Here is a 124,167-nt window from a genome sequence, read left to right on the forward strand (position 1 = left end):
CATTTTCCATACAGGCCTTAAGACATTCTTCAGCAGTTTCATCTCGAGATGGAGACATGACCAAAGTTGATCCAAATCGAAGCAAAGGATGATTCAAAGAAACTTCTAATACAGCAGAATCTTTAGCATAGTCATCTTTGTCCTTAGCATCAAGCTCTAGGTCTTGTCTTGGAATAGTCTTCCAGGGATTGTTATATGCTTCGAGATTGTCCACCAGGTCGTAATCATCAGGAAGGGCCAGACTGACAGATTGTGTTTCACCATGTTTAAATCTCACCATTCGATACTGAACACTGTTATCTAGTAATGGTAGAATTTGTAATGAAAATAGCTCATTAACAATTCGAGATTTAGCATAAGGAGTCTGTCCCACTACAACTATAGTCTGAGATTTTTCTATCACTGACAAAATTTCTGTTTCTTCTTCTTTCAGTAATTCGGCAGTAACAATTTGAGCTGAAATAAATATATAATATATAGATTTTCTGTTTTCAGATAATATAAGGTACACATTGACTAGGAGGTGAATGCAAATTAATCCCCTGAGGCTGGTCACAGCATGGCTGAAATCATGACTTGCTCAAGACTTGAATAGCCCAGGATTTAACCAACAGAAGGGGATTAAATCCCCATAGACCAGCAAGAATGTGTCTGATGAATTCATCTGACAATATCCAAATGTTAATTTCTTAGTAAAATTCCTTCATAGCCTCATCATAGGATAATAATTTAATAGGATACCAAGACTTATTCTACATGTCTTTGAATAGAACTCCCCCTAGACTGTAGGCTTCAATTTTTATTCATGTTACAAAGAAAGATATTTTTTGTTTACTTGAACATTGAAACATATTCAATTGCCTTAATTTAAGTATTTGATTTGTGGCATTCAAGCTAACTTAACAACATTTTACAACTTTGCCAACACAAGGAATTAAAGAGTATTATTATCATTTATTACAATTATCATTATTTCCACTCAATATAATATCTAAGTAGGCCATACAATTTATTTGTATTTTAAGCTTATTACACAAAAACATATAAAGTACCGTATGATGTTGATTATAACAAAGCTAGAAAATATAAGCGTTTGCTTTTATCACTAAGGATCAATCTGAGATCATCACATTTACGTCGATTGATTTCCTCCTATTAGATCAAGTCTGTTATGGCATTATGGTACCGCACTTAAATAAATAACTCTCGTCTTTATCAACCTAAAAGGCAATGTTAGACTTTCAGAGTGGTATTTTGGAGTTGAGTTTTGCATTCATACAAATATGATCAGTAAAAATGTGAGTCTGTTAACATGGCCTGTGGTCCGACACTAATGACTAAGCCTTTCTGTCAGTGTTTGTACTTAAGGCAATTGGTTTTCCAACCTTTTTAAAGAAGAAGGCTGCGCAAAATTTAATTTTCAAGTACAATTTTATCAATATCATGCTCTGGTCAAGGTATTTATCTGTTTGCCTTGTTTTGTTTACATTTGATCATTATAGGCCTAGTTGATGATTAGCGTAGTTAGCACTTACTTCCATTATATTGTCCCGAATTATTGATGTCAGCAAAACTTTTTTTAGTATCCTCCAAGATATCATAAAGGCGTTGCGAGTGTCCACAAAATCGGTGGAGTTCGCTAGCCAAAGAATTGGTCATTTTGATCTCATCTGAACAGACTTTCAGTGGCACTGATTGAAGTCGGAAAGGAAAACAACAATCTATAAATAGATAAGCTCGTCGAGTATCTGTCGCGAGTAACGAGTTCACAGTGAGGTCAAAAAGTGATTTATTTCCCCTAAAATCCTCTCAAGAGGGACTCAAAAGCAATTATTTTCCCGATAGGAGATTTAAAAGGTTATGAGTGGAGGATGAATGACTGTTTTATAAAAATTGTTTTTAATTTATTCTTCAATGTCATTCTGTGCATTTCTTGAGTCAGGATATCTCCGTTTTGACCATCTCTAGGGTCTTTTGACATAAACTTCGGACCATTTTGACTACTTCCGTTTTAAATAGTGTCTGACGCGAGTAAGAGACAAGTTGTTTTTGCTTATTTTTGTTGTTGTTTATTTTGAAAGAAAATGTGTAGAATAATCATAGAGCTTTTTTTAAACACTGCAAGAGTATTTGGTATTTATCTGCTAATTCTATAGTTTTGCAATTCTGTAGATGTCACGATTTTGAACGACTTTCTTAAATTATTTGTTTTTTTTATAACAAATCCTCCCTTTAATATCCGTCATGCGCAATGATGAAAATACCCGCCATTATTTAAAACTGTCAAAGCAAGAACGGACTTGAACTTTAAAAATTGGGGTTTTATCTAGTTTTCTCGTTTGAATGAAATTTTGACGTAAACTTACACGATGGCAACAACTCTGGTAATATCAGTATTCAATAATATATCTTTTTGGTAAATTTAAGAAGTGTTTCACGACTTAAACGTTGAAAAACATTCTGTTTGTTTTTTGATTAGATGTTTGCATTAAAATTCAATAACAATTGACATTTGTACTTATTCTGAAGATATTTTGTTGCCGTGGAAACTTGAATAAAGGTTTATCACATTCTTTTAAACAGCAGGCTAGAATATGACTTCTGACCCCAATCGGTTCCACAACCACTATTAAATGGCTAGACCGGTTTATTTTCAATGTGTGCTAATAATGCATGAACCTATATCTAAACACATTATATAGTTTCTATAAATTTACCAGGCCACAGAGGAATCATTTAAAACATCAAATTTGAATTTTCCTATTATAATTGATACAAGGCCGGTGTTTTCTTGTGAATGGTTTCTTAGCGTCTGTGAAATTCCAATACATGCGCAGAAGGTTTTGTTTACAAATGGCAAAGAATTTTCGATCAGAAATGTATAAATTAACTTTGTATGTGTACTTCTCTGGATGTTACATTGTAAATTATGGATTACTATCATTATATAAAAATTCACAAAATCACAATAATGCCTTGAGAAATCCAGGAACAATTGTATGAAAGATTTTGTACCATTGATAATTAATGAACTTTTTCTTTCAGGAAGATCCGTCTTTGGAACGGCATTTCAATGGCCATAGAGACACAGTTACTAGTATGGATTTTAATCCAAATGCTACCCAGCTAGGTAATTATTTACTGTTTACACAGAAAAAAAATTCAGGTGGAGATATATGTAGTTCATGCTATCCGATATCTTACATTTTTGAATGTTTCAAATACCGGTACATACGAAACTTATAAGCTTACATATGTTTTGTTATATGGAAATAACACACATAAATGTAGTTTACAACCATTTTAAATCTCTTCCTCAACTTAAGTCAAATTTTGATAAAGGCTATAATATTTCAACTAAGCCTTCAAAGTTTAGAAATAGCTTTAATTGTGATTTGAAGGCTTTGTTGAAACATTGTATCCTTTTTCAAAATCAGACTTATTAAGTCAGAGAAGTGAATCAAAATGGTTGTGAACTACGCATGTGTGTGTTATTTCCCCATAAGAACCATACGTAGTTTCGTATGATACCATCATTTTTTATTTTAGCATCTGGATCAATGGATTCTTGTCTAATGGTATGGAATTTCAAGCCAAAAATGAGAGCTTATAGATTTGTTGGACACAAGGTAGGTGTTATTTTATAATTCTGCTTTCTCAATTAGTATATTAGGATAAGTCGATCTGGCAGAGATGAATAACATCAGAATTAGTATAGTACAAAGAATATTTTTGTGTTGTAAATTTCAGGATGCTGTTATGTCAGTTAGCTTTTCACCATCTGGTCATTTAGTAGCTTCAGCCTCCAGAGATAAAACAGTTAGATTGTGGATTCCTAGTGTGTGAGTATATATCTCATTAATATAGATTACAATAACAAAATATTTTCACTGTTATAACTATATAAAACAATATATCAATTGCTTGATAAAGATTCCTGTATGTGAATTGAAATGTTGCAAAAATTAAAGAAAGGAGTAGTATATCCTTAATAGTGTTCTTATTTATTTAATGTTCTATCTACTTCTAAATATCATTTAGAGATAATATATCAATTGTACAAATATTAAAACAGAACTTGAATCATCTTGTTTCATGCTGTATGATCTTCAGACAATAGATTAAACTTTCTATGTGTGTATATTACATTCTTCGTAATTTGGTAACATAGAAGATATAAGGTAATTGACTAAGGATGTTAAAAAAAACTTACTTGCTGAAAACAGGGAGAGAACCTGATGCTCTGATATTCAAACTTTTGGTACCATACTTCACTTCTGTTTAAACAATCGTATATTTGAGTTTTTCCTTTTTGCTGTTTTGTACAGAGAAAGTTGAATCTTTGCAATAAGCCTCTAATCTATTTATAGTAAAGGAGAGTCTACAGTTTTTAAAGCTCATACAGCTACAGTACGATCAGTTGATTTCTCTTCTGATGGTCAGACATTATTAACAGCTTCAGATGATAAAACTATCAAAGTAGGTTTTACTTTATCTTTTCAACAATAAATACAAAGTGAAATGGTGGATGGCATTGACAAATTAGGTGGATTGTCTAGCTTTGGGAACTGGCTGTAGCTCTGTTGAATCTGATATCTTAACAGTATTTGCTTAGTTAGGGATTTTAGCTTTGATTTTTGTAAGCATGCAGAAATTCTTGTAACCTTAATCGTCATTTTTTCATTCTTTTTATATGAAAAAAGTGAATGCAAATGATGTGAGAAAGATCAAAGGAGCACCATTTGGTCAGCAGAATCTCTTTGAAATAATCCCATCGACATTCTTGTACTGAAAAGTATGAAACTTTCTATTCCAGCTATGGACTGTTCACAGACAAAAGTTTTTGTTTTCTCTGACCAAACATATGAATTGGGTCAGATGTGCCAAGTAAGTACAAATATTCAGAAAATATTTTAGTTTCACCTTTTGAAATGATAAGTTTGTTCTGATGATAGCATTGGCACATCATTATTCTAGACCCAATGGGTTTTACTTATAATTTACATAGAAGTAATCAATATCTCAGAGGTAATAACGACTTTGCTATGGAGATAGATATAAGGATTTTCCATCAAATACAGATATTAATCACCTCATATTTTCTAGTTTTCTCTGTTTTTTTTTTTGTAGATTTTCACCAGATAACAGACTGGTAGTATCAGGTAGTGATGATAAAACAGTCAGATTATGGGACAGACAGAGTAAAGATTGTGTACATACCTTTTATGAAACAGGAGGGTAATTATTATTTTATTATTTTAGGTTTTGCATCTATGTACAGTTCCCCCTAGTGGTATATTTGTAGATTTATCAAACTATGTATAGTTTAAGCCTAGTTGTACATCTTTATATATATAGGCTTGTCAACTATGTGCATTTTACCATAGTGGTACATCTTCATATTTATAGGCTTGTCAACTATGTATAGTTTTATCTGTACATGTTTATATGTATAGGTTTGTCAACTGTGTATAGTTTCATCTGTACATGTTTATATTTATAGGTTGTCAACTATGTATAGGTTCATCTGTACATGTTTATATTTATAGGTTTGTCAACTATGTATAGTTTTATCTGTACATGTTTATATTTATAGGTTTGTCAACTGTGTATAGGTTCATCTGTATATGTTTATATGTATAGGTTTGTCAACTGTGTATAAGTTCATCTGTACATGTTTGTATTTATAGGTTTGTCAACTGTGTATAGTTTCATCTGTACATGTTTATATTTATAGGTTGTCAACTATGTATAGGTTCATCTGTACATGTTTATATTTATAGGTTTGTCAACTGTGTATAGGTTCATCTGTATATGTTTATATTTATAGGTTTGTCAACTATGTATAGTTTTATCTGTACATGTTTATATTTATAGGTTTGTCAACTGTGTATAGGTTCATCTGTACATGTTTATATTTATAGGTTTGTCAACTGTGTATAGGTTCATCTGTATATGTTTATATTGATAGGTTTGTCAACTGTGTATAGTTTTATCTGTATATGTTTATATTTATAGGTTTGTCAACTGTGTATAGTTTTATCTGTACATGTTTATATTTATAGGTTTGTCAACTATGTATAGTTTCATCTGTACATGTTTATATTTATAGGTTTGTCAACTATGTACAGTTTCACCCTAGTGGTACATGTATAGCTACAGCTTGTACAGATGGTAGTGTTAAAGTTTTTGATATCAGAATGAATAAATTACTACAGAATTATGTTGGTAAGGATGAAAAAAATAATGTCTTTTGCTTTGAATAAATTATGATTTTATTCTGTAAATTTCCAAGAGAAGAAATTTGGGGTCCTTTTGGTAAGGATGCCATGGCCAGTACTTCTGAGAGTTGGCCAGGTATTTACTCTCAACCCCTCTCACTATTCTTTAAGGAATATATACAGTCAGTATTTCTTTAAATCTTTCCTCTGTCTGTTTCAGCTCATTCAGCCTCAGTGAACAGTTTATCATTTCACTCTAGTGGTAATTATTTATTATCTGGATCTGATGATGCTACTTTAAAAATCTATGATTTAGCTGAAGGAAGAATCTTCTATACTCTACATGGACACCAGGTAATTTCTTTATAGTAAATAAATTTATTTTTGTAATATTACTCTTCTGATTATAAAACAGATTGTTTAACCCTTACAACAGTTTGCTGGCTACACAATTACATATACTAGCCAATACCTAGGGATGTCACTTGAAGTTAACATGTCATATTACCTAGAATATAATTATAACACTCAGTGTTCAAAGGGTTAAGACACATTTTGTATATTGTTCATACATTAAATCTCCTACTGTTCTCATTATATTGCTTAAGTGGGCATTGTGCTGCAGTCTATGCATGTTTCAGATCCCTCAACAGTTGGGAATTCAAAATAGTAGGACAAAATTTCCCTCATTGCACATTGAATGGTGTTACCTGCTATTAGCCCATCAGGTGCAGAAAAGTAGGACGTAAGACTTTTTAATATCATTTATTTGTTTTAGGGGCCTGTTACATCAGTTGCTTTCTCTAAAAATGGAGAATATTTTGGTTCAGGTGGTTCTGATCAACAGGTGAGCTGCAAGTTAAGATTTAATACTTATTTAATTTCATTCATGTCCTGCTATTGCAAATAGTATGAGACAAAAATTCAGAAAATATGACATATTACAGTTTATTTGGATATGTTTTATCAAAGTTCACAAAATCAGGGATGGCAAGTAGAGTCAACCAAACACATGAAACTAAACCAATCGTTAAATATATTGAAAAAACTGTCAATTCCTTAATTTATTTCTATCCTTATAGGTGTTTGCTTGGAAGACAAATTTTGATCAGATAGATTTTACAGCAGAAAAGAAAAAGAAACCAAGAGAAGTCTCACCACCAACAGTCTCAGATATACCCCCTAGAGTTAAATCTTATAGAGCTAAATCACCTAAAAGAGTAAGTATTTCATTTTTCTTACCTTTACTTTCCTTTATATTTTCTTGAACCTCATTTATTGAATTTACCTCAAGGCCCTGTACTTGATTTATCCCATTGTTGTAAAGTCATGATTGTTAGTTCCGCTATGTAATCTGCAAACTGATATTTTTCAGTCAATACTCAAGTTTCACAAACAGGCTTAGTTCTCAAGTTTTCACTTAAAAAGTCTTTTTGGAGCATTGATAATGGAAAGGATATGTGATATATAACTAATGAAGTTATATTTTCGAGATAATACAATATTTATAAACATTGATATTTTAAAAACAAATAAAAAGTAGAAATTGAGCATATATTGAACTTGTTGACTATTCAAAAGTGTTTTGGTTTCAGTCATACCATGTGAAGTTTACGGTTAGTGTTGAATAAGTTTCATGGCATGTCTATGCACTAATTACTATAATACACATATCACATGGTCATCATGGAATGCAACAATACTTGAATGATTCTTCCTTAAAGGATGTTTTATAAGAAATATTTGTCCACTGATATATATCGATCTTTTATCATATGAATATGTTTTTAAAGAGACAGATTCGCCATCCGTTTGCCATTGGTACCTTAGTCTCAGAAACAACAGGAATTTTTTAGCGAAGCTAATCTGTAATAATGTTCACAGCTCACTGTCGAAATTTGAGCCTTCAAATCCATGTATGTCCAGAATTATCCTCAAGTTAAAATGAGACATATTATAGAAAAGACATTATTTAAAAACAGAAAGTGAAACTCCTAGTTTGAGGTATTTTTGAAGGCATTCTGCTATTTTCATACATCTTTAGTACATTTTCTTATATTCAATATAACCCCTGAAAAGACGAATCTGACCCTTTAAATGAGGTCAAACCATGTCAATATGTTGTATTATGATCAATTTATGAATTATGTAAGCATTAACTGCATGGGTTTGTGGGATTTTTCTAGCTTGATGCACATTCAGATGTTAAGAATATGGAATTTGATAGTCAAGGTGTCACTGATATTGGACCTGCTTTTTTCTCTAATTATAAGGTTGGTGGCATATGCAAAAACACTAACAAATTTTCTTTGCATTAAAAATTTAAATTGTTTAAATTTTAAGCTTTAGACTAACCTAATAATTATTTTACTAGTAGAGTTAAAATGCATGTTAATTAATCACTTTGGTTAATTCTTGCTACATATGCTTTTCTTTGTGAAGTATTTAGATATGAGAGTTCTATACTATTCTCTTCTCAAGTTCTATTTGAATTTCATTTATTAATATGTTTGTTTTGATTTATAAATTACTCTTATGTAAGTTTGTCTCTAATTTGAAATGAGATATGAAAGTTATATTAAAATATCTTGGTTGATTTATATAAAAATGACTTGTATATAATCTTTAAATGATATTTAGAAGTAGATAGTTGACTTGTATATCATTTTACTATGATTTGTCTTTGTTATGTGGATGGTTGTTTGCTTCATAAGTTGCAAAATTTATGACATCACCTAACTCATATTGAAAAAAAAATTAATTCTAAGATTTTGAGCCTAAAGGTAATGATTTTCAGTTATAAACTGTTTGCTACTATGTGTTGATGTTTAAAATCTATTTTAACCTAAATAATGATTGCAATCTATTTCAGGGAATATCTTCAACAATGAATGGTTATCATTCTGATCCAGATGAGATATTAAATACAGAGAGAACAAGATCAGATAGTAGAGAGAGAGATAGTCATTATTCATCACGTACTGAGTATACAGATAGAGATAACAGTCAGCCTATAACACAACCATTAGAAGCTAAATCTTTACCTCCACAATTAACACATTTTATGGAAACAATAGCTGGTCAATTAGATATCTTAACACAGGTAACAAACCTTGTTTTAATCCTTGTAACACAATTGCTGCTTTTTTTTGCTATCCCAGATATCATTGTCGATTTTTAGTTACTTTACAAGTGTCTTTAAAATTGTTATTGCAATAATATTTCTTGCCCTTGGGCTTGCAATATCTTTTTGGGGAATTTAAAGTGAAAGATATGGTTGTATATTTCAGACTGTGTCACTACTAGAACAGAGGTTAAGCATGACAGAAAATAAATTACGTGAGTGTCTGGATAATCAACAAAAAATAACGTTACAAGTTCATTCTGCAGACTAAGCTCATATACATGACATGTACTGTATTTTATCAGTCTAATTAAAATTAGATCAAACTTTGGTTCTGGTTTTTTCTTACCATTCATTTTTAATATATATAGCCACTTCAGTTAGAGTCTAAAGACTGGCCTCTTAAGTATTTGTCAAAATAACCGTTTGACCTAATCTAATGACATCTGCTTTAACCAATTCCTTCACTCTCTCACAAAATACCAGTGCTGAAGAGGGAGAAATTTGATTGGTTAAAGCAGGGTTAGGTCAAAAGGTTATTTTGACAAATATATAATAGGCCAGTCTTTAGACCCTAACTGAAGTGGCTACATTAAAAATAAAAAAATGATAATAAAAAAAAGGAATGAAGTTTGGTCTAGTTTCCATTAGACTGGTGTTTTATCTGAGTAATTGTGATTGGGTTAATACCTATGTATATTGATATTTACTATACTAGCATGTTCATCATCATTTTACCATCAATTTTAACTGGTTAGGGTGGGACTGGAACATTATTTAGTCATATTTTAAATGATTATTAATAGAAGCACAAAAAAATATTTAACAGGAGTAATCTTGTGACTCTTGTTACTGATTGTGATCATGACTTGCTGGTTGTGATCATGACTTGCTGGTTGTGATCATGACTTGCTGGTTGTGATCATGACTTGCTAGTATCTTGCTATTAGTTGTGACCATTACTTACTATTTATTACATTTGAACACAAGATACTAAGGGTCACAAATTGCTATCTCATGCTATTCGCTTATCTACATATATGAAATCTACAGCATATTCTCAAGAAGTAAAAATAAGTATCCAAAAGGTGAAATCTTCCCACATCAATCTGATCTTTTTTCATCCGTCCATATTAATACTAGCATTTATACATTATATTTCTATCATCTTATAGTAGTGCCTTGTTTATCAACAAAGTAATCATTGTAAATTATTGTTTTTGATGGAAAAGCATAAGTTTTAAGTATAAGATTTTTATGAGCAAAGACTTATAATGAAAGAGTTCATACTTTTTTTCTTACTGACTAACAATAATAGCTTCATACAATGAATATTGAATTCTTAAGAATAATATAAGAATCTCTGATCTGGTAGAAGTAGCAACTCATTTGTATATTGTATTTAAGATCAACTTTGTATTATAACTTGTTAAATATTATTTTTAATGAAGAAATTATTTATACCACCATTCTATTTGTGTTATATTTGAAGAAGGGAGGGGTTAAAACTTATGATTTGAGATTTTAGAGCCGATATGATAATATCGATAACAATTTGTTTTGCCCCTGATCAATCAATAAAATATGTATCCTGGCCGCAGGTATTTTCAACCCTTTGAGAAGTGTGTAGCAAGATTGCAATCATGGGATATATTAGACTAACCTGAACTCTTCACTTATTGTTAAGGTAGTTTAAGTAGTAATGAATACAGTGTAGATTTGACCTGAATAGTTTCAATAACCAGTTATTTCACTTCAAAACCAAATGGACTTCTACCTGCTCCTGTTATCTTTGATTCACTTGCACCGACAAGGCCACATTTAGTCTTTAATCAACTATGGCTTGTGAAGATTTTGTCAACTGATTTAACAATTTGAGGAACATAATAATGTACAGTGTAGGTTGTTTCAAAGCCAGTAAATATGAGTGTAGAATGAACCCTTGCATAGTGAAACATATGCCCAAATATGTGTAAATGTCTTGCAGAATAAAATATGCTAGACTGATAGATATAAATAACATAAAGAATAATTAAATAGACAACATGATATAATTGAGATCAACAACTAAGATAAATACAATTATTCAATATTTCTAGAAAATAGGACACTTTGGAAGAAGAAAAGGCATTTAAATTTGGAACATTCTACATAAAAATACAATTTGACTAATTAGAAAACAAATACATATATTTATAAGATAATACAGCTATAAAATAACACTAAAAGAAAAATATGTGATAATAAAAAGATTTGACACAATTGAAGCTGTATTCTGTATTGTGATATGCAAATGTGGTGCTAATAAGGAGTGTGGTTGAGGGTCGGCTAAAAACTTGATCATCATGATTAACTGGATGGACTGGCGCCAATAAGGAATGTGTTCAATTAGCTAAAAGGTGTAAACTATCACAGTACATAATAAAAAATACATTAACAAGCACTTTATAAATAACTATCAAAATGGACGAATTTAAATAATAAATCTCAATTTTTCATTTTACAATTTATCACAATTTGAATATAAATCTCAATACCTTATTTTATAATCTAGATAATAAATCTCAATACTTCATATCTTATAATTTATCAAATTTTGAACATATAAATGTACAGAGATTCTTCATTTTTCAAAAAAAAATATTCATGTCAAATAAATATTCATAATATCCTATAACATTCTAATTTCATCTAGAGGATTGCATGCCCTGCAAAAATGCTGAGCTACAAAGTTGTTGATAAAAATGTTCTCCCATTGTCTGACATGTTAAGGTGTTTAAGGTATCCTTAATAAAATATTAAATGTATGAAGATGGTCAATAATAAAATTTCAAATAAATACAATTTTCTACAGATAAATCCTACTTCAGGTGAATTAATATACAATTAAAGCCTATATATATTGAATTTTCTAAATGTAAACATACAGAAACTAAAACATAATCACAGATAGTAAAACATAAAATCACAGATAACAGAGCTATATTCTCATATTCTATTCAACAGCTACTTGTCTATTCTGAAATATAAATAAACAAATCATTATAATACAATATGTAAGATATGATTGCTTTATTCAAGGATATGATATATAATAGTCAAGAGTCAATTATGTGCTTACAACCAATATAACAGTTACAAAGTTAAAAAGTTACATTATACAAGCAATAAAGCAAGACAATTACTGTTATAAATGTAACATGAAACATGAAGGTACAAGGTCAGAATTAAAAAGCTCACTCAAGAAAAATTTTGATTTGCATCTATTAAAAATTTTGTAGCAATTTAAAATGTTCCAGTAATAAACCTTGAAATATACAATTTGATTCGCAGGTTGTCATGATAAATTTTAATTTGGCTAATCAGAGGAAATATTATATTGCTAAAGGCGTCATTTTGAATCGCAAACTGCAATGCGATACCCCTTAAATTGAACCCTGGCAGGGTATGTCAGGATTGATTTTGTGATAGAGGGTGCTATATTTGGATACCTTTTTATGGAATGAATGAAATTTGCCATTTCCATTTGCAGTGCAGAGTGTGTTGCTGTTTGTAAAAAATTTTGAGCTGATTTTGAAAATGAACCTACCATTATTTCACCCTTTAAACTCATAACACGTTGATCTTGTCTGCGTAATTCTTCTTCTTTTGTACTAAGTTGATCTTTTAAAGTTTTTATTTCAAAGTCTTTCTTTTTTAATAATTCTTTCTGTGCTCTTTTTTGTAATATTGACTGAAAAATATAACATATTGCATACATAAAATAACAAAATATTACACTGTTAAAAATAGTGTTCAATACACCAATTTTTTTGTGAGTAATATTTTCTTCATTTATATCTTAATTACCCCATTAATATAGTAATTTTTAATAATAGAAATAGAAGTTTTCTCATCTATGTATTATCTATTTAGCTCTTGAAAATCTATTTATTTAAATTCTCCATACCTTATTATCATCTGATGTATTAGATGGTTTAGGTTTAGATGGAGGTGATTCTAAATGTATTCTTTCATTTTCTAAATGGAATGTCTGAAATTAACATAATCAATATTACCAATAATATAAATCAATAACATAAATAATATTATCCAAAATAATAATGTAATCAATAGTATTATCAATAATATAATCAATTATAATAATATAAATAATATTGATAATGAAAACAATAATATAAATAATCTTATCCAAAATAATAATGTGTTCAATAGTATTATCAATAATATAATCAATTATAATAATATAAATAATAATATTAATAATGAAAACAATAATATAAATAATCTTATCCAAAATAATAATGAAATCAATAGTATTATCCATAACATAATCAATTATAATAATATAAATAATAATATCAATAATGTAATCAGTAAGTAATCTTGAAGTTTTAGAGTCTAATCCATTCTCAGTAGCTAGTACATACAAATGAGAACAAACTACTTTGTACAAACTAAACACAATGAAGTTTCTTATGTTAATGTTACCTTTTTCTCTTTAATAGCCTTATTTAATCTGATTTCTTGATTTAGTCTTTCTTTTGTTCTGTTTAAACATTCTCTTAAATACATTGTTTCTTCAGATCTTCCTTGTACATCATTCTAAAATAAGAAACAGAAAATCATGTAATATACAGGCCATGCTTTTCAAAGGACTTAGTTGTAATCCTCTCTAATACTGAAATCTAAAAACAACAAAGTCGTCTGAAAATATGCTTTATAACCTGATAGCTTTCAACTATCTTCACAGAAAACAAAGCAATATCAAGGAATCAAAATAACAGATTTCAGCAGTCTCTGGGTACTAAAGAACTAAATGACTTTTGGAATTTTCTAATAAGCTTTATAATCAACATCCAATATCCTAAAGGAAACTTACCACTAAGGCCTCTAACTGAACTGATTTCTTTTCTGATACATCTTTAAGTTGGCTGAAATATAAATAATATTAATAATAATAATACTATGCAGGTTGACTCAGCATGATTTCATAAGAGGTTCCTTAAACAAGAAATTTATATCTTTGGAGGTTTTACCTTGAATCAAATGTCAATCTAAAAATCTGCACTTTCTGATATGAAATTATATAATCTCTTTGGTGGCACTTGGTTGGTGAATTCTGAACATGTTCCATCTGTTCCAATTTTGGCTTCAATCAAATGCCATGGAACCGGAATATGTCACATTTAAATTCACCTTTATATTCCTTTCTCTGTCATTTTTAATTCTGTCTTCACCTACTATTTGAACCCTGTTCCAACTTGTTTTTATTGAACATGCAGTTGATTCACTGAATCAGAAATGTGCAGAGCTCACCAATCAAGCACCCCCAATGGTGGAACAGAAACCTACCGTAGTTTGTCAAGGTCCTTTTCATAGTTGGCGAGCATTCCTTCTTTCCTTTCCAAGACTTCTTTCAACATTTGAATTTTCCTCACTAAAGATTCACAAAGTTTTTCTCTCTGTTGTAGAAGTCTAGCTCTGTCATCTCTAGGTAGATGAGCCATTGGTTTGATGACTTCTGCTTCATCAACAGCCAGTGTACCAGCTACACCTCTCAATAAACTGAAATACTACAAAATCATGTTTTATTAGTATAAAGTTCCTAGACAAACAAATTAAATTCAGTCTTGATTTTTTGGTATTTATTTTTCTCCATTGCAATCAAACAACTTTTCTACCCCAATTGCATACAGTGACCTTATTTTAAACCACTCAAAGCATTTATATAGAAACTGATTCTAGACACACTGTGATTGGTTAAAAATAATGTTATTAGAACTTGACGGTGGTATAAGACTTGTGAGACTAAAATGAAGACGAAAACTTTAATGTAATAGAATTTTCAATATTAAAGTTAAGACTTACTGATTGTTCACTGTGATCTAAAGAATCTTGAGTTTCTTTATGAGCTGTTCGTTCTATGTCAGCTTCAACACCACCTTTAGCTGCTGCTCCTCTAGCTCTGTTAATTTCTCTATCTAATACACTACGTCCATTTAATACATTATCTTCACTCAGAGCTTGGTTAGCTTTCATTTCAGCCAATTCTTTCTTCAATATTACTACTTGCTGTAAGGCTTGATCATGTGTTGGCACTGAAAGTAGAATAATGATTATTAACACATCATAAATGTAAATCACAGAGAAACCTGCAAGATGATACATACATTTCTGGGATGTTAGTATCAATATATATACAAAACAAACAACAATCTGGGCCCCAAGGTGTTCATGATAGTTGAGTGCATTTTACTCGACACTGCCTCAGTACTGATTGTACAGTTCTGATTTAAATCGTTACATTTGATAGGTTAAATTGAATGAATGGTTATAATTGGTTCTAATCTTGAAAGACCAGTGATCATGAATAAACCTTCTTTTCTCATTATTCCAGTCAACCCAGTTGCAAACAATTATGGTATCTGAGAATGATCAATGGCAAGACGTTTGGTCAGCTGGTAGACAAGTCCTTGTCAACCTAAGTAGTTATCCTTATCAAAAATGAATGTTTTTACTTTCTTTCTCACAATATAAATGATAAAGCAGTTTATTTTCAGTTTACTTACATGGTGGTCTAGCATGTTCTAAAGACTTTAATCTGCCACGTAGTTCAGCTAAAGCTTCCCTCTGTCTCATTATAACTGCTTCATGTCTCTCACCACGACACTGTGCACCAAGGGCAGATAATTCAGTTGTAATTTTACCCTGAAATATATCATCCCATTTAATTTAATCAAATATAAAATATTTAAGGATCAATATAAAAATAAAATTATAACAATACTTGACACATACACAACACCAATATGGTGACATTTATTGGATTATTGGACTTTGTCAAGTTGAATACCATCTTCTATATTAGCATATTGACGTGGGAACCTCTGGTTAAAAATTTTTCCAACTGTACATAGTTTGGCAAACCTTTCTAAAGGTCTATACTTGCAAATTTAGAAATTTTTACAAAGTCTTAAAGTACTCTGAAGTTTTAAAACTATTCCACAAGGTCAAAATCATCTTGAACTAAAAGACTCTACCTATCCTTTATTCCACAAGGTCAAAATCATCTTGAACTAAAAGACTCTACCTATCCTTTATTCCACAAGGTCAAAATCATCTTGAACTAAAAGACTCTACCTATCCTTTATTCCACAAGGTCAAAATCATCTTGAACTAAAAGACTTTACCTATCCTTTATTCCACAAGGTCAAAATCATCTTGAACTAAATGACTCTACCTATCCTTTATTCCACAAGGTCAAAATCATCTTGAACTAAAAGACTCTACCTATCCTTTATTCCACAAGGTCAAAATCATCTTGAACTAAAAGACTCTACCTATCCTTTATTCCACAAGGTCAAAATCATCTTGAACTAAAAGACTCTACCTATCCTTTATTCCACAAGGTCAAAATCATCTTGAACTAAAAGACTTTACCTATCCTTTATTCCACAAGGTCAAAATCATCTTGAACTAAATGACTCTACCTATCCTTTATTCCACAAGGTCAAAATCATCTTGAACTAAAAGACTCTACCTATCCTTTATTCCACAAGGTCAAAATCATCTTGAACTAAAAGACTCTACCTATCCTTTATTCCACAAGGTCAAAATCATCTTGAACTAAAAGACTCTACCTATCCTTACCTCATGATCTAAAAGATCTAACTGTTTCCTCTGTTCTTCTCTCTCATCATTCAATCTGGCTTCATATTCTTTTATAATATTGACATTATCATCCATACTATCTTTATACTGTCTTACTATATCTTTCTCTTTACTGAAATATAATAACTTTTATAATATTGACTTTATCATCCATACTATCTTTATACTCTCTTACTATATCTTTCTCTTTACTGAAATATAATAACTTTTATAATATTGACATTATCATCTATACTATCTTTATACTGTCTCACTATATCTTTCTCTTTACTGAAATATAATAACTTTTATAATATTGACTTTATCATCCATACTATCTTTATACTGTCTCACTATATCTTTCTCTTTACTGAAATATAATAACTTTTATAATATTGACTTTATCATCCATACTATCTTTATACTGTCTCACTATATCTTTCTCTTTACTGAAATATAATAACTTTTATAATATTGACTTTATCATCCATACTATCTTTATACTGTCTCACTATATCTTTCTCTTTACTGAAATATAATAACTTTTATAATATTGACTTTATCATCCATACTATCTTTATACTGTCTCACTATATCTTTCTCTTTACTGAAATATAATAACTTTTATAATATTGACTTTATCATCCATACTATCTTTATACTGTCTCACTATATCTTTCTCTTTACTGAAATATAATAACTTTTATAATATTGACTTTATCATCCATACTATCTTTATACTGTCTCACTATATCTTTCTCTTTACTGAAATATAATAACTTTTATAATATTGACTTTATCATCCATACTATCTTTATACTGTCTCACTATATTTTTCTCTTTACTGAAATATAATAACTTTTATAATATTGACTTTATCATCCATACTATCTTTATACTGTCTCACTATATCTTTCTCTTTACTGAAATATAATAACTTTTATAATATTGACTTTATCATCTATACTATCTTTATACTGTCTTACTATATCTTTCTCTTTACTGAAATATAATAACTTTTATAATATTGACTTTATCATCTATACTATCTTTATACTGTCTCACTATATCTTTCTCTTTACTGAAATATAATAACTTTTATAATATTGACTTTATCATCTATACTATCTTTATACTGTCTTACTATATCTTTCTCTTTACTGAAATATAATAACTTTTATAATATTGACTTTATCATCTATACTATCTTTATACTGTCTCACTATATTTTTCTCTTTACTGAAATATAATAACTTTTATAATATTGACTTTATCATCCATACTATCTTTATACTGTCTCACTATATCTTTCTCTTTACTGAAATATAATAACTTTTATAATATTGACTTTATCATCCATACTATCTTTATACTGTCTCGCTATATCTTTCTCTTTACTGAAATATAATAACTTTTATAATATTGACTTTATTATCTATACTATCTATATACTCTCTTACTATATCTTTCTCTTTACTGAAATATAATAACTTTTATAATATTGACTTTATCATCCATACTATCTTTATACTGTCTCACTATATCTTTCTCTTTACTGAAATATAATAACTTTTATAATATTGACTTTATTATCTATACTATCTATATACTGTCTTACTATATCTTTCTCTTTACTGAAATATAATAACTTTTATAATATTGACTTTATCATCCATCAGTCAAACTTCAGTAGGGACCTTGGCTGAAATAGGCAAGATGTCTGAAGATCGCATAGCATGAAACTCTGAGTAACAACATGTTTAAGGTTCTGTTTTAATATTTCTATATCTTTATCACTCTAGAATTATGTATTGAGCACTATTTTAAGAGTAATAATATTTTGTTATTGTGGTATATAAATACTTACAGCAATGCAGCTTCCAGTGTTTTCATTTCTGCTTTCTGTTTGTCTACAATCTTTGATAACTTAGCTAACTGTTGACGAGTTTCATTCAAATCTTTTTCTCTTCTGCATAGAATTTCACGATTCTGCTCCATTTCCTGTTTTTGGTTTTCTGAGAGTTCCCCAGTGATATCAGATAATCTAGCAGATGCACCAGTTAAATCACGTCGTAATCCAGTGATAACATCTTGCTGTGCTGTTAATTGTTTCTTTAATTCAGAGTTATCTAACCTAAAACATATTACAAATTCACACTAAGTATAATTTTGAATACAATGCATGAAGTGAATGTGAATAATCTCTGTAACTATAAACTATGTGCACCATGTTCTGACAAACAAGTTGGCTCAATACAGACACCATAATAGTGAGTGTCTGCCACAAGGTTGTCTAAGATTACCAATAATTTTGATTTTAATATGTGACAAAAAAATGAAATGCAAAAGCAAATAAGGCTGACAAACCAAAGTATTCAATATTGAAATTGTATTTGCGAGCGACACACAAATATTTCATATGCAAAAAAAGACCATGTCAAAGTCTGTGCTACTACTATTTTGTTTTTCAGAAACCTGCATTATGAACCCAGAAACAGTACTGTTGTGTGATAAACAGTCTTATTTTTTACCTTAAAACAGATATCAGGTGTTCAAGAGCTGTCATTTCCTCAGTATTTCTCTGTAGAACAACTTTAGGTTTTGGAGGTATAGAAGGTTTCTGTGCTTTATTCAATTCCGTTTTTAAGTCTACAAAAAAACCCCAAAAATTGCTCAATTTCCACTAGTATGTTTCTGTATTAGTTATTCTTGGGTATATAGAATTGTTCCCTTTCAGAAAGTCACATATTGATCTGATCTATACCAAAAAATGACTAAGTTTTGGTATATAATGATTAAAAGACGACTGGGGAAACATGTCAAACTGTTACATAAAACTTTAACCAGTGATTGTTGTTCCATACAGCTGTGTCTATATATATCGTACTTCCAATGCTAAATGCTATTTATAGACAGGGAGTAATACAGAGTTGACCATTCTTACCTTGTACTTTACAATTCAAAGCTTTAATCTGTTCTTCATATTCAGCATTAATTCTAGTGACTTTAGCTAGACGTTCTTCCATAGCACAGATAGTGACGGCATGTTGACTGACTTGTTGTTTATGATGTAGGATCTCATCCTGGTGGGCCTGATCTTTCTCTGATAACTGTTTATTGATCTCTTCCATTTCTAGTTTCTTTGATTGGTCTAATTTTATTAAATCAGCTCTTAATTGAGCTTCTGAGGACCTCAACATATCAAACTGGGCCAGGATATTGGAGGCTTGCTCTAGTTTATTTGCTTGTTCTTCTTCTTGTTTAGTAAAGGACTGAAGAAAAAAATAAGCGGATATTCAATTATAAATAACAATGTGGCAAGGGAATAGGCTTATAAATCTCTTCAATTGATTTAATGGCTGANATGTAGTTTAGATACAAAAGAAAATGGAAAAAAAAAATCATTTTCTACAGATTCTTTGGAGACGGACTATAATTCAAAAAGAAAGAGGCCCACCTCTCGTAATTGTTCTAGAGCACTTTCTAACTCTTCTATTTTACGTTTATCAGAACTCTCCATACTTTCTCTCCTCTCAGATTCTAACAGTCTGATTTCATCTATAGCTTTATTCAATTTCTCTTCTCCTAAAAATATAGGGTAGATAATGTATTTGAATATTAAATCATTTATTATCAATACTCTAATGACTCTTCTGGTAGACAATACTTCCTTCATCTAGTTATCTTAACACGTTTCAGTCCAATTCCACAAAGATTTATTGATTTATTCTATTTTAGCTTCGCTGCAATAAATTGTGGTGGGTGTCCAAAGAGGGACCAATTTTGCTGACTCTTTCACAATACCTGTGCTGCTCAGAATTGATTTTAATATGAGAAGTTTAGGCGTTTCACCCGTTTCAACTTTTCACCCACTAACATACCTTCTAATCTTGCTTTTTCTACAGCATCTTTCATATCATTTTCCATTTGTTCTGTTAAACTCTTTATCTTTTGTTCAAATTCTTCTTTATGAGAAACATCAGCGTCTGTTAGTTGAGTTTCTAATCTGGATTTCTCTTCTAAGGCAGCCAACAATTTTTCATTGATTTGAAGAATATGTCTATCAGGACCTATAGTAAAAAGCATACAATATCTGTCACCAAGATGGCGTCTTAATTGATTTTGTGTTTCTACACCTTATTATCTCAGCTGAGGCTTCATACAAAATTGGAAAGGTTTTTCATAAACCTGAAGAAAATCAAATAAAAGGCAGATTGAATTGTGCTGCTTACCTTCATTTGAGAGTTTAACATTCACACCACATGTTTCTAGAGATGTCTCTATAGATTGTTCCCATGACGACACAGTTTTCAAGATGTCTGCCACCACATCTCGCATCCATGTAAATGAATCATCTGTAGCTACAGAATTCAGGATGTCAATTTCTTGATTTACGGTTTCACATTTCATTCCCTTTTCTTTTAATCTATTCTGGAAACGATATTAAGCAAGAATTCAAAATTCACCTTCAAAGTAAACCAATACAATAATTGAAACCTTTTGTGAAGATACTTAACTACTATCTTGTCTTTACTTTTCAAGCTATGCAGATGACAGATTCAAAAGCAGTATAGCAACATAACTGTTAAGTGTACTAAAAATTATTAAATCATACTGTCATTCAACCAGCCTCAGATTTAAAATTTTCAATCAGACAGCATTTAACATTTAAAATGGCAAATCAGACAGCCTTAGGTTTAAAATGGTCAATCACACAGCCTCAGATTTAATGAGACATCCTTAGATTTTAAATGGTCAATCAGACAGCCTCAAATTTAAAATGGTCAATCAGACAGCCTTAGATTTAAAATTGTCAATCAGACAGCCTTAGGTTAAAATGGTCAATCACACAGCCTCAGACTTAATGAGGCATCCTTAGATATTAAATGGTCAATCAGACAGCCTCAAAATTTAAAATGGTCAATCAGACAGCCTCAAATTAAAATGGTCAATCAGACAGCCTTAGATTTAAAATGGTCAATCAGACAGCCTTAGATTTAAAATGTTTTGAATTTATGAGCCAGCCATAACTTTAATATTTAAGAGTTAATTTAAAATTCAATCATATTTAAACTTATCAAATCAAATTATTATTACTATTTTTAATCTGCAGGCCATAAAAAGCCCTTTATGATTTTTTGCACCTTATTTACGTCTTACCAAACTGGCATCAAGATGTTCCTGTAATTTCTGACTATTTTCCATAAGTTCATCTTTGCTGGATTCAGCCTCCTGTTTCTTGGTTTCTAATTCAGTTATAACTGTCTTTAAACTACCACGCTCTTCAATTAATTTCTTTAAAGTCTCTAACAGATCATCGTCTGTTAATTCAGTTTCAGGGGCAGATAATCCTGAGGAACCATATGTGACTTGAATAACTCTATTTCTAAATCTCTCCAACTGAAACGTAAAATACACAAAATATTTAATTTTCAGAAAATATGCAATAAGAATAACCTTGGTTCGATTCTGATCTCTGAAGAATATAATCTATGAAAAATGTTGGTCTTTGAGCTATTTTCAAGACCTCAAAACTCTCAATTCACAGATCAGGGAATTTCAAGAAAAAATGATAACAATTTAATGAAGCTATACCAAGTATATAAAACAATCCACATTATGATCATATAAAGCAAATACTTAAATGTCAGTCAAGTCTGGTAGGAGTTCCAATATGATTGGCTTTAAGGTTTTTAAAAAATTCTTACCCTTTTGGTTGCTTGTTCAAGATCTACTCTGACAACACGTTCTGTTCGTTGCATGTCTAAATATTGAGATTTTGCTGTATCTAATTCTGTTTGTAATTTTCTATTCTTGTCCTTTTCTTCAAACAGTTGTGTTTTAACATTATCTACTTCCCCTCGTAACGTTGTCACTAAATCTTGGAATTCTAAAGTTTTTGTCTCTGCATTTTTAAATTTCTGGAAAAAATTGTACATAAATTGTAATGTATAAACAACGCATTTATAAGGTTAAGTCTTTGTGGAAAGAAGGGTTTTAGTCTGCAAAATGTACAGACCTAGTGTGGAAAAAACACTTTGGTACAGGTGGTCAAGTCAAGGTAGGCCTATACAAGTTTAACTTATGTTTTACTCGTCCCAAAATGGCTGCCTTAAACTTCCTTAAAGTACCAATCAGATTTAAACATGAAACACATACCTGTCTTAAACTCATTAACTCTCTATCTCTGGCATTATTAGTCTCTACATTTTGTTTATTCTCTGCTAGGGATGATGCAGCATAATTTTCTTTCAATTTAGTTATCTAAAATTAAACAAATTCAATATAAAGAGATCTCAATATAGAGACAATTTTAATCCTACTTGCCAGTAGTGCTAACAGTGATATATAATATCTATAGCACAGTTTTCATGAAGGGTTTTTAAAATTGGATAGCGACAGACAGATTGTAGAGTGGTTTTCTTATTATGTATTATTGCTGCAAATGCCATGGTGCTTGACTTCTTGATCTGATCAATATTTTGAATTTTCAATGTTAAATTCCCATTCTGTACTAACCTTATTATTAGCTGCTGTTAGTTGAATATCTCTCTCTCGTAATTCCTTCTTCACCATTTCTAATTCACGATTTAATTTACTGAGAGAAGAATCCTAAATAAAGATATTGTTAGTTTAATACAGCTTCATGTTTCATTTAAACCTTGATTGAAGTAATACATAGATGAATTGTTCAACTAAATAGAAAAGAAAACTATCTAAAACCTGCTTAACATAGCACTGTACATTTTTATGTATTTATGGTTCTAGTTTTGTATTCAAAAAATGAGGCATAAAATATCAGTCTTCAGAGCTGGTACTTCTGTCTGCAAAATGTAATCACGACTCCTGTTTATATAGTGCAATTTAGATTACAAGTTTATTAATATTAATATATTTATATTTATAAATCAGTCTCAAGCTTTGTTAATGTGCTTCACTAAAAACTCAACCATTTATAGAGTAGGTTGCAAACATCAACTAAGAGATTTTTTTGTTTAAACTGTAACATGAGTAATGGTATTAACATTAACCATTAGTTATCTATTCTACTGATACATATACATTTAGATACAACATTGGGAAACGGAGAATTAACTGAAAATAGATTTTTTACGGAATTAATTGATCTTCCATATCTTATTATTCTTATGATAAATATTAGGAAGCCCTCGAATTCTTTACATGCAAACTAAGATTCAAAGGCATACATTAATCAACAATTCACCAAGCATCATATAGCAAGCATAACACTACCAATATTATAACAACATTGGTTATATTGGCATGAGAGAAAGGCATTGTTTCATGGAAAATTGTAGGAAAACTGAAGATGTGTAAAATTTCAAAGATAAATATTCTGAACGAACCAAAGAAGAAATAAACAAGGAAAGTAAAGTGTGATAAACATGCAGTGTGATTATTCTAACACACAGTGTGTATATAACAGTATTTTACTTATCACACTTACCAATATAGTATCTTCCTCACACTAAATATATATATATATATATATACTAGATTGTTAGCCTCTATCATACATATTGCATGCAGGACATATTGCATTAAGGATATTTTGCATAAAGGACATTTTGCATAAAGGGACATTTTGCGTAAAGGACACTTTGCATAAAGGACACTTTGCATACAGGACAGTTTACATACATGACAAATTGGGAAAAAGGTTAAGACATCACAAGCCCTTTAATAAAGCAAATGTGAAAGGAAGGTATCAAATGGATCAGCTTCTGTCAAATAAACTTTGCATATATCATTAATGCTTTGTTACTGTGTTTGTTTATATGTATAAAACAAATCATAGGGAGAAGGATGTTGATTGGCCGGTTTGAAAATCATGAATATGATTACCTATTACCTCAATACAAGGATTAAAGACTATATAATATAAATGTAATGTCTCCTAAATTTTTCACAGATTTTCACCCTCAACAGTCAAGCCCTGAAAAATTTTGCACCAGATACCTACCTTGGAGGACATGTCTCTCTGCATTTGAGTTACTAATCCTGACGTTATATTTTTATCTTTTCTTAATCTCTCCATTTCATTACGAACAGAACTCAATTCTCTAACTCTCTCTGATAATTCTTGACGAACAATATTGGGAGTGTCAGGTGATTCCAGTTTTAACTTAGAAATCTATAATTGTGAGGTGATAAAACAAAGGATAGTAAAGTTTACAAATGAAATGTGTATGATGTGCGCCATGATTTGCGTCTGGTGGTTGCTCAAGGATGCAAAAACTAAAAATTCAGTGGATCAGAGTCATATCGAATGTTCAGTGCTAATGTTTAGAGAATTTAAAAAAAAAAAATATTAAACAAAAATCTATCACTTAAGTTAAAAGAAATATTAAGTGAACAAAGAAAGAATAATGTACCTGTTCTTTTAGAATGGCAATTTCACTTTTCTTCCCAGCAACTTCATTTTCTAGAGACATGAGTCTTTGGGTGAGTTCCATGTCAGTGACATGTTGCTGCTGGTCATCGAATGAGGACATTTGACTATGAAGGTCAAGGTTTTCTTGACGTAATTTTTGTACCATTTGATCTTTACGGAATGAATCCATCTCAACACCTCGTAGTCTCCCCACTTCTTCTGTCAACTGTAGAAGTTTTTGTTCCTAGAAAATGTAACACTGTAAGTTAATTCTATTTTTCAACACTTTATTGTTCTTTTTAGAATCATGAACTTTGCTAATGTCATATCATACCAATGAATTCTTGATGATTTAGGTTTTTCTAAAGCATGCTTGATTTGACATGATATCTGATATTCTTCCACTTACCTTTTCTTGCATCATAATCATGAGATCATTAGGATTAGTTACTGAAGAGATGACATTAGTTGTAACTTGACGACCACCAGTCCAGTTCCCTACAAAACCAAAACTTAGTTTTGAAAAAAAGAAGCAATTTAGACTGTCATATCTAAAAGGTTCAATTATGGTTTGGGGTACATCTTTTGAGTAGATGAATTTGGATCAGTTGATTACTGATTGGGACTATATTGTTATATAACAAATATATACAATTAAAAGATCATTACTATTAGCAGTGTCCAATGAAAGGAATTGTGACCAATCCTTTATAATTTTATCAACTCTAGAGGTCTTTCTATGCTAGTACCTACAACCTTCATCATTGGCCTAGTTCAGACCTATAACATCTGTTCTAACCTGATTGCTGTAGTATGGATGGTTGTTGTTGAATAGTGGTAACAACTTGTCCATTTGGTAATCTCCCCTCAAAACTCCCTCTTCTAATAGATCCAGCACTAGATGGTCGAGTTCTCAATGGGGGCCGAGGTAAAGGACTTTGTTGGTTTTGCTGAACCCACATACCAGAGGGGGGTAAGGCAGTGACAGTAGTAGTAATATAAGGTAAATTTGACTGATCATGACTTGTTGTAGCAGGTTGATCACCTATAACTGTTAATGGCTGGGTCCATGCTGGTCTCTGTTGCACTGGTGGATAAATGACCTGAAGAATGAAAATGCAATATTAATTTCAAATGACTATCAAAATATAACCTTTTAAAGTCTGGAGTAATGTCACAAATTCAATATATGTAGTCTCTAAAATGTCTTATAATTCAATATTAGATCACCATTAAACACTGTTCAAAATAAATGCATCTAGTTTTGAAATCTTAACAGAGAACATACATGATATTAAAGCCACCCTGATATGAGCAAACATCTCACTGCCCTTCATATATTTCTCATGCTATTTCACAAAGACTTTAATTATTACAGTAAATGTCCTTTTTGCAGACAGAAATATGGTGCAAGTAAAGGTAAAATTAGTGTAGAAGCTTACTGTTAATTTGTGTAGATATCATGCACATTGTTCAAATCTGTGATATGTGCTCTATCAGTTTTTATATCATTATAAAATAGCCTGTATGAGACCTCTTGACAGAAAGTCTAAAGATAGCTTGCGAGGCAAGGTAACATACGCCCACTACCAGCTGTCAGAAATGATAACAAAACCTTTAGTGGCTTAATAATGAATTTTCAAATAAATCTTAAAATGATCTATAAGTCCAGGCAAAATCCTAAAACAGTTCATCAAGTTATCATCAAATTCAAACACGAACAATGTCTCATCGCTCTAAACACAAGGGCAATAATTCTGAAACTGTTCATCATCCGAGTATTACCAATTTCTAACTTGATTATATTATATGAATATCTAGTCTCATCAAGATCAGATAAAAACTGTAGTCTCTTCGTGCCTACAAGCCAAATTTGACACGTTTTTACTAAATCAAGGGCAATAACTCTGAAACCGTTTTTCCACTTATTACTGATTTCGAACTTGTCCGAGATCTCATCAATATATACAATCATACCAAGTTTCATCAAGATGGGATAAAAACTGTAGTCTCTATCGTGCCTACAAGTCAAATTTGATGCATTTTTACTAAGTCAAGGGCAATAACCGTTCTTCCGATTATTACCAATTTCGAACTTATCCGAGATCTCATTAATATATACTTGCATACCAATTTTCACCAAGATCGGATAAAAACTGTAGTCTCTATCGCGCCTACAAGAAATGTGGACGGACCGACGGACAGGGGCGACATTTCCATGTGGGCGTATAAAAACTGGAGATTTAAGACAAGTCTGCCAGTAGACTTTAATTTAATTGTATATGAATAAGCAGTGAGATTTTCACCAAGAAAAAAGATACAGACAGCTGGAAGATTCCTTTGACTAGCAAAAAATTTAGAAACAAAGGCCTAAAGAAACTTTTATTTTTTCCTATGCTACAAATTTGTAAAGACTTTTGTTGTGTTTAGTTATTTTATAATGAAAATCAATAATCTGAAGAGATCAATATTATCTATTAATATAACCTTACTACCGTACTGATTATAATAATATATTACTCTGTCACTAATGATAATCAATATTCATTTAAATACATTATTAGACTACCAACAAATATATAGCTTAGTGAGTTTGTGTACATTTGTAAATAAAAATGCCTCTTATCAAACAAATAATCTTTTTTATTTTTTAATTTTGTATATCTATATTTGACAATTTGTTATCAAATTACAATGTTTCTTAAACCCTAGATTCAAGTTTCCTGCAAATGCAGTTTATGATTACAATTTCTTTTTTATTTTTTATCTTTCATTGTAATCTAACAAGTTTTCCACTAAGGTTGTGTTCTAATGAAGTTATTTTCAACCAATCAAATTTAAAACCCATTTCTTTCTAAAAATGAAATCTTAGGGATGGCACACCCCAGACTGTCATATTGCTCAATTTTGGAGATGAAAAAGGAAAGAAATATTAATCTGATTCTTGCATTATATTTTGTAATGAAAATGAAAAGGGGTAAGGGTAACTAAAATAAAACATTATCAAGGACTTTTAAAATATTATACTTTTTGTAATGAATCTAAAGTAGAAAGTGGTCAATCATTTCTAATAGATCTAATAGATCTCATGTGAACGTAACTTAATGTTGCTATACACATACAATGATAACAGATTAACAATAAGACCTATAGATCTACACAATATATAGGTTACACTTACTTTATATTCTATTAAACATAATTCTACTTTCTTAACATGCAGTTAACAATAAAGTATTATTCGTTACCGGCCCGTTGACAATAGACCAATTTACTTTTATTATTTGTCTATTGTGTAGGGCAAAATAGATTTCAATGTAGCCATCATATCATAATCAGGTAATAAAATTTCAAAGCAGAATCACTGTCTCAAGTTGTTCAAATTGTTTTAGGACTATTGGCAACATATCATATGCCAATAAATCTTGCCAAAATTCTTATAAAAAGAAAAGTTTTATGTTTTATTCAACCTGATTAGTTAAAAAAGGTAATGCGATGCAATGTAGGCTACAGTGTGCGAAAGTTTGCCAAGACAGTCAAATAGTCTGCTCTGTTTTTGATTCCTCATAAGCACAAGGAAAAAAGGGTGAATTTGATGAAGGAAAATAAGATAGGTCAATATTACCACTAGAGAATGGAAGAAAACCTCGAAAATACTTCAATTAAAAAAGGTTGCCTGATTGGTATCACTATTACATATTAATGGATGTTAGTACAAGAGGCTAACCACTGCCTTTTTTAGAATTATCACAGTTTTAAAGAAATTGAGATATATAAAGCTACCGGTACTAACAACATTTTCAACAACAATCATTGTTATAACAATTATAACATATATATAAGTATTTCTGACACCATATTGATGCAACAATGGGCATACCCTAACTGAGATATTGTGCAAATTTTCAAATTTGAAGCAGGGCTTTGTATTTGAGGGGTGTGATCACACTCTTACATCTTGATTGGTGTTTGTGAGGTGTGAGAGTGCAATCACACGCCTCAAATACAAAGACTCGCTTTAACATCTGTGAATTTGCACGATATGCCAGAAATGGTTACCAGTAATTCCTTTTTCAACAATTTTGGCCCCTTTTTGCAATTTATCATAAAAAAATATTAATCTCAAAATGGCGATTTATGACATATTCAGTAACTGTCTTTTCATATAATGTCTTGATACCATTTTAACAAAGATCAACAAACCATATAAATAAAGTATTAGAATTTCAAAAAATTTTTTTTTTACATTTAAGGAAACTAGAAAGGACAATCAACTACATTAAAAAAAAAATTTTAATTTAGTTACTTAAATCAAGTGTTTGTGCAAAGCTAGCATGCTTTATGTAAAAAAAACATGCAAAATACCTTTGGTATATTTCTTTGTGTTATATTTGGTTGAAGCTGAAATTGTGTAAGTTAATGAAGATAACTCTGCAGTATGATTTTATTTAACAATGTACTGGTGCAAATTGTAATTTTGAAAAGTGATACAGATAGCTAACCTTGTGCTTTATCGACAGCCCACAAACAAATATTCAGATATCTATATCCCTGTTTAATTTATCTAAAAATGATTCTTCATTTATGTGCCTTATCTTTTCCAAAAAAATAAACTTTAAAAGATTGTACTTACTGGAGGGGGATTTTCAATAAAGAGTTCGTATGTTGCACCATTGGAACCAAACTGTATCATATCAGAAGGAGCCAGACGAACAGCTGCATTCTGTACCCGTACATTATTAATATATGTACCCTGAACTGTATTTAAATCTTGTAATACATAACAATCTTCTATATCATAGTATTCTATTACAGCATGTTGATAATCTACACCAGGTATCTAAAATAAATAAACCAAATACTAACGATACGAACTGCAAAACGAAACCCGAAATCTAAAACAACATTTTGGCTAAACATTGGTAGTAGTTAATTAACTTTTCACATGAGGAAGTATATCAATCATAACTGAGTAAGTATTTCATAATGAAAAGTGGTATTAGGTGTCTATGCATGTAAAATACGCAAGAAAATTATTTTACATATATATCATACTTATAGGTTTACAGTCTTTCTGTTGAGTTCTCTGAATGGCTGTATTTGCTAGAACACAAACCAATCAAATCTCTCCATTTACAAAAAAAGTGTCTCACGAAAACTAAAGATGTCAAAATATTAGATGGAGTTTGTAATAACTTGACATTGTGAAGATTGGACTTGATAAAACAATCAAATTTTCAAGTCATTAATATTAGATTATTAACAGATACCATAACTTTGAAAGATTTATGTGAGAATGGCGTACTGTGATCTCCTATAGCTCAAATTGATTTACTGATGTTCAATGTCAAGGGAGATAATATGTCTAAAGTGGAATAATCAAGACCTAAATATTGACTAACATATGGCATTGTTTAATCCAGATGAAGGCTACAGATTTATATAGTCTGGAATATTTGATTTAAATAACACAAACTATGATGGTAAATTCTACATCTACAATAATATGTCATATGAAATATCCAGGCATAAGATAACTGTAGATCTAGATATATTACTGTAGTAGATCATTTGCCACTCATAATACTATTTCATACATCTGATCAGCCTAAGAGTCTATCCCAATGCCCAATAAATATTCAAAAGAATTCCATTGGACTGTATTACAATGTATGTATTATCAAGGAGGCCAATTAAAATTAAGAATGACACCAAACCCTGACAAAATACAGGAAATGATACCGATACCTTGATAGTTACATCACATCCTTCTCTGCCAATAGTAGTTACTTTTGGAGACAATGGAAATAAATGTCCATCACCACCTTTCAAAAAGGCCTTCATGATGTATTTATTGCAATTTGTCACTGTTTGTCTATGTCGGCAACTTCAAAGAAACAAGTGCCCGTTAAATGTTTATATCCGTTTTCCTATAGAAAAACGACACAAATATAGTCCTCGCTTGTTTTATCCTATTATTCTCTTCTCCATCTTTAGTTTTTAAATATGTTTAATCCTAAAAAAATATCCCTCCTCCAGTTAAAACTGTATCAACACGCATGATAAATTTTGTTTCTAACTTGACAACCATGTAAACATTCTTAGCCTCCAATCCAAAATGGTGGACTTATGTCATAAAAATGTTTCTGAATCAACGAAAGATGTCAGAAATTAACAAAAACAATAGAATGGCCTATCAATTAACAAACGTGTTTTTCAATCAAACCTATTAAATTTGGATTCATTCCTTAAATTCTATAAATGTTTTTTTTCATTATCACATTTTGTTCGAGATTATGACAAATGAAATGCTACATTCAATACAGCTATAAAAACGTGATCACTATTTATTCGGGAAAATTATAGTAGTAGTAGATAATCCGAATGATTCCAAAAAATATACTACGGACTAAATGTTATTGGCGGCAATCTTCTTTAAAATACAGATCTAGTAATTGTAATTTGAAATCTAATTTCAATCTTGTTTCAACCTAGTTTCAATCCAGTTTCACTTTAATCCGAACCATCTGCCTTTATTCCAGTTTTTCGTGGTAGTAAAATTTTCTTTCATTGTAGAATAATCTTATCAGTTATACCCATTTTATCGGATTGTAAGCTAGCTCATACAGCCCATTAGAGCCATCGACATAAAATATTTGGGTTAAGTTTACAAACCTTCGGTAGATGCTTATAATCCAATCAATCGTTGCATTTATACATACTTATGTGACAGTGTGGTTATTTCTAGAGAGACTGTCTCTTTAAACAGTTCAGTGGTTGATTAGTTTTTTTTTTAGCTACAAGCACACTTCACTGCATAAGCCAATCACCTATGAATACCCTTTTTTCTTTCTATTTTTATCTTGGGGTTCACCTTTCTCTTTGCTCTGGGGTGAGCTGTCTTCGCCTTTACCCTAGCTACTGTGTGTGTAGTGTGGTAGTCGTATTCTATTATATAAAATTTATCATGTCTCTGTTATTTATTTCTGAAGTATAGCTTTAAGTCTCTTTTTCTTCCCTAGTTTATCCACGGTAGCTTTAAGTTGTTTACAAGCAGAGTGAACACTTTTCTTTATTTTTACTCAGTTTAAATTCTAATCACTCTCCTATATAAGACTTTCTCTCTCTTTCTTTCTTCACTTCTGTCATTTCACCTAAAATTGTGTGTTTGTATGTTTGATGTCATCTTTCTTGGTAAGTTATTATTCTTTTATTTTACTTTTTCTACAGACTGGACAAATCTATTTTATTCAATGCAATTCTCCTTTAGAAATGTAATTTTGTAATAACTTATTTTCATAAAGTTTAAAGTTGTTTTCATTAGTTACGACAGCCATCTTTGTTTTCTTTTAGAAATCTTAGGCTACATGGTTATTTAATCTACACCTAATTTTATACAAGTTTATAATAACTCCTATTTTATAGGGTAAGATTGTTTATAGATTTTCTTTAGTTATATATTTCTAAATATGCATTATAAATGGCAGATGTGAATTTGTATTATTTATTTGTGTTGTGAATTTCTTTCATTATTTGTATTTATAAGAATTATTTATGTATTTTTCAGAATTATTGTTTAGATTTATAATAATAAAATTTATAGAACCCCGACCCAGAGTTTCCTTGTACCTTCAAAAAAACCTGTTACAGTTGGATACCACACTTTCAACACCATCTTGAAGAAGATAAAATTTCATTTTTCTTTAAGTTAAGTCTGTTTAATTCAAACTCTAATTAATCCTTTATTAATTAGTGAAAGGTATGTGTGTCTCTTTTTATTATGGGTAACTGTCAAGGGTTTTACCAATTTTAGCAAGAATGGGTGTAAATGGGATATTTTAACTTGTAATTTAGTACCGTGTATTAAGTATAATGCCTATTATTTCAGTATGTTAAAGATGTTATTTGTATATAGATAGTTTATGACTTAGTAATTGGTATTTAACCCCACTTCGGGTAGGTTGAAGTTAATTCATTATAATTTATCAGTATATTCTATTTTCATAATTATATAATCATTTGATTAGAAGACATTCCATTTTTATAAATGATGTATTGACTTTGTATATATTATTTTATTGTGTATTAATTCTGAACATTGTTTTGCAGGGTTTTTATGATTAAAAATAATAAAAGTAAAAATCGAACCCAGGCCTTTTTTTATTGGGGAAAAGAAGATGTCTTTTATAAATGAATATATTATATTCAAAACTCAAACCAATTACCAAAAGACGCGAATCTGTCCAAAATGCAAAAATTGTCACTTGAAATGTGTTTTTACGGAAGGCATTTTTCTGACAAACTTTTTGTTGATGATTTTGCTACCTAGGGATGTTTGTATATCAAATGTAAATTCATCCAAATGTTTCTTTTCATAAACCCCATGACAAAGTTACCATTTTAAGTAATTCTGAATTTTATGGAAACGATTATTTTTATTCACAAAACAAGTACAATCGAATAACCTAATTTCGTGGAAACCTATTATTCGTGGATTTCCGGAAAGGATTAATAATTTACATGAGCGACCTTGCGTGACCTCCGCATTAGTTTGTTTTAATAAACATGGGTTTTCTCTACAATATCAGCTAGTAGAATGAATTCAGTACTTTCAATCAAGGTAAAATGTATTAATGTATATTTTGCCAAATACAAAATGGCGGATTTCACTTATTACCAAACGTCACCATTTTTTATCGGCCGAATTTCCTTATAATCCCAAGCGGTAATCGGAATTTCAAGTGTCGTCTGCTAGAATGTAGTCCTACGAATGAAGTCACGTGATCAACTAGCGGATTCCGTGTCAGCAGAAAATTTCTATGGAACACAAAGTGGACCATATTCTTATGTTGTTTCAGTGACTTTTAGCAATAAATCACGCTACGTATCATAATTGTCAGTCTCTATTTTTTTTTTAAATCGTGGTTCTTTGAAGGAATTGTCACTAGTTATAATGAATTGATATTGAAGATAAATACTAAGAGAAGTTAATTATACCACCCGGTATCCATACAACGTGTTTTTCTGGACTTGTTTATAGATCAAACATTGTACACGAAAATAGGTGACGCATTCTGCCGCCGTTGCGGAGTTGGTTGCTCATGATATATGGGTCAAAGTGAAGGATTCATAAAGAAAATCGAAATAAACCAATTTTAATCATTTTGTAGAATATCTGAGGAAACATCTAAGACATAATTTTTTTTTTTTCGTTTTTTTAACTTTGACGAAATTTGGTGTTGAATCCTTATATCCACGAAAATAGGTTACACCACTGTATAGTAGAAACGTTAATCGTAACTAAATCATTTTCACAGTATTTCTACACACTTCAATGGCATCAAATCTTCAGAGAGAATTACTTTGAATTAACAAAAAAAAAAAAATATAATTTATTAAAATACGTTTAATCATGTCAAATTACAATTAAAAAAATAATGTATACAAACAAAAGAAACAAATCTATTATGTATAATCACGTCAAATAATAATAATAAAGAGACTATAAAGATATACATTTTAAAGGAGCAGTTTGGAAAATTATCAAAAACATATTAAATCATACCTGAATATATTTCTAAAGTATGCTATTTAGATTTATGCTACTTGATCAAACTGAAATAGTTTTAAAGGGTTAATTAATAATGGAAGGTAATTATTGTTTAATTTGATTAAATCTGAACAGTTACCAAAAAGCATAACGAAATTTTTATATAGTTTTGGCGACAAAAATCCAACGGCTGGAATTTTTAGTAAGAACATTCAGATATGATTAGGGACACGTTTCTCTAGATTTTGGTGTGTGGTTTCCATAAATGTAAGCAAAATATATTTATTTTTCAACCTACAAAAAAACCCCAAAAAAAACAAAACCAGAATGCGCCTTTAAATAGAAATAAACAAAAACCAGAATGCGCCTTTAAATAAACAAAACTAAAAAGAAAAATCAATTTTGAAAGGGATACAATTAATCAGGGCACCAGAATGATGAATACATTTTTCAAATTTTTGATCATGATGTTAAAGATGGGTTTCCTTATTTTTTAGTGTCAAATTAAGCAAGCTATTTGACTAATTGGTTTTTCTAATGAATTATCATGTATTCTTAATCATATCATTATCATCTTATTGCATATTATAATAAGTTTTAACCAATCATAAATGTCCATGTAAGCACAGACTGGATAAACGAAAACAAACTTTTTGACCTTTCTTGATCGGTCACTCATTGGAATTATGCTGGTAATTCTCTTCTAATTTAGCTAATTTATTAATCAATTATGGACATGTCACATGTGAGAAAAACTGGTATTTTCCCAAGTCATTAGAACACCTCTACTTTCTATTCATATAAGTATTAGCATTTTCATTTTCATAAAAATTGTGCATTCATTATAGTCTAATTCTATAGATACTATAATGAATGCACAATTTTTACAATGTCAAAATAGTAACTTCAGACCTGTGTATTCTGTACTTAAAAATGGGTACCCTTATTTTCATTTATAAAAATGAAAATGCTAATACTTATATGAATAGAAAGTAGAGGTATTCTAATGACTTGGAAAAATAACTGTGACAGGTTACTTAAAAACTCATTTTAAAAAATTAAGCCAGTACAAACTACGACACCATTGTTGACCAAGAGAGGTATTTCAGATTTTGAAATGTCTTGATCCTTTAATGAGTTAATAAGTTGCCACCAATCTCTAGACCCATGATCTCGTTCTGTCCATTGATTTTATTGTCAATTTTCTCATGGTATTCTCTTTTGCATGTCCGAATTTAATATGCTAATTCCTGATTAATCTAAACTTTTCCAAATTTTCCTCAGAATTCGATCTGGTAGCTTTTTTTACAATTGTGTTCGTCTTTCTGTGCTCATGATACTGATTATATTGTTTATCCAAAGTTTGTCTCAGGTCAAATTGTCACAAATTTATGTGGGATATTGGATTTGGCTATCCTTATCAACTCATCTGTAGAAGATGTCAAAAATTGTTATCCATCTTGTCCTTTAATTTTATCGTAAAAGTTTCCCGTCACAGATTAGCCTTTTGAAAGATGCCAATTTTAGTCTTGATAATACTGTAACCGGCAATACACAAGCCGATGGTCACACCAAATTCTGTCAAGCCAGTATGATTCAAGCACCAAGCCAGGGCAATTTGGGTGTTCAAATTTTTATCAATGCGCATGAGTTCGTTCATAATTTCATGTCAAATAGGTTCATCGAAGTATGAAGGAAAGAAATGTTGTATTAAAGAAATCAATTTTGAAATCGCCAATAATATAAATTTTATCAACTAGGTTAGATGTTGCAAGTAAAAATGACTGGAGTATGGAATTATAAATCAAATTTCCTGAATTTGGTAGTCTATTGAATGACTAATGTTCAATATCCTGTATAACTATATAAATTTAGTCTAATAAGTCTTATAATAGTATTATATTTTAAATAATAATATAGAAATATTTCTACAATTGAGCACTATTTCAACAGTGAAAATATTTTATTGTTAGTATATAAATATATTTAACAAAAAAAAAAAACACAAGGAAATGGTATAACACACTTCTCTAATAATACAGTATAGTTATTGTTATTACAGAAATGTGTTATACCATAAAATTTTCAATGACTCTATATTTAATCTCTTCTGATCTTGTAAGTAAAGGTAGATATCATGAAATCTTATTGAACCCATCTGACTAAGATCTAATTATTTCATTGAACTGTTTGGATTAACACTAGTGGTTAATATTTCTGATTGATCCATTGGTTGTTGTTGTTCTTCAGGTTGAGCAGCATTTGTACTGCACTGTTCCAGACCAGGAAAAAAGTACAAACTTTTACCTAATGATGACCGCCATTCAGGACATTGTTTATTACGATCAATACTTGTTTCAGCTTTTTGAACTAAATTATTCACCTGGAAACAAATTTCAGTGTTCAAATTTCTTCTGAACATAATTATGTTTATGACGATTGCAGTCTGGAATTGTATTTAAGCAAAGTTAGAGTTAAGAGCCTATTTACTTCATCGCATCATATGGGGGATCGAATCCCCCTCAAGGTAAGAAAAATTCTGATGCCTGTTCCAGTGCTTTCGAGAGTCGACCCGTTACGGCTCTCAATCCCTAATATCTATATTAAAGGCCTTTTATTGACTGTACAGTTTTCAGCATTTTTAAGCCTACCTTGGTCATAATATTGACTAGTTCACAGCTATGAGCCCAGTATTTAAAGGCATAGACCACAGCTTGTATAAACCACGTTCCAATATTTACATCTCGCCAAGATACAAAACCTAAAATATAGATAATAAGTCCTAGAAATGTACGAAAATAGCATAATTCCTTCAAACTAGGAATTTTACTCACTATTTCTATATATGTCTTTTTTATATATCACAGAGTATCTTAAATTGACGATTTGTCAGTTTTTCATTCAATCACGGATAATTCTGGGCACACCAGGCCCGTAGCTAGCTCGGGGTCTCAGGGGGGCTAAATTTTTTTAAGGGGGGCTCAACTATATGATTTAAAAAGTCAATAAAGAAACTATACAATGGTGTAACCTATTTTCGTGGATATAAGGATTCAACACCGAATTTCGTGTCCACCGAAAAACGAATGTCTTAGATGTTTCCTCAGATATTCTACAAAATAATTAAAATTGGTTTATTTCGATTTTCTTTATGAATCCTTCACTTTGACCCAAATTTCATGAGCAACCGCAACGGCGACAGAATACGTCATCTATTTTCGTGTACAAAGTTTGATCTATAAATAAGTCTAGAAAAACACGTTGTATGGATACCGGGTGGTATAATTAACTTCTCTTAGTATTTATCTTTAATATCAATTCATTATAACTAGTGACAATTCCTTCAAAGAACCGCGATTTTAAAATAAAATAGTGATTGACAAAATAAGATAAGTAGATTGCTAAAAGTCACCGAAACAACATAAGAATATGGTCCACTTTGTGTTCCATAGGAATCTGCTAGTTGATCACGTGACTTCATTCGTTGTACGACATTCTAGCAGACGACTTGGATTTCGATTACCGCTTGGGATTGTAAGGAAATTCGGCCGATAAAAAATGGTGACGTTTGGTAACAAGTGAAATCCGCCATTTTGTATTTGTCAAAGTATACATTAATATTTTTACCTTGCTTGAAACTACTGAATTCATTCTACTAGCTGATATTGTACAGAAAACCCATGTTTATCAAACAAACAAATGCGGAGGTCGCACATGTAAATTATTAATCCTTTCCGGAAATCCACGAAAAATAGGTTTCCACGAAATTAGGTTACCTGACTGACATATACATTGAAAATATGTGTTTCACGGGATTGACAATCAACAATGATAGTAATCAACAATTACACCATCTGTAAGCGAGGGTGTTGTACAGCAAACCTACTTATAAAACAGTTTAAGTCAATTCCTGCTGTTATTTGGTGTTCAAAAGTCATCAGACAATTAAAAGCCTTAAAATTGCTCTTTGTCTATATAAAACGATAAAAACAGGACATTTTAACGTTAAGGTTGAATAATTTTCAGGGGAGGGGGGGGGGGCAAATATTTATTTGGTCTCTAGCTACGGGCCTGGGGCACACATGGATTTGAAGGCTCAAATTTCGTCCGTGAGCTGTGAATATTGTTAAGCTGCTTACCTTTCCTCGTGTATCCGTGTTTGAAAGTTACTCAAACGAATCCTCTTTTTAAGAGCTATCTTTTTGAAAAATGGTTAAAGACTTGATAAATCAAAATCATTGTAAACCGTATTTCTCATTTTAGACACTATCAACAAGACATACAACTTCGGAATACCCGAATTTTAAGGATAAGGATAAGCTTAGGAATAAATAAAAATAGTCATGACATCGTAATACACCAACAATTGTAATGATAGCCAACTCGTCCGTGAGATTGACAAGAGCTATCAGTAAATGAAATATTTCGAGAGTAACATTTTCATACTGCACAAGCTTTATTCAGAACTCTTTTTCTTCTTTTCATTTGATTTTCAATAGGATTCATCCTTAGGTGATAATAATCAATTTCGTCAAGTTTCATCTAAATCAGTCTATTGTATCCACAACACATTTTCAAGAACAAGTGCAATAACTCATCAAATATTTTTCGATTTGTCTTATTTTCGATAGAGTAATCCTTATCTTACTACTGGATGTGTTTTATCTTACTACTGTATGTGTTTTATCTTACTACTGGATGTGTTTTATCTTACTACTGAATGTGTTTTATCTTACTACTAGATGTGTTTTATCTTACTACTGGATGTGTTTATATTACTACTGGATGTGTTTTATCTTACTACTGGATGTGTTTTACCTTACTACTGATTGAGTTTTATCTTACTACTGAATGTGTTTTATCTTACTACTGAATGTGTTTTATCTTACTGCTGGATGTGTTTTATCTTACTACAGGATGTGTTTTATCTTACTACAGGATGTGTTTTATCTTACTACTGAATGTGTTTATCTTACTACTGAGTGTGTTTTATTTTACTACTGAATGTGTTTTAGCTTACTACTGGATGTGTTTTATCTTACTACTACATGTGTTTTAGCTTACTACTGGATGTGTTTTATATTACTACTAAAGGAGTTTTATCTTACTACTGAATGTGTTTTATCTTACTACTGAATGAGTTTTATCTTACTACTGAATGTGTTTTATCTTACTACTGAATGTGTTTTATCTTACTACTAAAGGAGTTTTATCTTACTACTGAATGTGTTTTATCTTACTACTGAATGAGTTCTATCTTACTACTGGATGTGTTTTATCTTACTACTGGATGTGTTTTAGCTTACTACTGAATGTATTTTATCTTACTACTGAATGTGTTTTATCTTACTACTGAATGTGTTTTATCTTACTACTGAATGTGTTTTATCTTACTACTGGATGTGTTTTATCTTACTACTGGGTGTGTTTTATCTTACTACAGAATGTTTTATCTTACTACTGGATGTGTTTTATATTACTACTGAATGTGTTTTATCTTACTACTGGATGTGTTTTATCTTACTACTGGATGTGTTTTATCTTACTACTGAGTGTGTTTTATCTTAATACTGAATGAGTTTTATCTTACTACTGGATGTGTTTTATCTTACTACTGAATGTGTTTTATCTTACTACTGAATGTGTTTTATCTTGCTACTGGATGTGTTTTATCTTACTACTGGATGTGTTTTATCTTACTACTGGGTGTATTTTATCTTACTACTGGATGTGTTTTATCTTACTACTGGATGTATTTTATCTTACTACTGAATGTGTTTTAGCTTACTACTGGATGAGTTTTATCTTACTACTGGATGAGTTTTATCTTACTACTGAATGAGTTTTATCTTACTACTGAATGTGTTTTATCTTACTACTGAATGTGTTTTATCTTACTACTGAATGTGTTTTATCTTGCTACTGGATGTGTTTTATCTTACTACTGAATGAGTTTTATCTTAATACTGAATGAGTTTTATCTTACTACTGGATGTGTTTTATTTCACTATATGTAACGTATATTGTGAATTTCATAAGTTATCAATAGAATCATAATGTTATAACTCTCCTCGACATCCCACCTGCACTCATTACATGTCAGGGGTAATCCAGTCAAAAGTTGTATTTGGGTGTATACTTAAGTAAAACAGCTAATTTGGATAATTAAATTCAACGCGAGAGAGCCAACATGGACTCATAATTACCTGGGCTTGCTGCCATGGAGATAAACATATCAGCTCTTCTGGCTATATTAGACGAGTTTGTATCCTCTTGACCGTCGGGTCCGTCACCAAAAGTTAGTCTATCAGCTTTTTGGGCAATTTCATCAATGTCTTTCTTGTCCTCTTCTGTCATGTTTTTATGCGTTCCCGGATCATACAAATCTAAAAATATATGTTATTATAAGTTAATTTTACAAGTAGTAAACATAGGAAATGTCTTGCAATGAAATATTTGAGGAAATCATCACTAATTCACCATCTCTCCTTCAATGCAATTCTAAAATACATCACATGCCCCCCTTCTTCAAAAAATTGGTTGACCCGGCTTTGAAAAATGACTTACACAAGTACAGGTTTTTTTGCACAAATAGATAACCAAAAGCGACAACGTTTTTAAAATTAGTAATAATATGGATACAGTTGTCAATGGCTTCCTCTGTTTTAGCGCACGATAAGTTATATGATATACTGCTATAGACTCACTTCCCTGGCAAGCTTGAATGAAAAACAGTTTTGGTTTTCCACATAAGCTTGAACATGCTATCGAATCAAAACTGTCAAAGATATCATTGATGAACACCTCCTTGCCATCTACACCAAGAACATTACCACAGGAACCATGAGATAAAATCACCAACACAAAACAATCATAATTGGAGTGGTCAAGTTCTTTGTACCACTTTACTATGCTTTTTATTTCCTTAAAATGAGTATAATATAATAACATATAATCGAATAAATGTAAATGTCACTTCCCAACTTTCTAATAGGTTTTGTACATCTTTCGTCTACCTTAAAGGAACAGATTCGGCATATACGGGAGTAAATCATCAGAATCTCAGAAACGAGAAACTAATCAGTAGTGATGTCCACAGCTTACCGTCGAAATTGGACCTTTAAATCCAAGTATTTCCGTAAACATCTATATTTTAATGTTATTTTAAGAAACTTTATATTTTGAATATACGTTGATGACAACATATGTATACAGTAGACTCAATCACTCTGTCACACTTCGTTTACGTACAGCTGCGATGGAAGATGTATTGGACAATATATCAACAAGTTTTTTGTTGGATGTCTATTTGAAGGAATTATGCGATTTACCGTGAGCCAGCCAACTTGCCAATTTTCAATGTATCTACTTCGGGTTAGCGGGTTTCACGGCAGAATGTTATCTATTTTGTAAAGAAAATGATGCTGTGTTGCTATTTTCATTGCTTATTTATTTTTAAAGGATGGAAATCACCAATATAACTACTTTTTTCTTATTAATTGAATAAATAGCTAAGTCAATAACCATGCTTTTACTTTCACTTTGGTTTTTACTCGACAGAAAATTACAGCTGAATCAACCGGAAGTAGATGCATTGAAACGATGGATGTAATTTTTTTTTAGTATTTTTATTGAACAATAGTTAGATTAGTAAGAAGAGGAACACTGAGGGAGATATAAAGTAGGTCTTGTGTGAAGGGAAAATATTCAACGAAACGATTCATATAAGGTTGGGATTATGTTTCATTACGGTAAATGGTAGAAAATCGTCTGAAGCGGAGATGGTCGTGACAAGCGTTAGCCACCTTCTAATATTATATACTACTATAGAGAGAGTCGACTATTGATAGAAACAGATGCCTTTTATGGAACGCCGGTGCGATATCAATTCTAAATGCTGAATGCTAAATGAAGAAGGGCCAATAACTTGAAATGAGAGGGAGGGAGGGGGGTCTCTTGCGACAATCCACGCTGTAATCAATGGATTTCATCTACAATCACTATCCCCAATCTATAGTCACTATATACCTACCCACTATCATCTATAATCACAATCCTCTATCTATAGTCACTATACACCTACCTACCATCATCTACAATCACTATCCTCTATCTATAGTAACCTACTATCATCTAAAGTAACTATCCTAGATACAAAGTCACTATACACAAACCTACTATTATCTACAGTCACTATCCTCTATCTAAAGACACTATACACCTACCTACAATGATTTACAGTCCCTATCCTCTATCTATAGTAACTATACACCAACCTACTATAATCTACAGTCACCATTCTCTATCTATAGTCACTATACACCTACCTGCTATCATCTAAAGTAACTATCCTAGATACAAAGTCACTATACACCAACCTTCTATCATCTACAGTCACTATCTTCTATATATAGTCACTATACACCAACCTACTATCATCTACAGTCACTATCCTCTATCTAAAGCCACTATACACCTACCTACAATGATCTACAGTCCCTATCCTCTATCTATAGTCACTATATACCTACCTACTATCTTCTACAGTCACTATCCTCTATCTATAGTCACTATACACCAAACTACTATCTTCTACAGTCACTATCCTCTATCTAAAGCCACCATACACCTACCAACTATCATCGACAGTCCCTATCCTCTATCTATAGTCACTATACATCAACCTACTAACCTCTACTTATAGTAATTATACACCTACCTACCATCACCTACAATCACTATCTTCTGTCTATAGTCACTATACACCTACCTACTATCATCTACAGTAACTACGGTAGTTGAGACTGATAATTGCATTCTTGTTACCATTAACACATTATAATCATTGACCAATTTTTTTACCTCTGCAGTTTGGTTATTGTGAATATCAACTGTAAAATATAACTGTTTGAAAAGATTCTGCAAAGAAATCACATCTTCCTCTGTGCCATCTCGATCTTCAAGTTTTGTGCCTTCATTAAAGTTCTTATTATTCACCACAACACAGAATCCTCGTGGGTTTGACGTCATCCTGTAATTCTGCAATATTTCAAGCATATAAAGTGAACAAATAAAAAATACAATGCAAATATGAGGTATATACGGAGGTTTAATTTTGAATTAAAAAACTAGAATATAATTATATAACATATTTTGAATTTAAAACATGTATTTTCACCCGGGTGAAAATTCTAGGATTTTGAATTAAAACATTGAATTACCTACCACCGGGGAAATTTTCACCCAGAAGATAATTCTAGAATTTTTAATTAAAAGAATTCAAGATTTTAATCAACTTTTCATCCAAGTTTTGGCGTCTACCATGTCTGTCGAACCGATCCAATTGACTCTGTAAAACTTTTAAGACGTGGATTTGCATACTCCAGCAATTTAACCATTTACAAGGAGCTATTATACAACAAAGACAAGGAAGATATTTGGAACGGTTCTACAGACATGGATATCGTTGAAAACTTAGATAGGTTGATCAGTGAGGTTCGAAATCGGATATGGCCGAGGATGTTGAATATTATTGGTCCAAAGGCCTGCAAAACCTTTTCGAGAGGTGCGAGTGAATCGAGGGTACCTGCGGAAACCTTGTGATAAGTGATAAAAAATCATTTTGTTGCTGTCGGTGACCAGATATTGCTCGCATGTACGCTATCATATTCACAATGTCAAGCTATTGCGAACTTCGTACTTATACCTTCACTGTAATAGTCACCTTTCTTGCATCATGGAAGTTTGGAAATGAAGCGATTTAATTGGAACTTACAATCAGAGGCTTCTACGGAAGGTCTGAGATCACAAAGCCATAGCCTAATGTTTTCAGCCTTTTTCTTTCGAGGGCTCTGATTGGGTTGTATTCGCTGGCGTACAATCAATGGCGGTCCAGGTACTTTAGGTGACACATGGCGGCAATATTTTGTAGCTGCACGACGTGAAGTGCCTCCTCATTGTTTATGTCGGCAGGCCAAATTACGATTTGTCCGCGAATCTTGAAATTAGGTCAACGCATGCGAGAGGCGCTCAGCTGAGATCTAGTGGTACTCCCATTACATTTATTGGGTTCACACTAGCCGACGTTTAACCTGAAATATGGGACTGTAGCAGAACGCACAAGAAAAACGTGATCATAGTAGGATCGTAAATAAAGGTTGGTAAACTCAGTCATAGTCGTATTAAGAACTCTATAAACGCAGTTAAAACCCAAAGGGAGTACAATACGCGAACTGTGGGAATAACCTTCTAGTGGCATTGGACCGATGAACAAAATAACATCATCTGTTGTCATTAAGATCGTTAAGTTAACAAAATTACCCACCTCAGACGAATGTATGAGAACGTTCGTTGCAATGCATTTCGTTACATTGACAATCTTCGGATCATCATTTTTATCAGGAAATACTGTAAACATAATGTAAGATAATTGTTTTTTAACTTTTATGCAAAAACGCTACAAGAAAGGCAATCTGATTGAAATAAGATTACAATTTCGTATCTTTATCTTTTTCTGTTATTTTTAGTCTACATTGTAATCTAAATATATTTCAACCAAAAAACGTCCTAAAGGTGGTATTTTAAATCAATCAAAGCGTGTCATGTTAAACCAGTTTCTCGATAAAATAAAGAGTGGCATCCTCTTGGGATTCGCAATGCCACAATTCTTTATTTCAACAATAATCATGCAAAGTGTAATTTAGATCTTAAAATTCGTAATCCACCCATGAATTATCTATTAAATATGTTTAAATATGAAATCTACGGTGTCTTTGGTTTCCATCACACGAGGTACTTTAAACTGATTGAAGGAGTCTGAGGTGCATGACCCGTACAGATAGCGTAGTTGATGGAAGAGAAATATACGGTACCTGGTGGTAACTGGCGTGATGCATGATGGTCGTCAGATCCGGAACACAGCATCTTGCTTTGTTAAATAGTCAATTATTCACGACTTTTCAGTATTTGTTTTGGCTTGGACTGAATTGAAAAAGCAATTTAGACATTTTGATTTCTTAGAACTAGATAAATTTAAATGGAACGGTGAAAGAGTGTCTTAACTATTTTTCATGTCCTACCCACAGGGTGGGTTTTAAAAGCCAACCGCCTACCCTGGCATACCGGAATGAAAAAAAGGCGTTAAAATGAGCATTGTTAAATTTAAGGATCGTAGATTTTCATACTACAAAACGAAACTATTCAATTTGACGAAATTTTTGTTGACGTCAATATTATGGAATCAAAATTATTTTAAAAATGAAACGAAACAAATTAATATTTCTTTTTTTAGCTTTGAGATATTTTCCTTCACATTTTCTGATTCAATTCGTGTTTAAAATAGCAATAATCTCTTTTAAAAATAAAATCGGGCACACAATAAAACGTACAAAAACCTCTATATTTTTTTAATGATCACAACGACTAAACAAGGTCGTTTGTTTCAGAGTTACTTCCCTTAACTTTTTATTGTCGTCGGGAACAGTGTTAGTGTTATGGGTAATTTGACCAGACTAGTAATGGACTTGGCGGAAGAAGACATAAGTTGGTCACGACGGTTGAAATAAATAATTTGAAAATCAAACAGTAATTTTCTATGGATCTGAGGACAAAATTAATATACAAGAGCTATTACTCTGACAAATTGTTCTAGGTAGGTGTACATGCTGAGACAATGCTAGGTAAGAATGGTCTGTATTTGGGGTAAGTATACAAGATCGGCACCTACAGTCTAAAAAGATATATGAGATCAGTAAATAGGATAGGAATACAACTAGGATAGGTATACAGGACCAGTAGCAGGATTAAGTAACAAAGATCAACAACTGCAGTATGCAAGCACTATCCACCTCCAGGATAAATAGGAGACATCCACAAAATTTAATATGGTGGGTATATAAGATCGGCAAGAATACGATGTCAGCAACTGTGGTAAGTAATGGATGACCACAAATATGGTAAGTTACAAAGACAGCTTCTAGGGCAAGAAGCAAGATCAGCAATTAGATTATTTATAGAAGATCAGCATCTAAGGTAAGTATACAAGGACAGCAATTAATGTATGTATACTTCAAGGTTACTAGACGGTAAGTACTAGTAGGTATACAAGATCAACAGCGGGGTTAGTAAGCAAGATCATCAACTAAAGTATGTGAACAACTAGGGAAGGTATACAAGATCCACCATTACGGTAAGCAAGAAATATTCACAAATGTAATATATATATATGGTTGAGGTTAGGTAACAAAGACCAAGATTTTAAAATATCACTTAAAAGGGCAAATACGATATGGTTAAATGGCGAATCTATTTTCAATGGGATGTCCACATGTACAGGATGCGAAGTCACCAACGTGTCTTAAGAACGTGTAGGTTGAGGTCACTCATTCTATTTCGGAGTCTGTGGTGCACTATTTGGACCGATCTTTCGCCAAGGAAATAATACGATGGTGAAGACGCAATGGATTTTATCTGTAGTTTGAATTCTTTTATACTACATAATGAAGATATGTTTTCGGGTAATGCGTTCCAATCACGGATAGTGGATGGTAAAAATGAATCAGAATAGAGTTTAGAGCTAGTAAAAAGTGTTCGTAGCTTGAGACCATGACGTGTATTGTAGTCATAAGAAGATCCCATATGATTGAATGATTTGTCAAGTGATATATGAAGAAATATTGCGACCTTTATAATATATTATTCCGTGAAAGCCTTTGAACCTTTAGGAGATAAAACTGACACTCGGACCTATTTATGCATATAATGTTACATTATGACTATCGGTTTACCAATTCATTACACGCATTATCAGTTTAAATCCATAGCTTACGCATGTTCCTTAAACAACGTACGATTATTCACATCTAACTGTAGCTTGAACAATCCCATATTCTCGGCATTACAAACTATTAACCTCCCTTGACAAACCATGCGTCACCATCAAATTAATCCAATCAGGAATCTTTGGCGTAGAAGGATGGTGCTTGCAAATGGCGGCCTCCATCGAATTATCCGGAAATGTTGCAGTTTCGTATTAAAGATGGGTTCCCTTATTGTATTCATACGCATTATTGTCACATGACAAACTACAGTTATTGGTAAATAAACGCCGGAATCTAATTGGTAGAGAAAGAAAACTCTCTACAAATCAAAATTAATGACGAGAATGTGGGATTGTGAGAGCAACGGCTACATGATCATTATCATGTAACGTTGCTTAACGAACATGTAGCTTACGAGGATTTTGTTTGTTTTGCTACCAATGGCGTAATTGTATATTTATGCAGATAAGCACAACATATGATGATATTTACATTTCTACTATCACTCCCTTCAATAAACCAGTTAGCTAAACCGGCGTTTATTTTCCAATAACTGTAGTTTGTCACGTTACAATAAATGCGTATCGAAAACGAACAAGGATTGACCCAAGTTTTTTATCTAGATTTGGAACGCAATTTTGAAAGGGTTTCTAACAAGTATTTTAAATCAAGCCATATTAAACAGATTCCGTTTTTTATAAGAAGAAATAAAGTGTTAATTTTGCACTTGATTTGAAACATTGGTAGACTAAGTTTGAAGAGAGAAATGACTTCAAACAGTGGCGTTTCTGGAAAACATTAGGCGAAGAGGCCGAGCAGAGGTCACAGATTTTCTTCTAATAAAATGGTAAAAAATTTGAAAAGAAAAGAAAGAATGTCGGGTTATATCACGAGAATATCAGTAAGGACCGCCAACTTGCTGCAAGCTACAAGGAATTGGAATCTGGTCCTATTAAAGTAGTGAGCAATACATAAATTGTAGAGCAATATAGATATCTATATAAAATTACAGATAACAAATATCACTCTACTATTGATATAAAATAAGCACTATGTTAACAGTGAAAATATTTCATTATCGTAAAGTACAGATAAATACTGAAAGATATCAAAAAAAATATTACAATTTTTATCTTTTTTAAATTTAATGAGTATATTTAATTTAAAATTGAAAAAAAAAACTTTAAAGGGGCATTCCGCTTTTTTTGTAAAACATTTTCATTATCAAAACGTCGTTAATTATACCTGAAAAAAATTCGACCTACAATAAAGCGAAATGTCCGTTTAAAAGATAGACCTAATTGTAACTACGACCCACCTTAATATTTAAGAAACTGAGTACTGTTTTTGGTGATGGTTGATTACAAGATAACTCTGGTTCAAGATGACTCCCATCACATCGCGTAGTCGCTTTTTTTAATACTTTGAATTGCATTATAGGTAATAGGGGTGTCTCAATATCTTATTTCTTTTTAATGATGGCTCGTCGCCAAAATCTTTATTGACTATATAGCGTCAGCTAAACTCATGATTTGAGGAAGATAAGATCAATATCTCGGGGAATCGTGTAAATGATGATACAAGCAACAAAATTGGCAATAAGTTCAATGAGTAATACTTATCAAATCTTTCCGATTGGCCAATTGAAAATTCAACAAGGGGGTAATTATTCAAGATGGCTGCCATGTAAGCCCTCTGACGTCCACATTTTGCTAAAAAGAAATTATTTGTAATATAGGTTTTTGTCATATTGGTGACATCACTGCTGTCAAACTGGGGTTCAGTGTCAACCAACCTGCTCGTCAACATCGGTGGTTAGTCAAAAAAACCATGACGGCTTCTCAGATATATAGGTAGCACAGTGTAGGTCGGATATTTACGTAAGACAACATACTGCAAGGGATAGTTACGTTTTGGGCAAGGGAGCTTATTTGTAATAGTTTGGATTTTATATATCAGATTAGCACAAGAAAGTATGATTGTAATTGATCGGATCATACAAACTCCGACATTTCCAAGCCTGCCTTGTTTCTAAAAGAAGATACAACGAAAATACAATACAGAGTACGATTTATATAGAGAGTACGTTATATATACAGGGTACGTTATATATACAGAGTGCGTTATATATACAGAGTACGTTATATATACAGGGTACGTTATATATACAGGGTACGTTATATATACAGAGTACGTTATATATATAGAGTACGTTATATATACAGAGCATGTTATACATACAGGGTGCGTTATATATACAGAGCATGTTATATATACAGGGTACGTTATATATACAGAGCACGTTATATATACAGAGTACGTTATATACAGGGTACGTTATATATACAGAGCATGTTATATATACAGAGTACGTTATATATACAGGGTACGTTATATATACAGAGCACGTTATATATACAGAGTGCGTTTTATGTGAAATATTGATATAGATATGATTCCAAAATCGGGCTACGATCATAATTTTTTTGTGTTAATCAAGAATATTGAATTTTAAACGATTTTTGACACGGAATTTTGCGTTACCGGTAGGCCTACCTTCCTTGTCCAACTGCATGGTGCTCCAAGCGGCGAGACTTTCTGACCTATTCAGCACCGTGTTAAATACATATCTGGCCAAAATCTTGTTTAGAAATGGAGATTGTTCAAAGTGCTTACATCGCCAGAACATGCATGTAACTCCTAATAGATTACCATACACTATAGTCTATTCTTTTAAAAAAATAAAAAACATTTTGTTGGTTATTTTTAATGAATATATGCGTAAAGATAAATAATTCCGTCTTATTCTTATTAGCGACGCAAAGCTTACGTGGCAAATAGCCTTATGAGGGATTGTTTACCACGTAGTGATAAATACCCCCAGCTAATATAATTTATGTGAAATATAATGTCCATGTCATAAGTATTATTTATTGAATGTTTCATTGTGAGATTTTCCTTAATTAGAGACAAATTTTCTTGCTCATTGGAAACGTAATCGTAAAAATATATCTGGTTCATGCGTGATCATTAGGACTCACTCCCTTCTACAACTTTTATGTTAACAGTGAAAATATTTCATTATCGCAAAGTACAGATAAATATTGAAAGATATCAAAAAAAAATATTACAATTTTTATCTTTTTTAAATTTAATGAGTATATTTAATTTAAAATTGAAAAAAAAATTTTAAAGGGGCATTCCGCTTTTTTTGTAAAACATTTTCATTATCAAAACGACGTTAATTATACCTGAAAAAAATTCGACCTACAATAAACAGAAATGTCCGTTTAAAAGATAGACCTAATTGTAACTACGACCCACCTTAATATTTAAGAAACTGAGTACTGTTTTTGGTGATGGTTGATTACAAGTTAACTCCGCTTCAAGATGACTCCAATCACATCGCGTAATCGCTTTTTTAAATACTTTGTATTGCATTATAGGTAATAGGGGTGTCTCAATATCTTATTTCTTTTTAATGATGGCTCGTCGCCAAAATCTTTATTGACTATATAGCGTCAGCATAACTCATGATTTGAGGAAGATAAGATCAATATCTCGGGGAATCGTGTAAATGATGATACAAGCAACAAAATTGGCAATAAGTTCAATGAGTAATACTTATCAAATCTTTCCGATTGGCCAATTGAAAATTCAACAAGGGGGTAATTATTCAAGATGGCTGCCATGTTAGCCCTCTGACGTCCACATTTTGCTAAAAAGAAATTATTTGTAATATAGGTTTTTGTCATATTGGTGACATCACTGCTGTCAAACTGGGGTTCAGTGTCAACCAACCTGCTCGTCAACCTCGGCGGTTAGTCAAAAAAACCATGACGGCTTCTCAGATATGTAGTTAACACAGTGTAGGTCGGATATTTACGTAAGACAACATACTGCAACGGATAGTTGCGTTTTGGGCAAGGGAGCTTATTTGTAATAGTTTGGATTTTATATATCAGATTAGCAGAAGAAAGTATGATTGTAATTGATCGGATCATACAAATTTCCAAGCCTGCAGTAGTATATGTCTTTTCAGATATTGCGCATCCAGTTTGATCCGGTTTTGAGATGGCAGATATATGTCTTTTCGGATATGACGCGCATTCGCAGCTTTTTCAATGCGTCATATCCGAAAAGACACAACTGTTAAAATGTATTATAACAGACTCCCCAAACTGTTAAAAATGTATTATAACAGACTTCCCAAACTGTTAAAAAAATATATCATAACAGATTCCTCCAAACTGTATTATAAATTACCCAAACCACAGACAAGATTCACTATAATAATACAGTATCAAATAATCACATTAAAAATGTCTTTAATTTTAAAACACGAACAAAAAAATTCGAAGGAGACGGTTTCTTCTCTGCACTAACATCTCTCATCCCCAAAGTGGCCAATTTTGTCTCAAACAACAAATCCCTCATTTCCTCAGAAGCGCAAGCTCTTGGATCTGTGGCAAAAGCAGGAGTAAATATTAGCGATGCAGTGAAAAAATCTGACGAACTTAAAGAACTGCAGCTAATAAGAGAACTAAGAAACAAGAGACTAGAACGACAAGCCCTAGAAAAACAAGGAAAAGGGTTTAAAATCATTGGATAAAAATGGCAAGCAAAAATTACAGATTGGATCCAATCTTTCAATTGTATGATCCGATTCAATATTCGTTCAAAAGAAGAAAGAGGATTACGTAAACCATCGGTAGGGACAAAGACCCAAATAAACGACGGAGGAAGAGTTACCTTTGAAATTAATTCGTTGTCCAATTGGTTGCTGCTTTCCGATGCCCATTTCCGATGCGATGTCAAAATCAAAGACGCCACTCAGAATCGAATTCCACAAACCAACACGACTTTAGAAAACAACTTCTTTCCGTCTTTATTCAGCGAAATGGTTTTTGGTTCAAATCCGATAGAGACCATAAAACACCCCGCCGAGTTTGACACAATGTTGAAAACGGTTCTGTATCCCAAAAACAACGATTCAGTTTCGGGATGGATTCCCGATGTCGGTGACGGAGAAGTTTTAAAAGAACCGGTCAGAACTGTAGCAAATGACGCAGACCTTGCTAGGATAAGGGTAGTTGCTTGATACACACTGGAAAGAGTGACTCGCGGAGTAAATCACGGATTTGAAAAACGAGCGCTTCAATACAACAATGTTGTCGAGAACAACAGATGGGGTAATTACGTAAATTGGAAGTTGTATCCTTTATTTGGTCTCTTGGAACACAGAAAGGTTTCCATAGGTTTACCGTATAAAATTCATTTGCAAAGAGAAATCAACGACAACAAGATATTCTTTGGTGAAAACAACTCTGACGCAAAATTGGAAATAACGAATATCCAACTTTACATACCGGTAATCACTCCTTCTGTAGAAGTGGAAACGAGAATATTCAACTCTTTAACCAAAGACATCGAAATTGCTTTTCTTCGTCGTTACACGGTAGGTAGCATGACTTTAACGGGAGAATCCACCACGTGGCCAATCACCAACACCGTCAAACCAGCGAGATATCTAATGGTCGGTTTCAAAAACTTGCCAGACTCTCAGACGAACAACAACAACATTTTCAGAGTGGCATTGAACCATACTCAAGATCCGATCATTCGCAAAGTTCAAGTCAGATTGAACAACGATAATTATCCCAATCAACCTTTGACAATTGATCCTTCCAAAAAAGATTACAACGAATTGTACAGAAACTATAAAAACATGTGCGAATTGTTTGGAAATACGCCTCAGTTTGAATACACAGATTTTTCACTCAATCATCCAATCTTTTGTTTCGATCTGTCAGCTCATCAAGAAGATCTTTTCAAAACAGGGGTAAACATAAATATTCACATCGATAAAGCACACGGAGATGTGACCGGCTACTGTTTATTGCTGGAAGAAGCAAAACATTTGATTAAAATATCAGATAAAAGAATGATAAGAATTGAATAAAAAAAACACCCTTTAAAATTGAAACCAGAAACTTTAGTCAAGAAAATAATAGAAGCTATAGAAACAGCTTCACCAACTACAATAACTTATAATGGTAAAAAAATCAGCATAACTAAAAAAACTTATTGATAAATACAAATATTGTAAAGTCAGAGACGATATAGACTTGGAAAGAATTGATGAGAATTTAACTAAAAAAGGTGGATTTTTACCTTTCTTACCTTTAATCTTTGCTGGTTTAGCTGCAGCTGGTGCAACTGCTAGTGGAGCTGCAGGGATAGCCAAAGCTGTCAGCGATAAGAAAGCTGAAGCCGCTGCAAACGCCGAAGCACGTAGACACAATTTGGCAATGGAAAGAGAAGCACGAGGAGATTCGGGAGTAGGAGATATATTAGGGACGGTTAAAGAATTCGGACAAAGATTTGGCGAAGAAACCAAGAAAACCGTTAAAGAGGGATTAAGCAAATTAATAGATAAAATCGACACTGGAGAAATGAAGGTCAAACACAAGGGCAACGCCATATTTTTTAAAAACATACGTTCGGGCGAGGGAATCTTCCTTTCAAAGTATAAAGGCAACGGGTGATTTTTGGTACGAAAATGTAATAAATAAAAATGGGCAAGAAATTCAAACATTCGGACATATTTCCTAGTAACCCAATGCTCATGTGTATTTGCGGTAGTTCAGGTTCTGGGAAAACTCATTTCACTTTTAACATGTTGACAACACCAAACCTTTTAGATTTCGATTCTCTGTATATCTACACAACAACACCAGAGCAATCGCATTATCAATTCCTCAAAGCTTTAGAATATTTACCAAAGAAAGACGTTCAAGACATATTTCAATATTACGAAGAAAACGAATAAGAAGTGGAAATAAAAGATATCATAGAAAACTTCATTAAATCAAAGAATCCATCTTTCAATCCAACGGATATAAAAGTTTTTCTTACTAAAAATGTTAATGATCTAGACTTGTCTAATATTGATTGCAATCGAAAGAACTTAATAATTATTGTTTGACGACTGCGTAGCGCAAAGAAATCAAACTGTTCAACAAGAATTCTTCACCAAAGAAAGACATCACAACTGTCACTGCATATACCAATCCCAATCTTTTTACGGGATGGATTCTATGTTCATTAGAAAAAATGCAAATTGTTTTTTATTATTTGAATTAAATGATAAAGATTTATCTCAAATCATTCAGTCTATAAATCATGGAATGGATAGAGATACATTTAAAAAGGTTTGTAAAGCTCAATGGAGAAACCCAGATGATCATGGATATGTATTTGTAAATACTAGAAAACCTGCGGGAGAAAGAGTTATGATCAATATATGTTAATTTTATTTTTTTAAAAATGACGGATTGGAATAATTTTTTTAAAAGAAATAGAGAATATATCAAAGCTAAGAATAAAATAAAGACCCAAGTTGAAAATAACAGATTACAACAACTCAGATTAACGGAAAATCTACAGACTCTATTTCAACCAATATTAAAAAGTCAAGAAGATATTAAAAAGAGACTCGCTATAGAACCTTCACCCCATAAAGATCCACCGATTGAATATGGTGGTATTAAGACATTAGATGATATAAAACGTCTTTTTTCAAACCCTGACCCAGATTTACCAAAGAGCATTTCACCAATCATTGATGAAGTGGGGTTATTGTTTAATGGTTTTAGAATAAGATTTAGTGGAAATTCACCACGATTCAAAATCGACACAAAAGACTTTATATTTACATTAACGAGAGGGTTAATAGATTTAATGAATGGCGAGGATGTTGAAATTGCCGATTACAAGGATTTAGTAGCATACTCAAAATTTCTACATGCGATCAGAAAGTCAGGACTCGAAACAAGAAGATTGAAAGAAGTTGATTTATATATAACAAAAGTCATTGAGGAAGAGGATGTAGATGATTATGCAGAAGATTATCCAATCATACAAGAAATAGACGAATTGGTGGCATCTGGACAAGGTATTACTTTTTTATCCGACAACAACGAGGAACTAGTTAATAGATTACGAGTAATATTCGCGGTAATGAAGGAAGGTCATCGATCGGAGAGACAATACAACGAAGTCTTGGAGAAAAAAATCATCACTAAAAAAGACTACATAAACGTCATTAAAAATGTCCAATAAAGAACAATTGTTCGTTATCACCTCGAACAAATCAGACATCAAATTGTCTCTAGACTACGAGTATGAACTCGATCGCAATAAACAGTACGAACTGGGATTAAAGTATTTCTCCGTTTACAATTCCATTAGAAACATCAACGAAAAAAACAATCAACTAAAAATATCGACGGATAACGGAGTTACGTTCAAAACCATAAGCTTACTAGCGGGAAGCTACGAATACGTAGCCATCAACGATTACCTATCCGAATACTCAGGAAGCGTGAACGGCAAAAACAATATCGAATTCGAAGGTAATTTGAATCTGAACAAAATCAAAACTGATCTTGAGAAATAACAGTCAAGTCGATTTCAACGTAGAAAATTCGTTGAATGTGTTACTAGGGTTCGATAAACGAATATGCGCGCAATCGACATTGGCGCCGCACAAGGCCAACATCGAGAACGACATCGACGTGATCAACATTCACTGTAATTTGATCAACGGTGGATTTTTCAACAAGCACAAACGCCAAATCATATACAGCATACCGACTTTTACGGTGCCGATCGGATACAGAATTATAGGGAAACCGTTTCAAACGACCTATTTACCAGTCAATTCTTTCATGATCAAAGATATAAATCTGGAAATCAAAGACGGTAAAAACAGGTTCATAGACTTTGGCAACGAAGAAATTGTCATTCAACTTCATTTAAAACAATCTTCATTCTCTTCTTGAATAGTAAGATAATCGAAATCATCAAATTCATAGTTTTCATCAAAACTATACTCATATTTGTCGTTGTAAGGATACATAATTCCTTCACTGTTTGGTGGTTTTCTTTTAACATTATTCAAATAACTTCTAAAAACTTTAGTTTGTTTATCATTTGGAATAACTACTCCATTGGTGAAACCTTTTTCCCATGGTTTATTAAATTCGTTTGACACATCATGTCCGCTTGCTAACTGAACGTAATCTTCTACACTTATCTTATCATTAGAATAACCTTTAAACGTTTTCTTTTCTTTTGACACCATCAGAGGTCAAAACGATGTTGTATTTGACTTTTGGTGCTAAATATAAACCAAATATAATTCCACCGTCACCGTAATCGTTTTTACCTTTGCAATAGTCTTTTTCGGAGACCAAACCAGCTCTGTTTAGTTTTTCATATTTTTGGATGAAATGTACAAACTATCGGTGTCGGTATAGTATATTTCGGGTTTATAAAATCCATTTATGACGTGAATGAAATTGTTCATTATTTTTTTACTGTGAGATAAAACGAATGATCCCAAATGACTAGGTGTTAGTCGTGTAGATTTACTATCTTCGGTAGTAATCTCTTTTTCTTCAATTTCTGTTTCAACAGTATATTGAGTATCATTAATTTTCTCATAGGTTTTAACACGTGAATCAAAGTTGGCCTGTAAAGTTGCTTCATTCCATAAATGTCTAGTTGTGAATATATATTTCTGAATTGATTTACCATACAAGGAATTACCCAATAATTTCATGCAATTACTACCCACGATATTACCTTCTCGTTTATATTTATTTCTTAGATCTCTCAAAATTAAAATATAATCTCTATAGGGTGGAGTTTCAAAATTTTCTTCGTAAACTATACCATCTAATATTCTAATAATTCGTCCACCGGCTTTCACTATTTCTTGAATATCAACCGATGTTAAAACGTCGTAGAAACGGTCTTCCACTTTCCGCTCTCGGATATTCACTGTCTAAATCCGACATGGCGGAAGCGTATAAACCGTTAGCATCAAATGCCATTGTTTAGTACATTCTATTTTTTTAAGTCTCGAATGAACCTCCGTTTTGTTTTTTTGTGCTTGCACTGTATTCTTTGAATAAATCAATTATGTTATTACTTTCTGTTTGTGAAATATATTCCTTTAATACGTTACGAATTTCATCCATTTTGTTCGTTTCAAATGATTTTCTATTTGCCGAAACTCTTCCTCCTTTAATAGATCGTCTGATAAAATTTCTTATAAAAGGATTAGTGTGCGAATAAACTTTTTCTATATTTTCTTTTTCGGTATGTTTCGCAACCATTCTAGTAGTTTCATACCATTCTTCTTCCACCATTTCTTTATCGTAATGATATAAATAATACCAACCCTTTAAAGATAAAGATGGAGCCGTTAGATTATTGGACATATTCTGGTTTACAACTTCTTTCGTGACTTGGTTGTATTTTATCAAACAAGCTCCCAAACAGAGAGTGTCTCTCTTGGCGTAAGGTTCACATTCGTGTCTCAATTCCTCCCAGTTGTCTTGCGTGTATTTAGCGATATCTACGTCGGCAATCTTTCTCAAATTCGCGGGGAGATTGGAAGAATTTCCCCATGCAGCCAAACTAGAGGATTCGTGTTGATGGGAACACGTGAAATTAATATGTTACCCTTTATTTCTTTCTGTCTTTTCCATTTTTTCTGTAAATCTTCATCTGTGTATGGATTAGATAAAGGAAAAGATAGAATTCCTCTGGGTGTTTTTAAAGGGCAATGCGTTAGTTTTTTTACATTTTTAAGCACGATCCAGTTGTCGAATCCACTACCGTTATGAGAAATTAATATTAATCTCTTTCTATCATATTGACCTAAATATTTCAACATTTGATCTATACAATCTGTACCTACAAATAGTTCTACTACATTCATTAGTTTATCATAAAATTCTTCTGGAACATTATCAGTAGGATTTATATTTGGAAAGATATTTTTTATCGTTTCTAACTTTTTTCTTAGTTTTTCTAAATTAATTAAAGTGCAGGCATAAGGAATTGCTCTTCGACTGTTTTTTTTCTGAATACGTTTCGCAATCCCAAGCGAATAACGCATCATCACTCATACTCGAAAGCACGTTTAGTTTGAGGGGTGAAACCTGTGTTACTGCGTTATCGTCTCTACACGTTTTCCACACCTGTGCGTAATTGTCTTCTATTTCTTGAATTCCCAAACTTTTTTTTGGCTTCTTCTAATCAGACAGAAATGCGAGTTGTGTAAGTAAAAAACCCAATCTAATTCATCGTGAACGTCTCTGGGATGAAAATGTCTGTTTTTGGGATTATAAATTTGAAACGAAGTGTTAAATTTCTTGTTGAATTCCTTCATTCTAGCACAAGTCATCACTCCTTTTCTATTTGCTTTTGAAAACCCGTTGATGTATTCTTGAAATTTACACGTTAAATCTTTGTTCAAAACACGATTGACGCATTTGATAAAACAGTGACCATCTGTAGGTATGTAACAATTTTCGCCTTCGTGTCAATTTATCTTTTTAAGTAGATCAGTTCCTCCTCTACCAACTCTCGATCTTTTTATTTCTTGGAAATTGTCTTTCATTAAAATTATTTTTCCTGTAAAATACCAATCGGAAGCATCGGATTTTTTGTCCATATTTGAAAAGATATTGTGAAAAGTTTTGGCATTGAAACCGAGGAGTGACATGTATTGTCTGTGATTCCCTTCCTCGACTATCTCTCCATCTATTTTAATTTGTCCTTTGAATGTTTTAAATTTATCAGAGATAGCCTTGGCGTTTTCTATCAATGTTTCATCGTGTTCGATTTTATTCATATTTTTTTTTAAGTATATATTTTTGATTATTTCTTTATTTTGACCGCTGATATTTCTATATGGAATTTTTCCAAAATTTCATTGAATTCTTTTAATTCTTCAACTGTTATGTTCTTGTCTTCTCTCGATCTTTCGAAAAAGGTGTACAATTGATTAAGATACATATTCAAGATATCCGTTTTCTTTTTATAATGAGCTTTCTTTTTGCTCGTGAAACCTAAAGTGATGAGGCCGCAAGAGGTCGTTTGAACGGCTGTTAATGCAGCCAATACGGTTGGGACGATGACCGGAAGCATTAATCCACCAGTCACGGCCGTTGCCACCGTTACTCCTACCGTTAGAACTGTGCTCGCTGTTTTGAAAAAAGAATCGATTCTACTCCATGTTTTCCTGCATGTACTGTCTCAACTTTTCAACTCTTCTTGTTTGTCTATCATGTATTGTTGTCTGCTTTCGAGTTCCATTTTTTAAGTCGTTAAATTAAGTGAATTTCCGATAAAAGAAACCACGGAATATCGTATAGAGTTTGCTTGTTTGGCCTAGCATTATTATATTTGCGGGTATTAAAAGTAAAAACATTTACGAGTACTAACGACATTTCTTTTTTCGTATGGTCCTCTTTAAGATGATAGGAATATTTTATTTTTTCTTTTTCGATGTTTATCTTGGCTCTAAAAATAAAACCACCACCTTCAAGGATGGAGTCTTCGGCAAACGATAAATGTAATATAAAGTCTCTTTCTTGTTGACTTTTATGAACATCGATCGAGGTGTATTTTTCACCTAAAGCGAAATACAGTTTTACGTATTCAAAGTCTGTTGTTCGTAAAAACTCGTGACTGCTCGAATCTATTTTTCCGTGTACGTGTAAGCGTCGTGGAACTTTGACAATGTTGCTTGATGGTGGATTTTCTGTCTCCAATATCATATCTAAATCTTTGATTTGAATTCTACTTATATCATTATTTTCTACTTCCAATTTAAAGGTGTTTACATATTTACCATTTTTCGTTTCAATTTCATAATTGTTTTTATTATAAAAACTTATATTCTCTTCCAAATTACCATCATTGAATAATGAAATATGAGTTCTGGTCCTACCGGTTTGTTTGAGGACTACTTTATTGACTTTAACCTTCATGGGAAACTCTATTTGAATCAGACAAGTCTCAAAAAATCGTCATGAATTCTAGATACCAAAAGATTGACCTGTTCTTTAATATAATTTTTCATATCATCTCGAAATTTATTTTGAAGAAAGTTTTTAATCATACCCACTTCTTTTTCTAATTCGTCCGTGATTTTAGTATCCAAAGCAGTCAATTGTTGTTTCAACGTATCTTTGTCAATGGGAAGTGTGTTAATTATATCTTGAACATCTGATTTTTGCTTCGCGATCTTTTCGTTCAAATTGGATATCGAATTTTGTAACTCGGTTTTGTCCGCGGTCTTGTCTAGTTCTGCTAGCAATTCGCCAAGTTTTCTTTCCAAAGCGGTTAGTTTTCGTTTCAACCTATCCTCGTTTACATTTGGGATATCTATTAAACGTTGGACGTCTATTTTTACCTTCGTAATCTTATCGTCTAATTTAGATATTAAATTTTGCAACTGACTTGTTTTATCCACTTGAATAAGACGTTTCAAACTCGTTAACTCTTGTTGTAGTTTGGGTTCGTTCACAAGATTTTTAATATTTCGTCTGAGGTATCTTTTCACGTCATTTATTCTATTTTCAACATGGTCCTTATCTATTTGAATTTGATCCAGTAAATATTTCTTGTTCACGGCATCGTTATCGTTTCCTGGAAACTTTAAATTAGTTATTTTGAAATTGTTCATATCGATATCCCCTTGTAAGGTGTCTCCGATTTGATCTACGAAAAAAGGTTTCGCTTTGTTTATAAACGTCGTCATGGGATTTTTAGATTCTAGAGGTAAAGACCCTAATCCAAACTTGTTTGTCATTTTTATTGAGTTAAATTTATTATTATTTCTTCAAACTTTTCTACCAAACTCAACCGATATAAAACCCAAAGCGACAGCTGTCCACACAGCTTTTGTCCTGGCATTTGAATTTGAAACGTAGAACATTTGATTGGTTTGCTAGTCAATTTCGTTATCTCTTCTGTCGGTTCTAGACCGAAGGAATCAAAGAAATAAAAGTTATTCGAAGAATCTTTGTGTAGAGCAGAGTGATGAACTCCTTTTTGATCCGACGTGTGAATGTTTGTGATCGCGTAAAATTTACCTTTCTTGTATTTCAGTTCATCAATTTCATCTCGCATGCAATAATAAAACGGCGATACGTTCAACTCTTTGGCCCATTTCACAAGTTGAAAGTTTGTGGTCGTGTCTTTTCCGTATTTATCGAGAAATGCATTCATTTTTTTAAGTTGATTTTTTTTAGGTGTTTTTCGAAGTAGGCGGTAAGTATTGCTGAAGACCCAGTTGACGAAATATATACGTAGTTTGTGTTTGAAAAAACTTGTATAACAGTCTGATAAAACACATTCAATAATATTTTGAAGATAAATTTACATTTAAATTTAAAAAATCTTAATTTAAGAGAGCGTAAATGCTTGTCGACATCTAAATTTCTTAACCTTTCATCTAAATCTTCATTTTCGAGATTCATTTTTAAAAGTCAGTTTTTTGAAGTTCATTTTGATAAAACCTTCCTATGATTTGTTCTTTGTCTTGATCGATCAATTCATACGTGGGAGGTGATGTGGTGTTTACTTTATCAAGGATGAATATCTCGTTAGTCCAATACCCGACGTGACCTTTCTGAAACAATGATTTATATTTAAAAATACGAACTCGATCTCCAACTTTGAATTTGGGTTTAATATTCAAATTGCTAATCTCGTTTTCAAAGTTGTTTCGAGTGTTGACGGACTTTATGATATACGGGTTATTCCAGGCTTGCGTTGGCGTCACACCTATAGACGAGTGTATTTTGTTATTGTATTCGTCGACAACAACTGGCAATATTTTAAGCCATTTTTGAGATTTCAATTCCGTGAATTTCTTGAATAATTTGCTTTTAAGAGTCCTGTTGAATCTTTCTATCACTACGGCCTTACCTTCGTTATGCGTGCTGTAAATTTCAAACCCCAGAGATTTCACATTTCTGTTGTAGAATTCGCTTCCTTTATCAACTCACAACTTTAGGGGTCGTCTGTCGGATTGTTTCATTATGGTTTCGAATGCTTGTTTGACAGTCAGAACCGATTTGTTTTTCAAGGGAAAAACCCAAGCGTATTTCGTGTATATGTCGATCACCGTCAAACAATACTTGTACCCTCTCTCTACTGGCATGTTGATTAAATCGGCTGACCAAATTTCATCTTTATCAAAAACTTTGACTTTGAGGTAATGTTTGTTTTTTTCGAAATTCTTTGTGAATCTGTCTGCTATGCCCATACCCAATTTCAATTTTGCCTTCAAGAGTTTTATGATAAGAGCCCTTTGTAATTTCTCTTTGAAAGTGGGATAGGGAATATTTTCGAGTTTGTCTATCATTTTTGGTGTCTGAATGTTATGTCTTTGTTTCTGTACAGTATGTCGTGTTTGAGCGCTACTGCGTCAACTCTATTAACGGGTTCTTCCCCTGGTTTGGGATTATCATTTTCGTCTAAACGCAGATCTAACCTAGTGCCTGGACCTGTATAATTGTGACCTGGGAGATGTTTTTCTCCGGGATATTTTGCCCATGGGAATCCAGGAAGAGAACCCAATGACTTTTGAATGTCTCCCGCACCGAAATACGTTTTAGGAGGATGGACATTTATTAAAGACATATTTGTTCAATAAACACCATATATTTTTAATACGAAAGATTTAATACAAGTAGAAAACTATTCAAGCGTTAGAAATGAATCATTAGATCTTTTCACTGCATCTACTCCTGAGGAAATTTGTTGTTTGAGACAAAATTGGCCACTTTGGGGATGAGAGATGTTAGCGCAGAGAAGAAACCGTCTCCTTTGAATTTTTTTTGTTCGTGTTTTAAAATTAAAGACATTTTTAATGTGATTATTTGATACTGTATTATTATAGTGAATCTTGTCTGTGGTTTGGGTAATTTATAATACAGTTTGGAGGAATCTGTTATGATATATTTTTTTAACAGTTTGGGAAGTCTGTTATAATACATTTTTAACAGTTTGGGGAGTCTGTTATAATACATTTTAACAGTTGTGTCTTTTCGGATATGACGCATTGAAAAAGCTGCGCATGCGCAGAATTGAAATGCGTCATATCCGAAAAGACATATACCTGCCATCTCAAAACAGGATCAAACTGGATGCGCAATATCTGAAAAGACATATACTACTGCCTGCCTTGTTTTGAAAAGAAGATACAACGAAAATACAATACAGAGTACGATTTATATAGAGAGTACGTTATATATACAGGGTACGTTATATATACAGAGCACGTTATATATACAGAGTACGTTATATATACAGAGTACGTTATATATACAGAGTACGTTATATATACAGGGTACGTTATATATACAGAGTACGTTATATATACAGAGTACGTTATATATACAGAGTACGTTTTATGTGAAATATTGATATAGATATGATTCCAAAATCGGGCTACGATCATACTTTTTTTGTGTTAATCAAGAATATTGAATTTCAAACGATTTTTGACACGGAGTTTTGCGTTACCGGTAGGCCTACCTCCCTTGTCTAACTGCATGGTGCCCCAAGCGGCGAGACTTTCTGACCTATTCAGCACCATGTTAAATACATATCTGGCCAAAATCTTGTTTAGAAGTGGAGATATAACGCAAAAGTTCGAAGTGCATACATCGCCAGAACATGCATGTAACTCCTGATAAATTACCATACACTATAGTCTATTCTTTTAAAAAAATAAAAAACATTTTGTTGGTTATTTGTAATGAATATCTATGCGTAAAGAATAATAATTCCGTGTTATTTTTATTAGCGACGCAAAGCTAACGTGGCAAATAGTCTTATGAGGGATTGTTTGCCACGTAGTGATAAATACCCTCAGCTAATATAATTTATGTGAAATATAATGTCCATGTCATAAGTATTATTTATTGAATGTTTCATTGTGAGATTTTCCTTAATGAGAGACAAATTTTCTTGCTCATTGGAAACGTAATCGTAAAAATTTATCTGGTTCATGCGTTATCATTGATGAGAAGAGAAAATGGTTTTCACCATCATTTTGCTCGTAATCACATTAATAATGACGGTATCGAAGACAGCATTTTATGTTTCTCTTCAATTTCCGGTCAATTACTACTTCCAGTTTTAATTAACTTGTGCGGCATCATTTCAATTTTGGTAACTTTACATTTGAGGGATCAGCACACAAAATGCCGTCAGCATTAGTTATTTTGAGTGAAGGAGCAGAGGAAATGGAAACTGTCATTAGCGTTGATGTTCTCAGACGTGGAGGGGTAATAATGGAGTTTTTTAGTCCGAAATAGTCGGAAATTCTTAACTTTACCATTTTGTTTTCTTTAAATTAGAAATAGGATAAATAGGTGTATCTATTATGTAGATTTATTTATTAATACTTAATGCATTAAGTTTCCCATTTCACGAAACTGCATTGGATGTTGGATCAGACCCTTATTGAAATGTCCCTTCCTTGCTTGACCTATGGTAATTGATTAGGGTATTTTCAGAGTAGGGCAACTGAGCCTCAGCTTCAGTCAGAGACCTAACCAACGCACCAACCTACTGCCCACTATCACTGAAACATAGAGCATTTGCCGGCTTCTAGTTTTTGTCACTGCTACAATTTATATTTGAAATGAACAGATAGAAGTTACTATGGCGGGCCTGGTGGGTACAGATGCTGTGGTATGTAGCAGACAAGTAAGTCTTGTACCTGATAAAAGTTTGGAGGAGGCAATGAAAGGTGGACCGTATGATATTGTGGTATGTCCTGGTGGGGCAAAGGGAGCCCACAACCTATGTGAGGTAAGGTTTGAGACACTCCAAGGTCGTTGAGTGCATTTAGCAAATAAACAGAAGGATTAAAATCTTAAGATATCGATCCAGTGTGACAGTATTAAAACTTTTCAGACAAGGTGGTCAAAAGTTCTTACGATGTTGATAGTAGCGTGATATATATGTCAGGTTTTTTTCAACGACATGACATATCCGACATTTTATAGGCTACCACTTCCCAAGGAGTATAGATACTCCAAGCCACTTCCCAATTCTCACAGCAACGCGATGATTTAAGACAGATTTAAGACTCATTCCCTTTGATCTACGTTAAGATAATCGTCCGTCATTGATGTTTCAGTCTGCAATAGTTGGTAAATTATTACAAGATCAAGAGTCTAATGGTAGATATATCGCCGCTGTATGTGCTGGTAAATATAGATTTTGCTTTGTTGGGTGGATGTGACATGTGGAAAATCTTTTCAACCCGAATACATATAATACCATATAATTAATTACGCAAGGTTTGCCTGTTACCCTGTTATGCTGCCCTTGATCCTTGAGAAAATGCTCCCAAACCTACGTATTTCCCAAATTTTCATTTTTATTATACAATATAGCGGTTTGATTTGATTGTATGCTAGCCGATACAACCTATTGGACCTATATATAAGATGCCCCTTTTCACTCCATGTGATATGCTATCTTTGTCCAAATCGGTTGTATAGAAAGTGTAAATGTTTTTGTTAGGCCCAACAGCATTGTTACAACATGGGATAGGAAAGGGAAAGAAAATAACGTCACATCCAGGTGTTGCAGACAAACTAAAATCAGGTAAGAAAAACAATTCTTCTTACATATCGTTGAAGTAAGTATATCACATTACCGTCAACATAAGCGAATCTTCAGCAGCTGGTTGCTGACCACCAGTAATAAATTACCGCTCCGTCACACCGGACTATTTTGGTGATCTTACAGCGACAAGAAAATTAACTAGATCGCCGAGAAAAAGTTCCTTTAGAAATTACAAATCATACCGCGTCCTATGCGACCATACTGTCGTCCCACGATGCGTCCACAAAGACTGTTACGCACTAAGAGTTTTCGATATAGATCTATGGGCTTTGTAAGGACGTCCACCATGGATCTCGTAGCGCTCCCATCTCACTTATTGGGTTCTCACTTGCCGTTCTGTAAACTGAAACGAATAGCAATGGTTTTTGTGGCAGATCATACAAGAAAGACATGATTCAAACATGGTAAGATTGTCCAAAATAAACGCAGCTATCAATGGCGACAATGGAGAACACCGCACAATGTCTGGTGCTTACATCACTCTTGTGACCAATTTTCCGTTGAGATTGCAGTCTAATAAGGACACCCATTTAGGTATGACTGGGGTATCGTGAAGGACAGCTCAAACCACTTTAGTTAAACGAGGGGCTATTCTTTTTTTACAGGAGGTTACAACTACAGTGAAGATAGAGTGGTACAGGATGGAAAGATCATCACAAGTAGAGGTCCAGGAACATCTTTTGAATTCGCCATAAAAATTGTAGAAGCTTTAGCGGGAGCCGAAAAAGCTAACTCCTTGATCGCACCTATGTTATTAATGATGTGAATTGATATATTATTGAACTTTTGCCATGTATTTAAAGTTGAGCTTTTCTACAATTTTACCCCGAATAGCCACTTTTCGACGTGAGACCGTTGGCTACTGTACAATGTATTACTCAACAGGTGACTCCTTCGGATTGTTGTTTAATTTTCGGATTTATTTGATTTTTGGTTTAAATACAATTTTCTCAAATGTATTGTAGACGAAACAACGCGTCTGACATGGTTAACACGTATCATCGTATGTATTGTAAACAAGAGTAATAAAAAGTTATAACGCGATGGTTGTAGATTATTAAATGATCTTCAATTTGTTAATATGTTAACTTATTTGTGTGTATTTGTTTGTTGCTGAAACTTATACGAAAAACATCAGAGATGTAACAAATTTGTTCGTTTTTCATCCCATACTGAAATGTTACAACTATTGAATTTACAAGAAATGCTGAAAGTCTCAGGATACTCTGCTGGAGTTATGTCCCTTGGATGGTCCTTTCAATGCAGACGCGAACAATGACAGCATCAAGCAAATCGATTTCTCTTTAATTGACTGCAGGCCATTTTGATGGTTCTTTGTCCTTCGATTGATTTTTTGATTGTTTGATAGCTTGCTAACACAATGATAATCTACTGTTGGGAGTAAACAAGCATTTCCAGAAACATCACGTTTACATTATTGTTAAGGAAGATCCAGGTTGCAAAGTCAACAAAAATAATACTGAAATTCGTTACGCTTTCTTCATTTTAGTTACCATAGTATCAAACAAACATTGCAACATCATACCGAATGTTTACTTTATGAAAAGAAATTCCATGTCTAATGTCGAGAGGCCTACATTACATGAAATATGTAACCGAGACACAAAAACACTTAAAGGGACAGTTCGCCTCCCGTTTGACTAATTATACTTTAATCTCGAAACGCGAATTTGTTAAGCTAATCAGTAATAGTGTTTACAGCTCACCGTCGAAATTCGAGCTTTCAAATCCATTGCGTCGAGAATTATCCGCCTTAAAATGTTAAAATGACAGCTCGTCTTTACTTGAGACTCAGCCATGCTTGAAAAGCCAAATTATATAGAGATAGAGAATTCTTAGTTCGGGGTATTTTTGTAGGAATTAATTCTGGTACTTCTGAAGACTATTTACGTATATTCAATACCAAAATCGGCCCCTGAAAATGGCAAATCTGTCCCTTTAACTCCTATATCGATTTCATTAGTTCTCACAGCTATTCTGATGGGCAGTGTTGGAGCCAATATTTGCAGCCTACCGTAAATGGACCAAAGAAACATAATTTAACCATTCCAGCACATACATACTTGTATAGAGATGGTTCACGGTTATAACGATTGCATGCTGACAAATATAACTATTGCCTCTGCCTGAAATACGTTGACTATGAGAAAAAGAAGAAGACTGTCAATCCAGTGGCTCAACTAAATGAGTTCTGGCCCGTAGACTTAAGTGGGATGGGGGCTCTCTCCAGGAATTTTTTCTTAAATTATGCTTTACTGCATTTTATTCTGGGTGGGACTCCCTTGGACGTGTGGGTCCGTGGACTTGGACCTGGTTCAACCAGTCCCTATGGTAGTCGAGCCAGCGTGTCTATCTAGGTTTAACGGTTAATAATCTAACAATTAAGAAAATCCATGAGAAAGAAAGATTGAGGAGAAGAAGGTTAAATCAATACATCATTGATTATTAAACTGGCAGTAAATAAACTGTGACAGTTCGCTTATTACTGTAAACACTGTAACAGATTTACCGATAAATGGCACTTGAATCGTTTAGTGAAAATGTCCTTCTTTATAAGACTCACGACGCTAAGGACGCTTCCTGTTTGAAATACTACGAGACTGAAATTACTATTTGAAGGGACAGCAAAGAGAATTCAGGTTAGTTAATCATGTAGATATTAGTCTGTCAAAGATAGTTTCTGTTTGTATCATTCAATTTGTACTTCATTGCGTGTTTCGACCCCTAGCTCGGTACACTCTCATGATGGGCTGTCCACAGTAGTGATCAGTTACCGCGTATCGGTGGTGGTTTTCCAGCTACTGTTGTTCTTTTCATCCAATCTCAGCTGCTGAATCTCCCTGTGACTCCCAATTCAAAGAGTATTCTCAACACTGACTGATGTCTTCAGGTTGAAAATAAAAATGTATAATGTGTTACATTCACAAGACGTTGTTTTTGCCTTACATTCAATTTGAAGAGTAAATAGGATAGTAATATTATTGTCTATTGTTTCAATACTATGTTATGTATTAAACCTGACATTAAGCTGTTAACTTGCCAACTAAAATAAAAAGGCATATATCTTTAGTTACAAAATATACCTGCAACTAATCAACATAAATTAGTGATCTGTTGGCAGGAAGTATGGAGGATTACGATTTGGAACTCTTATATAATATTCTGCTAGTGAGTCAAATTTTTTAAAACGTTTTGTTTAGTGCTAGCGTTTCTGTGATCTGGATAATGGTTGACAAATATCTATTGAAAATTAATTTGATTAATTACAGGTTTATTAGTATTGTGATTCAAGTGATAAGAAATGTCACGGCTATTGATTTTCTTCAAGTATTTAACTAGTGCGATAATTGTATTTAATGATTCACTCACTTGGGGTTTTAATGAATTTACCGGTACGTTGTAAAGACATGGCCTTTCAATTAGTGGAATGGTATAAAGTATTTGAAGTGAAGTGAAGGAAAATCAGTTTGTACTAATCTGTATCTAATTGTTTAGATTGAAATACAATATGTTTTTGGATATTTTGAATGTTTCATGATTATCAATTGATTTTCTAATTAGTTCTGGATAGTTATTTGAAACGATATATAAATAAATCAAAGTGATTAATATGCGAATTGTAAGATTCTTTCATGATTTGTTGGGCATGTTAGTTTTATATGAAATAGAATGAAGTTTAACATCCTACTCTTCATGGGCTAATGAAGACTGATAATGCCATGCAGTGTGCAATAAGGGGAATTTTGTCAGATATGTCAGTTACAGGAAATAACTTATTAAAAGTAAATAATGGCTTAAGTCATATAATGTTATGGTTATTAGCAGGTTTCTATAGAAAATAAGGTAATGGATTATCGCAATAAGCAAATGAGGGCTGGTGACAATTGATACACCTTGTTCCTCGTCGTTGTGAACACAGATATGAATAGGTACAGATACAGATAATTCAATAATTCCTCTAGACTTAAACTTGTATATATGATTCATATTTACCGTGGGTGTTTCCTTTTCATAATGATATACTATTTTAAACATAATATTTAGATCGTTATATAGATATAAGTAAAACAAAAAATTGCATATAAATAACATATAACTTGTAGGCTACTTCAATTTGACCTTTTACATAATTACACATGAATGACATTTCGGTACAATTTCTGTATTGTTTTTAGAAGTAGAATATAAGATTATCTCAGGGTAAGGTTATAAACATGTCAGTTAGTGGATGGTAAATATAGATACAGGATGAATGACTAGTTGTTATATATTCTGTTTTTTTTACCTCACAATTTCTAGTATAAGTAGAAAATGATACGTGACCCATGTTAAATGGAATTCCTCATTTTTATGTTCTTAAGAATCTGTGAGTTTTATATATTTTTACAGATGATAATCCTCCTCGTGACATCATCTGGTATAATACTATGAATTTTTGGAGATAGAAGGAACCACCCAAACCATTTTGTGAGTTATCTAGGATGATATTGTAGTTATTTTGGTTGGAAGATATTGTAGTTATTTTGGTTGGATGATATCGTAGTTGTTTAGGATACCATCGTACTTATTTGAGGTTATATTGTAATTATTTGGGATAATTTCGGAGGTATTTAAGATGATATCGAAGTTATTTAAAACGATATCGTACTTAATTAGGATTAATTATGTTATTTATTTATTATGATGATATCGTAGTTATCTAGAAATTTATCGTAGTTATCTTGGATGATATTTTAGTTATCTTGGATGATATCGTAGTTGTTTTGGATGATACTGTAGTTATCTAGGATGATATTATGTATTTAGGGTGATATTGTGGTTATCTAGGATCATATAGTAGTTATCTAGGATGATATGAATTTGGGATGATTCGTAGTTGTTGTAGCTGTCTAGGATGATATCATGTATTTAGGATGATATCGTTGTTATCTAGGATGATATTGTAGTTATTTAGGTTGATATCGTAGCTATTTAGGACGCTGACCTAGTTATCTAGGATGATAGCATGTATTTAGGATGATGACCTAGTTATCTAGGGTGATAGCATGTATTTATGATGATAACCTAGTTATTTAGGACGATAGCATGTATTTAGGAAGATATTGTAGTTATCTAGGATGATTTCGCAGTTTTTTGGGTGATATTCTCGTTATCTAGGATGATGTAATGTCTTTAGAATCATGCTATAGTTGTCTTGGATGGTATTGTAGTTATTTGGGATGATATCATGTATTTGGGATGATATTATACTTATCTTCGATGATATCATGTATTTGGGATGATATTGTACTTCTCTTGGATGATATCATGTATTTGGGATGTTATTGTAGTTATCTAGAATGATATCATTTATTGGGGTGATATTGTACTTATCTTGGATGATATCATGTATTTGGGATGGTATTGTACTTATCTTGGATGATATAATGTATTTGGGATGATATTGTACTTATCTTGGATGATATCATGTATTTGGGATGGTATTGTACTTATCTTGGATGATATAATGTATTTGGGATGATATTGTACATATCTATATCTGATATCGCAGTTGTTTTGGATGATATTGTAGTTATCTAGGATGACATCATGTCTTTAGAATGATACTATAGTTTTGTTTGGATGGTCTTGTAGTTGTTTAGGATAATATCATGTATTTGGGATGATATCGTAGTTATATCGTAGTTATCTAGGATGATATCGTAGTTATATTGTAGTTATTTAGGATGATTTCATAGTTATCTAGGATGATATCCTAGTAACTAGGGGGGATATTGTAGCTATCTAGGATAATATCGTAGTTATCTAGGATGATATCATAGCTATCTAGGATGATATCGTAGTTATCTAGGATGATATCGTAGTAACTAGGGGTCATATTATAGTTATTTAGGATGATATCATGGTTATCTAGGATGATATCACGAATTTAGGATGATAATGATATCGTTGTTATCTAGGATGGTATCATAGTTATATCGTAGTAATCTAGGATGTAGTAACTAGGGGTGATATTGTAGCTATTTAGGATGATTTCATAGTTATCTAGGGTGATATCGTAGTAACTAGGGGTGATATTGTGACTATTTAGGATGATATCATAGTTATCTAGGATGATATCGTAGTAAATATGGGTGATATTGTAGCTATCTAGGGTGATATCATAGTTATCTAGGGTGATATCGTAGTTATATTGTAGTTATTTAGGATGATTTCATAGTTATCTAGGATGGTATCGTAGTAACTAGGGGTAATATTGTAGCTATCTAGGATGATATCATGTATTTGGGATGATATCGTAGTTATCTAGGATGATATCGTAGTTATATTGTAGTTATTTAGGATGATATCGTAGTTATCTAGGATGATATCGTAGTAACTAGGGGTCATATTATAGTTATTTAGGATGATATCGTAGTTATCTAGGATGATATCGTAGTTATATTGTAGTTATTTAGGATGATATCGTAGTTATCTAGGATGATATCGTAGTAACTAGGGGTCATATTATAGTTATTTAGGATGATATCGTAGTTATCTAGGATGATATCGTAGTTATCTAGGATGATATCGTAGTAACTAGGGGTCATATTATAGTTATTTAGGATGATATCATAGTTATCTAGGATGATATCGTAGTTATATTGTAGTTATTTAGGATGATATCGTAGTTATCTAGGATGATATCGTAGTAACTAGGGGTCGTATTATAGTTATTTAGGATGATATCATAGCTATCTAGGATGATATCGTAGTTATCTAGGATGATATCGAAGTAACTAGGGGTCATATTATAGTTATTTAGGATGATATCATGGTTATCTAGGATGATATCATGAATCTAGAATAATATCGTAGTAACTAAGATATTCTAATTAATTTTGGATGAGTGGAATTGTGTAGTTATCTAGGATGATAAAATCACATTATATATATATTTAATAAGCACGTGCTGTATCGGGTAAAGAAAACTGACTCTTGACCTTTCGAATTGTGTAGTACCATTGAAATACTAGACATGACGCTTGTTGACCTTCTTGAAAGACTTTGATTATTAGATTGTTGCAAATCTGTAGATAATGAGAATAATCATATAAAGTTCATTGTTGTAAAAAATAAAGCGCCAGTAGTCTTATTGTCAATCTAAGTTGGTTTTCAAGGAAATGAAAATGTTCCCCGTCGCGTTCAACTAAATTATAAATCATCAGCATCATTGACAGTATTGATTATTTCATTTTTAATGTCAATGCTTTCAGTAATTGCTTCTATATAGAGACTTATTAAACCTGTAATTGTCATTAAATTATTTCTTGCAGAAACAGTGATTTGATTTAGATGCTATCGGGATTGTAAACGGGTTTGGTTATGAAACTTAAACTGATGCAGCTGTAATCAAAATAATAAATCAAGATTGTACTCAAGTGTAGCAGTGATCAAGATAATCAACTGGATTAATCAAAGCACTTTCTGTATAATTTTTCAAGAGTGTAAACCGGATTAATCAAAGCTACTTTCTGTACAGTAACCAAGATTGTAATGCAGTTTAGCAGTGATCAAGATTGTAGACTGGATTAATCAGAGCTACTTTCTGTACAGTAATCAAGATTGTAAACTAGTGTAGCAATGATCGAAATATAAAAGTGTAATCAAAGCTACATTCTTCTGTCTGCTGCAAGTTATCGTGATCAAGATTGCTAACTGATGTAATCAAGATATTGAACTGGTGATCAAGATTGTTAACTAATATACGCAGTGCTGTAGAGGCAAACAAGTCTGTTAATTGCAGTGATAAAGTTTTTTACTGGTATAGCTTATGTAATGTAATCAGGCGAGTTTTCCCTGGAAATAATCGCATATTTACATCTTATCATTGGCAATCTGAATTCAATTTATTAGAGAAAGAAGTTAATTATAGTGAGAGGCTGGGTATTTATTAGTGATTCTATTTTCAGGATTTACGTTTCATTTGGCAAGAATTTACCATTGTGTTATAAAACCTGTTGAAGTTACGGTTTAATTGACATTTCAACATGTACGCTGAACATAAACAGGATACTCAGAAAGAGAAGTTAGTCTCAACAATCAGAAATCAATGTTTGAAAAATGGTTGTGGTGGAATCAAACATCTGTCGACTGTTTTTAGGCGGATGGACGTGGACTATTCCAAAAAACTGTGTTATAAGGAACTAGCTATGGGAGTAAAATCCTATGGTATGTCGATTAATGACGAGGATTTAAAAGTTTTATTTGACATTCTGGACCATGATAAATCTGGATATATTGATTTTACTGAATTCATGCATCATCTTCGACCTACCATGAGTGTATCCAGAATCCAAGTGATTAATGAAGCATTCAACAAACTAGATGTTAATAACGATGATGAATTGAGAGTTGACGATTTAAAAGGTAGGTTACATTATAGGAAAATCAATTAAAGAGAGCGGTCTTGGTCTGAGATCTTTGTCGCCGATTAAAGTCTTGAGTAAAATCCTGATCTCAAGATTGTCGAGTCCCAAACAGGTTTTATAATATCAAACATCATCCAATCATCATTCATTTTCGTTTCACCCAATCACCCAATCAGATTCATTTTCGTTTCAATTGCATGCTCCACACGTGATTATCGACATGATGGAAAACGACCGACTGGAGATTTTTGTCTCCTCGTATGCCCGTAACCGGTTGGTAAAACTCTTGACAAGACTCTAGTCGGCGACAAAAGTTTCCAATCAAGACCGGTCCTGTGCTCGCACCGTAATACAATATATCTGTTTATCCACTCGATATCTCAATTTCAAAATTAGATCAGTTTTGGGAACTTTATCAACGGAGTGGGAAGTCGATGTTGCAAGAGAAACGAACATTCTACAAAGAGACACGGGTGGAAAAACAAAAACATTTGTATTATTGATAACAAATATCAAGATATATTTTATTAAACAAAGCATTCGAATGGTTAAATACTTTCTTTAATTCCAAACGGGAGATGAATGAAACTTGTTATTAGATAATGCAGATTATGGATATCAAGTGGGGTCACATATAGAAAAAAACCATTTCGATTTGAATTTGAATTATAGATTGTACACTACAGTTTAAGAACTCGTTTAGTCCTTGAACATATATGTACATCATCTTATAGACCTGGGTTAACATATGTATATAGAGTGGGTAAAATAGCTTTACACAACACAACATCTATTATAACAAATAAGACATTGCGATACAAGGCAATAATACAAAGGAAATAATACAAAGTCATATTCAAAGGCCTCTCATATAACAATTCTATTCGCATAAGTGCCACGTTTTTGCAATAGATGTAGTAACAATTACAATTTGAACTGTCTGAAAGACCTAACATAGGAAGTACCATTATTCAGTTATAGCTATTGATTCTATTTTATTCTATGGCAGATTCCATCAATCATTTACAGTTGATCAGTTTTTATCACGCTATATACGTAAGAGTTATAGTAAATGTACTACTGGGTACAGACACAGAACTATTCTACCTGAGAATACATGCTTGAATTCTATTCATAGTTTCTGCAGCAGTAATTGAGAGGTCACAATATCGTTGTTCCATAATGTCAATACCTTCTTTTTTTATACTCCCACATGAATATGTGGTCGCATATTGTCTTCGCCCCTGTCCGTCGGTCCGTCGGTCAACATTTCTTGTGAGCACTATAGAGACTACAGTTTTTATACGCTCACATGAATATGTGGTCGTATATTGTCGTCGCCCCTGTCCGTCGGTCCGTCGGTCGGTCCGTCAACATTTAATGTGAGCACTATAAAGACTACAGTTTTTATCTGATTTTGATGAAACTTGGTGTGATGCTTTAGATTGATAAGATCTCGGTCAAGTTCGAATTTGACATATTTTCGATGAACAGTTTTTGAGATATTGCCCTTGACTTAGAACGCCGTGAAATTTGTTAAAAATTGTTCGTGAGCAGGATTGAAGCTACAGTTTTCATCCGATTCTGATGAAACTTGGTGTGATCATTGGAATTGATAGGATCTCGGACAAGTTCTACCTTGACGCATTTTCGATGAACGGTTTTTGAGTTATTGCCCTTGACTTTGATAAAACGCGTCGGAATTTGCTAAAAATAGTTCGTGAGCAGGATTGAAGCTACAGTTTTCAACCGATTCTGATGAAACTTTGTGTGATCATTGGAATTGATAAGATCTCGGACAAGTTCTAACATGACGCATTTTCTAAGAACGGTTTTTGAGTTATTGCCATTGACTTTGTTAAAACGCGTCAAAATTTGTTAAAAATAGTTCGTGAGCAGGATTGAAGCTACAGTTTTCAACCGATTCTGATGAAACTTTTTGTGATCATTGGAATTGATAAGATCTCGGACAAGTTCTAACTTGACGCATTGTCGATGAACGGTTTTTGAGTTATTGCCCTTGACTTTGTAAAAACACATCAAAATTTGTTAAAAATAGTTTGTGAGCAGGATTGAAGCTACAGTTTTCAACCGATTCTGATGAAACTTGGTGTGATCATTGGAATTGATAAGATCTCGGACAAGTTCTAACTTGACGTATTTTCGATGAACGGTTTTTGAGTTATTGCCCTCGACTTTGTTAAAAAGTGTTGAAATTTGTGAAAAATAGATAGTGAGCAGGATTGAAGCTACAGTTTTCAACCGATTCTGATGAAACTTGGTGTGATCATTGGAATTGATAAGATATCGGACAAGTTCTAACTTGACGCATTTTCGATGAACGGTTTTGAGTTATTGCCCTTGACTTTGTTAAAATGCGTCGAAATTTGCTAAAAATAGTTTGTGAGCAGGATTGACGCTACAGTTTTCAACCGATTCTGATGAAACTTGTTGTGATCATTGGAATTGATAAGATCTCGGACAAGTTCTAACTTGATGCAATTTGAACGGTTGTCGAGTTATTGCCCTTGACTTTGTAAAAACGCGTCAAAATTTGTTCGTGAGCACAATAGAAGCTACAGTTTTCAATCGATTCTAAAGAAACTAGGTGTGATCATTGAAATTGATAAGATCTCGGACAATTTTAACTTGACGCATTTTCGATGAAATGTTTTAACAAGAGATATTTTTGATGAACATTTTTTGAGTTATTGCCCTTAACTTTGTAAACATGCGTCAGAAGTTGTTTTTTGCCCTTGATCTGAGCTGTGTGATTTAATTGTTTGTTGTATTTGGGTTATTGATATTGATTTTAAAAAATTTTGTGGAATTATTCAGCATGAATAATTTCTTCAATATGAGAAAATTCGTACTTTAGTCTCTAAAAACTGTTTTATTATTTCTGACAGCTGCCAGTGGGCGTATGTTACCTTGCAACGCAAGCTATCTTTATAACCGTTTTGAATACTACCTTTAAGAATAAACATAAAATTTAAAATTAGCCAATGAGAAAATATATTATCAATCAATTCTAATCATCAATTTTCAATCAGGTCTGCGGTTCCTGCAATTCCGCTAAAACCAAGCAAAGACCTATAAAATGTATACATATATAGGACCATAAGGCTTTGAAACCAAAGTTTGATGACGTCACTAATCCTAAAATATGCGTTTCACCCTTCGTGATTAACAACGTTATCAAACATACATTTAAATTGCATGCAAATTTTTGTAACTTACAAAAAACAGTTTTACATTTCTTACAAACTGTTTGACAGGAAATGAAATGTAGAAATCCGATGAGATTTCATCATATGAATTGAATTATTTTTTTCTGAGAGGATTATGAAACATTAATCAGGATTTTATCGGAACCGGAAGTACGGAAACTGACATTAAACCATTGATTTACTCTCAAAGTATCGAGGCTTACTTCCGGTAGAAAATATAGTTTCTCACCTGATTTGAAGTGGTAATTACAAAATCAATATCCCGTTTAATATCTTCTGCTTTATGAAGTCTGCTATATTTTTTGTAGATTTTTGAATCTATTTCTGATTCAGTTTCTTGAAGGTGCTCGAAAACGCATGAAAAGTATTTGATAATTGTGGTAAATATTCCTGAACGAGTTCAAAAGAATTGGTTTGCTATTGCATTTCATGTTTTGTCAGTTATTTTATTCTGATAAGACAGTCGTTGAAATATGTTCATTCTGTGCCGTTAAAAGACTTAGGTTGTCATAAGAAATACTATGTGTCAGTGTTTCATTTATAATCAAATCGTTATTATATATGGTAGGTTAATTTTATAATGCTATCAAGCAAAACGATAAAATTGATTTCATAAAATGTTTTTTAGATATCAATATTATTTTTAATTATTCAGTTGACTGTTATTGAAGTGAGTCATGTAGTAATCCAGTCGTTTTACGGACCTTTTCTAAGTATTTGTTGTATAACACCATTTCACAGGATTGTTTTGGTCCCGATCATTTTGGTCTATGGTCGATCGGCCTCATTTTTGAAAAAATAGTTGGCAACCTACGAGTATTATCGAGCACTACATTATACTTTCGAAGGAATGATCGTCTAATTTTTTAACTGTAGAAAAACATGTCCTTGAATAACCGTGTGCCTGCGTGAATACTTGCGTGTAATAGAAACGTGTCGATCTACGAGCGTCCGTCATTTGCATCACTAATTCATCAGATAAACTATAGATACAACTCATTTACTTGATACCATTTCGTAAGCGTTCCTTCCTAAATTTGGTGAGGTTCTGTATAAAACGTGTCATGCATGATGTCATGCGATCGACAATATCACGAGCAAAGGTTCTATTAGGGATGCAAGGAAAATTCATTTCTATTGAAGGGAGACAAATCTTGTACTTTTCTTGAAAAATGACCATGACCACGGTATACCGATGGGTTTATTTATCAAAAATCACAACTATGACCTAGAAATCAATATACACTCATTTCCGTTATTCATTTCAATTATTCAAAATGAATACGATGGAAATGAGATGTTGCATTACGTTCTGCACTTGATTGTGCAACAACAGACAACTGTTAATGGATCTAATGCGCAGCGCGGTGTCATAGTGTTGTGTTATCGAAATGAATAAACGCATTTCCCATGTCAGCAAGTGCTATCTGCATTACTGAAAATGGAAACCCGGGATCCTCAACTGGTAGGTAATATGACATTCCACATGCATGACTTAGTTATTTTCCAGAGACTTTGTACCATCGTACTTTCATCCTTCAAAAGACCTCCACATGTGTCATTAATTTTAGATTTCTCCCTTTTTATAAAAAAAAATGGTTCTGATATGAAAGAAAATCTCTCTGATACTTGTATCAACATAGCAGCATAAAAAGTTGATCACAAAACTTGGTTGTACTTTGATAGCTGCAAATATCATCGATCCTCCATCCGAATAGATCAAACAAAATTCCCAAGTCGGCAGACATTTGAAATTCTTTTCAACACTAGATAAGCCAACAGATTCTTGTTCCTTGTCAATTTTCACAAAGATTCCTTATCTTTCGGATCGAGACCACAATAGTACAATATTGACAGAACTTTCTATTACTACCGACATTAACTGTTTACTAAGACAAGAAAATAAAAGCTTTTCCATTAGCAGGTTCTTATTTTTTTTAAGTCTATTTACCATTCCGTGATATATCCAGGAGAATTCTCCACCAATTATTACTTCCAAAGTCTGTTATTCTATTAAACAACTCTACTTTAAGATTTTTGTCCATCTTTGACATTAAGCTTGATTCAGTACTAACATCCATCAATACATGCAATAGGAATTCGATAAGAATATTTTCGTCATAGGCCTACTACGAAAGCGGGTCGGGACATTCCGACTTACGACTTCCAATTTTTTTTTTCACTTTCGATTTCCGCCTTCATACATAGGCCTACACCCTTTAAGTTTTTGATAATCTCTCGTACTACTTAGTTTGTTACTATCTTGCAACCTCTTTTGCGGTGATTGACTTCATAGAAACTACATTTTGTTCTACCAGTTGTCCCAGGTTTTTTTGTTTTCTGTCCGACTGGTTTGGCTTACATCCCTAAATTAAATAATCTTTTGAAGATGCGAGTGTTTTTTGTTAGTTAAACGGTACGTTACTCACGAAAAGAGAGCTGTATTATAGCCGGAACCTGTGACTGCAGTATAAAATGCAGATTAGCAGATGGAAATAGTCGCCGGAGTACTCTGTTCTTAATGTAATGTTACCATTTTATCACATTATACCTGCTTGGTAGTTGTGGTCTGAAGCTCAGTCATGTCAAGAGTTATCTTTCTGTAGTACTCTTCTGTCTAAGGAGAGTAGAAAATTATTATTTTTTTAAAGCAAAGAAATCACCAACTTAATTTCAATAAAACTTCTCCAAACTTTCAGGTTTAGCCAACTTCAATGTAAGTGTTTGCCTGATTATATAAGATTATCCTCCCATGATATCATATCATATCACAGGATTCATAATTTATATTGCAATTTTATATGTTTTATGCTGTGTGAAAACTTTTCCCAAAATGTAAACAAACCCGGCAATGGCGCCAAATTAGCCTTGCATGGACCCCGCAGGTCAGTTTTCCCGTCAAACTATACACATGTGACACCATATTAAATGTTTTACCTACTATTAATTATTTTTGCAAAATTTCTTATCAATGCCTGGAATGTCAAACTGTGGAACCTGCTTTAAGAAAATATTTTTGTACGGAAACCAATAACTGCTATATTAATAAATTATGCATCATGCTCTTAAATTTCATCCACATTCTCAAGAATTTACTATTTTCAATTGATAATTTCATTTTCTGTTTTGAACATCCTTGCTCATTTTTGTACTTTTAGTGTGTTACGGTTATGATTGCACCAGGGTACAGAGTACAAAATTACAAGAGATGAGAATTGTGTCATGTTAATCTTGTCAATAAACCTTCAACAATCAGCCGTTTACACTCAATGTTAGGTTCCACCACGTGGGCGAGGTAATCCCTCCTCCAAAAGATGATCTTTTGCAGGACAGCGACGTTTACTGATGCATTTCTTAGCAAATAACCAATAACATCTATATTGTCAGGCGAAAAACTGCATAGGTTTCATGGTCATTTGTCTTACCGTACTTGTGACTATTAAACTTTAATATAGATATATAATTTTATTGTTTATTAGATGATGCTTAATTCTAAGTTGTTACTTATTCAGACGAGGTTATGAATATTTTATACAGATATTAATGACATGGTGTTATTTAAACCCTATTTATTATCAGCTAATAATTATTGATAAAGGTATTCAAGCTAATTAAATCATTGAATTGAAATAATTTATGAAGTTTCAATGTTTTGACATGGAATCTTCTTCAAACCAATATGAAATATCAACATGAAATCCTATCTGTGGCCATGTGGCATATTAATGAGCAGCTATTAATTATCAGATGATGATTAGTGATTAATGTAATCAAACTCATTAAATAACTGAATTGAAATAATTTATGAAGTTCCAATCTTTTTTTCTCGTGGTATCGTCTTCATTATATTATGAGATATCCAGCGTGGAAACATCTCTGCGGCCAAATCGAAGCCGATGGTATAGTTAAGAAAGGAACTGATAACTCTCCTTTTCCAAGATTTTTCTCAAAGATGGACGATTGATCCAGTGCGGGCGAAGCAGTGAAAAACCCTAAAACCCAAAGAATTTGAACCATACAAGATTGTTAGGACAAAGGAGAATGGCATTATAACAGTATATCCGTAGTTGTTAAGGGTTAAAAAATACACGGACAAAGAGGATAATATTTAATATCATATATAAGACCCAAGTTTCTAAAATTGGAAACTAATTACTGACATTTCTTCAAAAAAAAAGATGAATGTCTTTGATTTACCTCAGAATTAATTTCCTTGACGAAGCAAAAAGATCAACCAACGCCCTTATTGAAACACAATAATGAAAGGACAAAGTATAATATATATCGATTTGCGTATATACTTTGTTCGTTGTTGTCTTTCGTTTCCACAAGTCAACGCTATACTCGACAATCAAACATTGACAAATATTTGAATACCTTAATATCAACGGACAATTGACGAATAAAGCGACAATGATGATAATTTCATTCAACTTCAGTCAAATTTACTGAAAATTTACAAAAAACAATTCAACGGATGCAGTAATTGTCAAAACGGCACCACTAGTATCTGCTAGTATGTTTGCAATCTAGACTTCTACTGGGTTTTGTGGAGTAAGTTTTAATTTGTGAATAATTGATATATATCTATAATCGATAAATCAATCAGTAGCAAATATAGGCCATATAAGAAATCAATTTGTATAATTGCAGATCGATGATATATATATATCTGAAAACACAAAAGGCCCATAGGAGATAAATCAAATTTTGATAGTAAAACTGGAATAAAACACACGAGAAAATAAAGTATAAAGCTGATGATATTATACGGTTATAGATACATTTAAATATAAAACTGATGATATGATTACTTTACAGAGAAAGTAGAATATAAAACTGTGGATATGATTAGTTTGCATTGAAATTAGAATATAAACCTGGTAATGTGATTTGTTGACAGAGAATTTAGAATATAGAACTGATGATATGGTTAGTTTTCAGACATTAGTTTTCTGATGATCTGATTAGTTTAAAGAGAAACTAGAATATAGAACTAATGATCTAATTAGTTTACAGAGAAACATATATCTAATGATATGAAAAACTGACAATATGAATAGTTTAAGAAGAGAAAACAGATTATATTTTACGAAGAAAAAAAAAGAATATTAAACTGATGTTATTAGTTTACAGAGAAACTAAGTACTAGATCTGATGATATACAGACTGGCGATATGAGAAGTTTACGAAGAGAAACTAAAATATTTTACTGATGATGATATGATTAGTTTACACCGAAACTTTCATTTCAGTTTGATGATATTAGTTTAAAGAGAAACTACAATATAAATTCGGTTCTATGATTAATGGACTCTGCAACTATACGATATTAACTTAGTAAAACAATTGGTTTTCAGTAAAAAAAAAACTGGAATATAAAGGTAACTACACCATAAACCTTTTATTGTGATTGTTTCAGAAAGAATCTAGACAGACAGTTATGATAATCATTTTTATATTATATATAATTAATTCATTAGAAACAGATGTTAAATTCAGTTCGTTAGTATAAACTATCATATTTATATTTCATGAACAGCTGTTGTCTAGATATATTCTGCAAACCTGACAGAAAATGGGACGAATATTTTGACTGTTATGAAAAGGCTCACGTTAAAGGGACAGCTGCGCCATCTTGAGTCTTAATGTACGAAAATCGCATAAATTCTTCAAAAATTTCAAACTAGGAATTTCTTTTTTTTCAATTTCTATACATGTCTTTTCTATATATGGCAGTTTCTCAAAAAAGACGACTCGTCACATGGATTTGAAGGCTCAAATTTCGACGTTGAGCTGTGAACACGAAAACTAAAGTATGATGGGTTAAGAAAATGGCGCACTTGTCCCTTTAAAACCTAGATAGATGAAGCATGTCCAATTTTTTGATTCGCGAATCAAGAATGAAAAATAGGACTTATTTTTATTACTTGGTAATAGGGATGAATGGTATAGTGTATTTCATTAATCAGTATATTGGTGTCATCAACAGATTTTTCGTGGCATATTTTGAAAATGTGTTGTCAACCAGCTATTTGTTAACTTTTAAATATCGGATAGTTTAAGTCTGTGAGTTCTATTGAAACATAGTCTCTCAGTGTTCTATTGAAGCATATGTCCTTCCATTCTTAGTCGACTCCGAGAAAGATCAATGCCAAGAGGATCAACTGTTATCAGGGATGCACGTGAACCCTAATTTGTTACCTGTCAACAATGATTTTCATTTTTTCTTTAAAGGGACACGTAGGCCATTTTTTGACCAATCATACTTTAGTCTCAGAAACAGGACTTTTTTAGCTGAGCTAATCAGTAATAGTGTTTACAACTCACCGTCGGAATTTGAGCATTCAAATCCATGTGTGTCAAGAATTATCTGCGTTTGAATGTTAAAATGACGACTAGTCAATTTAAGGTATGTATATGTGATATATAGAAATATTGAGTAAAATTCCCAGTTTAAGGTATTTTTGAAGATATTGTGTGATTTTCGTGCAGTTCTAGTACATTTTACACATATTCAAGACTAAAATCAATCCCTCAAAATGGCACAGCTGTCCACCATTTGTTGTTTGAGTTTTAGTTTTAATTCTTTGTAAAACATGCCTATATAGTCTGGTCGTACTATGACCTATCTATATTGTAATTTGTCGTCAATGATTTTAAAGCAGATCGATTATCTTGCTGCCTATAACCATGTTATTTTATTGTTAAACAAGATAATGTATCTAGAACAGCATGTCTGGTTAACACACTGTCTTAATGACACTATAATTTTGTCAAATCAAATATTCTAGCTTGCATGAAAGATATAAGTCGAGAACAAATCTGGTGTTGAGTAAGATTACACATGCTATCATATATCACTTATAATTAACTTTGGTGACAGTGAAAATCACCCATTTCTTGAAAAAATGTATACGACTTGTGGTCAGTATCAATTCTATTATTACAGGTATACCAGTTCCTGGTAGATTTTGTCATTCATGTTAGATTTAGGGGTATGTCTACTTTTCCAAAAAAGTGAACGTAAACTTGCACTTAAAGAAAATTTGAGCATTCTGTTATGATGTCGACACATTTCTAACAGAGATTAAGTCAGACAAATCTAGGATTCATTCATGACAATTTATTTTCAGCAGGCACAAATAAAAAAAAACTAAATGTTTCATAAATGCCATTCGATTATTAGACCCACAGAGCATATCGAGCACTTTGAAAACTTTTTTGTAAAAAAAAGCTGAATAATCAGTGGCATCCCTATATATCTGGATCAAAGATGGCTCGATGCTATAGTGCCAAAATCCGCTAGCTAGTTAAACACGATAATTTCGCATTTGAGGTTGTACTTAGTCATTTCATTCTTTGGATCAGGGGGAATGTTTTTGATGATTTTTGGCAATGCAAATGAGTCGTGAAATCTTTAGCTGACTATTTTGTATTGCTGTACTGTAGCGTATGACGTCACTGACTCCTGTGTATCTCATGCATGACATCGTTGATTTATTTAGTCATTTCACTCATTGGATCAGAGAGGATTGGTGAGGTTATTGATTATTTTTAGTGTTGTCGCTGATTCATGAGATCATTGGTTGACTGCATTGTCATGTTATCTATATATTATACAATATGACGTCACTGATTAGTGCGTTTTTGATGCATGACATCATAGTTTTATTTAGTCATTTCAATGGATAAAAGCCTGGGTTGGTTATTCATTCTTTTAGATTCGTGAGATCATTTTGGATGACGATATTGTGGTATTATTCTTTTGCGTATGACGTCAATAATTCGTGTACTTCGGATTGATGACATCATTATTGTCGGAGAGGTAGGTCATGAGTAACTAGTAGAATGTTTATCAGGAAGGATGCACGTCTCTGTGTAGGTTTCGAGTCTCTCGGGAATGAGGAAGTGAAATAAAACAGGTTGATGGGTTGATGCGAGTGAAATAGTTATAATTACTTTCTCTAGCGAGTTATAAACAGAATCAGTAGAACTTGAAGGAGTAAAAGTGAAATAAGCGTTGCCTGTATGGAAGATTATTATTGATAATATGGTACAAGGTCAACCTCGCTATTAGAATTAACCTGGTTTCTGTGTAAGTGAACTCGAACCAACATTTAAAACACAGAGCGCTGTGATTATTGAATGTGTGAAGAATTATTGAATTTGAAATTCGTAGGCCTACTTTACTTGACGTTCTGTTTCAAGAATCCATGAATGACAATTTTCGTGTTGCGTTCTATAAATGAATAGACTAGGCGAGTAATATTCCACGGTGAAAACGTGTGTGAAATCCTTTCAAATATAACATGTAAGAGAATTTCTCGGAAAGACGCCGACTCGCTAAAAGAACAAAAAAGTGAGGAAATAGTCTGACTATTGTGAAACTTCAAGAAGTACACATAAAAGAATATCGGAGAAATGTCAGCGGAGAGGACGAAATAAGTGTAAATTGGAAAACAAATTTCAAAGCAGCCGGTTTAAATTCATTCATAGATTGGGAATTTACATATCAAACGCTCTGGTGAAATCGTCATATATATTGAGCAACCTATTTAAATAACATATAATATATTATATTGAATGAAATCATCGTGGTTGTTGGCATAAAAAAACTGGAAGTAATGAAATGAGGTGATTTAAATTGTGGAAGCGAGGTGAATGCTCTGATCAGTGCTTATTATAAGGAAAATAGTCGGAAATCTAATCAATGATTAAGAATCAATAGGCCAAGCAACTATAACAGACCAAGATATTCATTTTATTACTGAGTCAATTAGTTTCTTGTGTTCGTCATATCTTCATATTCCAAATTGCTTTACACATTGGCACAGATCTTATAAGGGATTTGTAATATCATATTTTGATCTGTTAACTGTAGCTTTTGAACTTCACAACTACAGTTTGTTTAAATATTGGACATACATTGAATATAACTATTTGAAATGGGTGACCGGCTGTTAAAACGGAAGTTTGCTCTGATAGAAGGAATCAGACAACAACTATTACAGAGAGGATGTGGCGGGCTTAAACATCTAACTACAATGTTTAGAAGAATGGATTATGATTTCTCAAAGTGTATCTGTTATAAAGAACTATATATGGGTATCCAATCTATGGGAGTCAAGATATCAGAAAGTGATTTAAAACTTGTATTTGAATTGATGGACAATGATAATAGTGGTGCAATAGATTTTTGTGAATTTATTCGATATCTTTCACCACCCATGTCAGACACACGAATCCGAGTTATAAACGAAGCCTTCGAAAAACTAGACGTCAATAAAAATGGACAGATTGAAGTAGACGATTTACAAGGTAATTGCATTTATAAATTTGTCAGTAGTGTGATTATTGAATCGTCTTCCAGATAACGTCATATAATTCCGTGATTACAATTTTTTGTAAATTCTTCTTCTTCTTCATCTTCTTCTTCTTCGTCGTCGTTGTCGTCGTCGTCGTCGGCTTGTCTTCATCTTCTTTTTCTTCTTCGACGCCTTCAGGTCCAGGGTTCAATCCCGGTATGGTGCTAGAACACCTTCAGATTTTTCAGACCGGTTACCCATGTCAATGGTGCAGGTCGGAGTGGCTGACATTGAAAAAGCACCTAGTCAGTCATTTTTAACTGATTCAGGCTGTACACGTTTAAGCTCTCTATAAAGTCGCAAATTGAAAAGGGGTAGCTACTGCTTTCCTTTAAAAATTTCCCTCATTGCACACTGCATGTCGCTGCTCGTCCTTAGTGGCCCAAACAGGTGCAGAAGCGTAGGACGTAAGATTCGACTTTCATTTCTTCATCTTCTTCATATGGAAATATCGCTGCATTGTGATAACTGGTGATTAATAACACTTTATGATCGGTTAGATTTATATTACTGGTTTGTGTCAATTTCAGTGAAAGTTGAAATTATTGCGTGCTGATATTCACAAACAACTCGTAATGTCACATTTATTTATAACTATTGAATTATTGCAGCGTTAAATTGGGCATTTTTATAATTTAATTGGAAGAAAATAAATGTTTCAGAAAATTTACGAATTTCAAGAGAAGAATTGATTTTGTACGGCAGCTACGAGTTTTTAAGAAATACTAACTTTTAGAATAAAGATAAAATTTAAAGTTTCGAACGTAGTTAACAAGTGTATATTCATCAGTTGAACTCATTAGGTGCTATGAGCAAAAAAACAGGCTCTCTGTATATAAGACGATATATTTACGAGCGTGTTTTAGAAATTTCTTAGTCTTATGATTTATTACTTAGTTTTATGGATTTTTTGGATTAAAGAAGTATTCTGTTGTATAGTTTTGACACCAGTTAATCCACTGATGAACTCTTCTTGACCAAGTTTGAAAAGTATAATTTTTGGGTCTCCCTAAGAGGTAGTATACCTTAAAAGTTTGCTGCTAAAGGGGCAGTCTGGTTTTTCTGAGTAGGTAGGGAAAGTTATAGGTGCTCAAATTTGTGAAACTATAGGCCAAAGTCTAGAGAAATGTGTCGCTTACTTAAAGCTACCTTATCTAACAATTTAAACTAAAAAAAACATTCTTTGAACGCCAAAACTTTTTAAAAGATTTACGTAAACGTTCTAAGTTCGTAATGTTTTTTGATGGGTGTTAAAAAACTACTGTAGGGATTGAAGAGAAATATGTCTCCTACTTATTCTGATTGCTTCAACTAAATATATCCAGTGTTGAAAAAGCCCAATATCAAAACTAGTGTAATCTTCTCAATTTTAAAAAAATTCAGTTTGATCAAGTAGTTAAATTAGGTGTAAATAGCATATCTTAGAAACATTTTAACCTCTAATTTACATCACGTTTTTCATAATGAAAGTTTTTGTATATACATGTACTGGCCTTTGATGTTTTAGGAATAATAGTTGCTGGATAAAATTCAATCTCCATTATTACCAGAACACAAAAAGCTTCTCTACTGTCGTTACTGGAACGATAATAGATTAGACATCAAATAAAGTAGATTGTAATAGCAATACTAGATCTAAGGGATTGAATTCAAACACTCTGAAAATCTACTAACACAATCTAAATGATGGAAATTTTAAAGTCATTGTAAAGAGGTTTTCTGATAGCACCAATTTGCTTATTTGAGGTCATATGGTTGTTGTTCTTGCAATTCCACTGAAAACTACGCATTTTAATTGTTACAATCACAATAGTTACACTTAATTACACTAGTCTCACGTCTAAAATAGTACAAATCGATGCTATTAGTGTTTGAAATTTGAATCAAAAGAAATCCCTTTACAATTCCTGAACCAAAATATCGAAAGCCATATACATACATTTGGGAACAGTGCAAATCTACATAAGAGATACGATGGAAAACTAAACACCAACACAAACTAAAGGGTAGGTTTCTATCCATCAAACTTATCGAAAAAGTTTATATACGTAGAACAACAAGTTAAGCGCCGCTAACTTTAATTCAGTATATTCTGGGGCGTCCCGCACGTCGTAGACCCTCCAGTGCAAACTGTAACCAAGTTGGATGCAGTATTGCATCAGGAGTGGCAGCAAATTCCACAACAGGACATTCAAAGACTGGTACGTAAAATGCCAGATAGGGTTGCTGCTGTGATTAGTGCTGACGGGTCATACACTCGCTTTTGAATAAACACTGCTTTAAACTCTTCGTGAGAATGTAATGTTTCCTTTCAATGTTTCCTTCTCTATTACTGGTCTATGTGTCACTTCTAGCAATAGTTATCCCTATGGTATAATTGGTGAAAAACAGATACTTTGTATTTGAGACTATAAAGACAATATAATGTACGATCATAGTTGATTTTTACATAATACGAATACGAATACATTAGGTCCCATTATATACATCTCTGTTATCAAGTATGATTGTGAATTGCATTCATTTGCGAAACAATGGTTCAAAATCTGGTGGCGCTTAACTTTTTGTTCAAGGTATATATATATTCTACATAAACAATCCCACCGATTCGAACTCTATCGCTATATAAATATTATTGTCTGGTTTGTCTACATGGATATTTTCCTTTATGTTACCCACAATTTGTCCGTGTCCTTATGTTTCTTGTTGTCACCATATACTCAATTATTACTTATTTATCTTTTCAGTTGTGTATGCTGGCAACGTGAAACGCCATCCTAAGTTTGTGTCCGGTGAATGGACAGAAGAAGAAACATTACGTAACTTCCTGGATAGTCTGGATACACCAGGATGCCCGGATGGAAAAGTTACGCGTCAAGAATTCATGAATTACTACGCTGGCGTCAGCTCCACTGTTGATGACGATTGTTATTTTGACCTGATGATGAGATCGTGCTATGGTCTACGTCCGCGAGGAAATACTTAACATAGGTGTCACATAAATAATGAATTCTTGAAATGGAAAAAAAAATGTCATAAAACTGCCATTGTAGAAATGTGGAAAAAAGCTTAAAATTACACCGCTTTAACGCAATCTATCCAGAGTTCACTTTTTGCAATTGTCCAAAAAAATATTGCAAATTTGAATTTTGATAAATTCTTTGAGCTTCTAAAATTGCTAAGTTGTAACAGCGCAATAGAAACCGATCTGGTATTATAACAGCACAACATGCGATTAACTGTAATAACATTAAATATTGTATATCAAAGAATATCAATCCCAATTTGAGCAATAATTATTCCAGATGAACATTCTGTCCACCATACGTGACCCCTTGGTTTTGTCACGTATGTTCAACAATCCCTTTTCCAAGGATGGATAGAGGGCACCACGATGTCAATCCTGAACATTCTCACGAATAGATAAATTATATTCAATTGTTGCATCTAATTCTTCGGAACATTGACCAATGCAAAAATTACACATAGACCTGTACCTTTTGGTTAAAAAAATTAATTCTAAACGTTTTTGTTCTAATAGTTTTCTTTCAAAATTTTTATTAAATATTTATTTATTTCAAATATAGTATTATAAATGAATAAATCGATTTTTAAATGTTATTCATCTCCATTTTCTGTATGATTACCACATTGAAAGGGATTGTAAAGAGATTTTCTAAACTTTAAATGTGTATCAGCGACACTGTTGGCATCAATTTGCACTATTTCAATTTTCAGTTGGATGTCTTTAGTTCCCGAAATTCCACTAAAACTAGGTCTTTTATGACAAATAGGCAAATAGACCTTATGTAATTTAATGAGATTTTGAGATAATGACGTCCAGTATTGCAAGTACTGCAATTGCAGGTTCCACTGACGTCATAAAAAGATTAGAAACTATCTGTACAATCTTTTTAAGGTTAAGATTAGTTGCTATCTGTAGGGCATATGAAATAGAAGGAATCTTATAGTGTTTTGATAAAACAATCTGGTTCAAATGCAGATCTGAATGTTTCGTTTTGTATTTTCCTGTGATAAACAGCACTTGATCTTTGATCTCACAAAATTGTAAGATAACACATGTTATCCAAATTCTCTATAAAAGAAAATTAAAAAAAATGACCTAATGATTGGGAAATACGGTGGCTTACATACGACATATTTCACTTTTTATTTAAATTAAAAATTTTAATTTTCACCCAGGTGAAAATAATGTCTACCTATTAAGTTAATATGTCATATGGACCAGTCTCCATCTTGTAAAGAACGTCAACATGTGACCTAGGTAACAAATCAAAGTTTTTAATTCAAAATAAAAAGTGAAATATGTCGTATGTGAGCCATCGTGATGTTCTTTTTTAAACATTAAATGTTAGATTATTTTAACAAAAAATTAGGATAATAAGGAAAATTTTTCAACTCGTCGATGACATGGGAAATACTCAACGAACCATCTAAATCTGCATTATAGTCGGATTGTGGATAATATAATTTGTAAATAGTTTATTTTTCACTTGATGAAATTCATATATTGCACTATTTTTATGAAAATAAACTGTTAGAAAAATATGAATATATGTCTGTATGGGGACTTAATAACCACTGTTTCATTTTGAAATATATCGTTAGGGGAGCACAGCTTGACGTCACAGTCTCTGCTAACTTTACTCATTAAATCATACTTGACTGATAATTTCTATGTAAACTTCAAAATAGTACTGATAGAGACGACATTAAATTGACGTTTCTTTGGTCCAATTTTTAGATTTTGGGAGCAAATATCTTATGCAATGGTGTGTCCTTTATCATATGCATATTTTTCACACCTTCTACGTACCATTATTCCCCCCCATAACATAATCATTTACTAGTTTAAAGTTACAGCGTTCCATTATTATACCTCTGTTGACGTTACCCCATTGATCTGGTGTATCTCATAAAATGCCTTTTATATTACATCCCAGGGATTACATACAGAGATACATTAGATACATCATATACTTTTAATCCCAGGAATATTATCTATATGATTATTGACACCAGAAGGCCTTATCAAATATAAAGTCTAGCTCACTGGTCTTCGACTGAATTGACCACGTTTGTAGGTGCGAGTTGCACCCCTTTGTCTCCTCCCGAGAATATCTGGATTTATGAGCTATAGAGCACGATGGTTACTCGAAGAATCCTGCGGGAAGTGGGATTTTAAATATCATAAAATCTCCCTGCCTTGTCAGCAAATAACATTTTTTAACAGTCTCGACACCTTTTACAATACATTATATTTATCGTGGGTTTAATTGAGATGTATAACTTTGTTATCTCCCTTGTTACAATAAACACCATAACCAAGTGCTGATCAATTTTTCTGCTTCTGTATGTGACAACTAAAACTTTTCAGGTCTGTGCTAGTCCAGTATTTAGCAAAGACCAAGGAATGAAAGACTGTGGAAATAAGCTTTATAAGTGTTGAAGGTCATTTGAATTATTTTGAAAATGAAAATCCAATGTTGTTTATGCTATTAAATATCAATGGGTTTAGATCTTTTAGCAATCAAATTAACTGAAATGACTAATATATCGACGGATATATCCCTTGCCTTTGTTTATGATAAGGTGGACACGAAGGGTTAGATTCTGGCACGTTAAATGACATTCGTCCTACTTCCTAACTTTTGTGTATCATGTACTATGGTACTGTATGTTGGACTTTATGTAAAGGATGGTCACTTATCTTTCACCATATGCATTAAAATCACGTGATGTTATGGGTATCGGAACAGATGACCGCCAGATAAAACTCCACTGTTGTCTTTCCACGATTCACTTTTTCATTTGAAGTCGCAGAAGCTCTATCATGCAATCTGTTATTCTAGCTTGTCTTGTTGTCGTAGCCGCGGTAAGTCTATAACAAAATTAAATTCACCTTTTTCTCTCTGATTGCACATGACAAGTCAGTACTACTCATTGATGTTTATCTTATTCTTCTGTTCATTCTAAAAAGTAATATATCTCTACTACGTTTATCAGCACTTTGTAATAATTAGTTCATGCTCCAGATCAAGGTCCGTGTTTTTTATGAGTTATAATTTCATTTTTCTTAAACTTAACTTCCAAGTTTTACTTTATGACATTTTAGCACCGACGTAACACCCCCTTCATAATGCTTTTTTCATAGTGCCTTTTGGGCTTTTTTTTTGTTAGTAACCCATGCCATACTACATCCACATTGTAAACGTTTGCAATGGTCAATTTTATTCATGTATTATATAATTTCTAGGCACAAATCTTCCCCTTCAACTGGTGGAATGGACATGAAAGTGACCGACATGCTGGTTACACATTTGAATATCACAACAGACACGTAAGTATCTTTTTTGATTTGGTATTCTGGTCTAGTGTTTAAAGGGACAGTTGCACCATTTTGGGGGGTTGATTTGAGTCTCGAATATACGTAAATGGTCTTCAGAAGAAGTAGAAATAAACGAAAATCGCATAAACCCTTAAAATAATTTAAATTAGGAATTTTACTCACTATTTCTATATTTTCTATATATCACAAAGTATCTTAAAATGACGACTCGCTGTGAACACTATTACTGATTGGCTTAACTAAGAAAAACATTCGTTTCTGAGACTAAAGTATGATTGGTCAAAAGAATGGCGCATCACTCCATTTTAATGCAGGTTGACAAATTGCTTGCAAGAGAAAAAAAGCTAAATTATTGCGACGTTTGGCGTTACTTGTAACGTACATAAGCAAACAAATCTGACCCAACCAAAATCCCAAGACTTGATATACGGATGTGATTGCTATATGTAATGAATAAACATGTATCAAAACTGTGAATCCATCTGTTTCCAGCATCTATTATTAGTCCGAGATAGAAGACATTGTTATATTGTTGAAGACACCACCATGGAAGTTGCTGAAACATACCATAATAAAGAGACTAGAGAAAGCGTCGAGGTAATTAAGTTCTATTTGACCAACTAAGAACATTACGAGCTTTCAGTCAAATTGTTATTGTGAAATGTTAGGTTCTAAATCATGTTATATTTTTCTTTATCTAGGATGATATTATCAAGCACATCAAAGATAATGATGGTTTACACCGAGAACGACCCTGGGAGTCTGTTACCCATCATCACGATCCCCTCGCAGCTGCTGAATGTGTTGGTAAAGCTATCTATGAGTTAACTTATAAACTTCCTGCTAATCTCATGGTTACAACCACTGCTTCTGCTTAAATAAAAGCTACCATACATCCTTCTCTTCTTCCCTTTATTAAATCAATGAAGACAGTTAACGCAATCAATGACCAACGGTTGCGATTCCAGTTGCGGAAGCTCTGTGAAAGCGCCATAAAGTTTTCCAAAAGAAATATTTTGAAAAATCACATTGATTCAGTGCTTTCTGACACATATTTCCATAAACTATATCTCTTTAGTTGTCCTGGTCCTGCCACTTACTGTGAGGTGAATTGTATATTAATGTATAACAATGATATATTTTTAATACAATTTATTACAATTTAGTCACAAACTTAAGCCAAACAATATAACTAAAGTTATATTTAAAGGGAAGTAAACTTTGTAGAAATTTCCGTTCAGTGTAGTATAATGGATGTTTTATTCTCGTAAGAATTAAATAAAAGCCTTGTCCGATTCATTGTTATTCGGCTATTCGGCCATCCCCGACAGTTCCCTAAAGCTGCATATGTCGCAGACAGTTTAAGCCATTATTGTGATCGTCACGATTTTCCCTCTATTTCGAATTTTCACACGTTATATGTAACTTTAAAAGTTTAAAGTAAGTTCTATCATGCGTAGAGAACAATTCTTTATTGGTTACTAGACTAATTTAATTCAATTGCTGCATCGTTTCTTAGTTTAAAGGCTGTTTTTGAAGAAACTGTGGATTTAATTTCTGGAAGAATATTAACAAACGAAATTTAGCTCTAAAAACTTCTATTCGTTTTGAAGGCAGAATCCTGCGATACACCATGTGATTTTGTTTATATTTTATTAGCGGCCTCGGTTCGTTTTATATTGCCTAGGGTTCGTTTCATATGAACTTGACTCCAATGTGTTGTTGTCAAATTCAAGGATCTTCTTTAAGCTCCAATGAAACGAAAAAGTGTTTCTCTTGTTCAAACAAGATTTGTTCCTTTGATATTTTCAAGGCGCCCAACCAGGTTAGTCCCGACGGGCCATTCCAGATTAAAAGACATCTAAATATGTTTATACAGAAGAGTAAACATAGATACATAATCACATGGGTATCACACGATGTACCTATTGTCACATTTACCCATAATTCATTTTGAGAGACGTGACATTGAGTTGTTATGGAATTATGCAATATTGGATCTGAGATATCTTCTATAAGCATCTACAATTAAAATTAATTACCATTAATGCTAACCTTAACAAAATTTGTCCACAGATACATGAAGCATGATAAGATGCTGTATAAAATTTATGCTGATACGACTTAGGTAGCCTGCATTATGCAAGGCTGTTAAGGGCCATCTCCTCTGTTTGTATTAATATTAACTATAGAGCTTTCATAATATGCCAAGATTCAACTATTTATCGTTTTCACCTCTAGAAAACAATTTCACCATGCCTGTATATCGATCCAATTACTATTGGTAAATGAAAATGGCGGGACACTTATTCTTATGTTTACTATACATAATCACCTCCTGCTTGGGTTGAAATGTTTGTATTTTTGACCATTTTATTGCGACCTTGGCCAGTGTTTCTGTATGAGAGTATCTTGTATAATGTTTATAGCTTGCGATTTAATTTTGAAAATTTGATGTAGATTTCTTACCGTCTTCATCATCGTCCTCCAGACCTGTATCTCGACGTTTCTGTGCTTTCATCAGACCATCACTATCATCTGAGGTATTGAGTATCTCTGAAATTTCGTCTCCAGATAGCGAAGATGTGCTATGTCTCGTCGATGTAATACGGCTCACGTGATTTATCAACCAGTAAGTTTTAATTTCTTCTGTTGTCAGGATATCTACAAGTTCTTTATCTTGCTGAAAAGGTACATAAATATGTGAAGCAATATGTAGTGTTGGAACAATGGCGTTTCTATAAATTATGCGGTTTGGGGAGGGAGGTGGAGGCGAAAAGGGGCCAATGCTAAAAGGAATGGGGGTAAAGGTTTAGTTCTAGACAGGTACATGTCCCTCACCTTCTGGTAGAAGCGCCACTGAAATTGATTCATTAGAAATGTATATTAAATACATTAAACAATCTAAATATACTTACCTTACAGATAAAATCATTTCTTATTTGTGTTGTAAAACCAGCGAGCGCCGCCAGGAGTTCGTGTGTTGCTGAACTGATATGAACACGATCAGCTGAAATATAGTAATACTATGATAATTTAACTAGAAACGCAAGACCAAGGTCTCCCACAACTCTGCATTCATAAAGACTAAAGCTTGAACCGTAACAGTGATGGTACAGAGGTTTTCTCAACTTTTTACGCGTATCAAGGAGAATGATTGCAAACTCTTGCTAAATTAAGACTAAATTTGAAGCTTCATCACGTCTTGGAACCTTTTCGCACCTAGAGATAATATTATTCACAATTATGGTGACAAGTCAAACTTGTTCTTAGTATCTTGATGTCCGGGACCGCTAGTATAGCCTCGATCACCGTGATCGACGAATCATATAATCACAAACATACTATAAATTTTATATGAGAAATAACGAATTATTGCTAACCTTTTCCAAGTACTTCCATCCTCGTAGCGACAGTAATAGTATCTCCTATTAAACTAAAGCGTGGTAAACTGGTCCCAACAATTCCTGCTACAACTGGACCTGAAATTATTAAATTACAATGTACCAAATCCTGAATAGCTAAAAATATTATTGAACTTGAACAGTGAATACCAGTCTATGGGTCTACTTTGATAAGGCGAAGTTCAGGCAAGGGAAGATTTGATGTTGCAAAGGGAAGATTTGATGTTGCAAAGGGAAGATTTGATGTTGCAATGTATACTAGTAAAAACCGTTTTTAAAACGTTTGGTGGAAAGGACTCCAGAATGATATGAGATATCTAATGGGAAGACTTTAAAGGCTGATTCGACTATCATTTTGCAATTGTAAAGAGAAGCCTCTGAGCCCTCATTTAAAATCATGTCCCCCTCCCACCCCTCCTCTATTCCGTATAAATGCCATTGATGGTACTACTATGCAGAATGGTACTTCGACTCAGAACTCATACCTACCACTGTGAATACCAATTCTGAGTTTTAATTTGGTTCCAGGAAGATGTGGAATTTTCAAATGATTAACAGAATCTGTCAGATCTAGTGCCATCAAACTGATTTCAGAGGCATGCTGTACACCATTTCTGATAGGCAAACCTGAAAGTTAAAATATCAAGAATTATTTTACAACTGGACACTGCCAAATTGATATTTTTAAGCTCAAAGACGTTTCAGTTGAATACAGGCCCGTAGACAGACTTTATTGTTATATAATATATAATATGTATTATATCCGCAGGGTCAACGGTGTATGGGTAATTTAGATGCAGTAATGGAATTGGTCAGTGTGTTGTCAATCCATTTTTTCAGGATAGCTTCGAGCCTGGATGAACCTTTTCAAAAATTGATTGAAAAATGAGGACATATTAAATGTTACCCACCTGAAACCACCATATGAGCATCACCTTGTCTCTCTATTTTATGAACATCATATTTCTCTATTCGACTCTCAAAAAGTTCATTGAGACTCATCAGCATCTCGACCACCTGTGTTGGAGAACTTCTAGAAGCTAATTGAGTGAAGCCTTGTATATTCGAGACTAATACTGTAATACTATCAAATTTCTCTGGCGTGACAGGTTCATCCTGTACAACTGTAGTGGCTATGTGTTTGGGTAACATCTGATTTAATAATACCAATGTTCGTTTCTTCTCTTTACACAGAGCTTTTGTCCTGAAAAATGTCGAGTTTATACATCTTTAGTTTCGCCCTGTGAAGTATACCAACCACATTCAAATCACCCTACTCATTATTAACATTTAAATTTGACAAAAATTACTGTTTCAAATAGTTCAAATCTTAAAAGGAAAAGAAAATAAATAATAACGAAAATTGAAATGAAAATTTTACAAACCTTTCAGTGAGTGAAATGGAATATTTCTGTATTTCGTTAGTGAGTTTGTAAGCAGCGTAGATAATAATCGGACAAAATACAAAAACACAAACGAAAACCACTGATATAGCAATGAGTTTCTGTAGATTCACTGACTGCCTTTGATCCAACAACCCCGTGATCTCCTGGGCCAATTCTGATTGTGTTTCTAATAATAGATCCATATAAACGGTCATGTTGTTGTACCACCATTCAGCCATTCGAATTGATCCCTTACCACCTAATTCATTACGTCTAATCTCAGCTCGCATATTACCTAAAACTTTTAATGTTGTTTCGTTTCCCTGAAAACATAAATTTCAAAATTACAAAAAAACAACATTTTGTTATTCGGAAGGTTTCCGGTTTAGCACCAGCCCATGCTTCAGATCACCTGAACAAATCAACTACTGTCTGATGCGAATGGTACTGTCCATTATTTGTGTATCTAAACCTATACTTCTTTTGGGCAACAAAGAGGTGCTGTTACAAATGATGAACCAACCTATTCTTCTTTTGGGTGTATGTAATTTATTAATGGGAATCTGGGGCTGACAGTCTCTCTTTCCCAGAAATAGAACGACAGAACCGACACTACAATCAATAAATGTGTAGGAAATGGCGTTTCTAGTCCACGATGGGGGGATTGGTACGACATGCCTCCAACCTCCTCTCTCCCTTTCGAATTTCTAGTCAAATTACATAGTGGAAGAATTGCCTTCGAGACCCCCTCCTCCCAATGACAACAATTCGGTGACTTCTCCTCCGAGAAGCGTCACTGTGTATTGGTGTGTATTGCACTCGTTATCTAACTAACCTTGATATTTTTATTGTAAAGAGTATCAACCAGATCAGAGTAACGCCGTGCTGACAGAAAAGTTGCATTCGATACATCTTGACTTTCCGAGAACCAAAGATACACGTTGCGAGACGGAAAACGACCCTTAGCATAGAATACCATGCCCAGAGCACGTTCAAGACCCATATATTCTTTCACAATAATAACTTCCAGATACGACACCAAACTTCTCCAAATAAACCCCGATTCTTCTTCTGTCATTGTGTCATACAGCCACTTGATAAATACACGGATTAATGTTGTATACATCTGTAACTCCATGGTAACCGTTTGATTTAAAGTATCCAATTCATACCTAAAATGAATAGTTGATTACAAATTGTATATGAGTATGTGACCATAAACATTTGACTTTGTCTGGAAAAATAAAGAAATATGACCAGATAATCTGCACCCTATTTTGGCATTCCTATTATTTTCTATACGATGCCCTTCCATATATATATATATATATATATATATATATATATCATATATATCAACCCGAGTTAAAATGGTGCAAGAGGTGTCTTGGTTGATTTAAAATACATTATTAAGGAAAAACACATCTTTGCCGCCGTTTCATTAAGTTAGGCATTAGCTTCATTACACTATCACCTTGACTAAAAACATGGCTTACCTGTGCCGATTGAGATAAGACAAGAACTTGTCCTTCGACTGAAATTCAAATCTGGACAGCGTTGTCCAAAATGTGAGTTTCTCAATGGAGCGATCTGTCTCTGGATATCTCTGCAGTAGAAACGATTTAGAAACCGGCGAGATTTTACTGATATACAGAGCACTCATGTCTCTTTCTTTCTGTAAACTGTGTACCACTTGACCCAACTCAACGCTGTAGAGAATAGTCTTCCTAATGCCAGATGACATGTAGCTGGTGAAGGTATTAACAAACGTATTAGCTGTTAGTCCTGTTAGTACAGCTACTGGTATCATCACAATAGATACCATCTTTACCAACTGAGTCTTCTTACCACTCGAGGATACATGGTTTTCTGGAATACACGATTATTTCATCAATGCATGGTGGCTAATTAAGGATCAACTATGGCAAGTTTGACAAAAAATATGACGAACCCACTAATCCATCAAAGCATTGATTCTGTAAGTATTTATGACTGAACGTGACGTTACCGTGCTAAATGATACGATACAGTTTTTATTGTGCAGATTTAATGATATTTCATTGAACTAGTGGTAAACAACGTTTCATTTCATTGCATAGACAAAACAAGACTGATATATAAAGATTCGTACCTCTACAGAATCCCTCGTTACATCTAAAAACACCAGGTCTAATGGTACTCAGAACATCGTTCATAGCAGTGTTCAGTTCGAAACTCGACAGACTCGGAATAGAGAACTTCTCAGTCCGTTCTCGTGGAGCAACTCGAGTTTTCTTTGCTGAAATAAAGAACAATATACAATGCAGTGCCAAGAATGCTTATACATAACTCTCCTACATTGTAGAAAGTAATGCAATGCCTTTAATATAGAATTTGAAAAGATCACCATGGTCACAAAAAAATTGAAAAAATCAATCTTGACTAAAGTATGATTTTTGTTAATGTAAATTTATAGTCTAACGACAAATTCTTATCGTAAGGTTTTTTATAAACGGGGCCAATGACAATAGCAGGTTTTATGACGTCATGAATTCTACATATTAAAACTATATAATAATGTTTTCATTTCCTGAAGATTCTTCTTACTCTAGGAAAGATTCCTCTATACATAATGATCAATTATTTTAAAATAAAATAAGATAATCCTTACTTTTTTTCATGGTGGACGGTGTTTTGTACGTTCGACTAAAAACTTCGACAAAATCTGACTTTGACTCTTCGCTCTCGGCTACAGGTGGTGTGACTAGACTCTCTTGAACTAAGGGGTTCCAGCTCAAATACAACTTGGTAATCGAGAGTAAAAGACACACTCTTTACGTACAACCGTCATATTAACAGAGTCAAAAAAGGAAGTTTACGACACCTCTTCAAGAATAATAATATAATTTACAGGTTTCTATAGTAACATCTTTAATTTCTAAAAATTAACACTATCATTATGATATCACAGGTTAAAATGTTTGTAATGTGTTTTAACTATAAACGTGTTATTCCAGATCGAATAGGTACTATCTTTCTGATTTCAATGAAAACCACTACTGAATAATACAATTATATCACAGCGTATGCCCTTTCAAAGTTCTCGAGACAGTGCCTTAAACAAAACTGAATAATACAGTTTTATTTTTCATTTAACATCGATGTGGCATTTGACCCAACATGAAAACAGCTGAAGATTCTATGGCAGTTTTAATCTTTACAAAACGCATCCCTTTTACCCTTTCCCCATTGACAATAAAATAGTATTTTCTTTTGAATAATCAAAAAACTTGGAGAAAACTGGTCAATTTCAAAGCAAGATGGTCCATTATAATATTTATGTAGACTTAGACGAATTGTGGAACGTCACCATACTTACATAACTACGTATGATATTTCAATTTAGATTCGTATGGCTATTATTTGTTTTAAATTTTTCGAATGACACTGATTGGTGTTAATTGATACAATTATACATCATAGCCTGAACGTGACCGTCACGGGTTGTTCCGAAATTTTATTTTTTGATAAACAGTTCTGAACCTATATCATATATAGACGGATATCTGAAGACCATCCTTATATCATTGAGTTTCGTTTTCACATTTATTTAGTTATTTCCTTCTCAAGACTAATGCAGTGGCGTTTCTAGGATACATAAGGTGATGGGACCGATGAAGAGCCACAAGGGAGGCTCAGGCAATTGTTTCATTATGTTCAATTGAACGTCGGGGTGGGGGTCAAAGCTAGGTCAGACTCTTCTCTGGGGGTCGGGTCCCGTTAACTTGGTTCAACCAGTCCCTATTGTAGTTGAGCCACTGGGTTTTATTGATGATGGGTTTAGTTTAATCAAATTATCTCCCTTGAGCTTGAAACAATTCCATATTTAAGCGTTATTTTTGTTTGGCCAAGATGAATGTTCTTATCGGTGTGGGCGTATAAAACCAGCTTGAATTTAATTTTAAAGACTTGTTTAATTTTACTTATGGATTGCGATTTTAGACAAGTTGCCTTCATGTCGCGGTATCCTTGATTTCATACAGTTGTCAAACTATCATAGGGACTGGTTAAAACATATCCACCCATTATTCTTTGATTATTCATTCAAGCAATTCATAGAAGTGAATTCAAGCCACTTTTAGTATTTTTCAGATTGAATAGCCGAAAACACCAATTTCGAATATAGTTAAATAGATCTTAATGGAAATTAAATTTATATTCTAAGTTTGATTTACAAAAAAATTCTGCATAAGATGTAAGTAGCAGATTGGTTGAGAGGAAATGCGCCGAAAGTGTCAAAATCATTTTCTGAAAATTGATTTCGGATGACAGTGATATAGATAGCTAAATTGCAGTTTTAAGGTGCGTGCACACGAGTGGTCTTGGTCGGATTTTTTTGTCGCCGATTCGAATCTTGAGTAAAATCTCGTGTGTCGCCGACAGGATTTATAATATCAAACAAGATCTCTTACATTTCATCTTGAATCAAATAATAATTTAAGAGTTGAAATAATTCAAATAAATAAATAAATAAATAAATGAAATAAATGAATGAATAGACAAAATAATTTATTTCAGATATATACAAATTCAATTTACAAATTCAATTTACAAATTCAATTTACAAATTCAATTTACAAATTCAATTTACAAATTCTACAAGTTAATTCCATACGGGTACAAAAAAATCAAAAGGCATTTTTTAAAAGATTGAATTAAAATAGACAGGATTTTCAGAGCAATTTACAGAAATTCACGGAGGCAGAAATTTATCATATTGTTATTCCTTCTTAAAGGCACTGAACATTAGACCAAGTGATTCACAGCAGGGATCTAGACAACAATGGACACACAGTCCATAAAGTTTCTTCAAGCAGGCACATTCTATTTCCAATACCTTAAATAAGGGAGTGATAAACCAAACATGAGTGAAGGCAATAGTAGCAAATTCACAACCCCATTCAGCAGCTATACAGATACCACAACATAAAGTAGCTAATTTATACCAAAAATTCTTCCAGAAGTTGAAACAGCAATAAGAGGCTTTCCAAACACAATCGACACTGTGAGCACCATCAGGTTCAGCCAGAATATCTTCAAATTCAACCTAAATTAAACAAATAATCTTAAAAATCTGAAATATGGTATCAAAGATGAAGATAAAATTTTTATCCAGAAGTCCATATATTAGGTCTGTATGGCGTCACGGTGTCATATACGGACTAATAACCATTTCATGAAGTCAATTAACAAATCAAATAATCAAATAAATGGAGTTTCATGTCCTACTTTTCTGCATCTAATAAAGCCTTATAAAGACGGACAAAACCAAACAGACCGCGGCACTACTGTACTCTTCTTCAATTTCCAACTGGGGTCCTAGCCAGAATACAGGGCCTCTGTTTATTGTCACATCCGAAACGACTCGATTCTTTTTCATCTATGCCGGAATTAAACCCTGGACCTTCAAACGTCTAACTCACTGAGCCACGGATGCTCCTAAATTCTGAGAACCAATTTGCAGAAAGCATTACCTACCCCAAGATGATCATTGATATTGTTAGGATCACGGTTTACCAAATCCAAATTTTCCATGTTTAATTAATGAGAATAAATTAGTGTTCTCGGAAGCTTCACAAGGTTGATTCTGCTCGATTGAGGACAATTGAATTGTGAAGATTGATAATTTCGGAGCTGTATTTATAGGTCTAGATCGTTGTTAGGATTCAGAACATTGTGTCCTGGTTGTTTAGATACAGCCAACTGTTTACTGGATTAACTGGGGATTATTGTTTAATCGTTAATCTGTTCACCATGATTTCGTATGATATTTGATATATTCGCAGTTAATGTATAAACGAGCCTGTATCGTTGATTTCAAATTCAAAATAATTCTTCTTCATCTACCCCTTATTGGAATTTTCAAAATAACCCTATGTTATCTGAGTTTTGGTAAAGAAGACTCAAAATTGGGACAGATTTTAATAAATTCTATGGGTCTTGTTATGCGATGAACTTAAAATTTTCATACCACTAAAGATAAACCTTCAAATAAGGCTTTGAATGAAACATAGCTTAGAATGTTATTCTTATAAAATTCTGGAATTCATCAATTATTTTCCAACAGAACAATTAAGTGTCGAAAAGTGATTTTCTCTTTTCATCTCCTATTTCCATTTTAAGAAGACCGTTCCGCAGCTGTATACCACGCCCACATAAGTCAATCATTGATAATCAAGGCTACAGAGAATTTTTTTCTATGCTATTTTCATTACCAATCCTTCGAGAGTTACATGCTTCTTTTACAAATCCGAGAAAATTCTTGAATGATATCCAGTTTCATTTGATTGTTTGATAAGAATACACTGTATACGGGGAATCTAAATGGTCCACATATATAGAATCCACAAGTGTCCCCCAAAACCTCTGAGCATGTTTAGAAGCATGTGTTAAGTGTACCCCAAAACCGGTATAATGCATATCTATAGCAATTAAATATCATGTTTACATGAGCAACAACGATTTTAAAATAAATTGACGAGGTACTAATATAATTCCCTATTGGATGTCTTCATGTGGTCAATAAAACGAACACTTGAATTTCGTTTCAATATTTAAACAGGGGAGATAAGGACATGTTAAAGACGATCTATTGTTAAGACTGACAAACGTGGCCCTAAATACAAACTTACATTTAAAGGTCTCTGTTTATCAAAGGATCGGTTAACATTATTCATCCATTCATCGACTCATTTTTATCAGAATTTTACCAAAAATCATTAGAGCAATTGAAAATAACAAGATGGTGAAATTGGATGGTGCACTGATTAGGACTGTGTTTTTGTTTCTATTATTGTCTGGAACTTTGACCGAGGCCATAGGTGAGTTAAAACAAAATTACCTGATAACTATCTGTTTGCTTTTGTGCAAGCAAATTAAAAATAACACATTGCGGTATGCAATAAGATATCTTCTATCTTTCACCATCAAAATAAAATATTTACTGCATATTATAATCTCCAGCCAGATGCATTATACCAGGAATGTACCATAATACCATAATGTCTCAGTTTATACAAATTATGAAAATAATAACTCAACAGGCTGATGTTTTCTATAAAAGTGTTCAATCGTTTTTTGCATGTAAAATGCATTATCTGTTTTGCCTAAAATATTGCTCGACAACAGTCTCAATACGTAAATTTTTTTTACAGAATGCAGCAGGAGAACCTGCGTTTTTCTGACAGTTATAGCCAAAATCAAAAGCCAGATATACCAAAAGAATGGTTTTGATCTGTTCGGAGAATGCACTTGTGATCGTTTTGGTAAGTTGTTTAAGCTGGATTGCTCTCTCGTTATAGAATTTAAAAAAACATGATTAGCTAGGTAGACTTGCTTAAGTAAAGGGGTGTCAAGGTGACACAATTCAGACTGGCATTCTGAGCACATCCGGCACCATCAGCAAAATCCACCACAGACATTATTGTACGGAGCCAATGTTCAAAGCAGGCCGTTAGCCAGACTTGATTGTTCGGAGTAATATACCTGAAGGGGCAATGGTGTATGGTGTTTAGATGCAGTAATGGAATGGGTGGGTTGTCAAATTTTTTTTTGTCAGGAATCATAACCATACAGCTTAACACATTACCTCTCAATTTCACCGATTCTTGGGAGTCGAAACAGAAAAGACAAAAAAGAATCGAGGTTTTGTCGGTAAGAATTTTTATACAGATGTTGAAGAGAAACAAATATGATAATTTAGCGCGGAAAAACAAAAGCGATTTGAGGTGATTTGATGGGTTATTTTTCAAAAACTTCTCATTAGCCTATTATACTTAACTTTGGTTATAATTTGATATACATTTCATATTTTCTTTTCAGGATTAAGTTTACCGTCTACCACACCATCTACACCAATTACTAGTAAATATCTTTACATTTCTTTATTCAAGTAGATCTTATATTTTGTATCTATCAATTGACTTACATATTCTTTTGTCAAGGGGAAATACCTCAATCTATGCTAAAGGGGGATAACTCTCTGTCAAGGAAAAATTTAATATTTAAAAGAATATTAAAAAAAATATATTGATAAATTAAAACAACACAAAGTATACATCTTTCATAAATTTGTTTTACTTGAGAAATATGAGACACACAAAGTACTGTATGTAAACAAGAGAACTACTAACTAGGAATTTTTTTTTAATTCAAGGGAAATAATTCATAACTAAATAGTCATTTAGCCAAGTAATAATGACCAATGAAATAAATCTATTTATAGATTGTGGAAGAAGTGCTGTAGTCGGTGGAGCTTCGAGGTATCTGAATAAGCCATTGGGTCGTATTATTGGTGGACAAGAAGTAAAGGAGTGTCAGTATCCATGGCAGGTGTATATCAGGACTCCAAAGGGGAACTGTGGAGGAACATTAGTTGATAACAAACATGTCATCACCGCAGCCCATTGCGTCTAGTATGTTCATTTAAAGTAATTCTGTCCTGTGTTTAGGGTATCGTCTCTTTTTCGTTACAACCTACATGTACTTTGGTTTGGTTTACTATCATAACTGATTCTTACCAGCACTGATAGATGGCGTCCTATCGCATATAATGGAGACATTCCACTAAAACGACATGGAGGAAATACGTAAGACATAAGAGATTATAATGTGGCAGAGGTTTACATGTTTCTTTCGCTTGTATTCATTTTAACCAATTTATATTTTCTATCCATTACAGCTTCTCCTCGGTGAATGTAGTAATAGTTAGTGCCGGATCCTCATCCAGAGAGAGATTGCAGAATTACAGAGTATCCAAAATAGATCAGCACCCATTATATGACCCACCAACCAGAAGTAAGTAGAAACTATAAGCGTATATCTTTTCTAATCCTCTAAGCAATAGCAGCAGCATTAACTTGTGGTAGTAGTCAGTGGCCCAATTAGATGATTTGGGGTGGGGGGGGGGGGGGGCGTTGGGGGGCTTAGTGGTAGTTGAACCACTGTTTGTAGTTCTACGACCTATATTTTAATCATTAATTTGAAGCGATTTCGGAAATGTTCGATATTTTGTTTTTCATATTAGATTTATCAGTATGATCTTTTCCTCGTTTTACAGAATTCTATTGTTACACAGTGAAATCTTCCTAGAAAATAGATTTATTATTATGATCTTTCCTCGTTTTACAGAATTCTATTGTTACACAGTGAAATCTTCCTAGAAAATAGATTTATCATTATGATCTTTCCTCGTTTTACAGAATTCTATTGTTACACAGTGAAATCTTCCTAGAAAATAGATTCATCATTATTGATCCTCGTTTTAGGGAATGATATTGCTGTTATAACACTAGCAGAGGAGCTGGAGTTTAGTGTTTGTGTTCAACCAGCTTGTCTACCGTCACCCAGTCTTAATATCTCCACTGGTGTACGTTGTCTAGCTTCCGGCTGGGGAGTAACTTCAGGTAATATAACATGGAATATTCTTTTATATATATTTTGATTCCACTTCTAACCTATTAAGATCAAGCAGCTGTAATAGACGTCTATGGCTTGAGAACATTACAGTAGGCTGCTTCTCTTGATTGATAGTACTGGGATATCTCAGAATACATGCGCATCAGTGTTCTTGTGTACATGTGATATAAAACACACACAAAGTTAAATCTTTATTACTTGTTAAGCATGGAACACATCATCATCATCATCAACGGTCTCGGTGCATCATCATTAGCAGCATAGGGGCATCATCATTATTGGCAATCTTCCGTGTCAGTATTTAGACACTCAACTATTACAGATGCAGCTTTAAGCACACAACCTACAATTCTACAAGAAGCCATCATACCGATCCTCAGACAAGCATCATGTAGCGCTTATGGGAATTTAATGGATGGAAACAAAATATGTGCTGGCTACCTGCAGGGAGGAATCGACTCCTGTGAGGTGAGAATATTCTTCTTTTTAAGTTCGAATACCGCATTTGGTACTCACATTTATGATACACTGAATCACAGAAGAAACTTCGTGATGTCTCTTTATGAAAAACATGATGCACGTGCAAAACATTCCTTTGGTTATCAAAAACATAAAAATAAAACACCCATAGATACCAACCTGTCCGTTTTCCGAATGCAGCGACCACCCAAAGACCAACACGAGTGTCGCCATGGTGAACGCCCCATTTACGAAACCAACGATACAAATCACATAAATTAGCAGAGAGTTACAACTGCAGGTCATGATCACCATCCGCATTATTTGTGTATAGGAAACTCATCATTGAACCAGACCCCGAAGTCATTCACAAGTGAATCTGCTATGCAAATAAAGCAATGTGCTATTCAATAATTGTATGTATATTACATATATTATGCAGAACATACTTGAATGTATTCAGCTAACTGTTCAATAGAGGAACTTTCAAAGATATGTATTTAATTTATGATGCAAAATGGCACCAAGAGTCTGATACTACACGTTTCATGTTTGATTGTTGATTCAAAATCAGTATAGGACACCTTCTCTTTTGGACTCTCGACGACGACTGGTAAAGAAAATACGACTGACGATTTCGAACTGATTGGCTTAACTCTTCAAGAGTAACAATAAGACAATCCAAACTTTCTCATGTTGTTCATTATATATTTTATCAGGAATAACAAAATATTTTTACTTTTTACAGGGTGATTCTGGTGGACCATTAATGTGTGCTGATGGTGAACTGTGGGTTTTAGCTGGAGTCATATCGTTTGGTAATGGATGTGCTCGGCCAGGTTACCCAGGCGTTTATACCAACGTTCTCAATTCATTGAGCTGGTTACAGACTGTTCTTATCTAAATTATTATAAATTATAATAAAGGAATAATGTCCCTTAGATTGTTTTATGAAATACAACCCAGTCCATTAGCTCCCATAAGTTATCCCCCATGTATTTATACAGAATATAAATCTTGATAAGATATACTATAGGTACATTGGTTCAGATCATCTGAATCGAGTGTTATCTAAATGATTGCAAATGTTAAAATAATAAAAATAAAGACCTCTCTGTATTTGCTTCGACGTCATCGTCTCTATCTATTAGATTGTTAGGGCTGTACACGTTTTGAGTGGATGATTTTGTTTTCGATGATAATCAACAGTGTCAGAATGCATCATAGCAATTCGTTTTTTCAAAAAAATTTATTGGGAGAACCCTCTCGGAACTTCACAGAGCTGCCGCATTTTGAATCACGACGGTTGTATCCCATTAAGCCAGTCTGTCCCCTAGTAGTAATACAGTCTTGAGAGGTTGGCGGCGCCACAGTATTCATCCCATTACATGTATCCACTTTTCTGAAATGATAAAGCCTTCTATATAGATAAGATAATAAGAAAACCTTGAAGGGGTTTCATGGGTACTAAAGGCTTCTATTTGCAACATTTTAATCGTTCTTTTTTTCAGAATTTCCATATAATCTTCAACTCAAATCCAGCTGATAGTTTTCAACAGTGGATTATTCAAATTCAAATTATCTTAATATGCTAAATAGAAACAAAAATAGTTTTAAAGTAATATTTATGAAAAGAGTCAGTCGGTACAGGATGTATTTTTACATCTCTTATTTAAATATTGATTATTTTTACAATACTTTGAATCTAGAATAGGTTTTTCTTTAAACAACTTGTACTTTTCTGAATAAACTATGCTCTTAAAGGGATTGTAAAGAGGTTTTCTAAATAGTACAATAGTAGCATCAATTTGCGCCATTTCAATTTTCATCAGACGTCTGTGGTTTTAGCAATTCTACAAATTGATGCTACCAGTGTCCCAATACGCATAAATAATTTAGAAACCCTCTTTACAACCACTTTAAATAATATGCCAAATATACGTTATATTGGTACTAAAGGGGTAGCAATCATGTGAAAATATTGTTGATTGACGAAACTCATTTCAGTCAACTATATAAGAAATGATCAACAATGATGAACTATCTAGAAACATTCGTAGATACACACTTACATCTTTCAACTGAACTCGTTTGGTAACCATTATCTTAAACAAAACCTGGAAGCAAATTGTTACACGATTGTGGTTGGTAACCATTTATCTTGAGTGAACTTATAGGAATATCAAACCGATGTCAAAAAACGTTTACTTGTGCAATTCACTGTTAATCTATAACTGTAACAATGTTTTCACAAAGGAAAACTTTGACTTTAAACCGTTCACCAACAATCTAACCATGTTTCATCATCTCAAGTGGCTTTCTCACCAAAGGCAACATAAAAGGTTGTCCCTTTTAGACAATTAATGACATGAAAATGCTGAATTGATGAAATATTCTCAATTAAAAAAATAAATAAATACGTTAACAAAAAAATACTTCACTGTCTTTTTATTGTTGGAAATCTAACATGGATGCTCATAACTACTGCGCTATACGATGTCAGTTTTCTCTGATCAGATTGAAAACGTCGATCATATCAAAAGCCAAACAAGTACAGTCTTTCGCCAATAAAATACACGCATGTAATCATCTATAATTGTAACTTCTGTTTTGTCAATTTTCCACTTATTACCTAACCAAAGGATCACTCACACAGAGAAGTAAACGTCAGCAAGAAAGATAATCCTGAAGTCACCAGGATATTATTTAGTTTAGTCAAAATCAACGGAAAAACTACACAGGATGTTTGACAACGAGTTTTAAAATAAATAAATTTTGTCTTGATAGCTCTGTCATTATTTACACGTTTTTTGTATTAAGTTATGTTTGGGATTAGTTGAATATGATTTTTGTATGACTTGGTTCGTCCAAGAATCGTGGGAAGAATTTTATGTTCATTCTGCTTCGGCATGTGTGATCATATCCACCACAAACATTGTCCCATGTTCAAGGGAGGTAATATTATGAATTAAATTTATCAATGATTTTCTAAGGGGACGATGCTATTTATTATTGAAATATGTTGTTGTCGCAATAACTATATCGTTCTACAATTGATGTATTGAGCACTACTTTCAAATATTTTATTTTATTGTAATACCCTATTTATTGTACTAAATAATAATAAAATAAACAAATTATTCTGCAATTACAGAAAGCAAATTATCTGAGATGTGTAGAAAATTACCTCAAATTGATTTGGAAAGTACCGATATGAATATTTACAAATCCTCTTTCTACTGACTATGAAACAGTTGATTTGTACAATCAGCAATTAATGTCTCACTTTGTGGGTAAAACTTTAAACATATAAAACGTTAAGTTTGTCTTGAAAATATTCATTCAGTCATTACGATGAGACAAAAAATGTGAATCGTGAAAAAACAAAAATAATCTTGAACCAAATATTGGCTTTAAATCATTGTGTACTTATAAAATATCATTCTAAGAAGTAATATTAGAAAAAATATCATCTTCTTTCATTATATCATTATTATCTTTTTATTGACAGTGGTTAGAAAGAGTGAAGAAATATTCATTATGAATTCACCACATCACTTGAAGATTTCACTAAGTCAATATCTCACATTGTATCCTTTCCTTTACATCTAATACCTTAAACTCGCATTACGTTCATCTATTCTATTGTACAATCTAATGTCAGAGAAGAAATTAAGATAGTGACATAGAGATTAATTGACCAGGTGTCGGGTCAAAGCCGATTAACCCCTAATAACTTTAACCCTGTGCCAGTTCTTTATATTGAATAGTAACTTGTTACTTTTCAAACCCCCTAATCCCTAATTTTGAATGTAAACGACCTATTTACTGCCATTGTTGTCCAAGGAATCGATCGATTATCGGTCATCACAAGAGATCATCTCTTTCAGCATTTGATTTAATCTAACAAGAATTTGAAATAGTCTTCAACCGTATATTATATAAACATTTTTAAGTGTATTTCTTATACTTTTAATTTTGATGGGGAAGAATTTTTATAGCTTCATTACGGGATTTTTCATGTAATTCTACCAATTGATATGAAAATGATGTTTGCCCATTTCGACTAGAAGCAAAATTAAGATTTGATATGTCACTTAATATATTCCGCTACCATCACACGAAAAAGCCGAAAGATGTACTCAGTGCAAAGATGAAGTCATCGCTTTAAATTGTCTTACTTTTATGTGTTCTAACCGGTTTTGAATTAATAAAATATAAGTGTTTTGTGTAATAACGTGTACGTCATGTTTCTCATATCACCAATAGCTTCTCCTGACCTTAAAAACGCCTCAAAATTATATATAAGTCTCTCATTTACATACGACCCTATCCTGAACATACAAAACGGGTTTTACTAAAAACATATGTGTCATTTCCGCTTTAAAACAGAACATTTTCCGGATTTGAACAGGATAAGAACATTGATTGAAATTTTAAAAAAATGAATCAAGGCAGAGAGTCAAATTTAAAAAATTAAAAAACCGGGAATAAATTACATCAAAAGCGTCAAAAAGTAAACAAAGACTTCAAGGATATATGTAGGAATTATCACAAAGACACTGAAATTAACAAGGATTAGATCGGATTCCAGCATGTCTGTGATAAAGACCATCTTTCTATTTATTGCATGCTATTTTTGCAGTGTTCGAGCCCAAGGTAAGAATATATTCTATTTTCATTTGAATACCAATTCCTAATACAGTCAATTTCTCATTAACACGAAGCATTTGATGTTTTGGACCATTGGTATTTGGTACAAACGTCAAAGTGATTAAATTGCTTACAATGATTTATTTAAGAGATATGGACAGGGTTACACCAAGGCGAACTCTTTAGACCATGTCGTTTTCTCTTCTGTACGAATAAATATGAACTAATTGCTAATAAGAATTTATTTAAAGAAATTATTCAATGCGATTTATTTCGATTAAATTTGGATGAATACAAATGAATATATTTGCTCTAATTAATAATTATTATTATCATTATCTTTATAGTTTTTTCATAGATATTTGTTAATTTTCAATTGGTAGGTAGATTAGTTGCTTTTATTTTCTAAGCGTTTCAAATTTTTGAACGTTAATATTATTATAACATTAGGTTGTACACAATCGGAATGTATATATTACCAAGCCCTAGCCTATCAGCTCAGTCCATTATTCCAGAATGCCGGTTCCAGACTATTCTATAATTGTGTTTGTCAAAACTTTGGTAAGTATTTTTGTTTATAAATTAATTTAAGCACATTATCTAGATTTAAAAAAGGAGGTTTGAAAGACCAGCTGGCAATACGATACAATACGATGTTTATAATTTTTCTCCAAAATACGCGTCAGAAATGCACTAATTCAATTCAATTTTTCAAAATTTTTCCTGGGGGAACCCTCTCAGATACTCGATTGGAGAATATGACTCGACTCATTTAGTCAGTCTGCCCCCAATTTGTACCCTCAGTCAAGGGGGGAGCTGGAGCCGCCACTTTCAGAACCTAAGTTATTGTCCGTGTTTGTCTCTTTCTTTCTAATCATTCCAGACCTTAGTTATCCTTGTAAAAAAAATAGTTGTTGCTTCCTTTTTTTCTATCGAACTTTCAATTTGGGCTGCATTATTTTTAGTTCTCTATCATTAGGATGAAGAATGGAAATTTTTCATCATATTAAGAAATGATATCTGTCTTAACAAAATATGATTATCAACACATCTTCTTTGCTTTTGATACAGAAGATAATGTAATCGTATTGACAAATGAGTTTTGTAAGCCGTAAACATTTCAACCTATTTTCAATCATCTTCACATTGGTCAAGGTATTACGAAATTTGTCTTATACCTTGACTACATTAACTTCTATTCTTGCATCACGGAATTCAGCGATTTGATGGAATTGTACGCCAACGAATACAGCCAATCAGAGCCCTCAAAAGAAAGACTGTAAACATTATGATATATTATTTAGACTTTCTGTCGAGGTGTCGAGGTGTCGATTTAAATACCTCCGTGATGAGAGAGAAGAGGCTATTGTAGTCAAGGTATAAGATGAAGTTAGTATAAGCTTTACCATTGTGAAGATAATTTTCAATATAATATCTCTAACTGTCTGATCCATATAAGAAATTATATGTTTATTATGGTGTAAAATGAGCTTCATCCTACATAAATTTGGTATTCAAATCTCCAATCTAAGACTGAAAAAAATATTGTTTTCATATTTTGAGGAGACAAATAATTTATATTTTGTCTATTTTCTTAAAAATTATTTTTCACGAAATTTCTTTTCATTCAGCTTCGGCGAAGGTACAAATTTTCCTTTGAAGTCTTCAACCAAATTTGAACAAAAGAAAACGGTATCTTTCATCATTGTCCATGTTGTTTACAAATTAAAATAGATACAAGCTCGGTGTATATATGAAGTAAATAGAAGAAAGTAAAGTGGTGGTAACTTGTTAAAAAATCTAAATTGTTAAATTGAACAAAAGACTTGGAAGAAGAGCCTACTTGAAAATGTTAATATTTGAAGAAAAAGACGGTCTTGTAGATATTGACACAATTACTCATTTAAATAATGTTCATGTTCAACTTTATTTTAAAGTATACAGTCACCCAAACATAAGGTTAACTCTTTGATAAAGCTTAGTTCTAACTACTCGTAGAGCTTTACAGAGTGAAAATATGACATGCGATTCGTCTTTTATAAATAAAACGTGGCGGTGGCAGTTGGATCAGCCGACGTTTCAAGACCGTTATTATCATACTTTATGCCAGTGCGATTACGTCATCAGTAAGATCTAGTGATAATACTGTTGTTACTTCCGTCGCTACATGTTCACAACCGGAAGTCTGATCTACATTTTTAATCTGGAATATAATTCTGATACTGTAATCGTATTCTGCAGCTAGATAAATAAAAAGAATAATATATCTTAACATACTTTCAGAAATTACTTTTGCTATTAATATATCAAAATACACTTCGTGCTCGCAGATCTCATTCAAAAGTATTCTCTCAACAATATTAAAAGCGTCGTGACATCAGATCAAACAAAGCTATACATTCTACAATATCTAGTGTTTGTCTTGGAATTTTACCCAAGATTTGAGTTTCTGTGGTTCTTGTAAACTGTATAGTTCGGAGTATATAATTCTATGAAAAAACATATTAGGCCTATTGTACCTTACATTATTGTCATCAACTTTATTTTCTTAAAAATTAAATTTATTCATATATGCACGTTTTTTACCTTGTTTCAAAATCTCAAAATTGATAGTAATTTTTCACAGCTACTTTGTTTTCTTAAAAATTGAATTTATTCATATATTCACGTTTTTTTCCTTGTTTCAAAATCTCAAAATTGGAAAGAATACACAAATGCCCGTGTCATAATGTATATTTAATTGGGGAAAGTTTTATATTAAAACTATTCTAATATTGACTGATGATAGTCTAATATTTAAACGTTTTATTTCAATATTTACTCAATTTATTGTCAGATTTGAGTATGACGTGAGGTCAAAATGGTCACTAGATATATACATTGTACCTCTAACATACCACATCAACTTATAACCAACATATACATCAATACACCAATGACCAAACTGGAAAGTGAATGTAGAGACTAAGAGTTATGGCGCCAGTTGGGTTACATCCCCCCACCCCCCTTAAAAATGTTTTTTTTTTACCCCCAATTGTATTCTCACTTCATTTCTAAAAAAAATTTCGTCCCAAAATATGTGTCAGCATGCACCAAATTCATGCTATTTTTCAAAATTTTCCTGGCGGTGGGAAAACAGGCAGAAGGGTGAAGTTGGCGGGTATTAAGCCGGCGGTGGGTAGATAGGCACAAGGGAGAAGTTGGCGGGTACTAAGACGGCGGTGGGTAGATGGGCAGAAGGGAGAAGTTGAAGGGTATTAAGACGGCGTTTCGTAGAATGGCAGAAAGGAGACGTTGGCGTGTATTAAGACGGCGGTGGATAGACAGGCAGAAAAGAGAAGTTGACGGGTATTAGGACGATGGTGGGTAGATAGGCAGAAGGGAGAAGTTGGCGTGGCATTAAGACGATGGTGGGTAGATAGGCACAAGGGAGAAGTTGGCGTGGCATTAAGACGATGGTGGGTAGATAGGCACAAGGGAGAAGTTGGCGTGGCATTAAGACAATGGTGGGTAGATAGGCAGAAGGGAGAAGTTGGCGTGGCATTAAGACGATGGTGGGTAGATAGGCACAAGGGAGAAGTTGGCGTGGCATTAAGACGATGGTGGGTAGATAGGCAGAAGGGAGAAGTTGGCGTGGCATTAAGACGATGGTGGGTAGATAGGCAGAAGGGAGACGTTGGTGGGTATTAAGACGATGGTGGGTAGGTAGGCAGAAGGGAGAAATTGGCGGGTATTGAAACGATGGTGGGTAGATAGGCAGAAGGGAGAAGTTGGCAGGTTTTAAGACGATGGTGGGTAGATCGGCAGAAGGGAGAAGTTGGCGGGTTTTAAGACGATGGTGGGTAGATAGACACAAGAGAGACGTTGGCAGGTATTAATACGGCGGTGGGTAGATTGGCAGAAGGGAGAAGTTGACGTTATGAAGACGGTGGTGGGTAGAAAGGCAGAAGTTTTTTCATAGGTAGCCTCAGGGGTCAAATAAAATTGCAGAAGATTTCCTCCCTTGAAGTAAACGTATATAAAACGTTACTATTTAAATCAAAAATTTTAATTAGCATTTTAAAAAAAAAAATATTAATATTACAGTCAAGATTGAGTGCCATAAGCCCCCCATGGAGCGTTTGATAGGGTTCTCTCTCTGGAAAATAGAATTGAAATAATGGTACATTCTGACGCATGTATTAGGTTAAATTTGTCAGAAATGAAGAGGGAGTACAAACAATATTTTTATAAATACACCGCCCTTTTATACCCCACTGGCGCAGCCTTCTTCTCCTCGCTACAAATTCTAAATCTATACATTTCTATTGCCAAATATATTAATCTTGTAACATTATCATTGCAGGATTAACAATTCCGAATCCATCAACAGGCAACACAGGTAACAATATATTATATTGACGTGGTCTGATTTATATATTACTAGTATGGGTTTTATCCCTTGCATTGCTATGCTGAAGAATGTTTTCCACTGTTTTTTTTATCGCCAGAGGGTGTCAAATATATATTTCTTTGTACGATTAAATTTTATCTCGAGATATTGTGGGGCAGGTACTATTCAAAGCATGAAATCGTGGATTTGATATCAGCTTAATATTTCAGAATGTGGTAAGAGTGCTCTGACAGGGTCAGCCACTACCTATTTACAGCGAAGACCTAAGATAGTTGGTGGTTTACAAGCTCAAGAGTGTCAATATCCGTGGCAGGTTCATGTAAAGGCCGGAGGTTTTAACTGTGGTGGAACTTTAATAGATTATCAGCATGTAATAACAGCAGCTCATTGTTTACAGTAAGGACATGCAGTAGTGTTTTATGGACAATTAGTTGGGGCCGAGTGGGGGCCACGAAAGGTGGAAAACAGCACCAAACATTGGCGTGCAAAGCCGGGTTACACCGATGGATAGTAACCAGTTCTACACATGTTTATAGATGTCCTTTTTGCTTTGCTAATTGCGGGCAAGTCCAACTTTGGGCGTCTAATCGTAAAAACGGGGTTAGAAAAATCCTAGTATCTTGTATTCTGTCCACAAACAGACTGACCATCCCAGCAGTTTGGAAATCGTATGAGTATCTAGCAGTACGTTGAGTCAACTATGAAAGGACTTATTCGGACAATATCTACTTCATGGTTATTCCCAGCTCACTAAAAGCCCTCAGATCAGTTGCCTAGAGCATAAATTTGATTTGATCTAGTGATCATGTGTTGTTGGGTGTAATCAAAATCAACAACATTTACTAATTTGAAGTAGTGATAATTCAAGATTGTTGAAAAGTAAATTATCCTCATGTTATATTGTACTAGATGGTTGGTTTGTTTCTAGAACTGGTAACTACCAAATACCTGCCTCCAGTATCACAGTCGGGGCTGGTTCGTCAACTAAATCCAAGCTAACTTATTACAAAGTATCAGTGGTTTCCAGACATCCCGAATATTATCCTTCTACATTTGGTAAGTAAGAATATTCTACAGTTCTGCGGTAATGCAGTCATTCTGTCTATATTCTCAATTTCCTTATTGACATTACATTACGCAAGTAACAAAATTCCACGGTCATTTGTAATGCAGCCATTCTGTCTATCTTTCCCATTTTCATGTTTTACGTAACAAAAATTGTACTAGGTGAAGAAAGCATTCTTGTCTATCTCATAAATTTCTATTTTAGTATTTAAGTGAGTAACAATATTCCATGGTCTCCACGCCTCTCTTTCAGAAGGAAGAACTCTTTTGATATCACCTAATAATACCTCTCTGTAGAATAGCACAATAGCAAAGTTAGCAAAATAGACCCTTGCCAAAGACAATATTTGCAGAAAACAATAGATCCGATGCTGATTCACATGTATGATAGGACATAAGCTTGATTTTTATATGGATTGAATATTTCTAAATTTAAACTTATAACACTCATTAAGTTAGCATATTGATCCGAAAAATTTGCTAATAGAATCTACTAGAAAACTAATTAATATTTCAATTGCTTATTAAACAGTGTAAATGTGATAGGTATGTCAAACAAAATACTGGAAAACAGATCTATTAAGACTTTATTAATCGGTGATCAACTAGACGTTAATTTCCTCTCAACAAATTAAACCAATCAATGGGTGTTGGTTTTTATTATTACTTCTATTCACATTTTATACATAATGAGTTTTTTTCTTAGGAAACTTCTGTCTAACGATAATATAAGGTTAATTATGTAGTTAGATATATTATTAGGTAGCTTCGGGTCTTTAGATGAACTCCGCAATTACAAAAGCTAACTTGAACGCAATATGTTAAGCTGTTTATAACCATAAGATAGAGGACTCGGTATTCATTTGTTTCGTAATATTGAAACATGAAGATTTGAAGGAGAGGTTGATTCAATTATTTATTAAAAATTTTCCACTCAAAATAAACCCGTCTTCATTAGCCCAATCAGGTGCAGAAAGGTTGAATGTTCATTTCGACTCACAATTAAATGTAATTCTAAAATGAACGTTTATCTTTTGCAGGTCGCGATATTGCTGTATTAACACTTCAGACGAAACTACCTGAGACAAATAATTGTATCAAGCCAGCATGTATGCCATCTTTAACACTGAATGTTGCAGTTGGGACACCATGTCTTGTGACTGGTTGGGGGGCATTGGAAGGTAGGTTTTATCAAAAACATTGCAGCATTCAAACAATGTAAATAAATAATTCTTTAAGTACCCCAGTGAAACCAATGAACCTGGTATATGTTTGATAATTGAAATTGCTATCTTCAAGATTGTTAAAAACTAACGGATCGGAAATGTCCAAGTGGTGGATTCACGTATAACTGCTTTATGAAGATCTCGCTGGCTGCAGACCGAGGAATGAGATTTCATGACTAAGCTGTTTGTACTGGAAATAGATGTTACCCATCTGTGGATAAAACCGATACAGAATATTTGTTATATCTCTTCCCCTATCTGTATGATTGTAGAGTCTGGTAGTTTCCCTGATGTTCTGCAAGAATCTGTAGTACCAATAATGGACAGCAGTGTGTGTCGTGATGCTTACGGAACAACAATGATGGATGATAAGAAATTATGTGCTGGATATTCAACTGGTGGTGTGGATGCTTGTCAGGTAAAGAGCTGTTGCTTTAATTTAACTTTAAGGTTTATCTGGCGGGATCCTAGTATTTTCTACTCATGAAAATTGAAACGATTTGTGTACAAGTATATGGGGAAAGTGAGCCATATTGTAGAGAACTTGTACTATATTCCTATTGTTAAATGGAAAAAAAACCTAGGAATTTTAGGTTGTAACATTGCGGTTAAGTAATGTTACGAAAGCACAGGCACAGGCATGCCGGCCCAACCTCAAATGAGAGAGTATTGTTTGTCCAGTTTGTTGAACGTTATAAAATGAAGATATATAATAGAAATATTAAAATATAGTCTGAATCATGTTGTTACTCACCATTATGCGTTCTTCAGCATGAAGAAAGATTTCCAAGCTGTGTAATTCTTGGTTTCTGAGCCCAGTTCCTCAAAAAATATTACAATAAGAATTTGTCGTTTAGAATTTTACATTGCGGTAAGGTTTTTTGTAACCCTGATACTTACCTCGATTCATTTTATATCATAATATTTTGTAGGGTGATTCTGGAGGTCCATTGATGTGTGCTGATGGTGCGTCATGGGTTCTGGCTGGTGTTGTATCGTTCGGTTTAGGCTGTGCACGTCCTGGTTTTCCCGGTGTTTATTCGCATGTATCCAATTTACAGAATTGGGTAGAAACTATAATCAATTAAGGGTCATATGCATTTTTGGGTGAAATAAAATTAATTTATGCTTTTATCATTTTGTAAGTTGATACTTCAGAGTGTCACTTCTGCTGGCTGCTTCTGTCCAGCTGCACAAGTCTCAGATCAAAAAAACTAACTATAGGGTGTCATGAATTCTCCTTTTTGTAATCACTGCAATTTGGCACACATGTCGATTCCCTACATAGACACATTATAATCTCACATAGAAAGGGTATATATTCCCTAATGTTTTGTCTGTGATATCTGCTTACGCTGGAAACGGACGTTAACTTGTCATCTACCAACCGTAAACTGAACATGTTTTTATAGGTATAAAGATAGCAATGGTAATGGGATAAAGCTTTTAAGCTAAAACTTATAACAGCTATTAAGAAATTGGATCTGTTTTCTCTGAAGCTTCTAATGCGATACAAATCTCACTTATACTATAAGCATTTAAATTTATCTTCAGACGCAATGTGTAATATGCAATAATACTACACGACGTAGTACATTTAACTAGTGCATTTACTTATAAATTCCTTAATTTAGCGGTTTAGGAACATTTAGTGAAAAATATGCTTCTATCGCCACCCGGTGGAGTAATCTAGTGTATTGCAGTTTATTGTTTTGGTAGGGTTGATCTGCTCAATATTTTCTGTACAAGCTTAATTTTACGCTTCAGAGTGAATTCTTTCAACTGATTTCTCTACAATTTGACATAAACCTACCCTCAAAGATTAGATTATAGCCTCATTAGCCTGCATTTTAAAAAATATCTTTAGTCCCAGCATGATGCAAGAACAAGAACAAGAACAAATAATATGAGACAGAGTTGTCATTTGTTTCACGTTTTTCTATTCTTCAAAATCGCAGTAGTTTGAAGAAAAAAACAGACTTGATACCGTCTACAAATCGTAGAAACAGAAAGAAGCCAATAGGAAAGAAGATTCAGTTTGTATGTATCAGTGTAATCTATTGAAGAATAATCACCACCACTGCCTGATCGATCAGACTATTTCCGACAGTTGATTATTTCTTGATTAGAAACTGTATGGTATTGCCCATTAATGATCAGTTTTTATACAGGTCGCGTAGAATTCACACCTTGATATACCTACACATTTCCGTTCTGACATCCTATATTAATGATTTTGTGCTTTATTGACAGTTGTACTTTATCTTGTTCTTTAATGCATGTTTTGGAAAATAAAACATACATGGGTGGTCATTCGGGAATAGTTTTATATATTTCTGAATAGCTGTTCTTGGCGTATCAACAGAGCAAAATTGTGCCTAACGATTTCAAATACCCGATAGTGGTTGGTGAATACTATGACATTACATCACAAATCATAAACCATCACATATGTTAGAAACATCACATTGCAACATAAATCAATTTACAAACATTACACAAAACGAATCCTTACATCATTAACAGCTCATTACACCAGCCATCACAATATTTACAAACATCAGATTACATCAGCCATCACATCAAATACAAACATCAGATTTCATCAACCATCACATTGTATACAAACATCAAATTACACCAGTCATCGCATTATATACAAACATCAGATTTCATCAACCATCACATTGTATACAAACATCAAATTACACCAGTCATCACATTATATACAAACATCAGATTACATCAGCCATCGCATCATATACAAACATTAGATTTCATCAACCATCACATTATTTACAAACATCAGGTTACATCAGCCATCACATTATATACAAACATTAGATTTCATCAACCATCACATTATTTACAAACATCAGGTTACATCAGCTATCACATTATTTACAAACATCAGATTACATCAACCATCGCATTATATACAAACATTGGATTTCATCAACCATCACATTGTATAAAAATATCAGATTACATCAGCCATCACATTATTTACAAACATCAGATTACATCAGCCATCACATTATATACAAAAATCAGATTACACCAGCCATCACATTATATACAAACATCACATTACATCAGCCATCACATTATATACAAACATCACATTACATCAGCCATCACATTATATACAAACATCAGATTACACCATCCATCACATTATATACAAACATCAGATTTCATCAACCATCACATTATCTACAAACATCAGATTACACCAGCTATCACATTATTAACAAACATCAGATTACACCAGCTATCACATTACATACAAACATTGGATTTCATCAACCATCACATTATATACAAACATCAGATTACATCAGTCATCGCATTATATACAAACATTAGATTACACCAGCCATCACATTATATACAAACATCAGATTTCATCAACCATCACATTATCTACACACATCAGATTACACCAGCTATCACATTATTAACAAACATCAGATTTCACCAGCTATCACATTATTTACAAACATCAGATTACATCAGCCATCGCATTATATACAAACGTCAGATTACATCAACCATCGCATTATATACAAACATCAGATTTCATCAACCATCACATTATATACAAACATCAGATTACACCAGCCATCACATTATTAACAAACATCAGATTACATCAGCCATCACATTATATACAAACATTAGATTTCACCAGCTATCACATTATCTACAAACATCAGATTACACCAGCCATCACATTATATACAAACATCAGATTACACCAGCCATCACATTATTTACAAACATCAGATTACATCAGCCATCACATTATATACAAACATCAGATTACATCAGTCATCGCATTATATACAAACATTAGATTACACCAGCCATCACATTATATACAAACATCAGATTACACCAGCCATCACATTATATACAAACATCAGATTACACCAGCCATCACATTATATACAAACATTAGATTTCATCAACCATCACATTATAGACAAACATCACATTACATCAGCCATCACATTATATACAAACATTAGATTTCACCAGCTATCACATTATCTACAAACATCAGATTACACCAGCCATCACATTATATACAAACATCAGATTACACCAGCTATCACATTATTTACAAACATCAGATTACATCAGCCATCACATTATATACAAACATCAGATTACATCAGTCATCGCATTATATACAAACATTAGATTACATCAACCCTCACATTATATACAAACATCAGATTACACCAGCCATCACATTATATACAAACATCAGATTACACTAGCCATCGCATTATATACAAACATCAGATTACACTAGCCATCACATTATATACAAACATCACACTACACCAACCATATATGCAAATTGCATGCATTATATTACAATAACATATACGAAATATGATATTCAAAAATTATCTTAATGTAAAAAGTGCT

At 32.9% G+C, this 124,167-nt stretch overlaps 17 protein-coding genes across 17 annotated transcripts in view; 10 read left to right on the top strand and 7 right to left on the bottom strand.

The window, feature by feature from the left end:
- LOTGIDRAFT_136010 (hypothetical protein) overlaps positions 1-430 on the bottom strand; it is a gene marked incomplete at both ends in the record, with an annotated part of 12,619 nt that extends 12,189 nt beyond the window's left edge. Inside the window, one exon of the mRNA XM_009046492.1 lies at positions 1-430. This exon is cut by the window's left edge and continues 50 nt beyond it. Within this exon, the coding sequence (XP_009044740.1) occupies positions 1-430 (430 nt within the window).
- A 1,858-nt stretch (positions 431-2,288) lies between these two features.
- On the top strand, positions 2,289-9,616 carry LOTGIDRAFT_223819 (hypothetical protein; the record flags this gene model as incomplete). The annotated part of the gene is made up of 13 exons (XM_009046493.1): positions 2,289-2,384; positions 3,046-3,130; positions 3,550-3,629; positions 3,751-3,842; positions 4,371-4,479; positions 4,817-4,887; positions 5,131-5,238; positions 6,113-6,228; positions 6,442-6,575; positions 7,000-7,068; positions 7,304-7,441; positions 9,208-9,324; positions 9,512-9,616. The coding sequence occupies exons 1-13, from the start codon at positions 2,370-2,372 to the stop codon at positions 9,614-9,616; spliced, it is 1,239 nt and encodes a 412-aa protein (XP_009044741.1). The 5' UTR covers positions 2,289-2,369.
- Positions 9,617-11,379: 1,763 nt separating this feature from the next.
- On the bottom strand, positions 11,380-31,237 carry LOTGIDRAFT_237318 (hypothetical protein; the record flags this gene model as incomplete). Its single annotated transcript, XM_009046494.1, has 26 exons — positions 11,380-12,364; positions 12,935-13,078; positions 13,295-13,378; positions 13,837-13,950; positions 14,228-14,279; positions 14,701-14,921; positions 15,217-15,446; positions 15,918-16,056; positions 16,999-17,131; positions 18,866-19,132; positions 19,530-19,647; positions 19,943-20,270; positions 20,456-20,583; positions 20,880-21,068; positions 21,231-21,429; positions 22,159-22,398; positions 22,707-22,919; positions 23,158-23,262; positions 23,518-23,610; positions 24,467-24,487; positions 24,983-25,153; positions 25,395-25,637; positions 25,803-25,891; positions 26,193-26,496; positions 30,027-30,233; positions 31,142-31,237. 26 exons carry the CDS (start codon positions 31,235-31,237, stop codon positions 12,341-12,343), a joined length of 4,152 nt encoding a protein of 1,383 aa, XP_009044742.1. The 3' UTR covers positions 11,380-12,340.
- Positions 31,238-40,277: 9,040 nt separating this feature from the next.
- Positions 40,278-40,785, top strand: LOTGIDRAFT_135932 (hypothetical protein; the record flags this gene model as incomplete). Its single annotated transcript, XM_009046495.1, has 2 exons — positions 40,278-40,497; positions 40,523-40,785. The coding sequence occupies 2 exons, from the start codon at positions 40,278-40,280 to the stop codon at positions 40,783-40,785; spliced, it is 483 nt and encodes a 160-aa protein (XP_009044743.1).
- An 866-nt stretch (positions 40,786-41,651) lies between these two features.
- LOTGIDRAFT_58191 (hypothetical protein) lies at positions 41,652-43,979 on the bottom strand (the record flags this gene model as incomplete). Its single annotated transcript, XM_009046496.1, has 2 exons — positions 41,652-41,867; positions 43,806-43,979. Coding segments are annotated over 2 exons (390 nt in total), but the record flags the coding sequence as incomplete, so codon positions are not given.
- Positions 43,980-49,904: 5,925 nt separating this feature from the next.
- On the top strand, positions 49,905-50,198 carry LOTGIDRAFT_136040 (hypothetical protein; the record flags this gene model as incomplete). The annotated part of the gene is made up of 1 exon (XM_009046497.1): positions 49,905-50,198. A coding segment is annotated over one exon (294 nt), but the record flags the coding sequence as incomplete, so codon positions are not given.
- Positions 50,199-51,151: 953 nt separating this feature from the next.
- LOTGIDRAFT_170669 (hypothetical protein) lies at positions 51,152-55,074 on the top strand (the record flags this gene model as incomplete). Its single annotated transcript, XM_009046498.1, has 3 exons — positions 51,152-51,207; positions 53,877-54,222; positions 54,937-55,074. The coding sequence occupies 3 exons, from the start codon at positions 51,152-51,154 to the stop codon at positions 55,072-55,074; spliced, it is 540 nt and encodes a 179-aa protein (XP_009044746.1).
- Positions 55,075-57,032: 1,958 nt separating this feature from the next.
- On the bottom strand, positions 57,033-58,053 carry LOTGIDRAFT_170670 (hypothetical protein; the record flags this gene model as incomplete). The annotated part of the gene is made up of 2 exons (XM_009046499.1): positions 57,033-57,610; positions 57,762-58,053. 2 exons carry the CDS (start codon positions 58,051-58,053, stop codon positions 57,033-57,035), a joined length of 870 nt encoding a protein of 289 aa, XP_009044747.1.
- Positions 58,054-59,949: 1,896 nt separating this feature from the next.
- On the bottom strand, positions 59,950-61,439 carry LOTGIDRAFT_170671 (hypothetical protein; the record flags this gene model as incomplete). Its single annotated transcript, XM_009046500.1, has 2 exons — positions 59,950-60,623; positions 60,749-61,439. 2 exons carry the CDS (start codon positions 61,437-61,439, stop codon positions 59,950-59,952), a joined length of 1,365 nt encoding a protein of 454 aa, XP_009044748.1.
- A 3,325-nt stretch (positions 61,440-64,764) lies between these two features.
- LOTGIDRAFT_223821 (hypothetical protein) lies at positions 64,765-67,368 on the top strand. Its single transcript, XM_009046501.1, has 5 exons — positions 64,765-64,929; positions 65,297-65,458; positions 65,790-65,859; positions 66,179-66,262; positions 66,889-67,368. Exons 1-5 carry the CDS (start codon positions 64,846-64,848, stop codon positions 67,047-67,049), a joined length of 561 nt encoding a protein of 186 aa, XP_009044749.1. The 5' UTR covers positions 64,765-64,845; the 3' UTR covers positions 67,050-67,368.
- Positions 67,369-74,334: 6,966 nt separating this feature from the next.
- On the top strand, positions 74,335-74,927 carry LOTGIDRAFT_135934 (hypothetical protein; the record flags this gene model as incomplete). Its single annotated transcript, XM_009046502.1, has 2 exons — positions 74,335-74,717; positions 74,828-74,927. The coding sequence occupies 2 exons, from the start codon at positions 74,335-74,337 to the stop codon at positions 74,925-74,927; spliced, it is 483 nt and encodes a 160-aa protein (XP_009044750.1).
- Positions 74,928-86,893: 11,966 nt separating this feature from the next.
- LOTGIDRAFT_223826 (hypothetical protein) lies at positions 86,894-90,934 on the top strand (the record flags this gene model as incomplete). Its single annotated transcript, XM_009046503.1, has 2 exons — positions 86,894-87,266; positions 90,061-90,934. 2 exons carry the CDS (start codon positions 86,894-86,896, stop codon positions 90,297-90,299), a joined length of 612 nt encoding a protein of 203 aa, XP_009044751.1. The 3' UTR covers positions 90,300-90,934.
- Positions 90,935-93,150: 2,216 nt separating this feature from the next.
- LOTGIDRAFT_237322 (hypothetical protein) lies at positions 93,151-94,584 on the top strand. The gene is made up of 4 exons (XM_009046504.1): positions 93,151-93,209; positions 93,591-93,674; positions 94,176-94,280; positions 94,385-94,584. Exons 1-4 carry the CDS (start codon positions 93,168-93,170, stop codon positions 94,559-94,561), a joined length of 408 nt encoding a protein of 135 aa, XP_009044752.1. The 5' UTR covers positions 93,151-93,167; the 3' UTR covers positions 94,562-94,584.
- A 2,023-nt stretch (positions 94,585-96,607) lies between these two features.
- LOTGIDRAFT_63120 (hypothetical protein) lies at positions 96,608-100,333 on the bottom strand (the record flags this gene model as incomplete). Its single annotated transcript, XM_009046505.1, has 7 exons — positions 96,608-96,693; positions 97,067-97,165; positions 97,577-97,714; positions 97,999-98,291; positions 98,473-98,795; positions 99,308-99,644; positions 99,969-100,333. Coding segments are annotated over 7 exons (1,641 nt in total), but the record flags the coding sequence as incomplete, so codon positions are not given.
- Positions 100,334-103,004: 2,671 nt separating this feature from the next.
- On the bottom strand, positions 103,005-104,155 carry LOTGIDRAFT_198586 (hypothetical protein). Its single transcript, XM_009046506.1, has 3 exons — positions 103,990-104,155; positions 103,064-103,558; positions 103,005-103,037 (listed from the first exon to the last, which is right to left on the bottom strand). Exons 1-2 carry the CDS (start codon positions 104,044-104,046, stop codon positions 103,232-103,234), a joined length of 384 nt encoding a protein of 127 aa, XP_009044754.1. The 5' UTR covers positions 104,047-104,155; the 3' UTR covers positions 103,005-103,037; positions 103,064-103,231.
- Positions 104,156-106,791: 2,636 nt separating this feature from the next.
- LOTGIDRAFT_56436 (hypothetical protein) lies at positions 106,792-109,285 on the top strand (the record flags this gene model as incomplete). Its single annotated transcript, XM_009046507.1, has 5 exons — positions 106,792-106,920; positions 107,609-107,720; positions 107,778-107,915; positions 108,257-108,396; positions 109,136-109,285. Coding segments are annotated over 5 exons (669 nt in total), but the record flags the coding sequence as incomplete, so codon positions are not given.
- Positions 109,286-117,698: 8,413 nt separating this feature from the next.
- Positions 117,699-120,812, top strand: LOTGIDRAFT_135908 (hypothetical protein; the record flags this gene model as incomplete). The annotated part of the gene is made up of 5 exons (XM_009046508.1): positions 117,699-117,829; positions 118,495-118,634; positions 119,539-119,679; positions 119,997-120,142; positions 120,657-120,812. Coding segments are annotated over 5 exons (714 nt in total), but the record flags the coding sequence as incomplete, so codon positions are not given.
- Between the last annotated feature and the right edge of the window lie 3,355 nt (positions 120,813-124,167).

This window comes from Lottia gigantea (assembly GCF_000327385.1).
Source record: "Lottia gigantea unplaced genomic scaffold LOTGIsca_102, whole genome shotgun sequence".
Taxonomy (NCBI): Eukaryota; Metazoa; Mollusca; class Gastropoda; family Lottiidae; genus Lottia; species Lottia gigantea.

Coding starts and splice junctions, on each gene's coding strand:
- LOTGIDRAFT_223821 (XM_009046501.1), top strand. CDS start 64,846: ATGCCGTCAGCATTAGTTATTTTGAGTGAAGGAGCAGAGGAAATGGAA. Junction 64,930..65,296: donor ATGTTCTCAGACGTGGAGGG/GTAATAATGGAG, acceptor TGAAATGAACAG/ATAGAAGTTACTATGGCGGG. Junction 65,459..65,789: donor GAGCCCACAACCTATGTGAG/GTAAGGTTTGAG, acceptor TTGATGTTTCAG/TCTGCAATAGTTGGTAAATT.
- LOTGIDRAFT_237322 (XM_009046504.1), top strand. CDS start 93,168: ATGCAATCTGTTATTCTAGCTTGTCTTGTTGTCGTAGCCGCG. Junction 93,210..93,590: donor GTCTTGTTGTCGTAGCCGCG/GTAAGTCTATAA, acceptor TATAATTTCTAG/GCACAAATCTTCCCCTTCAA. Junction 94,281..94,384: donor AGACTAGAGAAAGCGTCGAG/GTAATTAAGTTC, acceptor TTCTTTATCTAG/GATGATATTATCAAGCACAT.
- LOTGIDRAFT_198586 (XM_009046506.1), bottom strand. CDS start 104,046: ATGGAAAATTTGGATTTGGTAAACCGTGATCCTAACAATATCAATGAT. Junction 103,559..103,989: donor ATATCAATGATCATCTTGGG/GTAGGTAATGCT, acceptor TGTTTAATTTAG/GTTGAATTTGAAGATATTCT.